Source organism: Amblyomma maculatum, chromosome 10 (assembly GCF_055883805.1).
Source record: "Amblyomma maculatum isolate TAMU_Amacu chromosome 10, ASM5588380v1, whole genome shotgun sequence".
NCBI classification, from domain to species: Eukaryota; Metazoa; Arthropoda; class Arachnida; order Ixodida; family Ixodidae; genus Amblyomma; species Amblyomma maculatum.
Genome location: NC_139353.1, coordinates 178,814,555 through 178,958,733, shown reverse-complemented (window position 1 = coordinate 178,958,733; position 144,179 = coordinate 178,814,555). Strand labels below are relative to the sequence as shown.

At 45.2% G+C, this 144,179-nt stretch overlaps 1 protein-coding gene and 1 pseudogene across 1 annotated transcript; one reads left to right on the top strand and one right to left on the bottom strand.

Annotated features, from left to right (window-relative positions):
- The first annotated feature begins 61,503 nt into the window (after positions 1-61,503).
- LOC146178026 (uncharacterized) lies at positions 61,504-62,460 on the top strand (annotated as a pseudogene).
- Positions 62,461-66,438: 3,978 nt separating this feature from the next.
- On the bottom strand, positions 66,439-131,904 carry LOC146178025 (medium-chain acyl-CoA ligase ACSF2, mitochondrial-like). Its single transcript, XM_084581669.1, has 16 exons — positions 131,888-131,904; positions 131,428-131,608; positions 125,364-125,492; positions 115,936-115,989; positions 101,068-101,186; positions 99,459-99,506; positions 97,767-97,872; positions 95,011-95,103; positions 94,098-94,246; positions 92,581-92,672; positions 88,303-88,376; positions 84,851-84,958; positions 82,752-82,903; positions 80,302-80,443; positions 70,020-70,130; positions 66,439-66,775 (listed from the first exon to the last, which is right to left on the bottom strand). Exons 1-16 carry the CDS (start codon positions 131,902-131,904, stop codon positions 66,650-66,652), a joined length of 1,701 nt encoding a protein of 566 aa, XP_084437795.1. The 3' UTR covers positions 66,439-66,649.
- Positions 131,905-144,179: the final 12,275 nt, after the last annotated feature.

Genomic DNA, 144,179 nt, shown 5'->3' with positions numbered 1-144,179 from the left:
TCTGTGACAGATTTTCTCTTCTTGGGCTCCAAGATTACCTCGGAAGGAGACTGCAGCCATGAAATTAGGAGACGCCTGCTTCTGGGAAAGAGAGCAATGGTTAGCCTTGACCGCCTAGTAAACAGCAGAGACATTAGTCTGCCAACCAAGATCCGTATAACTCGTGCTATGGTCTTTCCAGTTGTGATGTATGGATGCGAGAGTTGGACTGTGAAAAAGGCTGACCGCCGAAGAATTGACGCGTTTGAATTGTGGTGCTGGCGAAGACTCTTGAGAGTTCCTTGGACTGCCAGAAGATCAGATCAGTCGATATTATCGACCATAAACCCCGACTGCTCATTGGAGGGTCAAATTCTAAAGGTAAAGCTCAGCTACTTTGGTCATCTGATGAGAAGAGAGGAGCCGCTGGAGAAAGATCTGATGTTGGGAAAGGTTGAGGGTCGCCGGAGAAGGGGTAGGCAGCGAACGCAATGGTTAGATGGCATCCTCGAGGCACTGCAGATGAAGGTATGTGATGTTAGGAAGATAGTGTGAGACCGGAAAGCGTGGCGTGACATTGTTCATAGGGTCATGAAGAGTCGGACACGACTGAACGACTGAATTGAATATTTCTTGAAGCTAATGGAAACAATCTTCCACGCATTTATTTCAGTCCAATAAACTTTCATTTCAACAAACGTTTTCCTAAGGTCCCTTGAACTTTGTTCAAGTGAAGCATCACTGTATGTGTACATATGCTGAGGCAGTCTAAATAAACAGTAACTGAATGTCAGCATGAACATGCACACATATGCACAGTGCAGTCAGCTATATTATGAAACTATGTCAATGAGCTATTAAAACACAGGTTTACTCAATTTTGCCTCAACTAGAAATAGTAGGTACTACTGCAATAAAACAGCTAAGTATATCTCCTGTTTTAAAGCTCTGAAGAGGCCACGAAAAATTTTCTTTAGTGCAGACTATGAGCAAGATTCACCAACACGTCAGTCTTGCGCTAAATACACAGCAAGAATCATATAACAATACCGAGCTGGTTTCAAGTTTTGCTTTAATGAAGCCTGTTACACATCCGCCCTTTATACTCTCAAAAGAAAACAATAAATGCAAGAAAGAATGAACCAGTAAAAATTTTACAGTTATAAAGCAAACACATGAATGCAAAAAACATCAGCATGTGATACCTACCATTTTAATGCTTCCTTTACAGGAAGGATGCTTTAGGGCAGGGCATCCATGGCTGATAGAATAAACTGCCTCAACAGATTCATGACGCTGTCTGCTTCATATTCAGGCAGCACTCCCTCGATGGCAGATGAAATCTGCTGCAAAAGCAGTTTGACAATACAATTGCATCAGCTGGACTGCAAGCATTATTGCCAAACAAGCCGTAAACGCAGTAAAAGAAAGACTTCATTAAATCCATGCTTCGCAAATCCATAACATACCATTACTTTCCCTATACTACTAAAGAAAAGCTGTCTCAGAAAATGAATTCCTAGCAGCTCTAGATCACATGCCATAAGTTACCAAAAAACTCGATCCTATCATCTGTTTCAATTTTGACCCGTGTCAGCAATGTCAAACATTAATAAACGAAGAACTTCCATAGTTGAAATTCACTTTTCAAAATATGCTGTTTCTCTGTGAAGCTTAAAGGTTCTTAGAAATTAAACAAAACAGAAGACTAAGTTTGAAAGCTCTAACCACTTACTTCACAGCCAATTGTTAGTTTGACCCACATAATTTGACACGCCTCCGTAAAAAAAAAAAGGACACCGTTGGGACTTAAATAAACAATACGTACTGACCTACTGAGGATACAAATATAACTATTACTGTGTTGGAGTCTGCGAATTATGAATAAAACGATATATCAACCTCCCCCCCCCCCCCCAATCTGTGCCTACTCGAAAGGAAAGCTTAAAATACAGTACAATTTTACGCGCAAAAGTCGTCGCTTATGGACTATTCCTATCAACCTCGAATTACCGGCTCTATGTGAAAATAGCTCAGCAAAGAAACCCTATAAATAAAAAAGATAGGTAGCGAGCGATCGCACACATCTGATGGAAGATAAAAATGTAGTCACGCAGTACAAGGCCTCTCTCAATATTTGAAGCTGACAGTTATGGCTGCGAGGCAAAGCGGTTGTTTACGTTTGAATAATTGGTAATAACTCCGCAAAAACAAACGCCTTAACTGTCTGAACTTTGTTGCAAAATGATCGGAAAGAGGTCGTGGACCATTGAGGATCACTTTTTAGAACTTAACTAGGTGCTAAAAAGGCTAAACAATGAAAAATCTTCCTAGCAAATTGGTCGTGCTGTGTGCAGCAAATTAAAAAATGGGTAAACGCGTGTAAGTTAAAAACTGCTCAGTTCAGAAACGTAAAATTTTCCGTGAGTATGCACAAAGGGTTTATAAAAAAGGAATGAAAACGTTTGGCAACTTACATTGAAGATTTCTGGCAGAAAGAAGTATTTTTTTTCCGTGCTCGGCGTCGCCAAACGCCGCCTCCCCGAGAAGTTTTTTTCTGCAGGTCGTCTGGGTCTTCGGTGCACGATCACGTGACACAATCACGTGACGTATGCCTCTATTTTTGCAGGAATTCTGAGAGCAATCACGTGACACATAGGTGCCGTAGCCAAGCCGTAGTCTCGGCGTCCGCTCACGCATGTATCGTGGAGTTCGCTTTTTTTTTTTTGTTTTTTTAGTCGCGCTGCCGCGCCAAGGTCGCCGCGCTGCTCAGACGAAAGGCGGGAAGCGTGGAATGCCGAGCGAGCGCCGGTTCTGTGCGTTCGCAATCTTTTGCTTTCGTTCTTTTTCTTCCGGTGGTTTTGTGGGGTGGCTGGTATTCGAGGCGACGCAGGGACTCGGAGTGGCGAGCCCGCTTCTTCACAGCAGCGCGCTGCATGTATCGTGTGTTTGCTTTCCTCATTGTAATGAAAACTTGAGTTCTGACCGTATGCGGGGCCACACATATTGAGTACCTGCGCATAAGTTATTTGCACACACGCCCGCTCACACACATGCAGATTTACAGTGGCGGAAAAGATATAGCTCTCAAGACTGAGAGCATTATCCATTTATGCTAATTAAACACGAAAAACTGATTGCTGATTTGGTTACTTTTACTCGGAGACAGCTTCGTGAATATTTTGTGAAACTTTGAAGCCATCCTTTTCGCTGTATTGATGACATCACTGCGGTATTACCATGAAATTGCGCTGTTATTCGGTACACACATATCTATTTTCCTTTTTTTTACTTTTGATCCTGTTCATCTCTGTAATGCCTGCAATGTTTATGCCTGTAATGTGTTCCATGTAAACTCTCAAGCAGTGTGCAACTGCTTTCTCGCTGAGGAGCCCCCCCCCCCCCCCCTCCCCCGTCCTCGGATTTGAAAATAAGGTTGATTGATTGAGTGATAATTTGATTGATTGATAGATAGATAGATAGATTGATTGATTGATTGATTGATTGATTGATTGATTGATTGATTGATTGATTGATTGATTGATTGAAGGGCGCGTAAATGTTAACGTAGCAGTCAAATCGCCAGCGCTACCTAGCTGCCGATCCTTGGTTCGATCGGCAGCTACCAAACTTTAAAAAAATAAACTAAAGGAAGAAAGCGTGCAACGTCTGCTCTGTGATTTGCCGAGGGCAGCTCCAAGCCGTCACAGGTTTGATACCATGCTGTCTACGTTGGCAAGCCTGCCCGCTTCTCCTTTCATACCTTCCGCACTTCAAGGGGCAGGGGGGGGTGAAGAATGCGTGCGTGCGTGCTGGTGTGTGCTTTGCTCGCAGGACGGCTAGACGCTCCCCCTCCTCCAGTTCGAAGGCGCGCGCTCCGATGGTCAAGCGCCTCCTTGCATCCTCCCCGCGCATTGGATTTGAGACACCTTGCAACCACCCTCTCGAGAGGGTGGCTGCAGCTAGAACTAGCATCACGTTTTTAATGGATCACAACACACGGAAGGATGAATATGTTCAGCTACAGCTGGTTCATATTCCGTGGTTTTGCATGTTAATTGCTGTTAATTGTGCCGTAAGGGCGCTTAATTTATGCACAGAGCAAGGTCAGTGCTGCGGACCGCAGGTTACGCGGTGATATAGTTCACCAGGCTGAATGAGCGCGATGCCAAGGCAGAGAGCGAATATGCGTGTTTCTGCGGGCGCATTCTATGCTGTTATGTGTGCTAGTTCGCCCGCACCGCCCCCTTCTCGGCGCCTTCCCTCTTCCGCTCTCTTTTCTTACCATTAGCGCGCCTCCCGTCTCTACCCTTGCCCTTTGTAGGAACCTCACCCAGACACCACCTCCAGCAAAAACATAAACAAAAGTAGAACCTGTAGAGCACTCGCTCGGTTGACGCACATGCCCAAAGGCTGCTGTGTGGTCTCGGATAACCTCCGCGAGCGAAACATACGATGCGCGCGGTCAGGAACAGTATGGCCGCTGCCTTGCCGGGAGCTGTGGCGCAGAAGTGAATAAGACAATTGCTAACATATTGAGCGCGGCGCTAGAAAATGTCGGCGACGTGGACGCCGATTTGTTTCCATAAGTGGTGGGCGGGGGCGTAGCGTGAACAGTGGGGTGGCTCGACGGCGTCTGGGAGCACAGTTCTAATCCCGATCGTGTCGTTATAAAAGAAAAAAAAGGAGAAGTTCATTTTTTTTTTCTGGTGAAAGTTTTGCCTCGTCAGGGAAAAGCACTCTCCATTTTCCAGTAATTTCGGCGCGTGAAAAGGGAAGGGGGCGGAGGGGGGGGGGGGAGCTCGTTCGGTATTTTACTGAACATGTGCACTCAATAGTTGTGTGTATACCATCAAATAATGCTAAAGTCCCGCCCATACAGCTTCTGGGCTACGTGGATCCGAGCGCCCAGGGCATGCGCCTCTTGGAGAGCATCGCGCGATGTAACCCAACACCACACAGCGCACATTCGCCATCGTAAAGTTGGCGGCGCGGTGGCTGACGCCGTGCTGTCCGCGTTTACCTTCCATTTGTGATGTTTTAGTCTTTAATGGTGCGAGCGAGCTCGATAACAGGACTCAGTGCGTCCTCAACAAGAGCGGACGCTTGACGAAGAAATGCGCGATGAAGAAAGAGTGAAATTGTAACCAGTTAAATTTTTCAAAATATAAACTTATACGTTTTTATTAATGATTCTTGCAAATTGGTCGTATCAATTCTCTTTTTCCATTACTTTTTTTAACAGATGTTACTCATAATAAAAATAAAAAAAGTAATTCAAATATGATTTGCAATGAACAGCATGTACTCGGTCAGTTAATTGGGACTATATACTTTCGATCTGAACATTTTTGCTGACATGCCAAATTGCTTCAATATATTGCAATAGCTGTGTATGAGTGGTATAACCAGACATAATTGTCGAGGGCGTTATATGGCATCGATAAAAGAAATTGCAAAAAAGGCCAAAAAAAAGAGTTCAAAAACTTTAGGAAGGTGTTTTGACCTCGAAACATAGCCCTGGTTACGCCCCTGCTGTATATTGACAGGCGTATATACAGAGAAGTATATTCAACTAACAACTTGCTATGTACTAACTTTATATGAACTGATCTAAATACAGAAAAGTAACCGTGTATGAACTTCGTATTTACACATCTCCATAGAGATTAAAAGTACGTACAATATTGATAGAGTCAATAAGGTGTTAATACAAATTCTAAAGACTGTTGACGACCATTTTTGTAAGGGTTCGCTTACAATGCGGTTGATGCGTGCACTCAGAAGGGACGCTCTGTTTCGAATTCCTACATATAGAGCAACTTGCTATACTCATTTTTACTTATTAATCCTTTGGAACGTACAAGCGCTGCCAGCCACCTTGCCGAAACGCGCGGGCGTCAAGTTGCAGTCGTAGTTCGTCGGCAACATCGTTGCCGATCCGAGCCTGCGCGATGAAGATCTTGGAGACCATGCGCTGTCTATCTTATTCCGCGCGCCACACGCGTGATGGCGCTACGTGCACGCCAAGCGAAGAGGAAGTGCAGCGGAACAGTAATTTGCCTTACGGCGCGGTTCAGGTGTCCACAGAGCAAGTGTGACAGATACTGCGCCTTTCCCTTCCTGTGAACCAACCAACCAACCACTCGTTTAACTGCGTGTTCTGTAATTCTACAATTTACATAATAATAATTATTATTATACGCCACAATACACTTCTCTAAGGGACATTTCGGAGACAACACCGCAATCAATAGACGCGCCTTTGTCCATTTCAAACCATCTCGCTGGCGTGGTGGAGTAGGAAAGGAAAAAAAGGAAAAAAAAGCTGCCGTGGTGGAGTAGTTAGCGTGCTCGTCTCGCACCTTGGATTCCACGTTCGATTCCTCAGGTCGGCGATTTTTCCTACTCGTTTTTATTTATTTTCGCTCACGTCCAACGCCGGACGACACGGGACGGCGGCCGCCGACGACGACATCAACTTTTGTGCGACATTCGGCCCTTAACTCTAACGCGCTAATATCTAACACAATCGTTTGATACCACCCGCATTTGTCTACGACCAGAGATTCGACAAATATGTACACTTGTGCAAAGTCAAATTTTAATCACTTTGGACCCACGTAGCTCAGTGGTACGACTTCCCCTTCATCGTGAGTATAGATATATAATTGCAATTCTACGCATGCGAACCAACGTGATGGACATTACTCCAATATCTCTACAGCCATTCATAGCGCCACAAGTTTAGCGTAATAGCATATTTATGCTATTAGATATATTTGCCGCACCACCGATCGGCGTTCGGTTGAAGAGCATTAGCTCGTCAAATGGGTTCCCAACTGAATGGTAAGCACTTTTCGATTTCATTCCTGGGCTTCTATTTCGGGTATTATGTTGAGCACCTAACTACGATTTCTTTTGAGCCACCTATATGCTTCTGCTCCTAGTTTGTCCGGCACACTCCCTATAGTGGATCAGTGGTTGCCGCGCTCTGCTACTGAACCGGAATTCCCGTATTTGATCCTTAGCACAGCGGTCGTGTTTCGACTCAGGCGGAACGCAAAGGGATCTTGTGCTGCGCGATGTCACCACACGATAAATAGTTATTGGCACAGAAGGAAGAGGAAAAAGAGAAAGCACAGACTTTCTACTGGCTCTGTTGCTAAACCCATACCACTGCCTCGATGTTGTGACTAAAGGAAAAAGTGGCTCCGCTACTGGCTCTGAAGTGGAGCCACCTCAGCTGCCTCGTGCGGACAGAAGGAAAAATAGAAAAGAAAGAAAAAGAAGAAGGAGAAAGACACGCTTCGCAACAGCCGTCGTCTATCACCGAAGCAGTGCCGGGTGCAATGACGGCCTACAAAAGATAGAAATTCCCAGGTGAGGTGGTCGAAAGTCATCCGATGCCCTCTCTTACACCACATCTTTCTCTCACTATTTTTTCACTTCCAACTCCCGTGCTTTAAAGGTGCACGGAAACGGCCCCCAACAAGCCACTGATAAACGTGTTCAATGTGTAGAACACATCCTTTTGAGCATTAGCGAAAGTATAACTCCTTGGAACAAAGCCAGCGATTTATTATTCATTTTTAAAAACACTGTTTTTTGAAATTCGCGGGCAGAGAGAATGTCGCTTGGTGGTGTCGCATGGAACTATTTCCTTGTCCCGTGACGTCACGGGTCAGTTGACTGGCAAGGCTTGCTAGAAGCTGCCATTCCCTGCGGTCACTGCAACCATGACGTCACGGACACACTTCCGGTAGGTGCGAAAGTCGTCTGCTCGTGCGCTGCTCGCACTCTGTGCGGGCTGTTACACAGCTCGCCGCCCTTATTGTTTAGGTGGCCATTGCCCATTAAGTGCAACAACCGAAGCGACGCAGGGATCGGAAGAATGAAGCTGCATTTACAAATATGTTATTTATATAACGTGGTTTCAGGAGTATCGGAGTGTCGTCCGACGAGGTGTCAACAGCAAGGTCAAGCACCGCATGATGGCAGCACCTCCTCGACCGCCGTAAACATCGCCGCCGTGGCCCCTCCTCCCGCATACCGTTCGCGAACGACACGGTGGATCGTTAGCACCGATATCCGAAATAAAGCGTGCTAAAATTTGTTGGCGTCTGCAATACTGAGCCGAATATCAAGTAGCCCTCGTGAGGATCGCTGACCAGCAGCAAATTGCTGGTAAGAGCGATAGCCGTGATACAAGCTTGTTTCTGCTCAAGCCAGCTGCCGCTGGTGCATTTCGGCTGATCCGATCTGCTCGTACTAGCTCTGTGATTAATGCGTCGGCAGAGTTAATCCTATAATTATTTTACTATGGCAGGAGAGGAATCACTATAAGGCAGTTTCATAAGTAGACGATTTACGACAGCGTTGATCATGTTCCAAAGCGTCGACCGCCGCGGCTTCGAAGCGAAACAATTTAGGCCTAGCGACGAATAGGGACGGTCACGCACGGCGCCGTCGTTCGCCGCGCTCGCACGTTCCACCCCCGCGGTAATTGTGTAACGTACATCAGCCTGCTCGCGGCATCCCGTGCTGCAAGCGGTGCAAACTCGCGTACTTTCATAGCTAAGGCCGCGTATTTTTTGACGTTCTGCTCAGTAAGAAGCCGTTCAAACGATACTGTAGGCAAGACAAGGCTTCAGTACGCAGTCGCTGCGCTGTCGGCCGTAATCTAAGACGTCGGGCGGCACCATAATCTATACATCGATCTTTAAGCGTGATACAGTGGGCAAATGAATAACTTTGTGAAGCAGACCCACTCGTACGTTTCGCGCACTCGGGCGCCGACGAGCAGCTTCCGTCAACAGACGCCGTCATAACCTCGGGTAACGACGCAAACCGAGGTCGTCAAGTTCGGTTTGCGGTAACCGCGGTTAGTGGTGAAACAATGGTTTGGTGCGCCGTGTAACATAGGATAACCACGGGTTCGCGGTTACACTAACCGTCGCTGCGCGAACTGGCGAACTCCTCAGGCGTGTGCGAGCGAGTACGGGTTGGCGCGAGTACGCCAGCGAGCGAGCGCGCGGCAACTGAAGTTCGTCGTAGTGACGTATGTCTGGGCGGAGCTTTGAACTTGCTTGTATTCTTTATTTTTTTATGGCTCCATTTGGCGTACGAGTTGAGAGGGAAAATTGGAAGGGTCATTTTTAATCGCCGATATCTCTGGTGTTGCAGAAGCTAGATCGAAAATTTTTGCGGGAGAATGATGGGTGGTTCAATAACTATCAGTATTATGGCGTTGTTTACCCTTCTTTGTGACCCCTTTCAGGAGACCTTTAAGGTAGTTTCAAGGGACAGGAGTTGGAAGTGAAAAAATAATGCGATGAAGAGGTGTTGTAATGGAGGGCATCGGGTAGGTTCAAGGCCCCGCCGGGGTGGCGCAGTGGTCAGACGCCCGACTACTGGACCGGAGCACCCGGGTTCGAACCCGACCTCGGCGGCTGCGTTTCGATGGAAGCGAAACGAAGAGGCGTCCGTGTGCTGTGCGATGTCAGCGCACGTTAAAGATCCCCAGTTGGTCGAAATTACTCCGTAGCACTCCACTACGGCTCTCTTTATGTCTTTCAACTTTCACTCCCACCTTCCTTCCTTCCCTTACAGCGCGGTTTAGGTGTCCACAAAAAACAAGTGAGACAGTTACCGCGCCTTTCCCTTCCTATAAATAAGTTCAGTTTTAAGGTAGTTTCGAATGTCCATGAAGGAGAAGTGTGACATAGAGATGTGCCTTTCCTTTCCACTAAACAGAATCGACAATTTATCGCCACGATTAAAGTAACACCCCAGTTGTGATTATACCGACAAGAAATCCTCGGTAAGATTACGTCACACATCGTAATGCTCGACACCACAAAATATTTTCTGTGACTTAACCCCCATAAACCGCTCAGCTCCGGTATGATCCTCGAACCTTAGAGTGAACCCCATATTGTATTGCTAAGGCTACATACCAACATGATGAGCACGGAGACATTCGGAGCCCCGGGCAAATCGACAGAAGTTGCAGAATTTGAGTTGAGCTTATCGCGTTTAAACTAGAAATCTGAAAACGGCGTTTAAGGCACTATCGCGCGTGTTTTGAAGGTGAAGCTTGAGAGGCTACATCAAACTATCAATCCGTATACCACCTCGCTTCAAACACCTTCCGCACATAATTCCGCGTGGGACATTGTATACCGGGCTTACACTTATGAAACGAAGGCTGAGGTCCTGGCCGAGGTCGGCACTAGCAAGCACGATCTGCCCCATTGTTACAGCGTGCCGTATGATCAAGACACAGAACTCCGACGTCACGTTCACTCACACAGAGTTTCCCCGACATATGCGATAATTGGGGTTTACCTTAAAGGTCCTCATTGAATATGTGCCCGGGGGCGTGCTTCAAATTTCGCAAGTTGGGTCATAGAGCGGACGTCTGCCCACGGTCGATGAGGCCTCTCCAGCCGGCCAACCGCCTACCTGACAAGCCATGTACATGCATCGTATGCAAACACTCACACCCACCAGCACCAGAAGCTGCAAATACCGCTCCGTTCCTACCTACCAGCCCAAACTATCACAATACCCCACGAACACGGCCTCTGAGCCTGGTACTTTGACAAGCAGCAGTCCTCGATCCACGGCCAAGAACGAGCAACCCCCGAGAGACGACTCCTTCCCTCCACTGCAACGCAACAGTCCTCCAACTGCCATAAGCCAATAACCTTAGCCGCAGGAAACAAGAGAGTGCTTTATTCCCCCTCTACTTAGACGCAATGGGAGCAGAGGTTCATACGCCAACCACGCCGGGGTGGTGCAGTGGTAGGACGCCCGACTACTGTGCCGGAGTACCCGGGTTCGAACCCGACCTCGGCGGCTGCGTTTCGATGGAGGCGAAACGAAGAGGCGTCGTGTGCTGTGCGATGTCAGTGCACGTTAAAGACCCCCAGGTGGTCGAAATTACTCCGTAGACCTCCACTACGGCTCCTCTTTCTCTCTTTCCACTTTCACTCCCATCTTCCTCCCTTCCCTTATGTCGTGGTTGCGGTGTCCACAGAAAACAAGTGAGACAGTTACCGCGCCTTTCCCTTCCTATAAATAAATCAACTTTTTTAGGTACATACGCCACTTACTGACGACAAGCAACGTCGAGCTACCAACCTACAGGCCGGGAACGTGCCAGAGCTAGCCCAACAACTGTAAAAACAGCTACCTCAGTCTCGCAAACATCAAGGAGCCGGGAACCGCAAATGCGCAGTCCAAAAATAACGAACCGACTGCGGATTTCGCTCTTGCTGAGATCGACCGCAATGAGGAAATGGAAGCGGATCAAAACCGCCGTAACAAAAGAGACACCTGACCAATCCCCCTTCGTGGGTGTGTGGCATTTATCAAGATATAGAAGAATAAGGAAGCCACCTCTTTTCGTCGGCCAAATTGATATGACTTAGACAATAGTTACTAACAGAGGTTTCCAAATATAGAGCAACGACTCGCCATGGAGGAGGAAATTATCCAGAAATTAATACCAGAGCTTAACAAAGCAACCGACGTGATGGCCAATTTTCATACTAATTTCCCTATCTTAACTCGACACGCTGACCAGTAAGGTTACGCACTATTGTCCCTGGCTACGTGGCCATGGCATCTTCAAAGATACAGCCGTGTCCCTTGCCGGTACGATAACTGCAGATATCAGTGACCATTGGCCTATTTTTATGTTTTATCGTTCCCCCACGAGCGCAAACAAAAGTCGCCCTGATTTTATTACAATGCAATATATTTCAAACGAAGCTCTGTTATCTTTTGAGCAAGACATTGGCACATATGACTGGTCCTTTATATTTCTGAAAAGAAATGCAAACGATGCCTACTCGAGTTTCCTTGAAATTTTCGTAAAAATATATGCTGCGCACTTTCCCTTCAGAACTTTCCGTCCATCAAAAAATATAAAAAAGCAGTGGGTTACCACAGTTCACCTACGCATGATAAGAAAGAAAAATAAGCTCTTTCATGCATTTCTAAATGCGCGTACGCAGATGGCGCTCGAAAATTTCAAGGCTTCTCGAAATAAATTGAATTCTGAGCTTCGGCGTGCAAAGACGGCATATTTTGAACATATTTTCGCTGATATTACCAATTATCAACCAGAAGCCACTTGGAAAGCCATAAATAAGGCCCTTGGCCTTGGGAATAAGAACACCGCACCTGAGAAGATATTAGTTAATAATCGTGAACTTTCTGGTCAAGCTCTAGCTGATCACTTCAATCAAGTACTTATCGACAGCATAACGACGGATCATAGCCTCCCATTTTCACCCCCTGACATTAATAGTCCTATAAACAGTTTTGTTTGTCTCCCTGTCACAGAGGCAGAAGTCTCAAGAACATTCATGCAACTTAAGAATAGCCAAGCTCTTGACATAAATAATTTGCAAATCAAACCTGTAAAGTATGTATTACCGTCCATTGCTCCTGTTCTCACGTACATTTTCAATTTAATCATTGAGGATGGCGAGTTTCCTTACGAAATGAAAAAGTCTAAGAGTAACCGTCATACACAAAGGCGGCGACAAAAATGACACTAAAAATTACAGACCAATATCTGTTATACCAATATTCTCAAAAGGGTTCGAAAAAATTTTATCCGTAAGGTTGACAGAATTTTTTGACCAGATGAAGCTTTTTTCTGATGCCCAGTTTGGTTTTAGAAATGGGCGCTCGACAGAGCATGCTCTGCTGATTCTCAAAGAGAAGATCTTGGAGAATATTGAAAATAAGTTGCTTACTCTTGGTCTATTTATTGACTTTTCCAAGGCATTTGATTCACTCAGTCATGATATCCTTTTAGATAAATTATTTTTGTATGGAATTCGAGAAACACCTTTAAACCTTATCAGATCTTACCTTCGAGACAGAAGTCAGTGCGTACACTTGGGTAACAGACAGTCCTCTTTTTTACCCATTGCAACTGGAGTTCCACAGGGTAGTATTTTAGGGCCGTTTCTTTTTAATGTATATATTAATGACATTGTGACGACTGGGTTAGAGGGAAAATTTATTATTTATGCTGATGATAGTAGCATTCTTTTATCTGGCCCAGAAGAAAACAGTCTTGCAACACAATGTAACGACTTGCTCGAAAGATTGGTTTTCTGGTTAAAGAATAACCGATTGAAAATTAATCCGGCAAAAACAAAAGTAATTATTTTTCGGCCGAGAAATAAAGTAGTACGCCTGGCTACCACTCTTCACTGTGATGGTGAAGAAATTTCAGTTGTAAAAGAACATAAGATTCTAGGAGTGACGTTTTCCGATTCATTAACATGGGACTCGCACATCACCAATATCTGCGCAAAACTCAGTAAAACAACCGGGGCCTTATCTCGCTGCCGCTCATTACTTCCAGTGCACACTAAACTTCAAATATATCAGGCGCTGTTCTTCTCATACATTAACTATTGCAGTTTGGTGTGGTTGACAACAACTAAAGGCAACACTAAGAAGGTTTACATGTTGCAAAAGAAGATTGTGAGCATTATAGCTAACACTGACAACTTCTCTTCAACTGAACAGTATTTTCCTCAATACAATATAGTCCCGATACAAAACATTTATGAATTTCGTATGCTGCGCTCATTTTATTTATCATCACCCGCTTTCAGGCAGTTCATTACGTCTATCGCATCCTTACAACATTATCAAAGCAATGCCTCTACACGCAGCACTGATATTTGGCTGATTCCACGCTTCCGCACCAATTACAAACTACAGTCTTTGAAACATAATCTTCCACAAATTCTCAATAAGTATAATGAATTTAGCAGCCCCAACCTCAACCGATTACGGCAGTATTTTTTATCCCATTAGATTTTAGTGGGTGATATATCCTGCTATCCTGATTTTCAGAAGCCGTTATTTATGAAAATGTACTTGTTTCCTGTAGGTTTCCCTTTAGAAGCACTATTTGTATTGCATCTTCAGATGTTTTTTTTCTCTCTCTCGCATCTATTCTTTGAATGACGTCATTGCTGTTTTGTTCAAACATGTATCTATTTTGTCCTATCATAGTTGATATTTTCACATGTACAAATCTGTACCATGAATTTTGTGTATTTTATTTTTCATTGTACTGTCCTATGCATGGTAGGCCACCATGCCCTGCCTTGTACATTCGGGCACCTGGGCCTTGTCTAGCTGACATGACAGCTTTTAGCCCAGGTGACCCTTCAGAAGCTTTCTGAAAAAATAAAATTGAATTGAATTGAATTGAAATACAAGCTGTTAGCCTGCTGCCGATACTACTTCTCCCGCCTACCAAATGGTGCTTCCGTACGTCAGTCCGCAAGCAACATTTTTTAACCCTGTATATTGCAACCTGCTGAAACGAGACCTTACCCGATGCGGGATGACTAGTGCCGCTTTTATACTATTACAATACAACTGCAGAGAATTCAAACCCTAGCGTAAAGCTCCTGAATATGCAGCTTGAATGAGCAGTTCATAGCACATCAAGAGATGAATAAAGAGGTAAAGCTTGCAGGATATGCAGCATCCACCAAACAGTGTGTTGTCTGGGTGCCCTGAGCATTGTCAAGCTGCTGCGGTGCAGCTTTTTCTCCCGTCCCCCTTTTTCGCCATGTATCCCTTCCTTGGTGAAAAGAAGATGTGCGTGAAAAAAAAATCAGAAAGTGTCAGCTGAGTACCGGCCTATAACAGCTAGACTTGTACACCACAATCTAGCTGCGAACCAACTAGAACTGGAAACGCCGAAGGTGTCCCGTATCATCTTATACAAATCTTTCCGAACAAACGTGCACAATCTCCCATCTAAACGCCGCAGGTGTCCATACCATTTCATACAAATATCTCCGAACAAACGCTCACAATCTCCCATCTGCATTCCCTACGTATACAGTCCACAGAAAGACAAATGTAAGAAATCAGCTACCCTCTCCAATATGACTCATATAGGAATCCTGCACGTGTAACTTCGATGCGACATGCGTGCCATTTTCGTTAGCAAGCGCGTCACAATCAGGATGGCAGGAGCAGTCTGACAGCGCCTGCAGTAGTGTGCTGTGCCTTGCGCGTCGTAGTGAATGAGGTCCACGCCTCTTTGTCGATCACCATGGAGGAAAGAAAAACTTAGCAGAGGCCTTGACGTCACTTTTTTTGAAGCCGGCATGACCACACCACGACCGGACGCTGCTCTGTATCTCGTTCTCTTTTAATAATAACTGATTGATTTATATGACGGGAAAGGCGCGGTAACTGTCTCATTTGTTTTATATAAAACAAATATGCGAAAGGGACGTTTCTTGGCATCTGTCTCGTTGCTGCACATACTTGACGTATTACAAAGGAGCTGTATCTTCTTTCACTTCAGGCGCGTAGCAGAGTATGCGGCCTAATTGGTTTTATGTTTACTTCCCAGCGAAGATCGCGCGGATTGGGCGCCTTCGGTGAAATTTAAGATATACAGCAGCCGTTTCGACAGAAATGCGAACTCTAACGAAGTAGGTCACCCATTAAGGCGAACGTCTTTTATGGCTCAACAATCGCCGACATGTTCATCCGTGCGTACACGATAGTTGTCAACTTCGGAATGATTAGGATAGTTTCAGTACTGATAGTTAACCAATTATGTGGTAGTGGTTGTGTGAACATTAGTTAATGATAATTAGCTTTTAGGCAATGAATCCGGATTAGTTACAACAATTAGTGCATTGAGCCATGAAATAAAAATTGTTGAATACAAGAATGGTGATTTTTAAGAGTTTAAGCACTTACTATTTTCCTTTGCACATTTCGCGTCTGTCCGATACACCAGGTGGTCGAATTGCTGCAGCAGGTTTGTCTAAGACCCCAATTTCGTGGCGATTTCCTCACAAAATTGGGGTCTGTATAACGCACGATTAGGGTAGCCACATTGGTTTGTCTATGGGTAGGTTGTGACATCATCGCGTAACAGGTAGACCATGGGCAGCTGTGTTGTAATGTCATCGCGTATCGACGTTATGTACACTACATAACTAGTTGTGACGTCATCACAGGGTTCTTCATCACCGCAATGGCAGAAGTGAAGAGTGGTACATTGGAACGAGAATCGACTACGGCGTATACGTGACCAGAAACAGTCACTATAAGACTTGCAATCTGCAGAAAAAAAATTCCGAGAGTACTTTGAAATCTACACTGTAGAAATGGGAAAGCCGGAGCGTTGCTACTTCGTACGGTGCACAATGTTTGTTCTCATCATCATTATCAACTGAATGCACCGTCACTGTCATTGCTAATCTCATCATTCTCAATATCCCTAACTACAGCGTCATTGACATCGCTACTAGTGCCATCATTGTAGAGGCGGAGAATTATGATGTACGTTTCACGATATAACATAGACTTATTTCCACAGAGCACGGATAAAGAAAAATTGCGCTCCATGGAGGGCTACAGGCCAACCACGGGCAAATGTGGACTAGAAAAATTTTGCGAAAGTTTTATTCAATCGTTTGCAACATTCGATGACGGTTCTCATTGCCCCTCATCAGACGTGTGGCTTGAGGGGCTGCTTCATACAAAATAACACACATACTGCACGCAAAATTCTCGAATCTTTCTCTGGTTCTTATCAGCAACTTGCTCTGTTCTAGATTGACCTTCCAAAGGCCTTTGATCGTGACCGGCACTCGTTCCAGTTTTCTGTTCTCTAGCGTGCCAACGTGGCATCATATGTACTTAAAGGGGTTGGACTTCGTTACAACTGGTCCACTCGCTTGATTGTTAATGGTCTCCTCTGAGAGCCTGGGCCAATTCAATTATCAGTGAAGCAAGGTTGTCCTATGTTACCGCCACTCTTCGCCCTCTATCTAGGACCACTTTGTTTGACTGTTGACCTACCAGTCACAGCCCTGTAGGGCCAGGAAAGGCTACCCTTCACCACCAGGTGGGGTTGGTTGGTTGGTTCATAGGAAGGGAAAGGCGCAGTATTTGTCACACTTGCTCTGTGGACACCTGAACCGCGCCGTAAGGGAAGGGATGAAGGGGGGAGTGAAAGTGGATAGAGAGAAAGGGGGGCCGTAGTGGAGGGCTACGGAATAATTTCGACCACCTGGGGATCTTTAACGTGCGCTGACATCGCACAGCACACGGACGCCACTTCGTTTCGCCTCCATCGAAACGCAGCCGCCGAGGCCGGGATTCGATCCCGGGAACTCCGGCACAGTAGTCGGGCGTCTTACCACTGCACCACCCCGGCGGGGCCCACCAGGTGGGGCAAAGCTGTTTTTGTGACTAGGGCCTCAGTGTGGCTGTTCCTAGCCCTGATGGCGTTGCTAGCTGGCGTTTCTGAGGGTGAGAAACTGCACTCCCGCCTGATGTTTCGGAATGTGGAGAGGAGGTGAACACTGAGCATAACAATGCGTGTTCGCTGACTTATCTGTTGGAGATGGTGAAGGGTAGCAGTTCCTGGCTCTACGGGGCTCGGACGGTAGGTCAACGCCGCTTGCGGCGGGGGCTTGCCAACCACCAAATATCTGTTGCAGGCAGTAATTGCACCCGCCACTGCTTCGGTGGTGGACGACGGCTGTTGTTGCGGTGCGCGTCTTTCTCTCCCTCTTCGTTTTCCTTTCTTCTCTATTTTCTCTCCTGTCCGCACGAGGCAGCGGAGGTGGCTCGTGTGGACATTCCGAAACATCTGGTGAAAGGGCAGCTTCTCCCCCTCCGCAACGCCAGCATCACCACACGGCAGCGTCGCAGCTGTAGCTGCAGCGCGGCGTGGCTACCGACCGGGTTTGCCCGTTGTCTTGAAGTGGGGCTCCATCTGCGTTCGCTTTAAAGGTCAAACGTGGCTACCGGCTGGGTTTACGCGACGGGCTGAAACGTGGCGTAATATTGCTTTCGCAATAAAACAAAAGTCAGCGTTTTCATAGAACGAACTCCAAGACATCGTAATTTCTCGCCCAACTGAAAAACAAACAAAAAATTAATTATTCTCACCTGGTATGCTAAAACTGGCAAAGGCCTCTATTGGAATTGTCTCGTTCTGTTCTTTGAGAATAACAATGCCGCGAGCTTGAGGCCGCTGGCGCGCGCGGCTAGGCAAAGCGTGAAGACTCGCTGGGAAAATCCAGTGTTTGCGATCTAGATGGTGCATTTTGCCGACCACGTTGTTTGTCCTGTTGGCCAGGTTGTCTATTCGGACCATCGTTTGATCTAGATTGGCGATGTTGAATAATATGTAGTCGTCTCGCCATCCAATAGAATTTGCGGCAGACTGAAAAACATTTTCTGCATTCGAAATTGCTTCATGTGCCTGCTGCTCTCGTTCTAGAACGGCGCATTGACATGCCAAACCGCTGCTTCCACCTTCATATGTAGTGGCTGGAAGCTACAGTTTCTCAACTGCATGCTATTCTGCTATTCTACCGTTTGCTATTCTGACAGCCTGTTCAGACAGAAGCCGGTTGCTGACGGCACGCCCTGCTGTTCTTTCGCGCTCGAAGAACTCGAAGAGCGCATCGTCGACCATTTCACTAGATAACGGCGAGCCGTTACTCAACTTTCTTCGAAGTTTTCCTTTTCAGCAGTTTTAATATAGTAATAATAATTGTTTCGCAGGAAAGGAAAGGCGCATATCTTTCACACTTGTTTCTGGGGACACCTGAACAGCGCCGTAAGAAAAAGGAGGAAGGGGGAAGTGAAAATGGATAGAAGGAGGAGCCATAGTCTTCCACTACGGCTCGTCCTTCTCTCTATCGACTTTCACTTGCGGCAACTCGAAATTATGGAGGAACAGGTAGCTGGTATCCTAGCGCTAATGGGGCTGGGATAGGTGGGCCACCGCAGCCTGCGACGGAGGCTAGCCTGCCACCGATTTTTTGTGTTGTACGCCGCCATTGCACCCGGTGATGGACAGCAGCTGTTGCGCAGCGCGTCTTTCTCTCCATCTTGTTTTGCTGTCTCCTCTTTTTTTCTCCTCTGTCCTAGAGGCGTCCGTGTGCTGTGCGATGTCAGCGCACGTTAAAGATCCCCAGGTGGTCGAAATTACTCCGTAGCCCTCCACTACGTCTCATCCTTCTCTCTTTCCACTTTCACTCCCATATTCCTTCCTTCCCTTACGGCACGGTTGCGGTGTCCACAGAAAACAAGTGAGACAGCTACCGCGCCTTTCCCTTCCTATGAATAAATCAGTTCTCCTCTGTCCGCTCGAGGCAGCGGAGGTGGCTCAGCTACAGAGCCAGTAGCAAGCCCGTTCATTTTCTTTTTTTTCTTCCTAAATCCCCAACAGCAAATTCTTGTCCCATTTCCGTATCCGTTTCCGGTCGGGCTTAAAGTACGGTGGTGACGAGATGTTCTGTGCACGTTGTTGTAGCTGTAGGAAGAAGGAAAAAAAATGAACGGGCCTGCTACTGGCTCTGTAGCTGAGCCACTTCAGCTGCCTCGTTGTTGTTGTGGCTGTACGAAGAAGGAAAAGAAAATGCACGGGCCTGCTACTGGCTCTGTAGCTGAGCCACATCCACTGCCTCGTGCAGACAGAAGAGAAAATAGAGAAGAAAAGAGGGAGACAAAGACGCGCGTGGCAACCACAGCCATCGTACACCACCGAAGCGGTGGCGGGTGTAACGACGGCCTACAACAGATAAAAATTCGGTGGCAGGCAAGCCCCCGTCGGAAGCTGCGGGGATCTACCTGTCTCAGCCCCATCAGGGGAGTCTGATTTGTCTGATTTATTTATAGGAAGGGAAAGGCGCGGTAACTGTCTCACTTGTTTTCTGTGCACACCGCAACCGCGCCGTAAGGGAAGAGAGAAAGATTGGAGTGAAAGTGGAAAGAGAGAAAGAGGAGCCGTAGTGGAGGGCTACGGAGTAATTTCGACCACCTGGGGATCTTTAACGTGCGCTGACATCGCACAGCACACAGACGCCTCTTCATTTCGTCTCCATCGAAATACAGCCGCGGAGGTCGGGTTCGAACCCGGGTACTCCGGCACAGTAGTCGGTCGTCGTACCATTGCACCACCCCGGCGGGGCTATCAGGGCAGTACTTGAGGACAGAAGTGAGAAAATAGAGAAGAGGGAAAAAGAAGGAGGAGAGAAAAACGCGCACCGCAACAGCCGTTGTCCACCACCTAAGCGGTGTCGGGTGAAATGACGGCTTAAAGAGATAAAAATTTGTTTGTCCGCTAGCCCTCACCGCAAGCGGCGTTCACCTACCGTCTTGGCCCCGTAGGGCCAGGAACAGCCACCCTTCCCCTTTCAGCGTTCTAGATGTCATTGTATAACCTCATTTTTCTTTGCCACTGTGTAGGAATGCATTACAAGCGTGACAACGTCAAAGCAAATCATATGGATGGCTACTCAAAAATCTACCTTTATTAACGCCATATCATTTCATGCGAGCTCCATACGCGAGGCAGAGGAAGTAGCTATCGTATTGGCCATCGTGGATTCCGAAACCAAAGCTATTCTAAGCGACCCAAAGAGCGCCATTCAAAATTTCCCCTAATTCTTTAAGCGCGCTCGCAACGCGAACTCTATTCAACCGATCTCTCAATTTTAGCAACAATCTCGTATGGATTCCTGCTCACGTGGGTAACTCCGGAAACGAAGGGGTCGACCGTTTAGACCGAGCCCTAACCAACGGGAGACGGGAGATCTATCAGCAACGGATGCGCCCGACGAGGCGCCGCGCACATACGCGGATATTACAAACTTTTATTTGGAGCTAAGATGCACTTACCGGGCCCTCACCACGAACTTACCCATTCTTAGCCCTTAACGATCATATTTATTTACAAACGGAGAACACAGTCCTGCATAAAGGCACTGTGATGACGGGACGCAGGCCACCCAATACCATATACTTGGGAATGCGCCAGTAATCCATCTGCAAGGACACTTTTGCCACCTCCCCCAGCGGAGCAAGGGGACAAGCTGTTGGCCATCTCAAGAAAAACAATGCAACGGCCCTCGTCGAGCGAGCTCAAGAGGTCGCCCCCAACTGCAGGTCATCCTGAACTCGCCCCAGCCCGAACTAATTATGTGCAGTTTGTAGCAATAAAATTTGTTACAACCACCAAGTCGGAAATAGGATCTGCCTAGGAGGGAAGGATGAGAAAGGAATAAGACCGGGCAATAAAAGTAATCCCCAAGGTTCTGCCTTATCACCAGCACTCTGAAACATTGCAATCATTGGCCTATCGGAAAAAGTGGCAGGTATCGGACTCAATCACAAATTATACGCGGACGACATCATCCTCTGGGTTACCAGAAGCAGTAGTGTGCACATCAAAAACACCATCCAAACAGCGATCGACGAAATGGAGTTGTACCTAAACGAAATAGAACTCAAATGACCAAATGCTCTTTTTGTCGTCCTACAAAATAGACAAAGAAAGCCCCAGAAGCTGGTTAACACCAATGGTACTGTAGGGCAAAATATCCTGTGTAGAAACGATTAGCGTGTTGGTCTTCGGATGCAGCCAAACAGTAAGAACATCAAAACTATACAAAACCCGAATTGACTGTAGGGCAGACGTGTATGCTAATCAAGAAAATAGCAAACAAAGACGCGGGAATGAAAAAGACGAGGATATTGAGGCTAAATCATTCATTAGTAATCTGTAGGATCACATTCGTGTCACCATACCTACGCCTTGCAATAAGCGGAACGGAACAAGACAGAAATCCTAATCAGGAAAGGTGCCACAATCTCCTTCGGCCTCCCTACGTGCGCACCCGCCAAGAGCATTCTAAATGTAGGGATTTCAAACAGACTAGACGAGGTCATTCAGGCTACCAAAGTAGAGCAACAGCAGCGACTTCTACGCAGCCGATTGGGGTTAAAAGATAGAAAAATTAAGCTTCAAGCCTCGAGCAATGCTCAAGCACAAAGAGGATATCGCAATATACCGTGTAGGGTTATTCGTTTTCGGGTTTTATATTTTTTTCAAATTCGGGGGTAAAAATCGGGCGTTATTTTTCGGCTTGATAATAGGGGAGAAATGGGGTTTTTCGTGGGAAAATTCCGCAATTCGGGTTTTATCGGGTTAAATTTGCAAACTAATAATTTATTAGATTTGCTGTAACCGATGGGTAACAATTAGGGCTAGATTTTGGGCTGCTTTCAAGAAAATATTGGAAAATGTGGCGTTTCTTTGGTAATTAATTATTACTCGCAGTGAGAGGCAACGGTCAGTTTTGAGAAAAGAAACACTTTATTCACGAGGGCTGGTCATCGACGTTCTACACGTCCTTATTAACATACACAATCGTCTGCATGCGCAACGTCTCGGTTTCCATTCGAGACCTGTCTGGTCTCTTCAGGTACCTTAGCTGAGAGAACGTTCGCTCAACGTCACAGCTGCCATCAGCTAGGCACAACAATAATAACGCTGCATATTCTAGCCTTGGGTAACGCACAGTTGCGTCGTTCCAAAAGTCCATCACTTCAACAGCTTCATTCGTGGGGCTTGCTTCCAGCAAGTACTGGTTGAACTCCTCGCGAAGCGAGCCTATATCATCCATCACGGAATTAAAGAGAGGTCGGTAGTCATCAAACGACTGACTAAGCAGCCGCTTCTGGAACGGATCGAGTACGGCTCCCAGTTTCCACAATGTCAACTTGTTTTCTTCTTTGTCTGAGACGTTCCGCTTCAAAGTGCAGTCCCATTTTGTGGAAATTTTGGCGCAAAACTCTTCACAACAAGTTTTTACTAATATGACACTGCTCTTAGGCAACATAGACAAAACCCCTTTCGCCCGATCACTTGTACCGATCATCGTGGATAGCTCGTTGACAGTCTACTGTAGCTTGACGTTTACGAGGCGATCGAAGCTTGGCATAAGGAGTTCTCCGCTTTCAAGCGTTTTCTGGACATCTAAAAGAGGCTCGAGTGCATCTCTCATTAAGACTGCCTTTGCATAAAGAACCTCTTTTTCAGAAAGTATCGCTCGAATAGCTTCCGCTTTGGTGCTATCATGCGAGCATTAAACAAGTTCTGTTAATGAGCTCTACGTTTCTATGGCGACAACAAGCCGCTTTGTAGAAGCTTTGCCATCTGTTCCGAACTACAGAAGGAGGCTTCTTTGCATCAGCGCCAAACAGACTATTAGAGGCACATATTTCGATTACTTTTGGTGCATCTTGTTAGCGTGCTTAAATAATGCTCCAAACTTGATCACTGCGGATCGAACATCAGACACGCAAGGTGACAAAATCGCATGGTCAACGCTCACATGAATCAAATGGGCTAGGTCCTTTAGATGCAAGATGTGAATCGCTTCAGCTTCGCAGATCTCACGTACCATTTTTCGCATGTACTCCGCGGAATCTGTGGCTACGGCTACAACATCCTTCCACGTCTTGCCCACAGTAAGGAGAGCCTTGCCGACTACCCGGGCCACTGTGTAGCTGTTCGAAGCATTAACTCTGTCGACGTCGACTAAACAAACCTGCTTCTTTTTTGCTTTTGGACTATAATAGCACATCAGAGTGTTAATGGTAGGCACTCCGGTTATGTCATTGGATTCGTCGACGATAACACTCACTTTAACGGCTTGCATATCATCACGGATTTTCGCCGTGTACTTGCCAAAAGCTTCTTTCAGGTATTTAATCCAAAGTCGCTGTCCAGTCGGCATAGTTTTAGCGGCCTTGCAGTATTTGCGTACGAAATCCCCCAGAGGTCCGTCCGCCTGATGCATGCTGATTTCACTGTACGCCAGGGCACGAACGGAGTCGTGAATCACGCCATCCGCTTCATTTTCTTTCGCACGCTGCCTACAGGAAACATCGAAGAGCGTTGGCTGAGATGTTCCCGCCTTTTCAGCTTCTTGGACCGCCATCTTCAATTTCTTATGACGCGATGACACGAGATGCTCGCGAATTCGGTCGTAGGGCTTCTTCGCTGGATCAGTGACCATCTCGGTGTTGCAGTGCTTGCACACCAGCGCGCGGCTGCCTTCAGAGTATTTTGTTGTAGTGTGCAAATCCTAGTGTTTTTTGCACCAATCATCCAATGTCTTTCGTTTTCTTCCCATCTTGAACGCTAGTCAGCAGTGCTGCGAATGCACGATGTCTAAATATCGCCGCTGCGAGTGCCCCAGCTACCGGCGCTGTGTTCGGGACTCCGACGTTAGATGGCGCCACGGGGCCTGCAATGAACGATTGTCTGTCTGTCGGCCGCTTTGGCCGCTTGTCGGTTGCGCACCAACCGGAGGCACAGCAATTTCATGGGTACAGTTGTTTCAGAAATCGGGAAAAATCGGGTTTTACCCGATATTTTAGGAACACGCTCGGGGCGCAAAAATCAGGTAAAATCGGGTTTTACCCGAAAATGAATCCTAAACAAACGTAAGGATCAAAACTGGGATAAACTTCAATTGACATCGTGGGACCTTTCGGCTAAGGTACTAGTAGTTGGTGCTTTGCGATACCACTTATTGACTATTACAGCATGTGGCCGGAAGTTTGCTTCATAACCACCATCAGAACGACAACAGTTCAATAGTTGCTGCTAGAGGTTCTCAAGAGATTGAGTCAGGTGATATAGATCACAATTGTCATCCAAAGATCCGCAAATTTTCCTTCACGAATGGGGAATACGCCACTGCTTCTCTTCGGTTTACCAGCCAATGGACCTGTAGAGCGATTTACTAGGGTTTTCAAGGCATACGTTCAGCTGGCTCTGTGCGAGCGACGCGCCTTAGGTACAGGTATCATCCACTACCTCAGTGTCTACTGCTGTTCACCACAAGCAACGACAGGAAACGTCCCGGCCATCCTGCTTCATACATGGTCGGATGCCTCGCACAAGACTTAACACCGTGGTCCTGCCGGATCAGTGTTTGTCACCATATCCTTGAAGAACGCTTAAGCACTTACGCCAGCGGTTAAAGGAGAAGCAAGCCAAGTACAAACGTTATGCAGACCAGCGGAGTGTAGCCAGGCACCGGGACCTTGATTGGCGACTACTTTCGGAGGAAGGCATGCTAATTTTCTTAGTTTTCGGCGGCCCAGGCGGGACCACTAGGCCAATTGTTAGGCCTAGCAGAACAAGGATGCTTTAAGCGGTGCGTGCCCACAAAGAACATGAACAACACGATGGAGACGGTGGAGGGAGAGACTATCGACCCCGCGGAGCTAATGAAGGGTGCGTTGTTTAGCAAAAAGACAGGCCGCGTAGTTCTCCTAGAAGACGAAACGCGAACCGCGACCAGAAACGAGAAAGAGCGCCGGACTAAAGGTCGCAAGGCTGTAATCGGAAGAAATTTAGAGCATAATCGGGAGAGAAGCTGACCACGAACATGCCGATTGATGCCGACGCCCCCAGGGCGGAGTCAGCAGCCTAATAGCAGGTGGAACAAATGAGTTGGCGGAATCGATTGCCCACGCCGCTGGCATTGAACTCAAGGACGCCAAGAACATCTCGGCATATATAAAGCAGCAATCCATACTAATCGCCGCTACTAGGGAAGAGCGTGGACGAAGTTACGCAGCTTTGCGCGGAGTTCTTCAGTGCAGCGAAAACATCGAAGTGAAGGACTATCTCGCATGCCTGAAGATTGCGGCAAGGGAGTCGTGCACAATGTTCACCTAGGCTATTCCAACGAATAGCTATTGCAGCGAATAAGCAGGAGGAAGGAGAACCCTCCTGTTCTCCGCGTTGGCAGAAAAAAAGCAAACTCCAAGACCGTACTCATATCAGAAGGTGCCGACCTGGGTGTATACCTATCTCCCTTCGCGCACAGATGAGTCTCATACAAGAACAAATATGAAGTGTTCTACGCGTGCGGCCGCATGGGGAACCTAGAGGGCGGGTGTCCGGATCTGACAAATTAAAGGTGCCGCAGTGGCATAGAACATCAGAAAGAACGTCCTTGCAAACCCCGATGCCAGCTGTGCGGAAAGAGTCACCCCCTCGGCAACATGCGATGCCGCGAGATATTAGAACCCCTTATATCCCCAAAAACGACGATGGGAGAGAAAACATGATCAGAAGGAACAACTGAGGATGGCTGATAACGCAAGACTGCAAGTGCGAGGTATGCCCAAGAACCAGAAATGGCAAAGGGGAACCCGTCTACTAAGGAGGAAATCGAGATCAAACAGCAAGGACTGCCACCACTTCACAGCCAAAGAGGGAGACTTCCCAAGGCTGTAGGAAGGAGCCACCGCTAACTATAGGTGACGCCGCTCAGGCTCCGATACCATGGGCCGATCCAGCTCTAGAAAGCGCTGCAGTTGGAGGCTCTTGACTGGCTCCACCATGGGCAACAGCTCCGGATAGATTGCACGGGACTTCAAGATGTTGTGGGGCCCACCTGCACGCAGACGCAGTCCGAGCGGAGATCGAAAAAGAATAAGCTTCTCGGTTAGCAGATCCCAGTTAAATAGGGAGGCAGACGAGAAAGTACAAAAACTAGAAAAAGTGATTCGAGAACTCAAGAGCATGCTAAGCGCGCTCACCACAGATATTTAAAATGTAGAAATGAAGAAGAGTACCCCTCCTCCTTCACCGAGGAGCCAACAAGTACTTCTATAAAAGGTACAGAAACAGATGCCCCAGCCTACGCCTACAAAGGTCGTAGTAGCGCGCCTTCAGCCGAGTGGTAATGAGGAGGCGAAAATGATTATAGAAACAATCAGGCCACCCCCGCAAAAACGTAAAGGGGATGAGACGAACCCTCTGGTGACATTATAAAGGAGCCTATACGCTAAGCAAGAGGCGACATTTGAAAGAATAGAGACCCTCTTCATCCAATTAATGTTTGCGGTAAATCATATGCAGACGCAATTCACCACGAAGGAGACGCCTTCGTAGAGAGGCTAACCTCATTACAAAAACGGAAACCCAAATGCAACAAAATGGACAGGGGCCGTAAAAAGGAAAACTCTGGTGTGGAAGTGGAACTGCCTCAGCTTCCAATGAAAGCGAGCTCTCGTGCCACGAAACCTAGAGCAGAGCGAAGAAAAATCTTTATTCGTTCAGGAAACTGGAAAAGGTTTACCTAAGTTATGGGGATATCAGGTGTTCCACAGTGACCTGGGAGAAACATCCCGTGTCTCCACACTAGTTGAAAGGAACATAGTGGCAGCCCAGCATGAGGTCAACTCACGTGGCATCGAAGCTGTCTTAATAGAAATGATCACTGGTTGCAAGGAAGAGCCTAGTCTCTTCCTCTTAAACGTGTACAGCACCCCCGCAGAGAAAGATACATTTCCGCGCCCTCTTCCGCAAAGCGATCAGAACGGCAGGAAACAATCCTCTCTATAGTAGGAGATTTCAATGCCGCCCAACCAAGAATGGAGCTACAGTAGACACGACCCCAAGGATAGGCAACTATGGGAGGACATAGATGAGCTGGGTCTCACCCTCCTGACGGACCCTAGCTTTTCGTCCAGGATGGGAAATAGCGTCTGTACAGACACCACCCCGGAACTAACCCCTGGGAAAGACACAGGTGACTCGGTCTGGAAAAACAGTTCAGAATTTCGCAATGACCACTTTGTTCTGGTGCTCACCTTCGGCGAAGGAGTTCAAACACTTCGCTTCAAAAAGCACAAAAACACCGATTGGGACAGGTTTACGCAAATCCGGGAAAACGGCGAATCGGGACTTGAATTCCAAAACGTAGACATATGAGCGGAGACGCTTTAAAAACACGGCGAGGCAGAGGCTGATAAAACTTTATTCACAATAAGTGGCAGGAATAGGGAAAGTCAGCTAGCGTGTCGCAGGCCGTGGAGATTGTTGCAGCGCCGCCCCATTCGACAGCCTTCTACTGAATTCCAGGGTCATCGCTAGACCTTAGCTTGTCCCAAGCTTCTCTAGAGGGATCAGACAGCGTTCTGAGGGAGGCTTATGGGCTTTGGAGGCCCAGAGCATATGCTCGAAGTTGTCTTTCCCCCGACAAAACCGGCAGAAGGGATTCATATCCTTATTTACAAGTTTTTATATGTACTTTGGGTTGGGGAGGGTCCCTGTCTGTAGCTGTCTCCATATGACTTGTTGTCTTGTCAGCGTTTTATAGGGTGGTGGGAGTGTTCTTATAGCTTTTTAATGTGCAGTGATATCGTGGTATGATATGGCTGCCTCACCGAAGGGTTCCGGGTCCTGATTTTGCACCATCGCTCGACCGGCTAATTCTCGAGCCATCGTTGAGCCGCCTCATTAATCCATATTAATTCGATCTCTCTCAAGAAAGAAAATTATTTCAGTGAGTATTTCTGAAGCGGGATTGGAGACTCTATCTCTATCAAAGTTACTGATCGCCAGTTTGGAGTCGCTTACTATGATTGTTGCATTAGTAAAGGCGATGACCGCGGTGATGGCGGCCTCCTCCGCCGCTAGGGGTCTGGATGTAGAAATAGTCTCTGCCATAACGAGTCTCGCTGGGTTAATACGTCGAGAAAGCAACCAAAAGTCTACGAAAAGACGATGCACCGGTGGTGGTTGACAGGGAACTCCTTCACATGTGGGAAGCGAAACGCGGCATGGAGAGGCGTCTCCGGTCACAATGATATTACAGGAACCTTAGGCGAAGGATACCAAGATATAATAGAGAGACTGAAGATTGCGCAATAAAACGCTGCGAAAACTGGTGTAGTAGGTACAACAAAATAGATAGGAATATGAGCCTCGCCAATACGTGGAGTCTACTCAGACACTTGCTTGATCCTGACAATTGAAAACAAAATCGGGCATAAGACTGACGAGAGCGAGACACGCGTTCAAAGGCATGGAAGAACTCCTGGCGAAACTAATTAACATGTACGTAGGCGACACGCAAAAATTCCCCATGCCGGATTACGAATGAACCTGAAACGAGGCCGTAGACATGCCGATCCGGAGGCGGACGTCGGCGCCGAAAAAGTAGGCCTAAAAACGAAATTGGCTCAAAGCCCGACAAAATCACAAAAAATGTTCTCCGAAATTTGGACTATAACAGCATCCACACGCACACGAAATACATGCGCGCCATATTGGACAGAGGCCGCCTCCCACAACAGTGAAAGATGGCAAACGTAGTTTTGATACCAAGACCAGACAAACCTGCGAAACTAGAAAACTTGCGACTAATCTCTCTAACATGTATAAGGAAATGGCTAGAGCGTGTAGTCCAAACGCGACTAACGCGTTTCATGGAGCCTAATGACCTGTGGCCGCACGAAGTGGTCGGGTTCCGGCCCGGACTGTGCACACAGGACGTAATGCTCCGCTTAAGACACATCATAAAAAGCGAAACCAGAGACGCGAGGGTACTACTAGGTCTAGACCTGACAACCTTCAATACTGTAAAACACACGGCGATCTTTTCTGGCGTCAGGGAATTGGGACTCGAAAAGAGAACGTACGACTACGTAGAAGACTTCCTGTCGGGTAGAACGATAAATTTGAAGTTTCAGGGCCTTGAATCCTCCACCGTCGAACTAGGAAGCAGGGGTACGCCGAAGGGTTAGATGCTGTCCCCGTTCTTTAATGTGGCCAAGCGAAACCTCAAGGCAGAACTGAGGAAGGTGGAAAACTTGAAATTCAGAATGCACGCGAACAATGCCAAACTCAGGGTCACCCAGGGGAGAGACGCAAGTATCGAGGTGCGCTTGCAGGTGACGGCGGAAAGGAGCCTCTCGTGCTCTCCGCAAAATTCGCAACTATTTATCCGCAACCTGAAGGCGCTCTGGTGCAAGCGCCAGATAAACATCAACATAACAGTAGACTCGCAAACAGTATCGAAAGTCAGATTAGGACCATAAATAGAAGCCGATAGGTACAATGATACCACGGGTAAGAAGCTGCCACGCAACTCACGGGACTGTTCAGGAGACTCGCACTCAGGCTCGGGGCCTTAAGGAACGAAGCCTCCTGAAACTAACGTAGGCTTATATCACTAGCCGCATATACAACGCCATACCATTCCTAAACATCAGATCGGACGAAAAACAGAGGATAGACGCACTCACCAGACGTTGCGCGAATAGAGCTCTGGGACTACCCATCTTGACCTCGACTGAACGTCTGCTCGAATTGGGAATGCCCAACAACTGGACAGAACTATCGGAAGCTCTGCTCATGGCGCAATGAGAAATATTGAGCAGAACCACCACGAGCAGAGCCATCCTAGGTTGGGTGGGACTGAAATCAGATAGAGGAATGAGCGACAAAGTGGACATTCCACGAAGGTGTCGCAAATACATAATATTGCGCCCTACCTAAAAACATGCACACTACATACAACAAGGAGAGGAGACAAAAAGCTCCGAGACGCTCCCAAAGAAAGCGGGTAAAATGAAGCCGGAGAAGGCAGCCTACGTCGACGCGGCTAGCGAGAAGTCGGGGTCTTTGGTGGCTGAGGTCGTCAACGGTCGTGGTCGCGTCCGCGTCCAGCCGCTTCCAGTAGCAGCCGTGTCTGTTAGCAGCCGAATTCTAGACACGGGCGAAGAAATTGCAATAGCACTCGTTTGCGTTGGATTGTGCTTGATAAATGAAGGGTGGCTGCACAACCACTGCCACCAAAGGTCGTGTGATGTGGGAGCGAGCGCCACCGGAATAGGTTTGATTAGGCCCATTGTCTGCATCACCTGTGTTTAGCCTGAGAAAGCCAGGCGGTTCCCGTTCCCGAATGATGGATCGACATTCCCAGAATTTTCAATGTCGGACTTTCGTGCGGGGGATTCCACATAGTTGGAGACGGATCGCCGTCGCAACGAGTTTACGGCGACCCCAGCGGTTGGCGCCCCACGTGAACATAGTTTTGCTCGTGGACTGCTCTAAGCCAAGAGATTTAACATAATTGGCTGTAATACCCAAGGCTGCCTGTAAGGCTGCCACTGGAGTCATCAGCTCACGTTGTGTACTTCACACCATAATAATGATGCCAGTATAATGAAGGCAAGGACGAGAAGCAGAAGAGGACGAAGTTCCTGTCTCGCGCTCGGACCGTACGTCCCTGGACGTCGCCAACACCAGGATCTCTGTGTTACCGGCTCTGCAGCTTTCACACGCCTTTTTTCCAACGTGACATCTGGTGGAGGTGCTGGGTGATCGTTCATGTACCGGACACCCCTTTCAAGGTGCAACTGCAGCCAAGGACCCACTCCCAGGGTAGAAACGCCTTCCCACCAGGGCAGCCGGCGACTACGTGGCCTATCTCCCGAATTCAGTACGCTTCCTGATTTACGGTCTACAAGCACACAGACTATCACTATGAACACACAAGAGATAGCTGCGAATGTCCTGCTTCACCAGCGAGAACCCCTCGCTTTCATGGTCTCCCCCATAAAGACGCTGAGGACTGGCTGGACCAGTTCCGTAAAGATAAGGCCGATCTTCTACTTCAAAATCGCATTCAGCATCCGAAGGAAAGATGTACGTGGAGGAGCGTCTCTTGCGTAGTTGTAAGTGTTTTCACCTATGCCGAGATCTTGTGGGCTATCTAGTACTGCTTTGTGTTTGACGTTATCAAAACCTTTTGCTAAGTCTAGGGAAATAATAACTCGCGCGCCTATAGTATGCACTTAGATGATCTGAGATTTACAAAATAACGAAACCCATGGCGTAAACGGAGCCTCTGGCTTACGGAGACCAGAGCGCTGGAGCAACACACTAGCAGCAGTCCAAATTAAAGCTACCGCTTACTGGAACATCCTTTAGTTTGCCACAGCTATTGATCCCGTTTCTTGCAAGAGGAATGAATTTCTCGTGGCGACCCCTCAAATGTAATTCCGCGACCTCGGCGCTCGCAGAGTGCATGACGCATTTGAAAGCTGAAGCGGATCAATCAGCAGGACATCGGAATGTTGAGCTCCAACGAGATGATAGTGTCGGAAGGAAGCGCAGCTTTGCTTGCGGCCGCTGATAACACCTAGCCACCTTACTTGTTAAGACTTCTCCGTACGGTCGTTTTTAAACGGTTGTAAGAGTAAGGCATCCAATCTACCGGGACATGAAAGGGGGCAACTCATTGCCTGTTTTGGCGATTTATTACGTTGCTTCCCTGTTACATTGTCACGGGTTCTTTCGTTACCCGGACGGCAGTCCAGAAGGACAAGGTCAAGGACGGGGTCGGGGCGCTGAGCCGCAGGAGGCAGAGAAGAGGCGCTTGACCAGGAAAGGCAGCGGCGGCCCAAAACCACGAGCACTCCGCACGATCTTTGTATTCTTCCCTTTCGCAACTGACTCGGATAGCACGGGTGACACTGCTCCTCCCTCTGTAAGGCGCATCGTCCCGATGCGCGTTCCTGCGTAATTGAAACGTTGAAAGAAGCAGCTGAAAGGTTCAAAACGCTGGGACCTCCAGCAAGGCCGGTGTCTCCAGCAAGGCGACGATAATCGTCCGCTTGCGTAGCCAAGGCTCGTTCTATGTTCGCCGCCTTAGTTAAAAATTGTGCCACTGTAGTCGGCGGATCTCGAATAACCCCGCCGAAAATGTCACTCTTGACGCCCCGCATGAGTGCGCGCACCTTTTTTTCCTTGCTGGCATGGGGGTAGGCCCGGGCGATAAGTCTTAAGACGTCTTGAACAAAACTTGTCATTTTTTCACCAGGTCGTTGTACTCTGGTTTGCAGAAGGTCTTCTGCTCGCAATCGCCGATATTGATTGGCGAACGTCCTTTTGAGCTCTTCCGTAAAGACGTCCGAGGACGTAAACGAGGCCTAGAGGGTTTCTAACCGGTGCCGAGCAGTACTGTCCAGGCAAAAATACAAATTGTGTAAAGGGTTTTCGGCATTCCCACCATTGTGGCGGGCCACACGTTTTTACTGTTCCAACCAGTCCTCTACATCTGCGGAGGCATGGCCATGGAACGTGGCAGCCGTACGAGGAGTCATCGGTACGTATACTACGGAGGGTGCGAGAAACAAGTCCGTCTGCTGAAATTGTGTCGTGGTACTCCGGGCCATAGTAAGTCGTGGAGAGCCGGAGTTTGGCAACAGGCCAAATTCGGGAGCAAGCCCTTGGAGTTGCCGGCTGGCGCGTATCTCGGCCTCCTCGTCGAAGGGGCGGCGACTGAGACTTGGGGGCGACTCAGAGTAGCGGGTGTTGAGGGGCTGTGCTGCATTAACCCCGCACCTCCACCAGAATGTAACGCGTTCTTTCGTTACCCGGACGGCAGCCCAGAATGACAAGGTCAAGGATGGGGTTGGGGAGCTGAGACGCAGGAGGCAGAGAACAGGCGGTTCACCAGGCAAAGAAGCCATGGCCCAGAATCATGTGCACTCCGCCCAATTTTCGTCTTCTTCCCTTTCACAGCTGACTCGGTTAGCACGGGGGACAACATTATAATGTAACTGACATGCCTTCCGTTCAACCTTTCCTTGAGTGTTTACATGCCGGGTGGTTTAAGCAATCTTTATCAGCGTCAATGCTGCGCAGGTCTCTTGTGATTCTGAAATGTTCGTCATTCTGCAGATTTATGCGCCGCATAGTTCAGTGCGCACGTACTGCGATACCAGAACAGCTAAAATTGAGAAATTAAAATCCTTAAAGCTACCCCGCAAACTTCGATGCTTATTATAGGTTCGGTACATTGGTGATACCAGCCAATCGCCAGCCATAAGATTAACCACGCTTCGATGGCAATTATTTACCGGCGATAGCAATTTTTACGTTTAGGAAAAGTATCAATAGAAAGAGCAGATAGGCTACAGAAGTAAGAATAATACAAAATATTGTTACTTAGCTGTATTCGCTGTTCGTGATAAGGACGAAGAAGTGAGACAGACTCCGAGAAGACGACGACGCTCAGTGTTGTGAAGTCGGTGCCCTCATCTCAAGTATTCCTAGAATAGGAAATCACGTCAATCAAGGCAGACTGAGGTCTCTCTAACCAGGCTATGCTGTCGTATTCCGCCCCTAAATTTCTATATGTACAGGACTGGTTTGGCGCTTTATCCTGTCTGCGCATTCTGCGGGGAACCGGAAACAATAGATCATTTCTTGATATTTTGCCGCCGTTTTACCGTGATGAGAAAACGGTATTTAGAGAAGCCGTTACAACAGCTTGTTCTTAATTTGAGCAGCCAAATTTTATTATCGTTCGGTGCCACCATGCTTGGGTACAGCCGCTGGCCTGTTTTTAACGCCATTCAAAACTTCATAATAGAAACAAAACGTCAAACTTGCTAATATGCTTTGAAGTTTTAATCTGTATATATAAATCTTACTACTCTCCTACTGCCTGCGTTAGTATGTACTCTTTTTTGTTTTGATTTTTCATATTTACATTTCCTTCTCTATTCCCTAGCATTTATTTTTATTTATTTTTTCGATGTAGTTATACATCTCAAAATCTAATATCTCTGCACCCCAATTCTTGGCCGATCCCCCTGTGTGGTTATGTGCCATCAAATTAGAGGAGAACAACAACAACATCAACGTACGTTGTGCGGACAGCTTTCGGACTGTAAATATTTCACGTAAAATCTCTTGGTGGAGGTGAATCTATTCGATCCCCTGTCACAAGCTGGATCTCCGCAGCGGCCGCCACATTGGAGCCCCTACAATTACTACAGAAGCCTCTACCTCTACAGCCGCATCACCTGCTGATGTCATGGCCCACCCCCGTGACCCCGGAACCTTCTGCGGGACCGACGACGTCATCGTGAACGATTGGCCAGCCCTATAAGAGCGCGTGAGCGAGCACAACAGGTGGGATGCCACACTGATGCTCGCGAATGCAATATTTTACTTGGCTGGGACCGCGCGGGTGTGGTTTGCAACCCACAAAGCCGAGCTAACATCTTGGGATATCTGCAAACAGAATCTCAACGACCTGCTCAGAAAGCCTATTGGCCGCCACATCGCCGCCAAGAAAGCGCTCGCCTCTCGCGCCCGAACGTCTCCGAAATCTTATCTAACTTATATCCAAGACGTCTTGTCTCTATGCCGCAAAGTCGACCAAGGCATGCCTGAGGAGGATAAAGTCGGCCATATAGTAAAAGGCGTTGCCGACGATGCTTTCAACCTCCTGTTGTGCAGGGATTGCTCCACCGTGGACTCTGTGCTGCAGGCGGGCCGACGTTTCGAGCCGGTGAAACAGAGGCGCATATCTCAGCGTTTCGACCGGTTGCCGAACACGGCTGCTAGCTCCTGTATCGATATCCCGACTCCTCGACCGCCTAGTAATGACAGCACTTTGACACGCACTGTCCGCCAAGAGCTTGAGGCAATGACTCCAGCGGCCTCGCTGTCGCATACACCCGACAACACCCTGGCTACTATATAACTTATTAAGGCTATTCACCAAGAGGTTGCGAATATAGGCCTCTTGTTTACCAGCGCCACCGACACCGTGAATTCAGGACCTGCCCCTCAAGTAATTGCTGCTGCCTCAACCAACGTCGGTTTCTGGCCCCGATATCGTTACCGCAACCCAAATGAATGGCGTACCCACGACAATCACCCCATCTCTTTTACTTGTTCTCGCATTGGCCACATTTCCCGTCACTGCCGTAGCCGCTGGTACACGCCATCTCGTCAGTACACCTACGTCGACCGCCGCGGAGACTATGCCCCTCGCTATTCCTCACCTCGCCCCGACCAGACCCGAGCTGACCCCGGGTCCATTGTCCATGCTGCCAACCGTTCACCATCGCCGCAAACACGATGTTCGCGTTCTCCTCTTCCTCGCCGCAGTTCGGTACCGACCTATTCTGGCCACGTACCGGAAAACTAGCCAATGCAGCTCCCGGAAATGACGCTGAATTTATGACCCGGATCGAAAAACCTCTGATGATCCCTGCCCTACAAAATAACCGTATCGACGTCTTTCTGGATGGAGTTCCCGTTTCTGCTGTAATTGATACAGACGCCCAACTGTTCGTTCTCAGCTCCTCATTTCGCCGCCGCCTCAAGAAAGTCCTTACGCCAGCCTTCTCGTCCACAGTTCGCGTCGCCAATGGTAGCCCTGCTGCCGGGGTTGGCATGTGTACGACGCGAGTTACAATTGCTAGTGTTGTTCACCGTCCTACATGAATGCCCCACGACGTTGTGCTTGGCATTGACTTTTTAACAGCCCACTCTGCCCTTATTGACTGCTCTAGCGGCCTACTTCGCTTGGACCTTCCGCTGTGCTCTGAAGACCCCTCCTGCTCACCGCGCCTTCGATCAGCACAGTTTAGCCGCCTTCCTCCTGAAACTGCTGTTTACATCCCTATGCAGTCATTTCCACCCGTCCCAGATGGCGACTATCTCGCTTGTCCCATTACTGATGTCATGCTGCAGCGGCACGTCACCCTTCCTCATCTAATTGTGCTCATCTCCCAGAACCGCACCACTCTCTCTGTACTTAACTTAAGCGTTTCAACTCAAGTTCTGTCCGAGGGAATTTCATTATCTGCGCTGTCCCCGATGACCGATTGTGCCATTTCAGCTGTGTCTACAGATAATCCAACTGCCTTCCCTGTCAACAACCCCTCGTCGTCCACATCGCGACCTGATCCGCTTAACAGCATGACTGCAGCTTATCTGCAGCCTGAATTCGCCGCTGAGTTACACAAGCTTTTGTTTACCGAAAGTGACCTTTTTGACTTCAGTACCCGCCCATTGGGTCAAACGACAGTTGTCACCAACCGCATTGACACCGGGGACGCCAGTCCTATTCACAGGCGGCCCTATCGTGTTTCGCTTGCCGAGCGACGAGTCATTCAAACGGAAGTCGAAAAGATGTTAGCGAACGACATAATCGAGCCTTCCAGTAGCCCCTGGGCATCCCCTGTCGTGTTGGTCAGGAAGAAGGATAACAGTTGGAGATTCTGCGTTGGCTACCGTCATTTGAATAAGATCACCAAAAAAGATGTATATCCTCTTCGCGCATCGACGACGCGCTTGATAGCTTGCATGGAGCCAACTACGTTTCGTCCATCGACCTTCGTTCCGGCTACTGGCAAATTTCTGTCGACGAGAGAGACCGTGAAAAAACAGCGTTCATCACCCCTGATGGCCTCTGTCAATTTAGTCATGCTTTTTGGCCTTTGCAATGCCCTAGCAACCTTCGAACGCATGATGGACTCTTTGCTCAGAGGCTTCAAGTGGACCACTTGTTTGTGTTATCTTGACGATGTAATGGTTTTCTCCTCTACATTTGACAGCCATCTCATTCGCCTTTCTACAATCTTTTTGCTTTTTCACCGAGCCGGACTTCAACTAAACTCCAAGGAGTGCAGCTTCGGTCACCGAGAAATCAAAGTTCTTGGTCACTTACTTAATGCTTCCGGCGTTCAGCCTGACCCTGACAAGATTCGTGGCGTCAAAGATTTCCCACGCCGCGTTCATCCAGCGATGTGCGAAGTTTTATTGGTCTATGTTCATATTTCCGACGAGTTGTCCCAAATTTCGCCCCTTTGCTCGTCCTCTCCCCAACCTCCTCAAGAAAGACGTTTCATTCTCTTGGGGGCCTGAACAAGTTACAGCTTTCTCAAAGCTCATTACTGCCCTCACTACTCCACCCGTCTTGGCCCATTTCAACCCATCCGCCAATACTGAACTCCGCACCGACGCACGTGGCCATGGCATAGGCGCTATACTCGCTCAGCGACAACACGGCAGTACAAGGGTGATTGCGTATGCCAGCCGCCTCCTCTCAACACCCGAACAAAATTATTCTATCGCAGAGCGAGAGTGCCTGGCGCTTATCTGGGCTATTACAAAATTCCGCCCTTATTTGTTTGGCCGCCATTTTACTGTGATAAAAGACCTTCATGTCTTGTGCTGGCTCTCCTCTCTCAAAGATCCTACTGGCCGTTTGGGGCGCTGGGCGCTACGATTACAAGAATATACCTTTTCCGTCGTCTACAAGCCCCGCCGGCTTCACCAAGATGCAGATTGTTTGTCACGTCATCCCGTCGACTCCCCTAGTCCTACCGACTCTGGAGATGACGCATGTGTCTTGTCTCTCTTGGCCTTTTCTAACATTTCCGACGAACACCACTTAGACCCTTCGTGCATTCCATTATCCTCCGTCTTACCTCCGACCGCCCTGATCCATCTTTCGCCTTATTTGTGCTCCACGAGAACACCCTATACCGACGTAACATGCGACCAGATGGCACAGACCTTTCGCTCGTCGTTCCCCAACACCTGCGTTCCTCCATCCTTGAACAGTTCCATGATGCTCCCACGGCTGCCCACCTGGGTGTCTCTCGCACATACGACAGCCTGCGCTAACGTTTCTACTGGCCGGGACTCTACCGCTCTTCCAGTTTCCACCTCGGGGAACAAATGGATCGCTGTCGCCACCGATTACGCTACTCGGTACGCTATTACCCGAGCCATCCCAACCAGCTGCGCCACAGACGTCGCTGACTTCGTTCTAGAAAACGTGATTCTTCATCATGGTGCTCCTCGTGAACTACTAACTTTCCGTGGCAGCTGTTTCCTGTAGCGAGGGGTTGAGGAAATTCTCCGTTCGTGCTCCGTCCGCCACAAATTCACCACCGCCTATCACCCCCAGACCAACGGCTTCACGGAACATCTAAACTGTGCCCTCACAGACATGCTGGCCATGTATGTGTCTGACGACCATCGAGATTGGGATGTTCATATCCCCTTTGTGACATTTGCCTACAATTCATCTGTCCATTCTACCACTGGGTACTCCCCATTTTACGTATTATTTGGCCGACACCCGTTACTGCCCTTCGACACCTCCCTACCCGCGACAGACGCCACCAGTACTCACGCCAGTGATGCTGTCGCCCGCGCTCATGATGCCCGCCGGATAGCTCATGCCAGGCTCTCTGTATCCAAAGACTCCCAAAAGTTGCGCTATGACCGTCACCGCCGTGATGTCCACTACACTCCTCAATCTCTCGTCTTGCTGTTTCTCCCGCGCCGTCGAGTGGGCTTGTGTGAAAAACTTTTGCCTCGTTACACAGGCCCTTACCGTGTTTTTGCGCCCGGTGATCGACGTCACCTACGAAGTTGAATCTGTGTTTCCGAAGTCCCCGTCCACAGCGCCAACCTCCGATATAGTGCATGTGTCCCGTCTGAAGCCCTATTATCAACGTTCTATTTCGCTAACGTAGACCGCACCGGGACTGTGCTTTTCCCGCGGGGGAGGGGGGGGGGGGGTGTAGTGTTACTTAGCTGTATTCGCTGTTCGTGATGAGGACGAAGAAGTGAGACAGACTCTGAGAAGACGACGACGCTGAGTGTTGTGAAATCGGTACCCTCATCAACGTTAGTTGTGCGGACAGCTTTCGAACTGTAAATCTTCCACGTAACAATATTACAGCAGTAGGACCACTGGCGCAGTGGTTAGCACTCAGGAATCTGAAGGGCAGGAGCGTTTTGTTTTTCATTTGTGTAGCGAGAGCTCCATTGACCTCAGTCTCGCCATTTTACCGTGCCTCTCCGTGCCAGTCCGAAGAGCACGTGTCTGTTCGAGGAAGATATCTCGACAGTTGGTTGAGGCGAACGACAACAGCGAGCTGCAAGGACAAAAGGTTCGTTCGAACGTTGTGACGGCGGTTTGCCCTGGAGTTCTGCCTAGAGACGATGTCATACCACTAGAAGTCTTCTACACCCGAATGGGAATGAACAACGACGAGAGGCAAGGGGTGCCCATACGTGAAGTGACTCCCCTATGGTATAAATAAAGGTGAAACCTTAGAGTAAACTACTATGTGCAAAAGCTATGTCTTTACTTTCAAGCCGAAGCTTAGCGTAGCGATGCAGATCGCTCTCGCGTAACTCCAGGTTCAACAACAAGCTCAATCACAGCTAAATTTTTATTAACTGTCCGGGTCGTTTTAAATGTTATAACAATATGTCGAGCTCTCTTCATCTCTCCAAGCGACCAAGGCTGGCGAGTAATGCAGAGTTAGCCTCTATGAGAACCACCCACGGTTTCGTGTAGTTTTGCTTTGCCCAGTAAACCGATATATACATTTTGTGTACATTTTTAACATATTTTGCAATAGACAATTTCTTGCCAAGTCACGAACTTCATCCGAAGAGAACATAGACCTAGACTGGTGTTTCGCGCTTGCAAATCGATGCAATTAAAAAACTAAACAACGCTGTCTGAGAAAGTGCATTGGTGTGATTTGCAAATCGATGCAATTAAAAAACTAAACAACGCTGTCTGAGAAAGTGCATTGGTGTGATTGCTAACAGCCAAAAAAGAAACATACGAAAACTGCTCTTCTGTGGCCCCGCCAAGCTTCTTTGTTTTTTTTTTTTGCATTGAAATATTTAGGTTCGCCTTTCGCCTTTTTACTTGCGTGATAGAAGTGTGCGTACAATTTCGAAACAAAAGTTATAACTCAGGTAAAGAACTCAGACAGCTTCTGGGATCCGTAATTACTGTTAGCACATGTGATTGCGTGAATTCATTGGGGTGATGATACCTGCTTTTCCTTTTGCTGTCTTTTCTGCGATATAAGGAATTTCAATCTAGTAAGATTGGTCGTTATGTTTTGATAAGCTGGCATTTTATCGATTCAAGACAACCTCATCTTTCTCAATCTGCCTTTAAACAGTATCTTTCCCGCGCTGCGAGTCACCTTCGTCATCAGCTTCATTCGATCACAAGTGACTCCTTTAATAAGAGGACGCGGACACTTGCACATGCGTAACACATTTTTTAAACTTGGCCGCATTCTCTTAGGCAGTCATGGCGCATCCGCTAATAACACTTCGCCCTGATCGAAGTCGAAGCTGTGTGAAATAGCAGAGGTAGATATTAAGGCTTGCCGTCTGTGCTCTGGGCGTTGAACAAGATTCTTCGACTAACACTTTGTCGTTAATTGCCAATGCGCTCATACTAATTCATACTTAAAATCCCTACTGTTATCTCTGGCATGTTGCTTCTTTTTTTATTCCGTTTTGTATTCCTTGGCTTTAAATTTAGGCCCCTGACCCGATGACCACCGGGTTAGTCTCGAAGAAGTTTTATTGGAGCGAACTAAAGCGCAGTTCCCGCGGTCTGTGCACGGTAATGAGCCCAGATAGTTACAAATTGAGGACCCTTAAACTGGGAGTTTAACTTTCAGTGGCCCCACGGTGAAGAATGTCGGTCATGCCATTGCCTTGCTTAAGCGGCTGCTGTTACCTTACAATCGGAGTTGCCATATTTATAGAAAACAGCTATAATTCTACAAAATCTCAGTCCGTTTAGTTTAGACTGTTTCATTACGATGTTTCTCACAAACCTTGTTTAGCCTTACGAAGTTGTCTCACAAAGTATAGCCATGCCATTTTCGGAGTCGCGCGGTGATTTATGTTACAATTCCCAGTTGGTACCAGTTGATTTTTATTGCGTTCCAACTGCGAATTATTCCATTGTACCTCTTTGAAGATGTTCAAAAGGAAGGCTAGCTAGCGAGGCATTCGTGATGGACGCCTGGCGTGTAGGATGATCTGCTCATATATGAGGCCAACGTTTACAACATCATCTTTTATTCAATGCATCTGTATGTGTTTCTTTATTCTCCCATTAAATGCCTGCGCCTATGGTAACTCGCTTGAGCGGCCTGTTGGCCGTTAAACATTTAGCGTCTATAGTGATTTCATCTAATTTTACAGCGTAATGGATTGCACGAAAAAAAATTATATTAGTTCTGCATGCAGGATGCGAATTACTCATGGCTGGCAATGCAAACACGTTACGGAAGCGGCCACTCAATGTGCGCTAGTATGGTATTGGAACAACCATGGCATGGGTCAAGTACGGCGTGGGTACGGCATGGATCAGGTAGTCATTGAAACACTAAGGAGAATATAAGACATAAAAAAACAATATTAAAAAAGCAAACAAATATGTCAAGTGTAGTTAAACGCGAAAAGAATAAATCAAATAAACAAAACTATGACACTTCAAGTTTTCGTCTTCACAGCACATGTAGACAGCCTTAAGCGCCCACAGTTATTTTTTTTACACCATAAGGTTTATTGGTTTGTTTAGTTGAGGAGAGTTGAGTAGAGCCGACGTTCTTTTTTTTTCGAAGAGTTTGCCACAAGGCATAAGCTGAGAAAGGGGGAATGGGATGCAGGAGATAGAAAGTTAAAAGAAGGAGTGCAGCCGACGTTCTTAGGGGATTAATTGTGCATTGCGTACGTGCTTCAGCTATTGGCCACAAATCGTTGGGTAGAAAACAAAGATGACGGTGGAAAAGGTGCACTTGCTGGAGCAAGGCTGTCGCTGTAAGTACAGTACATCGCGCTTAGCGTTTTGAATTGAACATTTTGGCTTTAGAATCTGTAGGTGCAAAGAGGACACCAGTGTACTAGAGTTGACGCAACCATAGCTGCTTGCAGAGCCTCTAAACAGCAGTCAGCGTGACGTCTTTATGGTTGCCCTAGTCAAGGTGCCTTAGCCCCACAGGTTCACAGTTGAGGTCTATTATCGCTATCGAAGTCATTATACGCCCCTAACTACGTCCACAATAAAAAAGGCCCTACCAAAGGTTCGAAATTTAAACTGTCTTGCACCCCATATGCCGGTCCATTCTTAACTGAACACGTAACATCGTTTGTTACCCCTAGCTACGTTTTATCTCCCTTGGAATACATAGCGTAATATTACGCTGCGACAAGCGCTTCGTACACTGCATCATAAACTCTTATCGTGATAGAATATTATGATTAATTCCCTTTTTTCTCTCGTAGTCATTGTGATGTTTTCTTGCGTATGCATTTTGACTGTCCACCTCGCAAACTTATTTCAGCCGTTTTCTCTAGCTTGGTAGTTTTATAGGAAACGACTCGTGGTTAATGTGGGAAGTCCACCTTAACTGAAAACGAGACTGAAGAAGCATAAACACCTAAGATTGTTACGGAGCGTATAGCGAAACTAGAAAGACAGAAGCCTACACAACAGAGCTTCAAGAAAAGCAGTGGGGTCAGATAAGCGACCGCATGAATGGGCAACAAGGGTGTAAAAAACGTGGCAAATGCTCACACACCTACTATACCTTACATAGGCAAAATCGACGCAAAAAAGTCAGCTCGATAGAATTATCCACAAATAATAGTGCACCACAAAGGACTTCTTGCTAGAACTATAGAATTCATATATCTCAGCAAGGCCTCTTGGAATCAAGTGCCAGATTACCGAGGACTCCCAGATCCAGAGCTAGATTCAGAAATCATGGAGTCAGAGGTTCGCTCCGCTATGGGACAGCTCCGCACCACGTTCGCGGTAGGCCCGGACGAGGTCACAACGAAAATAATAAGGGCTTAGACGCAAAATCAGTAGAGGCAAACACGGGGCTCATGAAGAAGTACTAGAACGAGGGCCAAATCCCCAAGCCTGAAGACATGCGAAGAGGAATTTTATTCCAAGCTAGGCAAGAAACTAGACAAAGAAAATATTTGCCCAATCTTGCTCATCTGCATAGGGAAGCGCATGGAGCATGCGGTCCTAAACAGCCTGCAGAAGTACGCACAGGACAAAGAGATCTTTCGACAACTATCCTAGGTTTCAGAGCTAATATATCCATGCAGGATGCCGTGCTTTAGCTCAAATAAAATCAGACGTCGTAGACAGTGGAAAGGGCATGGTCATCAAAGCAGTGCTAGGACTAGACCTCAGCAAGACCTTCATTAACGTGGTATACGAAGCTGTTCTCGATAACCTCTCATTCATTAGCCCGGGTGAAAAAAATGCACCCAATACATTCGCTCATTTCACAGCCATAGGTCCGCGATAATTAAGATAGGCAAAATAGTGTCATTGCTTTTTCGGCTAGGAGCAGAGGGACACCGCAGGGATCGCTACTGCGATCATTTCCCTTCAGTATTTCAATAATAAACTTTCCTCCCAGACTGGAAGTCATTGCTGGGTTGATATATACATTCTACGCAGATGACATCACACTTTCGACCACCAACGGCAATGACGGTCAGATAGAGTAAACATTACAACGCGCGGTAGACACCATCGCAGGGCTCGCGGGTCATTTAGGCCTAACATGCTCACATAAAAAATCAGAGCTACCGGTCATCAGGCCCAGACCAAGCGGTCCCGGCTCCAGGAGCCAAGCGCCCCAAGCCCGCCTAACGTGTGCGTGGGGGGCCTCCCATCAAGAAGATGTAGTCAATAAGGATCTTGGGGCTGTGTCTACAAGCCAACGGGAAAAACAAAAAAACCCTGCAAAACCTGAAATCATCAGGTAATATGTAACTTGGGTGAATAAGAACCGCGAACCGTAGGAGAGGAGTTAAAGAAAAACACCTCTGTAGGATAGTGCAGGCAATTGTCCTGGCAATATGGTGTATGCACTGGTATACCTAAAGCTAGATGCCGCGGAGAAAGGCAAAGCCAAGCAATAATTAGGCAAGCATACAAAGCTGCCTTCGGGCTGCCGAACTACACAAAGACAGAAAGACTCACGCTATTGGGAATACATAACACACTAGAGGAGCTCGAAGGGGCTCTCTTCACAATGCTAAAACGACGGCTTAAGAGCACCAAGCAGGCAGAGTGATATTAAAGCGCCTATTTATAGGCATGAAACTTCCACCCGGGGATACGAAAACGCAGCTAAATAAACCCCTTAGGAAGCGACTGAGGATCAAACCACTACCAAAGCATGTCCACCCTTCCCACTACGAAAGAAGGAAGAAAGTTAAGCATTAGGTCTGCACAAAAAATACGCAACGAGCGAAACAGCGTTCATGTTGACGTGGTAGAATACACGTCAAGCGCAGCGTTCGCACTGGCGGTGGTTGGCGTGCTCGGCCAGCTGAGGACATCACGGTCGGTAATGACAAAGCCGTTGGAAACAGAAAAGGTGGCAGCTGGGGCATTAGCCATAGCTTGCACCGACGCGGATACAATCTTCTCTGATTCTAAATTGATCGTTCGTAGCTTTGCGGGGGACCTAATCTAAACTGCGACGCAGCAGATAGTGAAACTGACCAGGCAACCATACAAACGTATTGAAGTGATATGAATGCCGGCTCACTCGGGGGATCCGTGAAATGAGGCGGCCCACAACATGCGTCGAGGATTGGTGAACCGAGTCGGTGGGTTGTTCGTATTCTTGGATTACTACAAAGTGTTGGCATCTTTCCACAGTACTACAGGTAATTAAAGGTTGGAAAGACACAAAGCTCCACCTGACAAAACGCTGGAATAAGTACAAGAGACCACTTGGAGGAGACTCCACACGAGACCTTTTCTCAATCCCTGCCTCTTAGCAAAACTGTACACGGATGACTAACCTCGGGTGCATGTTCTGTGGCGAAACAGCCACGTATGATCACGTACTACGGCAATGTAAAGAAGAGCCTCCATCGGAGTACCTAGTACAAATTCCTTCTCTTGAGCTATGGAAGGCCATTTTGGTGAGCTCGAACCGGGGCTTTCAAGCCCTTGCCAGCTAGTGGGCCTCTAAGATCGCCGCCAGCCATGGGCTTGAGGCCATCTAGCGCGGGCCATCTGCATCTCCATTATGACGAAAAAAAATATTTTCCAATCCATGTGTTATAGGAAAGGAGAGGCCCAGTATGTTATAAATTATAAATATTTTTACAGGAAAGGAAATGCTCAATACATCTGACACTTTACGGTGGATGCATCAACGTAAAGAAAGGGAGCCAGATCGGAGTTAAAAGAAGAGAGAAAGAAATGCGGCAGTGAAGTGCTACAGAGGTATTTCCGCCACCTAGTCTTTAACGTGCACTCATATGCCACAGCACACCTTGTTTTTCGCCTACATTGAAATGCGGTCGCTGTTGTTGAGTACGAAGCTTACCGGTGGCTTTATGTTGACGGCTGTCTTCGCTGCCTCTTACTAGCCTAAGGTACATCGACTGGTTCAGAAAAGTTCTGTCCATGGTTTCCGAAAATTGAAGCACAGGAAGCTGGCTTTGCTCCCATCAGTGCAGTGCAAGTCTCTGATAGGGACACTTTTCAAAGAGGAGAAACTGTGGAGTATTGGTGAATGCCATTGCGTATATTTTTAAGTGATTAGTCTAAACTTACATGCGTAACGAAAATTTTATTTTAAAATCTTCCAGTGTCTGCATTTAGTATAGTGGCAAAAACGAGCGAAAAAGAACGGACAGCGCTCTTGAAGATGAACGTGAGGTAAATTTGGATCGTTGTAATGTAGTTTTGAGATTGTAATCAAACATTTTGCTCCCTATATTTCTCCTGCGCTCCCGACTAGCAAATAAATGTACTACATAAACCAATTGGGGAGATTTTAAACACTATTAAGGACTGTCCGCAACGTTATATCTTGACGAACGCATTGGTAGAAATCATTTAAATGTTTAATGATAACCATAAGTTTGCTCCTACAGTTTGCCCTGGGGTAGGAAGAGTAATTAGGACGTCCACAAACACTAATGGGCGCGGTTTTAGAGATGAATAATAAGGCTCTTGAAGCCTGCAGAATAACTATTCATCAGTATTTTTAATCTAATCATGAAGAGATGCACGATTTATTAGTATCACATGCAGAAAGTCAGGCTGAGATATTCAACTAACTTGGGCATTTATTTAATCAGCAGATGCTGCTGGCATGAGTATTTTTCCCATTAGAAAGAAATAAAAAGAACACTTGCACCACTCCATAAAACACTTACCAGACACTAGAGAATCATTTGGAGGCACCTACAGATTAGGACCCTCTCCAATTCAGAATTCATAAATAAAGATATGAATCCCTTCTGCCCCTCCTATGGCGAGAGACAACTTCGGCCATTTGATCTGGGCATGCAAAACCCATAAGCCTCGCTCAGAATTCTTGCTTTATCCCTGTAATGAAGCTTGGGATAAGTTAAGTTTTATGCCATCTAATAAGCTGGCGTTGCTAAAGGGCTCCACGGCCTGCCGCACGCTAGCTGACTTCCCCCAATCCATGACACTTATCCACAATAAAAGTTTATCAGCCTCCGCCTTTGTCTTCTTTTCAGACGGATGATGTGGTGATAGACATATATTGGCTCCAGTAGAGTATGCACAGGAAGCCATGATGAGAGCAACCCTTAGGGGGCCGGCTTTCACGAGCACTAGAAGGTCCCTAGTACGGAACCCTAGTGGGCCGTCGCACTTTACCAATACTTTTTGGGCCTTTTGGTCAACAGCCGAGCAGGGTCGCCTGGCAGTCCAGTACGGTGGGATTGGTATGAGAGGGGTAGCAGGGCGTGATGGGGGGAGTCATACCATGCGGTGTACGTCCGAGGACTTCTCCGCACAGTACAGACAGTTACCAAAGAAGAGTACAAATGTTAAAGAGCTGTCGGACAGAGAGAAGTATCAGTATAAAGGTGGAACAGGAGCTGCTCTTCTGCCGCTGAGACGCCTTTACACGGGTGGGAGTGACGGCCATGACCAGCTTCATAAAGCAAAAGAATGTCTTTGAAAGATGGGCTTCATTTTTGTGGCACAGTTGTCTAACGCGGAATACTAAAGCTATAGCCGAACTTCTTTTTGTCCTCATTGTCCTTCCAAAGTAATCCTGCGGGGACACTTAAGCCTCCTTACAGGCGTAAATGCGATAGCATCGCTCTCCTTCTCATGCAGTGGTGCCACCAGTGTTAAATTGGCAATGCCTTACATGTTCAGCCATATCTGCCCATGTATGTTGTCATCTAAATTTAGTTGTTGTGATGTCAGACATTATACCTATTACTATAACTATTTATAGAACTAACCAGTAATTTTACTATATATATGCATATTTAGCCATAGTCATGATAAGTCATAGTTAGTGTTTGTCACAGTCATGGTATGGTCACTCACTAATAACTCATCATAGCCATGGTGCAGTGATAGGCATAATTTATCACAGCCTTGACAAGTTACAATCATAGTGCAGTCATACCTATACAGTTATATTCAAATTCATGTTTACTCATAGTCTCATACAATTTATAAATACGACTGACCAAGATCGACTTCGACGACTAATCAAATCTTATTATCATGAATAATTATGTGTGATTGATTTCATTATTGCCGATTTCTGGTTATTTGACAGTTGCTAAGGACGTTTCTTATCACACTTTCTGGCCACATGAAGTATGAGGCAGAACTGCTATCGTAATAATTAAATTGGTACCATGTTGCCAATAACATTAGTAATTCATGGGGTTTAACATCTCTAGGTGACAAAAACCTTGACGGACGCTATAATGGAGGACCTCGGAACTTAAGCACATCTGCGGTTTTTTAGCATGCTGTGACATAGCACAGAACTCGGGTGCCTTACTTTCCACTTCCAGCGAAAAGCGGCCACTGCTGTTGGAAAAGAAACCGGAGTATCGTGGATTCAGCAGTCCAGTTCCCTAAACGATGAGCTACCATGGCCGGGTACCAACTTTGCTAGTTTTCTTGAATAAATTCAACTAGTATATCACACACATCACACACATTTTCAGTTTAGAAGCTGGTTTTTCATTGCCATCATTTCTCGCGCATATATGATATCGCGGGTATGAGGCAGATTCGAAAAGTCCAGGTAGGCAGTACCTGTCCTTTAGAAACACTTCAGCTATTACGCTTTAGTCACAGGTCAAATACATGTCCAAACTAAAAGGCGATAACATTGTGTGGTGAGTTTTCATTATGTTGCTGCAACCTATTTCAACCATTTCTTTAGACATTGAATGGCTTCTCCACAAACTAGTTAATAAATTCGGTTGAAGTGTTTTTCTATTTCATCCAGTGCTTTCAAATGCGGCTAAATTACCTAATGATGTCCTGTAGAATAGCGTGGCAGCAAGACCATCACGTATGAAATTGTTATTGGCATGTGAAAATTGTTTTATAGTAAAGGCGCAACGTCCATCACACTTGATGGACGCCTGAACTAGGCGGTAAAGGAAGTGGAAACGGTGGAAGAATAGAAAAACAGGTGGCATAGTGAAGGACCCCGGTATAATTTCAACACCCCAGGAAACCTTAGTTTGCACTGAAATATCATCACAAGGACACCTCTGCGTTTCGCCTCCAGCGCACCGCTGCCGCCGCTGTCGGGTCCAAGCCCCTTTATTAGAGTTCTGTAGCCAGGCACCTTAACCACTGAGTCCTAGTGGTAGTTAAACCTTCGCTGCCACGGTGATTTTACGAACACGCTCTATTCCGCAACATAACGAAACTGACCGGGTCATCAATGTAGTTTGCATTTTTTTGCTTTCATTTTCAGCGCATCTGAAAGTGTAAGTTTTGAAACCTACGTCAGTCGTCTGACATTTTGGTGATTTCTGTCATAAAACGAGATCAAATGCTTTAACAAACAATAATACAGGCCTCGACATCCAATCTGCTTTCTACGATCTATAAAATCTAATCTACGGACAGAAAGGCGCAGTATCTGTGACACTGTTTTCTGAAAGCACCTAAACCGCGCCGTAAGGAACGGGAGAAAGGTGGGATTGAAGGTGGACAGAGAGAAAGAGGAGCCGGAGTGGAGGTCTCCGGAGTAATTTCAACAACCTGTGAATCTTTTTTTATATGATTTTTGGACTTTTGCAATAGCTTGAAGAAAAGACCCCTGCTTCTTTTGCTAAACGACGGCTCTGTAGGAAGGCAATGGTCGCACAGCATTACTTAGATTGCAATGTAAAATAGAGGTTCTACATGTGACTGCATTTCAAACAAAGCATCTTATCTTTTTTTTTGCTGCCAACCCATAAACGAAAAGCAAGAGTCTTGTTAAAAATGCATTTAAATGAAATACTCATGCGCCGTTTATGCACACCACAAAGGAATGGCAAATTATTATGTAATGCAACTAGCGAAGTGACTTATTGACACCCCATAATGACGCCATTACAGCAAACGACACAAAAAATGGACCCTCGTGCTTTCCAAAACCCACCTCTCTCGACAATAATCCCAAATTACGAGTTTCGATGCTCAGGTTATATCAACAATTAATATGATATAGCCTTTTTAATAGAAATGGAAAGTTGTAGCACTGGGAGTGGCTCGTATAATATGGTCTTGACAACAATTTCAACCAAATATATGTGCCCCGTATCAAACCGACTTGTGTTTGCTTCACGTTATGGAAGCAAAACAATGAGTTTCATGAGTGTTTAGGTGAGATTTACACATATTAAAACTTTGCAGGTATATAACGCGGATATAAAAGACTTTCAAAGCTCATGAAAATCTCTTTGCAAGGCGAAGTGAATGGCACATTTTCAGTGCATCACACTGCCTTGTTCTGAACCAAATTCAACTTATACGATGATTGTTGCACCTGATGTACGCCAAACAGCGATGCAATGGTGAAACTGAGAAAGTAATGATGCCTTATCATCGCGATATTTTACCATTGTGGAAGACATTGCTTGAATCTTGTAAGCATACAAAGAGTTTAGGCGACCTTGGGGCTATTGAATGATGCGTGAGCAATCCAAGTAAATTTCTGAAGAACGTTACCTTGAACGTTTTCATACACTCGACAAGCTCCATAGGCTACTTACTGTATACGATGATGGTCGGTGTTATTATTGTCTTGCCCTTTGAACGATGTGGAATTATTTCTGGTTTAAGGCACCCATTGGCCTCAAATTCTTTTCAATCGAGGTGAAGGTCGGTTTATTCAACATTTATTGATTCGTAAATTCATCTGCATTCACGAGCGCAGTGCTCAGCACATGAGTGAAATAAATACAACAAAAGGGGATTCCTTTTGTGCATTTTCTCTTATTCCTGGCTTTGCGAGTGCTGTGAGGTTTGCTTGCGTGCAAACTATATTCGAAGCCTTTCCTGAAGTCTTTATACATGCATATCAGTAAGATATGCTTAGAATTGATAGAAATAAAGAACATATTCCGCACAGTGTTTTATGGAATATAAAAACGTAATTTAATTTATACTTTTCAGTACGGTAAACAATGAAGCGATAGCTTTCTCTCTGCTAGTCTGGTGCACTGTGCTGCAATGATTGTGTGTGCCTCGCCGTACATTATTTTTTCATTGTTGTTGATGTTTGTGGTATTTATGACCAGAACGTTTTCACACTGGTATAAAAAAAAGTACCAAAGCAAGGCTTTAAGGGTTATTCTGGAGTATTAAATCAACGGAGCAAGCGAGGTGTAGTGTAATCATCTCATAACCGATCCGATCATTGTTTGCAAGGCTTGCTACCGCAGATCCCAGCAAACAATGTTTGCACCTGTGGATAAGCATCAGAGCACGTATACTGGAATGCCGCTCTATAGCTGTTCCAATGCCGTAAAAGTACGGCCCTCATGTTCCTCAGAGTGAGAGGTCTATTAGGAAAGCAGCCATTTCAGTTGCCTTCATAATTAGTGGTCTGAAGAGTTATTAAGCACTTACTGATCGTGCGACTGCTCCATTAAGACAATTTACTTTTTTGAATGCTATACATTTACAAGCACTATGTCTAGCAACAGGTGTGCTGAATTGAGTATTGTGCCCCTTTTTATTCAGTGTCCTATCTATTTTCGAAGCGCCTGATTGAACTATGACTTAGATATGACAGTTTACTCTTTCTGGCTGATTATAATTATTGTCAAAATGCTCCTATAGACTTATTCGCCTGTCTAAGTAAATCCCCACCCGAAAGACCGCTTTTATTTACTCTCTTAGTACCTAATAGCGATCTAGAATTTTAATTTTAGGCATAAAGCTCGGTCAACCAGCTTCTTTGTATGAATACAATTTAATAAATAACTGACTGATAACTACAGGCGAGAGTGTGTTGTGAAGACATTCTGCATTACTTTTGTGAGGTGTCACGTCGCGGAAATATATCCGGTGGTATCTTGAAATCCGTGCTGGTTCGGGCACGGATTTTTTCGACGAATTCAGTGATGTGGGGCAACACACAAAGAGGCGTTGTAATCCGATCTTCTTTAAATATTTAGACACATATTGAAGGAGAAAAGTTGCAGTCGAGAGATGAAAATGGGTAAGGACAATGTAGGCGCAAAAATGGAAAGACGCTGACGTAATTTTATGTGTATCGGTAATGATTTTTTTCTAGGCATACGAAAATATTCGCAAATTCTGACTAGGCATTCAAATGACTTTGCGCTTCATTTGTGGTAAAAACTAGACAGGGCATTTTAAAAATTGTTCCATGCTGATATGCAAATTTCGAAAACGTTATTTACTATTTACTAATAATGTGCGCTAACTTTGAATACACCCGCAAAATTTTTCTTCAACGAATGTACTGACAGTTTGGGCCGCACCAAAGCTGCTTACAATGCTACGGCGATTGGTATACGTTAGATCAGAAGTTCGTGCAGTGCTCTTAATGGCTATACATGGGTTTTGGGATAGTACGACACGATAGTGCTAAGGTTGGTGCAGCAGGCATTACCTTATGCCCTATCTAAAAAGGTCACTCATAATTAGCTTTCACGCGTCTTATGCATTGATATGTCATAATAATTCAGTCCGGTAATTATGGTAAAAAAGACAACTTTTCTCTTGCATAAAGAGACGCTAATAAGGATAATACAATGGTTTCTTGTAAACCCCTGTGGAGGTAAGTGCTGCGCAGTTTGTTTCCTTTTCGTTACATATTTCACTGCAGTATTCTGTAATTCATAATAAATATTACCGTCGAGCGTGATTAGAATACACGAGCATCAATATCAATCCCAGTTGCTTGTTTTGTACAAATGTTTTCTTAAGGAACGATTATTCATAAAAATATAAAATTCGTATTAGATTCCAATTTCTCACTATTCGATTCGTCTTCGATTACATTTCTACCCGCATTGTTCATGTTGGCTGTGTTAGTAAAGCAAGGCTATTGGTCTTGAGTCGGTTTAAGAACAGTAGAACTCGCAAGTCTCTAATTTTATACACGTGGGTAATTTCTTCCCTGGCGAAGACTCTTGAGAGTTCCTTGGACTGCCAGAAGATCAAATCAGTCGATATTGTCAACCATAAACCCTGACTGCTCATTGGAGGGTCAAATTCTAAAGTTAAAGCTCAGCTACTTTGGTCATCTGATGAGAAGAGAGGAGTCGCTGGAGAAAGATTTGATGTTGGGAAAGGTTGAGGGTCGCCGGAGAAGGGGTAGGCAGCGAACGCGATGGTTAGATGGCATCCTCGAGGCACTGCAGATGAAGTTATGTGATGTCAGGAAAATAGTGAGAGACCGCAAAGCGTGGCGTGACATGGTCCATAGGGTCACGAAGAGTCGGACACGACTGAACGACTGAACTGAACTGAATTTCTTCCCAGATAGCGCTTTAAATATATATGTGGGTCTCGTCTATTCCCAAAACGTCCAGAAGCGCTTTGTGCAGTTATAAATTCGCTGGCGATCGAGTTCATTTTTTATTAGTATTTTTGACTCTCTACAGACCAATGTCGCACTGAAGCGGCGTTGCGAACCAATAACTTAAGAAACAATGACATGCAAACACATTGTTTCATGCTTTGCGTAAGTATTAAACTGGCATATTCTGGCGTCATTATAATGTTTGGCGCATAATTGTATATTGGTGAAAAATCCTTTAAATAATATTCCTGGGGTTCGATAGCAAAGGACTGCACGTAGGAGCTATGGAGAGGATGTTTCTAGTATTGCTACAGTTGGAGGACCATGACGACACTGTTGTAAGGCATTTTACCCTGGTTTATGGTAAAGATAAGTTCGTTGGGGAAGTGCCTGTGTAAACATCGTGCCTAAATTATAAATATCGGTGAAACCCCATCTAAACTAACAGATTTAGAAGCAAACGGATATTTGAATAAATTAAGCATTATTAAGAGGCTGCATTAAAGCCCCTCAATAAACTAAAAGTAGCGCCAACATGTGAAGTTTGCCACCCGCCTCCTCTCCGGCGCTCTCCGTCGTCGTTCGACCCTCTCATTGGCCGAGCGCCGTCACGTGCTCGCGCGCGCTTTTTTTTTTTTTTTTTTTGCTGGGCGTGCAGCTTCCTCCTTTCCAGCGGTACGGGCGGCGCGGGCGGCACATATCGCTGTGTGTTTTGCTGCCACGCGGACTGCTGCTAAATTGTTCTCCTCTGCCGGCTAGTTAATCTTTTTTTTTCAAGCATGTTGCGCACTTTGGTCGGCGGCTGACAGAAGCACGGAGGTGAAGGCGAGTTCAACCAACGCAGACATTGCGTACGAATGGTGTCACAAACTGACAGTTGAAAGCAGAACCGTTTCAGCGCAAAATATTAAAACAAAAAAACTGCTACCACGCTTCTCAAGTTTAACGGTAGCTTACAATTCAGTCCAACCTGCAAAGAAACCACACAGACTGCAGCTTCCGCCACCTAGTTAAAGTTTTTTCAAGCATGTTACGCACTTTTATCAACGGCTGATGGACTCAATGAGGTGAAGGCGAGTTAAACCGACGCCGAAATCGTGTACGTATGATGACACACCATGACAGCTGAAAACGGCACCGTCTCAGCGCAAAATATTAAAAAAAAAAATAACTGCTACCGCCCTCCCCAAGTTTACCGGTAGCTCACGAGTCAGCCAAAGGTGCAAAGACACCACACATACTGCAGCTTCCGCCGCCTAGTTAATTCTGATCTGCAGCTGAAGTTGAAAATACATGGAAGGCGATTGCTGCCACACTTCTCAAGTTTACCGGCAGCTCGCAAACCAGTCAACGCTGCAAAGAAACCATACACATACTGTTGCTAAATTGTTCCTGTCCGCCACCTAGTTACAAATTTTTTTAAGCATGCCACTGAGTTTGGCCAAGGGTAACGAACTACGGACACACTGAGATTACGGCGAGTTGAACCAACGCCGAAATCGCGTACACTTGGTGTAAGACACTCACAGCTGAAACTATTTTGGCGGGAAATCCCTGTCAACATTCGGTAATTATGTTTCAGCAGTGAGCAATATTTTAACCTGAACACATTGCGACAAAATGCAAGCTGTAATGCTCTGGTGAGACCCGGCGCCAGCGCCTTTACCGGCGCACGGCCGCCTCGATCGGCGTGCGCGCCCACCGCGCGCGCTGATCGAGACGGCCGTGACCGGCGCCTGCTCCGGAGAGCGCGCGCTTGTCGCGCACCCCGTAAATGGAGCCACGGTCGAAATGCGAGAGGAGGAGCGGCGCTGCCGGAAGAGGATAGAGGAGATGGCGCTACTTTTAGTTTATTGAGGAGCTTTAGGCTGCATTCCTGCAACCGTTTATGCAGTTATAATGCTCGATAATGAATATAAAGCGGAGGGTGAAAATGATTTCTTTCACATTTCTACATTTAGTATCTCGCTGCCATTGAAAATATTAAACCCCCATCAAAATGAAAAAAAAAAATAAAGAATGGTATTGAAACGCTATCATCTACCAGCCTAACGGCCCATGCGCTAGCGAAGATGAGCATAAAACGCCGGAAGCTGTCAAATGGGCATCTAGAACACAGAGTAGCTCTGGATGGTAGGGAATATTCCCTACCGTCCAGAGGCTGCATCTGAGCTATATAGCTCAGATGCAGCCTTGGATACATTTCGAGGTCGTGGTTAGCGCCATAGAATTCAAGAAAGACAGCCGCCCACAAATGTTGCAGATACCAAGGGCTGCCGCTAAGCACCTGAAACTGACACAGCGCGTTATGCATCGCTTCCAGTGCAGTATAAGGGCTGCTCAGTGTCTTAATACCCTGGTAATCATTCGTGGATTCAAGACACTTCATGCCACCGAGTTGTCACATATACCTCCCAACATACTGACGCGGGCCTTGCGACTTCTTCTCACTAATGTTGTTTTTAGGCTGTTTTCTACCCTTCCGATATATCAAACCGGCCCGGTAGCAAGCTTTAATAAATGTTATTCACTTCTCGCGTACACCTTGTCAGTAGGAGGCGAGGTTACCTGCTCTGTGCGAACAGCGCAGATAAAAAGGCGGCCTCATCCTTTCGGCTTTCCGCCTGTACCTATCATTACAATTATTTTTTGGAACCTCAGTAGCATAACAAAAACATCTTGGGCACAAACAAGACTTAAGAGCACAGTAAAACAGGCGAAACAGAAGCACCCGTCTAAAACAATTTCTAAGGCATGTTTTCTGCATGAACACACACACTGGCACATTGGCAGCATTGTTTGCCTCAAAGTTGTCTTCGGATTTTTTTCTTTTTACATTCTCTCACAGCCGTGGCCGTTGTTGAGGTCACTTTTATGTTTCCTCCTTATGTTTGTCAGGTTTGGACTGTTTGCTTTCAGGGCGTTCGGTTTCCAATGCTAGACAGGTATTCCCTTATTATGTTTCTTTTGTTCTGCTTAAGCCTTAACTAGGCTGTTTGCCTCTTACTAGGCTGCTATTATTGAGAAAGAAACACGTATAATGGCGTTATGACGAATCAAAAGGGCTCCTTCTCGAAGTCCCGAAAATTGCCAGTTCAATGCTCTTTATTTTTTTCAGCATTTTATAGGTGTTCATGTTAAGCATAGCCCTCATGTATGTGCTTTTTCCGTCAGACCACTGCCATGGGATCGGGAGGCCATAGTGATCACGGTGACGTTCTTCGCCGGCCTGATCACGGCCTGTATGGTTGTCATCGGCATCCTCAGCTTGATTGGTGAGCGTAGACAGCGCGACCCTGAATACACCACAACGTTTATCTCTATTTTCAGCGAATGCACTCGGTATTGCGGACAGAACGCAGGTCGACAAACGCAGCGATAAAGCAGCCAGCATTGCCTCTTGTCAAAGGGCTGATGTGTCAGGAATATACGTCTTTGAGCGTCATTTGTCCTCTTGTCCTCTCCGGCCTTGTGCTAGACGCGCACAACCACATGTATGTACACTCGTGTCCTACACATATGCACATACTATTACAAATGAGAATCTTTTTCATACAACTTGACAAGCGTGGGTGCTAGCCACGAAGCAGAATTTACGCTTTCCTCATATAGCAGTAATTTTATAGCAGACAAAATTGCATAAAGAAGGAATAAATTATATTAAAAGTCACAATCAGTGAAAACACTGTCAAAACTTTAGCAGATAGTTAATCAACCTTAGATGAGTTAGGTATCCGCCATAATAGTAATTCTTTTATTCAACACATTAGAGACGAACTGTTAACCACAGAAACTTTCTTACCTACATCAAAGCTCAACGGAGAATAATAGCAAACAAAATTACCGACGATTAACCAATAAAGCAAGATTTAAAAGCCTTTTCTTTTAAATCCAATAACGAAACTGTTTATTAGGAGAGAATTATATAAAGAAACAACAGGAGAAGTGACATCTAATCTGTCAACAACAGCCTCAGAATTATACAGTTATCAGTGTATTCCAAATATTTTTAATATACCTACGTCTTTCCCAATAAACTATCTTTCTTCACGACCAATAAGCGGTCACGGATGTTTTCCTTTCTTTCCAAAACAATTGGCACAGAAGAAAGCGAAGAATGCATTCGTACTAATTCGCAATATCATTTGATCGTTATCTGAAAAAATGTAGCTATCATAAAATGCAAATTCTCCCCTTCAAAATCTAGCACGAGGAGATGCGACAAGTAATGAGCCCGAATTAGTTAAAAATCCTGAATCATATACAAGTTTCCACAAATTGTTCATACCATAAATGAAAAAATAGTTTCTAACAGTTAATATGCGTACCTGGACTTTGTTGAATGAGAGGGAGTGGCACCAGACAAACTTGCAAGCATCAACCGAAGGCGCTCCTTATCAGGCTGTCACATGAAATACGCAGGCTTACTAAGCAAACAACACTGGACGTTATACGTAAGTTAATGTGGCCCAACGCTCCATACGGATTTGGTGTTTTTATTGATCTCATGCCAATTAGTTAAGCTCTTGCATTATTTTGTTGTGCAAGTTTCCTTTATAAGGCTCCTTTTGGGTTGAGCATTAAACAAACGCTAACAAGTCCAGCTATGTGAGTTCTCTTGCTTCCGTCAGGTTTAGAACAACAATATCTTCCCTAACAGCGAATTAACGAACTTGTATGCTTCCTTAAGTGGGCCATCAAAGAACTTGCCGGTATCATCTCACTCCACTCGGGTCGAGCAAACTCCTCTGCGGCCACTGTTCCTAAAGAGCCGCTAGACGTACAGGGCGGATGAATATGGGCATGTTTCGTTATTAGTAAATGAGCAATATATACGTCCCAAACCTAAAGAAACCTTGCCTCATCATTGCGCAATTGTGGTTTATTGTCCAAAATAACATTTAATAGTAACTAACGATTGAAAGCTCCTTGTTATACAATTAAAAGGAAGCAACAAAACACATTAAGAGAATAATTAAATGCTGAGTGTATAAATGAACCATCACCTCTCCATCACCTCTCTTTCCAGCCAATTTTTATACAGATGTGGTAGTTCTGCATTGATATTTAATCTATCACGGCCCACTACTCCAGGACATAAAAAAATTATAATCATCAAGCAGTAGCAAAATAAACCAATGGGGGACCCCGAGGTATAAAAAAGGAGAGAAAATTATGATATGCAATGAAAATGAAAAGAAATTTCATCGCTGTCTTCAAACTCCTCCATAGTTTGGTGTATCTCTTAGATGTCTCACGCGTATTGCAGGTATCTTTTAGACACATCGAGAGGGCGTTCGCCGTACACAGCTGGGGATAAGAAGCTAACTTATTTGTGGCTGCAGCGATTCTGACAGTGCACACTCGAAGCGATTGACAAATAGCACGGCCGGAGGTCTTATAAGATGCTGGCCTCTCAATATCTACACTGCTGTAAAATTATTGCAGTTCGATGTGCTATATTCGTGACTACTGCCAAAAAAGACAGTGTCATTCATTTTTTATACCGCTTTGCAGAGACAAAGGCGCTTCCACTGGAGCAGCGCTATGTTGCGGTTCGGGCGTCCGGCAGCAGCTGCGTGTGTGTCCCGGCCCGACCTGAACTTTTCTTGAGGGAGCGGGTACCATTCACCTGCCCCTGTCCTCAGAAGGACCCAAAGGACGGTGAGTGTTTAGTAATTTTTACCATGCTTTTGAAGAGCGCAAAGATATGTCGTAATTTTCTTCAGCTTGTACGTTTTCTGGCACTCTAGATATTTCGAAATTACAGTTCCAGTTGAGTTGAATTATATTACTTCCATTTTATGTGCGTTCACAAGGAGGGTGTAAGATGTGAAATGTTATATAGGAGAATCCCTCTGGCCAAACAATCATGTAAAAAGAAGTGTTGTTTTGACTGGCCTTTAAGAGCTCGCAGGGAGAGAATTTTACTCTGTGAAATTATCCACGTTTAAGAACAATCCCATGTTCATTTTGATCCAGTAATGTTTCGAAGAATTTCCAAAATCAATTTTCTATTTGCATTTCTCAATCTCTTCAATGTAACTCTGTGAATGGGACGACCCTTTCACAAAGCATAGTGTTTTGAGCATCGATGAACGACTGAAAAGGAGAGAATCAAAACAACTTCAGCCGCCTATGTGAATGGCAGATATATGCATATGCATACTAAGAATGGTGCCATTTTTTCGGAGAGCATGGCCGTAAAATGTTTAGGGAAATTTCCACGGCTAACTATAATACACACAAATCTCTCTTAATCCATCTTTCTTCTAACTTTCATGGAATCCTTAAAACGGCAACATCTGCAACATCTGCACGCTGAGCTGCTGATTAAATAAGGTCGAGTTCTATTCATGCCGCGGCAGTCGCACTAGCGATGTGGTGCAGACGAAAGGCCCCAATAGCCATGTGCTGAGAGATGTGTGTGTGTGTGTGTGCGTGTTTGTGCGTGTGTGCGTGTGTCACTATGAGCTAGCGGTTGCATACTTCCGAAGCAAGCTGACAGGATTTTGAAAGCGTAAAATACGTTTCAAATCTGGGCTGTTCTTAAATAAAAGGATCGAACTTTCAAAAACAGAAAGTGCACCCATTGGATACCAAATATCATAGCGCTGGTAAGCTGAATAGTCAGTCAGAATGCACAGCGTTAGTCTGGAGTGATATCCTTTCGCACTGATTTGACATTCATGATAGTGATTTTTGTTAAGACATCCCTTCCTACAGCCATGTGATGATAATCGTAAATCTGATACTTGAAAAGCTGCTTCAAAATAAGGTGCTACTTGAGGCGAATTGATTGTAACGCATTGAATTTCCAATTTAGAGACGCAGTAACGGGTAACATTTCATTTTTTGTTCTTTGCTTCATTTAGCTGATAGCGAGACGGCGCCCCCAACTGCCGTTCTCAGCGAAGCCTCTGATGACGCGCTCGGAGAAAAGGGATCGGTTGTTGTGAACGAAGATGACTAATCCTGGCTTCGAAATCATTTTCGAATACGCTCACTGTGAACATAATAAATCAATCTACTAGCGGCGTCATGAATAACGATGAGTGTTTATCTTTGTGTTTTTAGTGCGAAGGACTACTAGCCACAATCACGGATTTCGCCATTGTCTGTCCCAAGCTACTCACTCTCTCTCTCTGTTCGTGAACTTGAAGTGGAGAAAGAGAAATTGGCGTCGCGCGACTCGGCAATGGGGAGTCGAAGCGGCACAGCTGCAGCAAAATCCGGTCTTTCTCTCTCACTGTCTGTCTCGCCGCGAACTTGAAGGAAAAGAGAAGGTAGCGACGCCCGCAGTGCGTGACTTAACAGTGAGGGGGCGGAGCGGCCGCACAGATCAACGAATGAGAGAGTGGGGCGCGTCACAGTTACGGACGTCTTGGCCTTCATTGGACAATGTTGCATTAGCATCTGTTACTCCGGACCGAGCAGTCGTGTGTCGCTCTCTCGTCCTCAGAATCGGCATCTCTCCCCTCGCATCAGTCACTACTCAGCCTTCACGGACAGCAGATGTGCACGCGCAGTGCTTCCTGGACCTCATCTTCAAGCTGCTCGCCGCGTCGTGAAGCAGCACGTGCTTACTTCCTCACCTTAACTGGTGCTCGCCTTCAAGCGCATTTTCCTGCTCTTGGATTACTTTTCGTCGTCCTGGAGACCTTCTTTATGCTCGGAATCTGTTGATGCAGAAACTGTAGAGCATCTGTTTTGCTCATTCTCTACATTCACCTGAAATATCTCTCTCCCCCTTTAATCTCCAGACGTTTCAGGCTCAGAGCCATACATTCAAAGGAGGGATGCAATACATCGTGCCTATTTTCGCTCTTTTATAATAAGAACCACTGAACATGGTGTAAGAAATGCTGAGAACGCGGCTGCGACGCGCGTTTGGTTCGCGTCGCAATGGGTAAAGCCAGACTTTCTAGCACTGCGGCGCAGGTTTACCGTGCTGAAGTACAATGGTTATGAAGACCAGCAGGAACGCGACTCTACTTATTCTGATATTGCAGCTAATGGCACAAGAACCTAGAAACACGAAAAATGAACAATAGTGCCGAGCGTGTTCATGCAAAACGAAGCGAAACAAAGTGTAGAATGCAATAAAAATATTGCTAGGCGATGACGACGACGAAGTGTGTAATCTTGACTTTCGGAAGGGACGAGGTGAAAAAGAAGAGGTGGGACTGGTTCCGTGTGGCTGCTCGCTGCTGTGCCAGTTCTAACTGTGCTGTAAATATACTGTAAATACATCGAGTTTACACATAACATCTTGGTGGAGGTGCGGCCGTTGATCCCGGCGTTAGCTTCCGCACGACGGAACTCCGCAGCGGCCGCCTGCTTTCCTGCCCAAAGATGCCTCAAGATACCGTCCCCACACCAACGGGGGCCTTGCCATCGGTCATCCTCACCCACCCGCGCGATCCAGGCAGTTTCAATGGTACCGGCACTGCGGACGTGGACGAATGGATACGCAAGTACGAACGTGTGAGCACCGATAATCGCTGGGACCCAACCCTCATGCTAGCGAATGTTTTTTACCTCGAGGGCACTGCGCTCGCCTGGTACGAGAATCATGAAGATCAGGTCACCAGTTGGGATACTTGCAAAGAGAAGCTCCGCGAACTCTTTGGAAAGCCCCTTGGTCGAGAGCTTACAGCACAGCGAACTCTCGAGACCCGTCTCCAGACAGCTACTGAGTCATACGTGGCCTACATCGAGGACGTCCTCGCCCTTTTCCACCAAGTAGATCACAATATGTCGGAGTCCGCCAAAGTTGGTCATATCGTGAAGGGCATCGCAGACGATGCATTCAACCTGCTTGTGTATAAAGATTGAAACACAGTTGATGCGATCATCAAAGAATGCCACCGTTTTGAAGACGCCAAACGTCGTCGTGTAGCCCACTCGTTTGCCCGCCTTCCAAATACTGCTCTGATTTCTTCGTGTCAAGATTTGCCGTCCCAATACCAGCCTTCGACCGAAAATGTAACCCGTATCGTCCGCCACGACCTCGAGGCCATAGCTCTAGTTACTTTGCCGCCACATTTAGACGATGGCCACCACCCGGAAGTTCCCCTAATTCAGGCCGTTGTCCGCCAAGAGCTCGCCACCTTGGGACTAAACTCCGTTGCTGCCGTCAGCCCGCCCACTATCACCGACGTTCGCTCAGTTTATGCTCGTCGACCTCCTTATGACACCGACGTTCGCACAGTTCATCCTGGCCGACTTGCTGATAACCCTGACGTTCGCAACCTTTATTCTGTCCGACCTGTCTATGTTCCCCAGCGTCGACGCAATCCTGACAGATAGCGCACATCTGATAACCGACCTATTTGTTTTACTTGTTCCTGTGTCGGCCATATCGCCCGTTATTGCCGAAGTCGTTGGTTCCTGCCACAAAGGTCCCACCTGCCATCCTCCTCTATCTACGATTACCACTCTCGTCCATTCCCAGCTCGTCACGACTCTTGAAGCACAGCCGCTGATACCGAGTCTTCACGCCTCAACCAATCACCCTCCCCTCCCCCCCCCCCCGGCCGTTAGTCCCGTTTGCCCCAACGTCGTCGCTTTTCATCTCCCAGTCTATATGGCCGCTCTCCGACGGAAAACTAGGCGCTGCAGCGTCTAGAGGTGATGCTGCACTAGAGACCACGATCTCAAATCCTCGTCTAGCTCTTCGTGCACGCCGTAATGTGCTCACCGTGCTCGTGAATGGCACAGCTGTTCAAGCCCTCATTGATACTGGTGCGCAAGCTTCTGTCATGAGCGCAGAACTCCGTTCTCGCTTGAGGAAAGTGCTGACCCCTGCCCCCTATGCACCTTGTGCGTGTTGCAGATGGATCAACTTCAAAGGTTATTGGCTTGTGCACTGCCCGCGTAACGATTTCTGGCCGCCATACTACCGTCCTCTTCACAGTTCTGCAGCATTGTCCTCAGGACATCATTCTTAGCCTCGAATTTCTTTCTGACCTTGCAGCCATCATAGACTGTGCTACCAGCGTCGTTGAACATGACCTGCCCTCTCCTTTCGACCCACCTTCTCGTGTTCTGCACCGCCTTTGTAGTGTCGACTTTGTCCGCCTGCCACCTGAAGCCGCAACTTATGTTATGTTTTGCTCTCTACCCTCAATTCCCGATGGACAGTGTATCGCTACCCCAACCCTTGATGCTCCCCTAACCCGACGCATTGCCCTTGCTCATACTGTCGGCACAGTGACCGCGACCCAAACATGCCTCCCTGTTCTGAACTTTGCGTCGCAAATCCAGTCCCTCCCGCAAGGCATCTCGCTCGCCACTTTGTGTCCTGTAAATGAATGTAATCTCTCTGCTGTGACTACTGGTTTACCACCCTCCTCTGACTGCTCCTTATCTGAAGTATCCAATCTCCAAGAATATGCCAAGATGATCGCTCCGGACCTTTACCCTCCACAAGCTCATGCACTCTGTCGTCTGCTGGCATCTTTCAGAGACATTTTTGACTTTGATCAGCGCCCATTGTCTCGAACTGCTCTTGTGCAACCTCGCATACACACAGGCGACGCTGCTCCTATTCATCACCGTCCTTATCGCGTATCCGATGCTGAACGCCAGGTGATACAAAAGGAGGTTGAAAAGATGCTCGCTCAAGACATCATCGAACCCTCGACGAGCCCTTGGGCGTCCCCAGTCGTTCTGGTTGAAACGAAAGACGGCAGCTGGCGCTTTTGCGTCGATTATCGCCATCTCAACAGTATCAATAAAAAGGATGTGCACCCTCTCACCAGAACTGATGATGCCCTAGATTGCCTCCATGGAGCTAAATACTTTTCTTCAATTGATTTGCGGTCCTGGTACTGGCAGATCGCTGTTTACGAGCTGGACCGTGAAAAAACAGCCTTTGTCACACCAGACGGCTTGTACCACTTTAAAGTCATGCCGTTTGGTCTCCGCAATGCACCGGCGACCTCTGAACGAATGATGGACTCCATTCTTCGAGGATTTAAATGGACAACCTGCCTGTGGTACCTCGACGACGTCGTTTTCTCGCCGACCTTTTCTTTGCACCTTGAATGCCTTACCAGTATACTCAATGTATTTCGCGCAGCCGGCCTTCAGCTCAGTTAATCAAAATGCCAGTTTGGTCGCAGCCAACTCACCCTTCTTCGACACATGGTTGACGCCTCCGGAGTATGACCTGATCCGGCTAAAATTCAAGCCCTCATTATCAAAGATATTGCCCGTATCGCTCGTCCTCTCACCGCCCTTCTTAAGAAATACACCGCTTGCACGTGGGGCCATGACAAGCAAGGTGCGTTTTCAACGCCTTAAGCTTACTGACATCTCCCCCTGTCTTGGCTCGTTTCGATCCCTCAGCTTCCACTGAAGTTCGAACGGACGCTTGCGGATATGGAATCGGTGCAGTGCTGGCTCAACGCCAACATGGCAACGACCGCGTCATTGCATATGCTAGCCGCCTTCTCTCTAACGCGGAACGCAATTATTCGATTACTGAGCGCGAGTGTCTCGCCCTTGTATGGGCTGTCGCTGAATTCCAACCTTACTTATTCGGCCATTCTTTCTCAGTTGTCACTGACCATTACGCGCTTTGTTGGTTGTCATCTCTGAGAGATCCCTCCGGCTGTCTTGGTCGGTGGGCTTTGCTCCTTCAAGAATACTTCTACAACGTCGTTTACAAGTCGGGGCGCCTTCATCAAGATGCCGATTGTTTGTCTCGCTATTCTGTAGAGCCCCCTGGTCTCGGCGACGCACAGGCGATTCCCTGTGTCTTCGCCCTTTCCAATCTCGCCAACATAGCAAGCGAGCAGCGCAACGACCCATCTTTAAGGCCCATCACTGAAGGCCTGGCATCTGGAAGAACAGATTCTTCTCTCCAGCTTTTTGTTGTACAGGATGGTATCCTCTACCGCCGTAACTTTCATAATGACGGTTCTCCCCTCCTATTGGTGATCCCCAAAAAGCTCCGCTGCTCTGTTATTCAAGAACTCCACTACCTGCCCACAGCTGGCCATCTCGGTGTGTCGCCCACTTAGACGGAATACGGCGTCGTTTGTTTTTGGCCGGGACTATACCGCGGCATCCGGCACTACATCGCAGCCTGTTACACGTGTCAGCGGAGGAAAAAACTATCGCGGCCACCAGCTGGCCTTCTCCAACCTATTGACGTGCCCTTGGAACCATTTTATCATGTTGGGCTTGACCTTCTTGGCCCCTTCCCGACGTCACGGTCGGGTCACAACTGGATTGCGGTGGCCACCGATTATGCAACGCGCTATGCCATCACCCGTACTTTACCCACGAGCTGCGGTTCGGATGTCGCTGAATTTCTTCTACACAGCGTCATTCTCCATCACGGCGCTCCTAGTCAATTATTCACCGCCCGCGGTCGCTACGCTTTGGCCCGAGTTGTTGAAGACATACTGCGTTCATGTTCTACGAAGCGTAAGCTCGCGACCGCATACCATCCCCAAACCGAGCGCTTCAACCGCACACTTACGGACATGCTATCTATGTATGTATCATCTGATCACCACGACTGGGGCCTAGCCCTGCCATATGTGACCTTTGCTTACAACTCTTCTAAGCACGACACGACGGGTTATTCACCCTTCTTCCTGCTCTTCGGCAAGCACCCCGCTTTACCTTTGGACACGTTGGTTCCGCCTGCTGGCCGCCCCATAAATACCTACGCACATGACGCCATTGCGCAAGTCACTGAAGCGCGCTAAGTAGCCCGTAGTCGGTTCCTCGCCTCTCAGACGTCTCAGAAGTCTGCCTACGATAGGCGACATCGCCACGTAACCTGTGATCCTGGGTCCTTGGTTCTTTTGTGGTCTCTGCACGGAGAAACTTTCATTCAGACCAGGATTTCATTTAAAAAGGGTAGCGCACTCTTCCTTAATTCACAATTAAAAATATTAAACTGGTTAAGCAAACTATTCCCCACTAGAAATGTATGGGCAAGTTAATACCTGAACATTACTAACCGTTACGGACAGGTTACTATAGCGTAATGCCTACGTTTCAGTCTTAGCAGTGGTTTGGGTGCATAACTTTAAAGACGCTCCCTGCTGCTTCAGAGAAGGGACCCTTGACTCTTTACCGAGGTCAACCGTTTTATTAGGCGGTATGAGCTCTCTTCGGCTCCAAAGTGACGCAAGAATAGAGAATAGACAATGTTACGAAATACAGAAATGACACAGGTATGAAGTGCAATCCATTTTTGTCTCTTTTATTTGTGCCACAAATCACCTCGCCATTTCTGGCCGCCAGCCTCTATCGAAGAATCGTAGGACTGCGAACCGTTTGTGCCAAGCATGAAATTAACGTTTTTGATTAGATGAAAGGAAATATGCGGCACACGGCGCCATCCTTGTGGGGAGAGGACGGAGGCTCGTGCCTTGAAGGGATCAGATTCTAGCAGGCATAGCTTCGTACAAATTTTGCGCGAAAGGACAAATGTGACCCTTTTATCACGTGGTAGCGAGTAAGCAGAGGTAGGTCACTTAGTGAGGCCCAGCTTTCGGGCCGCCAGAGGGCGCATCTTGGCCTTTTGCGGCTTGCCGATGGGCGTCCTGGGGACGTTCCCGTCGTAGATGAAGTACTTTGGTATCTTGAACCGAGTAAGCTGGAAGAACGAGCAACAGAATAAAGTAATGATCTTATGTGTTCGCACCGATGATCTGGAGGCAATTCTTAGTAGCAAGGATTAGGCCACAAGTTTTGTTTTTTAAAGCAGGAATGTACTTCGTTTACCTGTTACAGATAGGTAAAATGGCAAGTGCGCTGAAACTGCACTGAAACCCCGGCGTCGCCGCGTAATATTATGTTCTGAATTCGTCACCTTGCTGCGCATATGCCCATGAATTTGTGCTCGCAGCCGCTTCTTTTTCATTCCTGAAAAGCTGGGGATTTCCAGCGCGATGGGTCGCTGTTTTTACCCAGAACAATAGATCCCCTACCAGATAGGACTATTTCAAAGATATCGTGAGAAATGCATCGTAGATACCGCTTCCGAACTTCATCATGGTATTACGCAGAGATATATTTCTCCTAGTGTCTGTACTGGAGGGAGATAGCTAGAGTTCACTTCCCGTCGACTTGAAACTTATCCCCGATCCACGGGTCGAAAAGGTCCTCAGCGATGATCGGGTCCTCCCGAAAACTCTGATCAACTGGGCACATGGGAGCACTGAATAGGGCGCCAGTCGTGTTTGCTGAGTAAGATTTGAAGAAATACCTAATTGCCTAACATCGTTTGTTGACCGCAGAGATTGGCGTTGTTCAAAGGGCGATTAAAGGTGGTACTGTTCACTTCGCGGTGATTACCGAAGTATCATTGCAACAATTGCCTGTTTATTACCGTGCCACCTGTCAATTTATTTCAGCCAATTGCGAATATGTTGAATGACCGCTGATATCAAAATCCCGTGATGTTATCTTGAAACTCCGATTCCAAAGTTTGGCAGCAGTGTCCGCGTTTCTTAAATTCAGATGTCATGTTAGGCAGACTTTTTTTATGAGAAGAAAGCAGCTACGCCTCTTCACGGCGTACTTACGCCCTTAAAAGGCGTAGCTACTGTCTTCAGGCCGTACTTACTTCAGGAAGAGGCCGCTTTACGCCTCTTCACGGCGCTTCTGACACGGCGTAGCTGCAGCCACCAATGTTTCTTCGAGATGGTTGCTCGAGAGCCGTTCGTATTCCAAAATGGACCGATATTTTCTGATTACTGTCTCCACGTTCCCTTTTTCAGCTGATTTCGGGCGTCGGTAGGTGCACATGTAAGCTATAGAGCTGACCCCATAGGCTTGTACTAAACGTAAAGTATTTTCTGCCTTCCAGTGGCAGTTACCAATGCTGCAAATAGGTCACATAATTGGCTGCAAAGTTCCTTCGAGCTTTAGGATTCAGGCGCAATTTAAGCTCTGCTCCTTTAAGATTCGATCTAGGATTTTAATTTCGGTCACTCGAGGCATTGGGAGCTCATAAGCATTGCGTTTGATGAGCAGTGTTTGTTGCGCCAAGAATGGGGTATTGTGGAATTGAGATCAACTCAAATTTATCCCGAAAGTAGCACAGCTCCTTAGTATCTACATATTTCTCCAGGATATCATCTCCACGCTAGAGTCTCTTCGATTTTGCATCAATGCACTCGGTGGTACAAAATGTTATGTTATCCTTTATGTTATGTGAGAAAAAAAAACTCTAGGTGCCAGGGCGAAACAAACAGATAACTGATGCATGATTGAAGGCCCTGTTCAATTTTTTAAGTGAAACGGACCTAGATTCCCGCCTACGGCATTTACTTGTGCTATGAAGTGAGCGAGTATCACACGTTCATACGCGCTTGTGCTTAATCATGTGTCAGTGTACTTTGAGCTTTGAGTTTATTTTCTGCTGAAGTGCTTAGTGTGCATGATTACGCATTTATGCTGGCTTGTCTGTTCAGTGACAAGTAGTATATTTTTAAGATATACCCTGTAAGGCATGCTGCGTTCTACGACTGTGCATGGTCTCCTCAGTGCGCGAGTACCACCGGGGTATGTGGTACTTTGAGGTTTTCTGGTGAAGTGCATCATGTGCGTGTTTCTGCGCTGGGGCTGGCTAATGAGAGTGCAGATTTCTTTGTAATTGCGGCGGTGTTTGTTCAGTAACAAATGATGTGTGTCCAAGACATGTGCGGCATGTTGCATTTCATGAGTGCCGTTAAGTGTGTGCATGGTCTCCTCAATAACTCGGACCACCCCTGAAACCTAACTGCACTATGACATCATCCGCCTAATATACATCCTAACTCTTTTTTGGTTCCGCCCCCCCCCCCTTGCCAGTGTGTAGATAGCAGGTCAAGGTCTCTTCACCGCCGGCCGACCTTTCCACCTTTCTTCGCATTAAATTACTCTCCCTCCTCCAATCAACCCGGTCCTGTGCTACCTGAATTCCTTTGTCCTCTGCGAAGTTGTTACCTCGTCTCCCAACCAGACTTACTGCCGCCCCCTGCCACGCTTTCCTTTCAATGATATCCAACTTGTTGCCCTAAGCGAGCATCAATTATCCTCTCCCCGCCCTGCATGCCCTGTCCATGCCCGTTTCTTCTTCTTGATTACGACTACAGTGTCACTAAATCGGTTTATTTTTCTGGCCCGCCCTGTCGGCAGGCTTTCTATCCCTTAACGTTACACCTACCATTTTTCGTACCATAGCTCTCTGCATTGCACTCAACTTAATTAGAACCCTCTTTGTTAACCTCCACATTTCAGACCTATAGTGAGTACAGGTTGGATGCAACTGTTGTATACTTTCCTCTAGAGCGATACCAGCAAGCTGCTAGTCACAACCTGCGAGTGCTTGCTGATTGCGCTCCATTCCATCGCATTCACGGTTTGCATCTGCGGTTACTGACTGCTCTAATCTACCGCCGACTACTCCCAGTTCTTCACTTCATTCTGTAAAGTGATGTTCGTTATTGAGGCTCTTGAATCTGTTCTTCTGATTATTACTTTTAGGCCTATCTTTCTGCTTTCCCTATGTAGGTAAATAATACTACCTCTTCAGATAGTATTTCCATGTGCAGATAAAAAGTAAGCATATAAACAGCATTCTGCCACATAGCTTCAAGTCGATATAAAAAATAGTGCAGAACTGACGCTCGAGTGTCCGAACAGTATGGTATTGATAGTTATGCCTAACGTGCTGCAAACATTTATTTATGCCATTTTTCGAAGCTTCGAGAAATTATTCAAAAGGTCAGCAATTTAACGACCATAGAAGGTTGCTAGCTAGCCTTTTGTAAACATTTGAAGCCATTAAGAAAAGAAGAATGGAAAGTGAGAAAAAGGCAATCCACTAAAAGCTCCGAAGTCGAATTTCTTACCTTGCCTACGCAATGCTGTTTGAGCTCCTCGTCAGTGACACTTTGTCCGCCCTTGAGCACAATCCAGGCACACAACTCCTCGCCCATCCGCACATCGGGGACGCCGATAACCTTCGTGCAAGTTCAAAGCAGGCAGTTACGAAGTTACAAATGTAAACCATGTCCATTCTGCGAAAAAGCACTTGAATGCTTCGCGAAGTGTGACGCTTACCCTTATAAAAATTTTATGTGTGTGTCTGATGAGAGTATGTTGCTCTTTCACAATGGAGACACCAGAGTATATTCTGAGTTTCAAATGAATTTTCTCTTGAGTTTTTAATGTGTGTCTAAAACAAATTGGCCACCGTGTTTCTGGTTGGTCCTTAATGTGTGCATTTCTTGTGAGTTCTTCATGAGTATTGACCAATAAGCGTCTGGTGGCTTTCACTTTAGTTTTTGATGTGATCTTGGTTGCCGACACTACATGTAACTGAGTGCCGGTATTTTTAGTTACAGAAACCAAAAACAGACATTGCATTTTGTGAAAATGTTTTTTTTTATTCATAATGTGCAGCACAGCTTGGATGCCATTCGCATGCCTGTTTTCTATGCTATGCAAGGAAATAAACTTACTTTATTTCCCTGCACAGCACAGAAGACAGGCCCTTTTTGAGGTGAAGCGGCATTGTTGTGAACTAGTCGCACGTGTACCCTAACAAATACAAAATGAAATCGCTTTGTAATAATGTTCACAATACATAAAATAATTCAAGCTTCATTTCCAGCTCATGGATAAGCTTACGCACACTTGAGCACATGCCGTTGAAGCATTCATATGTGGAACCATGTTAGGTGGAACAAGACTCATGAGATAATTTCTGACACAAGAGGCATGACTCACTGTGTTTTCCTGGCACCTGTACATTTCAAACCCTCATAGTTAGCAGTTGGTGGAAGAAACATGCTGCACCGTTCACAGAGAAAGCACAAAACCATAACTTTCAGATACATCATACATGGTACGAAATTTGGTTTTGCTATTCACAACAATGCAAACAAATTTTCTTCAGAATGATTTTTTTCACTGACTACACCGTTAGTAAAACAAAGATTTCAAAGAAAGAGCTAAAGCAACCAAACCAAGGCAGCTATCCATTCATACCACCATTTTTAGCTATGCTTAGGGTGTGTACTTAATCACGCATCCCTGAACGTGTCATAGAATGTGGTGATGGCTTGCAGAAGGGCACTGCAGTGTGCTTGCTGGTAGATGATTTAGTGTGTTCCTCATTCGTGCTGTGGGGTGTAGGTGAGCAGCAGGCAGGCTCCAGGCATCGGCCAGTCTGAAGTGCTCAGGTAACTGCGTATATAAAGAGGGAAAAATCGACAAGTGAGACCGAGCACACAACTATTTTCCTGGTAATGAAAAGAGACACAGCTATATATTCAGTACCTACAATCAAAAGGATTCCGGGCAAACAGCTTTAAGACGACTGCTCAAAGCACAATTAAGAAAGTACTGGACTTCAGCCTCAATGCAATGTACTGTTTGCCAAAAGTAACCAGCCTGCATGGTGTGCTTCTCGTTTGTATAGGAGAGCCTTTCCAGTTTCCCTAAAGATGAAAAGGTGATGATTCAAAAGAGCCTATTTTTTCTCCAGGAGTGTGAGGTGCACCTACTTTAAAGGTACAGAATAGATAAGAAAATTGGTGCTTAAAAGGAGTAAAAATGTTTCTTTTATGCATAAAATGAAAACACATGAAACATTTTACCAATTATGACATGTTTGAACAGAGTATATTCCTTCAAAACTCAAAGAAAAACCACCTTATCAGCCCATAAATTACTCTTGAAGGTGATGAAAAAAAAGAGTTCAAGAGAACACACTGCGTTATTCTATTTCCAACAATGCTATCAAAGGTGAAACATGCAGCTTCTCAAGCATCATTGTAAGTGTTCGAATGGAGGTGCATAAGTAGTGAACACAATGCCCTTTGCTAAAATTTTACCCTTATGTCAAGACTGAGACCTGTACTGTGGGGAGATTGCATATGCAATTACATCATTATGAACAATTGTCAAATTGTTACATAAGCAGTATGCAGCGGTACAAGCCATTTGTGGGAGCAAGCAGCAGCTTAAAGTGACACCCATATGAATGCATAACACAACTGTTTTGAAATTTCCAACCTTCAGACTGCAACTATGGCAAGTTTCTTCATTTAGCATAGCTAAGTGCATTCTAGAGCAAAAAAAAAAAAAAAAAGGTGTGTACGATATCATTTCAAAGCGAATATATTTAAATCACTCCAACATGACCTTGTCGGATGTTTCACACGTCCCCATTCTGTTTAAGCTCTGTTCAAATTTCTCAAGCAACAAAACCTGATTTCCTTATCTAGTATTACTTCTGACTTGCAAAACTGAACAGTAAACTAATAAATAATTTGAAAATGACTGCTCTAGCAAAGCAACGAAGAAACAAATAAATTTACCTAATAGGGGCAAAAAAATCCCAACATATATTTTATGAATAAACGCCTATTACAAGTGAACAATAAAGCAAGTATGTCAACAGCAAAAAGACAAAGCAAAGAACAGGGGTTGCGAAGGCCATCGTTGATGCACTGCAAAAAGAAATACTGGAAACTGTCATTCCCAACTGAATTCCTAAGGCGGTGCTACGAGCGTCTATGCACACTCAAGGATAGTGATGCCGCCACACCCTGCGTATGTCACAGATCAGCATTGGCTCACAATAACGTGATCAGGCATGCTTTTCTTTTATGGCCAAGGTCACATGGTTAGCTTATGGGCAATGTTTTGAGGAGCGGGGAGCCTATTTGCTGCTTTTGTGCTGTCAATTTAGGCCGTTCTCCCAATGAGAGAAAAAGCAAGAAGTTTCAGCTTTGATAATATTGCTGGAAACAGTACAATGCAACATATTGTCTCATATTCATTTTCATCTCCTCCTAGAAACTTGATTCTTAAATTATAGGAAAAATTAGGAACGGTGTTTCTTTAATTACTGAATAAGACTACTATGCTTGAATGCGCCAAATTTGGGACAGTGTTTAATGTGTTGCATTCCATATATGAAAAAAAAATATTTGTAAACATTTTATCATCTAAGTGGTTGTATATTCTGAAATTTTTATGTAGGTTTGCCTTACAGCCACAGTGAAAAAATAATTAAAACAGCCTCCTTTCAGATTTGTGGCACCTCTGAATTTTTTTTTTCTAAGTCGTGACTTTCTCACGCAATCAGAAATATGCTTGGCATTCTGCACTTTTTCTTCTTTTTACTCTGAGCACATAAAATATGTTTATCAGGGCCTACATATCTCAATCCTAGGTGATATCAAAGTTGCAAAAAATGTGCATGCAGAGAAGGGCTGCTTATGCCATGATGTTGATCAAACTTTTTTCTTCCGAAATACTAGCAATAGCACAAAACTAATTTCACTGCTGGTGTATTGAGAAATGTGTGTACAATGTGTAAGGCAACCAACGAACTTTACACAAATAAAGGCCTTTAAAGTCAAATTACCTGGAACCATAGCAAACGTAAAATTAAGGAAGTTAAAATGACTTTTTCATTTCTCGTTTGAAACTGTTTACTACTGCATCACTTCAACGCTTCCATGAAAAGCCACGACACAAAGTACCAAAGAATGCAAGTGCCAACTGAAAGCTCATTTCTGCCTGTGTTCTGAACACTAGGATACATATAATTCGTCAAAAATACAAGACTATGTAGTAATGAAAGCAATTATTTTTTACATGCACATTTTACTACGTGTGGTCACTCAAATAATTCTTTCTAATCGTCATTCTACTACAGTAGTACTACATGAGTTTTTACCTTGGCGTCAGCCATGATTTAGATTATTTTTGTTCAAGCATACAAGCACCAAAACTAAATGCAGCGACCACTGTGAGATATGCGCCACAGCAACAACCTGTTTCTCGCGCGCTGGTTGTACTCATCGTATTAATGCACCCACAGTTAGAAAAACAGGTGCTTTTAAAAAGATTGAAAACTCGTTCGGGGTGCTGATCACAATAGCGAAGCTGGTCGTGCATCTAATACACACCAGCTACAACTATATCTATAAATATACACCATAACATTATACAGTATTCTGCAACATTATCGGAACCGGTCGAGGCGGCCAAATTTTCCATGACGGTTCCGATAAAGTTGCAGAACACTGTAAGTACTTATATCGTACAACGGCTTCGCGTTAGGGACGAGCATACATATGAAAGCGACCGCTTTTGAAGAGTTGACTTGAACGGCGCGGCAGGAAGAGACGAAGACAGAGAACACACACAGGCAAGCGCCAAATCTTTCTGCCGCGCCGTTCATGTCAAGTATGTCTGACCAACTCGCCCAAACGTTCACGCTTCTTGTTCCGAAGAGTGACTGGCTCGCCCTCACAATAAAGCAGGCTGGGTCGAGTTCGTAGCTTGTATTACGAAGGAATTTTGAGACCACAGGCAACAGTATTAACAACGCGTACTTCACTCAATAGCAATATTAAATAAAAATAATTTCAAGCAGTGTACTCACATTTGCAAACAATCACGCCAGTCCATTTCCTTCTTCCGTGTTGATGCCGGCGTTGCCACGGCGCGGTGCAAGCGGTGTGCGGCACAGAACCTATTTACCACTACATCACGTACTTCAGAACGTCTATCAAAGTGCACATGTCAAATATCAGTTCTGCGGCCCATTCCAAGAACCACAGAACAAAAAAGCAGCACAGCGTAAGGAAATAGCGTTCACAATCACACACCGCATGACAACAAAGGCAGCATGGCGCCGTCGCAACTTTTTTGCCACTAGCGACTTCGGATCGGATCGGATTGACTTATTGGATGGATTTTCTGGCTTCTTTTTACTGCCGGCCGCTTCCTAGAGGGACTTTCGGTTTCGAAAGGCAGTTTGGCTGGTTTGGCGATAAATGTTTTTTTTTTTTTAAAGGCAGCGTACAGTCTGCGTCTAGGGCCATAATTAAGCACAAAGCTGGCGGGCTGAGGCAATAAAAACCAGTCCCGCTAGGTCCCAGCGCGCGTGGCATACCTGATTATGGGCCCAGTATGACGCTGGAAACAGTTCGTACTGGGACGCGGCATACTGTCCTGCGCCGCACTGGTCGCACGAAGAGAAACAAAAAACGCCTCAGATCAAAAGTACAAACTGAAAAGTAACGAAGCACCTCAACTAAATTAAAAAGGTAAAAAAAAAATAAAAACTAGGCAAAAAAAAAAAACTGCAGCACTAGCGGGCTTCGAACTCGGTACTACTTAATCCGTAGCATTCTACGCTAACCACTCGGCCAGGCCAAAAGCCGAGCCCAGCGGAAACTTTTTTGCATGTTATGCCATGATTGCATTCATAAGATTTGGACCATGTTTAGAAGCATGTTTTGAATTGTACAGGCCCATTGCTGTCGCTCTAACAATTACAACGTCTTCACCATTGGAACTTGCTGCCTGCTCCCACGACTTGCAACTAATTGTCTGGATGCTATGCGCACTATTTTGCGCACTGGAATCATTTTAACATGTCGAGTTTGGCATGCCAAATTTACCAGCGCCGGACGTTCGGTGGTGTTCTGCTACCGTGGACGTAATTTTCGCTGAACATGGAGCTGTGGCACAAACCTTCAATGAAAAAAGTGCGACCAAGCTTCAATATCGGCAAGCGCAGCAGCGACGACACTATTTTGCTTGTAACTAAATCTCATTTGTATGTAAATATTTTGGGAAGCGATGCGATGACCGAGGGCTCGGCTAATCTATACGCAGAGCAAGAAGGAGTTCAAAAGCTTGAGAAACACGGAAAATATCATGCATTACAAGCGCTGTAGTTTTTTTTTTCACTCATGGGGGGGGGGGGAATGCATCACTCGGTAAACTACTCTCTTCCTTGTCTCCTTTTGAGTGATTACTTTGTAAACATAGCATGTGTGAAAGGAAATGTAAACGCACATTTCTGTAAAATGACCAATTTAATGCTTAGTTTTGCATTAAATCATTTCAGGCCACCTTCCTGTCCAGTAGTAATGCAAGGGCATGTAGCATTCATTAAACGATTTTAAAATTATGTTGTTCCTCATTAATTATGTTTACGTCCTCCAAAATCATAAAGCAGTAATAGTAATACACATGTAGTGATCATTGATAATTTGCACTGTGTTTCAAGTTGAAACACACCGTGTTCTCTCAATGGGTGGTCGCAATGACCGAGAAAATACACATCATACTTTCCGTCGACTTTTCACATTCTGTGCTTACACATTAGCAGTTCACAAAAAAAGCCTTTGATTTTCTAAACAAGAAAAAATAATGTGAAATGTGAATTGAAAATCTGGTTTAAAGCTGTTGCTAAATCACAGAAGGTATTGAATGTCTGTTGAGTTCCTTTGTACTCATTAAGAAAACATTAAGGCCAAACCAGAAACTCAAAACCCATTTTCGTAAGGGTAAGCCTTTTCACAGATTGTACTCTATTGAGCTGGTTCCAAAAAGGATGATAAAAGCAATACACTCCGTTGAGATCTCGTGGACCAAACCAATTGCAGTGGGGTGGTATAGTTATGTTTAAAATGTGTTATGAGGGGGGGGGGTTAAGAGCAGCATGATTCAGACGATTGTCCATGTGTGACGTTCGTTATCAACTACGATGGTGTTTGCGGGTATCTTCGATATGAGAGACGGAAGCTAATGTACTCTCTTAAACTCTCCAATGCTAAAACATTCAGCTTTAAGAGCTATAACAAGGCCATTCACTGTACTGAAGTTTTACACACACTTGAAGAATATATAAGCAGCTCATTCTATTCGCAATGCATGATTACCCTAAGACGTGCTCTGTATTTCCAAAACCATGAGAAAAACTGTTTTCTTTGAGTTACTCTGAAAAAGACAATGACAGCTTTATTGAAATGTTCGCATGATGTTAGTAACCGTAGAAGTGAATCGTCTTCAGCAGTGCAAGCTAATATAATAATGAACGTCTTCTTTCTTTTATTGGAAGATATCTTGGCGGTTGTTTCCGATGAGCCCTTCATATGCTCATCCTGTAACCTGATCAGTTATTACTATTGAAAAAGTTTTAAAATAAAGGCAGATTTTGGTCGGTGTAGCTAAGACTCGGTCACACTTGTTCACGCCACATACGAAACCGAAATTCTTTGGGCTGGCCCACATCTGTTGAGCTAAACGACTCATCTTAATAAAACAAAATTAATGCTATTTAAGATTGCGTAGCCAATATGTAACATATATAAGACATTGTCGAATAGTCTTAATATAACTGCCCAAGTCACGCAAGGTAGCATTCTGGAACCACTAATTTTAAATTTGGACATAAAATATATAACTAGCATCACAAATGCTGCAAAGTTTACAAATTATGCCGATGACACCACACTTCTTTTCAGCGCTTCTACTCTCCAAGAACTTGCCCGAATTGGCAACACTACGCTTCAAAATCAATATGAATGGAGTCAAGGCAACTCCTAAGTTATGAACACTGACAAAACAAAGGCAGTAGTGTTTCGAACAACAAATACAGTTGTCGACAGACTTCCAGAGCGGGACATTTACGATACCAGTATACCATGCGTCCCTAATATGAAAACACCGGGCGTCATCTTTAGTGAACAAATGTCGTGGAATGAACACGTGTGTACGCTAAAAATGAAATTTACGAAAGCTTGCTGTGTAATAAGAAAATCACGGAGGATGCACCCTAAAAAATTAATGCTCTTAATTTACAACTCTCCTTTTTCTATTAATTTAAGTTATGCTTTGCTTGTGTGGGGAACTACAACGCTAACAAACATAAATCAATTACAGATCCTCCAAAAAACGATAGTGCGTAATATAACCGACAGCAAGTTTATTCGAGTTACTAAACATTTTCCCAGTCCATCACCTATACATGTGCACACTCATATTATCGCTCACTAAAAAAAATCCTGCTAAAAGTCTTATGGAGGAAATGGTACAGCTAACGCAAAACACGAAACCAAAGCAGTTTTGTTACACGCCATACGGTAGGTCAAGTTTAGAAGATGTAACCATGGTCATCATATATTACAACACCAGTTATCTGTGTTACTGATAAATTAAACACAGCAATTATCCACATTGGCACGCTTAGTCCTCGGTCATGGAAATTGCAGTGTATCCGATATGTTTTCGCTAATGTGTTACACTCATCGCTCCCAAGTAGCGTATAATAACCTATGTTACTATATTTTTCTGTGCTATTGTTTGCTAATGTATGCCACTGTATTTCTCATTGAATGATGCTGTTGTAGTTTATTTTATTTTATTTTTTCTTTACTTTGTTTATTTATTATTATCAGTTTCGTTCATTGCATAGCTTTCGCAATTGAGTCGTTTGCTCCCGGTGCCGGTTGTTTTGCTGCTGCAGCTGCTGCCAAAATGTAGCTGGTAGCGTTGTCCTTGTGAAGCCGACAACTTTGTCGGTTTTTTGATCGCACTCACAGCATCACCTTGTTTTGATGGAAAGGAAACAACTGACTGATTCATTTATCTATTATAACTTTTTACGCTGGCAACTGAGCCAGCACAGTCAACGATGGCTTGGTGCGAGGCATTTAGGTCGGCGATTCTGGCGTAACCGTTCTTCGGTTTGTCGGCCGATCTGTATTGGTCAGATCGGGCCTATGTAATAATGCCAGATGATGCAAATGCCTGAATAGCTGCGCTCGTCTGCACATTGCCCGTAATGCAAAAGCAGCATTTCAGACCGCAGTAGTTAACATTTCATCAAGTAACCTTCACCACCAAAAAGATTTGGCAGATCTCTCCGTCAACGTTACGCCGTTCTGCGAAAAGTAGCCGGAACGAGCCCGCAATCTTCTGACCTGCAATTTACGCCAAGGAGACAGATTTCGCACTCTTGGTCTGGGCGTCGAGAGTAATTCTCCCAATTGCGACCACAAATTAATGACTGTTAGTGCAGGAACAGAATAAATTTGACGGCAAGCCCTTTTTGACTGATGATGAACGATGTTGAAGGCAAGTAGCAGCAGCCGGTGCCATGTGCGCAATTGTTTTGCATTTTATTTAATGCAAATTGTCACAGACGGTACTTCAGGATGAAAGAGTTGAAAATAGATTATTGCTTATAATGACAAACGCAGATGCAATGTAATAAGCGTTGCATTGAACACATCATCGTGCTTCTTCCAGCGCTGTTGCAGAGATTAAATTAAGAAAGCTTCAAATGATTTGAAAGAGGAAAGAATGTACTTGATAGTGAAAAGCGCGAATTTTCTTTTATGACTTGCAAATAAAGAGCAATATACATCCATTTTTATACAGAAGCTGGGTAAAGAGCAGGCTGGGGCACATTCGTCATTGCGGACTGGAGTACGAAATTCTAATTGATGTATTGTTATTTTCAAGCACTGAATAAGCAGATGCACAGAATAATATGAAACAAAACGGAACTGGTGGCTCCTATTGATAAATGCTGGCAATGATACAGCCGATGACCGTTCTGGTTCGCAAAAATCGCTTTACCAGCTGAAAAGAATGCACGTTCGACTAGCACACATGCAGACACATGGCGTGTCAAGCATCAGCGAGGAATCCGTACGTCGTCTTTGCCTTACTGAAGTTTTGTAATTAAAAAGCGACGCAGCCGCGGACAATAACCTTCTAGTCTGCAACGGAACACAGAGTTACATCGACACACTTTCGAGAGCAGTTTGGCGGGAGCACGCATTGGACTTTCGCTTTTTATGCCGGTGTACATGCGATTTGAAAGGAAACAATTCTATCAAAAAGTACACTTCCTTTATATTCCGGCGTCCTTGGCATTAGTAGGACGAAACCAGGGGTAGGGCCGATTCTACAAGAGTCACTTAGTTAGCAAAACTAAGCTGGAGATATTTGAAATTTTAAATAATGCATGTGAGTTTCAACTCGCTCAAAGACACCTGTTCGATGTCCGCCGTCCTTGACAAGCTACAAGGCTCTCTACCCAGCGAATACGGAACAGCCGACGGCAAGGAGCTGATATGCCTTTGTTACATCAGCGATAAATTGCAAGGTGTTTTCAATATAGGGAAAAATATTTATTCTACAAGTATCTAAAGCACCGATGTAGCTAAAATATCCAGGAGTTTGAACTTGAACTTGATAAACAAAGTAAAATAAACAAATTTGTGTTCGAATGTAGGCTCTCACGACCTCTTCTGGCACAAAGAAATTACGCTTGCCCTTTTTATCTAACCGTTGATAACTCACCAGACTCTCCTGAACGGCTGAATGGGTGTTGAGGATCTCTTCTATCTCGACTGGAAAGATGTTTTCTCCGCCACGAATAACAACGTCCTTGATTCGGCTGATAATGGAGACATAACCATCTTCGTCCATCACGGCCACGTCACTACAGAAATCGAACGTTTAAAAAACGCAATAATAAATGCTGGATGTCCCTGTTCGAATATTATCTAATATTAGGATAATTTTATCTGTGTTCTGGGCCCACTGCCTCTGTTCGTTTCCTCTTCCATACATGATTATATAAACCCACTTGCATCTACCCCGTATTTAAACATTTCTATTTCTCAATAAATAAATCCATTAAATATATATCTTGAATAGGTCTTCGGGCTAAGACGCTGGTCACTGAATCTCTTCGCCTGCACTTTGGCTGTCCTGCCACTAGGACATTTACCCCGTAAAGGCACATCTCTTTACCGTTCACATCTTTCCTTCAACCAGAACCTTAGATTAGCGTTTGAAAGAAGCCTTCCAGTGATTTTTACACATTCTTAAATTTTAAGAATTGTGAAAATGCTGGCTAGCTTTTTTTTAAGCTGCATCTTGCAACTATTACTGCAGCATGGTAACTGTCCCTCCTTAAAACTGCCACGTAAAAAACTTTCGCTATAATGTCAGGTTAACACTCACGACTTTGTATCTGTGGTTTAAAATATCGACTGCGAATATAATTTGCATTAGCCCATGCCTCCTAGTACGCTGTGTGGGATGTGAAACTAATGGGAGCTAATTGTCGCGCTTTTTAGAAAACAGCTTCTGGCTTTCTGGGCCGCAGACGACGCTTACTCCTTGCGGTGTATTGCGGGTATACCGGTTGTCCCCTTTCTAGCTGCCGTGATTTTTCTCTGATTCTGCTGAATTTTCGCGGTGCACTTTCCACCAAGCTTGAGTGTAAATTGTTTCTATTCTCCCAGCGAGGCACCGTTTTGTTGCAGGACATTCGAATTTTTAAAATTTACCCTTGCTTGGTCCCAAAATTATGGACAGGTTTATAAACAGCCTTGGATTCGTGAATTTACCAAAGGCAAGGCCCTGGATGGTAGCTATGCTTTGTCTCAAGGCAAAATTTTTAAACTTTGTTTCGGCAATTTCAGGTAATTAATAAACCCGACTTTCGCTAACGATCACCACTTAAGCAAAACAACGAAAAATGTGCAAATTATTGGTTTGGATTGATGGATGGGTTTAACGTCGCCAAGCGACACTGTCCATGAGAGACGTCGTCGACTATTGGACAGTGTCTATCATATCGGTCCTTGTGCCGTGGACAAGTCAGGACTGTTTTGATATACGCGTTTTGGTTCTTACTACTTTAAAACATTTTCCCTCGATATTTTGAATATGCATCTGTTATCTTTGTACCGGAGAAACTGGAATCTAAAGAAAAAATAAAGAACAAAACAGTGATTCAATTATTGGCTCGTATACTTGAAAAACGACAGGCAGCTTGTGTTTAAAGCGCCCTATTGTAACTAAATTGACTAGGAACGGTGTGCAGTAAGAAGAAAGAGAAAGGGGGGGGGGGGGGGGAGCTGCTATATAGTGAATTGGCATGTCTTAGATCAGCCAAAGCGTAAGTTTCATCTACTTTCACATAAGATTAACATTATGCATGCCGATGATATGTGTTCCGATCGGCGGCCGTGTCGCACATAGCACCCAATGCAATGGTGATTTTGCTGGTGCTTCAATAGAGAGCAGCAAGCCCACCAAATATCACAACTTTAGAGTCCGAACCTGTGAATGCTTCAGTTTCTGCGTCAATTGCGGCAATTAGCAATGAGTGCCCATTTTCCTGTTACAGCCCTAAAAAGCTTTTTTAGAAGGATACTCACAATTTCGTTACTTCTACGAGTACATCTTTTTAAAGGCGAATGTCTTTCTAGGCACACGGTGAATAGTGAGTATCTGTGAGATGTGTCAGTGAGATTACGCGAGATGTGTGCAAAAGATGTGTCAGCGAAATTCTGCGAGATTCCGCTAGATGCATCAGTGAGATGTTGCAGTATATCCTGACGTCAACGTAGTTTCCCCTGTAAGGGTGTCGCAATGGGTTCTGATGTCGAAACCGAAGAAAAGAAAGTAATGAAATTATAACGACTACACAAACACGCAAGATAGAGAAAGAAGCGAAGTGGTAGACAGAAAAAAAAAAAGAGAAGAAGGAAAGGCTCGCTTCATTAGGCTCTTAAAACGAGGAAGAAAACGAAGCCCTTAAGCGAAGCTAAGTACAAACCTGTAATTGTTTTCGACTGCTGTCTCATCTTGTATTTCCAGAAAACACTCCTGTTGGAGAAGGAAATCTTTTCATTGTTGTTGGCCTTTTGAGGTTTTATCTGCCTGTCCGGATCATATTCTGACTAGATGTACAGCAAAATGTCATTTTGGAACTAGTTTTTGAATTGGCGTACCCAGTCTTGTACCAACCGGCCTCTGTGATGCATTCCCGCGTCTTCTGCTCATCATTGTAGTAGCCCAAGAAGATGTTGTGGCCACGGGACCACAGTTCCCCCGGAGTATTCACTGGCTGTTCTCGGCCCGTCGCCGGATCGGCGATTTTCACCTGCACAGAAAAATATCGTCCGCAATTGTCCGACTCACAGCGCGCAAAACAAAAGTGCAACAATAAAATATAACTGCACTGTGAAAGTTATATAGAGACACAGCCAAAGCTGGAATAAAATTCGCAAAGCTATTCACTTGTGAATACGGTGCATCAGTCGATAGTGCGTGAACTCATCAAAATCAAAGTGCTCTCTAGAACATCTATATAATTTTATACCGTTGTGTTATCATCCTTTACATATATTTCTTTGGTCCTGTACGTACAGACTAATGTATATAATAATTTTTTCTATAGACATTCTATAGATCGTCCATACGATTACTTTTAGCAGTGTGTTGCCTTTTGGTCAATACATAATATATGTACGAACTAAGTACGGTTCTCAATTTGTCTATGAACAGTGCTAGACAAAAGTAAAAACAGTCTACGGTCATAAATTGGTCGACAATCCCTAGAACGTATTGACACACGTCTGTAGAGAGTCTATGGACCGGTTTAAAATTTGTAAGGTTTGGGCCTCTGGTTTGAAAATAAACATCCTCACAGACTAATTCCAAGGCTTGGCGTTTAAAATGTAGACGCCATTCCTAATCAGAAGAAATGGTTTAGGTTTATGGGTCCAACCTCTCAATGGCGCTTAGTCTATGAGCGATGTCAGCCGTCATACTTGCGCACAGCTGTATGGAGTGGCCTAACCACTGCACCACAGCGGCGAAGCGAAATGAATATGGTTCTTGAGAGACTTGCCAAATTGTGCTCCATGTGCTAGATATTCCTGCCTACGCTTCCTTGCAGCACACCACAAAATTTTGTTTTATATGCAAGGTATTGACGAGGACTCTAAAAGTATATGTTTTAATGCAGCAAAACTTATGTCGCCGAATATCTTTCCCATTTAGAACTTCGATGTTTTGAGACGTAAAGACATAATGACGGTCGTTATATAAATCATTCTTTTTTTGACTACGTGATTACAAAAACAAGAGACACTTAGGTCAGGCCTTTGTTGCTGTGAGGCAACATCGTGACTGGCTCTCGTGCGCAGCTCCTGCTGAAGGTCCTCGTCAGCGCACAAGCCCTTGGGAATTTGGTTAGTAACTACTCCTACTCCGTTAAATCCTTAAATAAGGTGAAAACGTTTCTAGGCTCATGGAACAAAATCCCGTGCGCGAGAGTTGTGCGCGATATGTGCTCTGGATATATGCGTCGGTTCGTGCTTTGAGTGGAACTTGCTAACCATATTGATTACATCAACAGAAAAATAAAAATCCTGTCTCCACCGGGAATTGAACCCCCATCCATCGGGTGATCAGCCGAGTGCTTTATCGAACAGCGCCACGCCCGGCATCCTAAAAGCCTGTCATAATTCTTGTATATCGTGAGGCTGTTTGTAGCTGTGTGGATGACGCTGATGAATGACATGAGCAATGGTAATGACGATGCATTTAGTTGATATTGATAATGCGAGCAAATGTGTAGCACCGTGTGCACCAGCAATGGTTAGGCTTTCTCATTTCTGCCGTGTAGATTCTACAGTGCTCTCGGTGTTTTATCCCAGACTTACCTGTTGGCATGCTGTCGTAAGCTACAGCCTTTCATGAATTGCCACACCCAAGATAGATAAAAACACTTTGCTTTAAGTCAGCCATGTGAGCAAGCCTACATCACCTAGGTGTAGCATGTCTGACTCGGAATACAAAAATGCCAGGAGGTTCGGTTCCATATCAAAGGCCTTTGACGAGTTGGCATTTGCTGCTAAACTTAGCTTTGCAATGCCGCTTGTTAGATTCCCCGCGCACCTGTTACTACCATTCATGTCACCTGCCCGCTATCAAATTCCACAGATATTCTCATGACGTTTTGTACACAAGGCCCAATTTCAGGGCAGGATGTGTAACGATGTCAGTTAAAACATGATAGCATAATCGCAGCCAAGAGTGTTACCTCCAGATGAGGCATTGGTCGACCCACGGTGTGCAGTTGTTTGACCTCCGGGTCGTCTTCGCTCACCAGCGTCGTGACCGTTGTAAGCTCCGTGGTGCCGTAGCCAACCTGCAGGAAGACCCATAAATCTAGAGAGCAGTATGCTGCTAACAAGCTGCTAATATAGAAGAACGAGTTCAAGTTTGTGCTCTCGTTACGCAAACGGCAAGGGAGCTGACTGGATGAGGATTGTAAGGGGCGGAGAGACGACTGATCACTTTTCACAGCAGTGGGATAGAAAATAGTTGGTTATTGGTGGCATTTAATAACCTCGAGGTACAAGAAAACTCCTTTGGTGTTTCGGGAATGATAGCCGCATATTTAAGAAGCAGTCTGTTAAAATGGGCAGAGGTATCTTGTATTGCCACAGGCATTGCCGAGAGCTTGTGCTGCTTTCTTTTCCATAGGACATTTGACATTTAGTACGCCACAAACAGTTACAGCACACCTTTCAATGTAGGTGGACACCACAAGGCTTTCATCATAACCATGCCATGTTCGTGTAACATTTTATGGATAAATATTTATGGATAATTGTCATGAGCGTTTAAGACTACTCTCTTTTTTCGAACACCGAGCATCACCTTCCCTAATGAACCAGCGCTCGGTATTAATGCTCCATTTAATGCCAACATTATGGTGAGCAAGACCGCATCTGATATGCTGTAATCTGTTTAACAGCTTTCAATAGGTGCGCAAATGACAAAAACGTCGGTAACTGCACTGGCTCAAACATTTTCAAATATGTGTTTGTAGCTATGCGGGTATTGTGACCGTTATCGACTACCAGTAACGGCACCATTTCCTTTGTGAACGTCCGCAATATTTTTAACTCTTTAGGCATAATCTGGCCTCCCTTCACAAGATGTCTGTAATTAGTCTTTCGACCTATACAACTCATAAATTCTGGACTATATACGGACAGAAAGTCTTCTCTCTTCTAACAGGTTGTGAAGGGTCAAAGGGACAGGTGTTTTGCGTTAGCCTGTCCAACAAACATTTATTACTGTGCTCAGCCATTTCAAATCGAAGTGTAGGAATTTGTTGGTGTGAAATTCCTTAGTGTCTAAGTGCGGCTTTTTCCCTTTTATTTACTTTTGAAAGCCAATACTATGCGTTGTATTCAGGGTGATGCGCCTGTTCACACCCACGCTTTAGTATCTGGGATTAAATTATTGACAAACTAGCCTTTTAAAACATCAACGCACAAAAACCTGCTACACTCAGATACGCGCCAAAAGGGATGCTTTTTGTTGCAGAAATGCAGCCATCTCATTCATAGTTGTACATGGCGTAGTTGTGCGAGCGTCCGCCGTATCAAATCTCCTTCCGACGAAGCGCATAACTTTGAGCAAGTTAAAACAATACATTATCAGTGTCCCACAAGATGCGCCATCACGCTGTCCTTGTTTTTGACTCAGGCTAAGGCAAGCAGGTCGCCGGATACGAGATGTAAGTTGATGTCGGCAAGTTCGAAGCGTACAAAGGAAGTACAAAGGAACAATATGCTAGACTTGAATATACGTCCTAGAAAGAGGAATTTTGTATTGCTCGTACACTTAAAGACGGGCGGCAGGTTGTCATCCTGAGCATAAGTAGGCTGCTTGTTTATGGGGTTTAACGTCCCAAAGCGACAAAGGCTATGAGATACGCCGTAGTGAAGGTCTCCGGAAATTCCGACCGTCTAGGATTCTTTAGCGTGTATTGATATCGCACGGCACGCGGGCGCCTTGCTTTTCGGCCTCATCAAAAAGCGGCCGCGAGGCCGGAGTTCGATCCCGCCTTCTTGGGCACAGTAGTCGAGCGCCGTAACCACTGCGCCATTCCGGAGGGGGACATAAGTAGCGCCGCGTTTGCAACGCTGCTTATGCCCAATGCAACGGTTATATTTGACACTAGCGTTTACGCTAAACTATTGAGCTTTTTTCCCAACAGCAGACTGTCCATCCTCATAAAAGGAATTGCTACAAATAAAAGCGATGACCAGCGTTTGAAGGTCCCTTAAAGTAGTTGTAAAAGATGCAAACATCAGAGATTTGCACATATGCGACACTTATGAATGTGCGTTTGCTTGTAAGCGCATTTGTCGAGACGCTGCGAGCGTTCGTTGCGTTACTTTGACGTTTGTTTGTTTGCTTGCTTATTTACCTTTTTAATTAGATGTTCGCGCACTTTCCAAAATTCATTGGCCAAGCATGACTGAATTAGTGAGAACGCGAATGCTGTAGCAGCAGAGAGATGGTTGGTTCGATTCCGAGAACGTCACTCTTCCACTTGAACGCAGAGGCATCCCAACGCGTGATGTTTGATTCCGTTTCGAAACTAAAAGGTTAATCCACTGCACAACCTATAAAGACTGCCTTTATTTGAATGTGACGGAATAGGATAGTATTCTGTAACAAAATGATATAAAACATCTGCAAAGGACAGCGATTCTACAAGAAGTGGCACTGACGGTGAAGCGAGAGGACAATTGCTCCGTGGCAGATTGACAACAGGGGCATTCTCCGGTTTCTACAACAAAACAGTTTTCACCATTGCTTATAGTAGGCATTATTGAAAGTTCGAGAGATAAACAAAATTACCACCACATATTTCCGGGAACTATTGACAGCTTCATTTCGTTTTATTTTCGAAAGCTGGTAGCACGCGGCCTTATTACTGTGATTCTGCACGCGCAGCTGCATTGTACATGCTCAGTGCCGCCGAGATGCGGCTTCATACTTTTCGTTATCCCACAATATTCGCTGAGATATCTCTCGAATGATTCCCGCCGCTCGTGTCCGCTTCCACAATCTTCCAGGTTGCTCTGGTCCTTTGCCCGTCTCTATAGATGCTTCTTGGCCAACCCTCAAATTGAGCGCTGCCGAATCGCACTTCAGCGACTGACATGTACACGCTTGCTGTTATCGCCGTCACAGACTTGCTGAGCTTTTTTGCGGGTGCAAGTCAGCCCAATAAAGAATTAATTTAAATACGGCATCAGCCTCTTTATTTGGTGCCTTCGGCATTGTAACAATTCCGTGAAAAAATTATCAGGGTTCTGCTTGCTCTCTGTGCGGTAGTGGCAGCGGCAAAAAAAGTCAGCTTAGTGATTGTGCTGTGGGCCATTTTCAATTCCTTGTGGTGGCCTGACTTTACTGGTGTGTTGTCTGAGTAGATTGTGCGAATTGCTATACGTTGTATCTTGCCTGTTGTAAAGTAATGCAACAACCTGAAATAATGGTCCCGAGGCGCGAAACGCAGGCATTCCAAAAATATGCCAGTGACAAAAAGCCGCACTTATAAAACGTTTGCTTTCTATAGCCATGACAGCACTGAAGAAACTGTTAATGAGCAGAATAGGTATAAGTAATTTGCTGCCTATTGTTTATTCCTGCTCCAAGTAGAAGAAATACAGTCTTCGCACTTACCCTAACCGCAATTTTGAGCTTGTCCTGGATCAGTTTTCGGAGAGCAGTCGTGACAACGTTGCCTCCAGATTCGGCTGCGAGTAGTTTTTTTTTTTATATTAGCTCCATCCATCCGAAGGTGTCGCGCACATCACCAACTACACATTTTAATGACTTCCAGATCACCTGATGTCACTGAAGGACATCGCGCATGACTCAGTACTGAACTGCTAGCTCGATGCTCTACTTAATGCGCAACAGTGCTTTTTGGCACAAATTCACCACATACCCATGTCATTCAACAACTAGGCAAAACGATTTGGCGACGCGAGATAAAACGTGTAGTACGTTGCAATTTTTCAGTGTTTTTCTTCTTGCAATGATACCCACTCAGAACTATTCTAAATATGACAGTTAGTATGGCCACATTTTCAGCGCGATTACGGCTTGAAAAACCTATTTCGAAGAAAAATTTGTTTACTTCTTTTACGGCTAAAAAGGAAGAAAATTCCGATAATGTATTCCATGTAGTAAGTTCCGCTTTTGAATATAAAAGCGAAGTGAAGGGGCCGAGTTAGCTTAACAGTGTCTTATTCAGGTTTGAAATGCTTAATTTAAAGGATGAGCTGTAACTCCAGGTGTACGGAAAGATTGGCTGAGCGCAAGCTATTTCCCGGCGGTCATGTAATTCCAGCAATACAATACCAATGACTCTCAGTTCGTTCAATCATACGCAGTAAAAGACTGAGCAGGAAGTATCTCCTGCTGGTGGCCAAAACACGTTATCTGCAAGTCAAAATGCTGTCCAGCTTTGGTTTCAACATCATCCAACCTGATTCGTGCTTTAGGCCCTTAAAGTAATCTTATGATTGCATAGATCAGCACCATGAGGTGTGGCTTACTTACTCTCACAAACACTCACGCGCACGCCTATCCCGTCCACTCGGACTCAAACCCACTTATTCGCACTCACAAACCTCACTCGCAATAACACTTACATCCGCTCACACACAACCACACTCTCGTGGCCACTCACAATGCAAACCACTTCCACTCGCGTCCACTAGCACACGCATATAAGTTGGCGCACTCCCTCAATAATGCAGTCTTATTCACTCAGTTACTCACATTAAACGAATCATTTAAGATACCAGGTAGTCATGTGACAGCATTTTTGTGGGTTATAATTAGGGTGGCGTAATTCGCAACATGATACACGCAACGTAGTTAGCCGTTTCTCGAGATCTACAACTTTTATATTGACCCTTTTTTTCTCAAGGCAATAATCAAAATGTCTAATTAGTCCTTACTGCCTCATTAACCTTGGGCAAAGCAAAATACTGCAGATTACTATAGCCGACACTGAACCGGTTTGGATTGGCTTCACTGGGCTGGGGCCTACTGCATTTCTTAAAACCTTGGTCCAGGTTAGCTCGGACAGCACACGATATATATACATATATACCTCACACCTCGAAATACTGACGAGCATTCTCTCCGTCTTTCGTAGAGCCGGGTTGCAGCTCAACTACGGTGCTGCCAAGTCACAATTGTTGGATATCTGTCGATGCTTCTGGTGTCCACCCAGATCCCGCTAAACTTCAAGCTGTCAAGGACGTCCCTGTGCCTCCAACATCTACGGATGTGCGAAGCTTTGCCGGCTCGTGCTCCTATCTCCGAAGTTTCATCAAAAACTTTTCTGCCATCGCCTGTCCCCTCACCGACCTCCTTAATAACGACACCCCTTTTACCTGGGGCCCTGCTCAAGAAAACTCCTTTTCTTCACTGATTCACTTGCTGGCCTCAGCACCTGTATTGGCCAATTTTGCCCGTCGGCTCCAACAGAAGTTCGCACAGATGCTAGCGAATATATTATTGGCGCCGTACTCGCCCAACTTCACCAAGGTCAAGGCCCTGTCATCGCATATGCTAGCCGTCATCTTTCCACTTTCGAAAGCAGTTACTCCATTTGAACGCGTGAGTGCCTTTTTTGGGCTGTGCTAAATTTTTACCCTACCTGTTTGGCCGTCCTTTCTCTGTTTTGACTGGCCACCACGCTGTTTGTTGGCTTTCTTCACTAAAAAATCCTACTGTCCGGCTTGGTCGTTGGTCATAGCGCCTGCAAGCGTATTCTTGCATCGTTGTCTACAAGTCAGGGCGTCTACATTAAGACGCTGACGGCTTGTCTTGTTACCCTGTGGAACTGCCAGATCTTGCAGACAATGACCTCGGCCCTTGCTTGTTCGATCTTGCTTGAACATCGCGTACTAGTAGTGGCAAGACTCGTCCTTGCCTCCACTAATCTATCGCCTCAGCGATGCCAACTCAGACCCTACACTTCAACTCTTTGTTCTTCGCGATGGCATCTTGTACTGCCGCAGCCTTCGCCCTTGTATACCTCCGCTCCTGCTCGTCGTTCCCCAGCATCTCCGCTCGTCTGTCCTGAGGGAACTACATGACGTGCCCACCGCGGGACATCTATGTGTCTCACGAACATACGATCTGGTCCGACGCCGCTTCTTTTGGCCCGGTCGATGTAGTGTTCAGCATTACGTTGCCAGCTGCGACCTCTCTCAACGCAAGAAGCGCCCATCCACATTGCCTGCCGGTCTGCTGCAGCCTATCGAGCTAAACCTGGAACCCTTCCATCATGTAGGACTAGATCTCCTCGGACCTTTTCCGGCGTCCAATTCCGGCGACCACTGGATTGCTGTTGTGACTGACTACGCCCCTGATGGGGCTGGGACAGGTAGGTCACCGCCGCTCGCTTCGGGGGCTAGCCTGCCATCGAATTTTTATCTGTTGTAGGCCGCCATTGCACCCGCCACCGCTTCGGTAGTGGACGACGGCTGTTGTTGCGGCGCGCATCTTTCTCTCCCTCTTCATTTTCTTTCTTCTCTATTTTCTCTTCTGTCTGCACGAGGCAGCGGAGGTGGCTCAGCTACAGAGCAGTAGCAGGCCCGTGCATTTTCTTTTCCTTCTTCCTACAGCCACAACAACAATGCGATAAGCTATCACGCGTGCATCACCAACCATCTGCGCAACCGATATCGCCAATTTCCTGTTACAAAATGTGATCCTTAATCCACGGTGCTCCACGCCAATCGCTGATGGACCGCGGCCGCTACTATTTGTCCCGTGTAGTTAATCACATATTCCTGTCCTATTCCACACAGCATAAGCTCACTAGAGCGTACCATCCTCAAACGAACGGGTTTACAGAGCGGCTGAACAGGACTCCCACTAAGATGCTATCTATGTACGACGCTCCCGACCATCGTGATTGGGACATTGTCTTACCCTTTGTGACGTATGTTCATAATTTGTCGCGGCATGGCATCACAGACTATTCGTCTTTTTATTTTCTATTTGGTCGACATGCCGTATTGTCATTGGATACACTGCTGCCGCCATCTTTGGACGCGACCACCGAGTACGCACGTGACGCCATCGCCCAAGCAATTATGGCCCGCGAAACTGCTCGCGACCCTCTCACCGCTTTCCAGATCTACCAGAAGTCTTGTTTACGACCGCCGGCATCACCCAGTGCACTATGCCCCAGGGTCACTCATTCTCGTTTGGTCTCCTCCTCGGCGTGTCGGTCTTTCTGAGAAACTTCTTCGTCAGTACAACGGCCCTTATAGTGTGTTCCGTAAGTTGCCCGACTTGACCTATAAGGTTGCCCCCCTCGATTCTCCCATATCATCCACCCGCCCTGCCACTGACGTTGTTCACTTAGTTCGCCTCAAGCCGTACTGTGCACCTTATCAGCCTTCTACATAGCACCGCGACGGTGCTTTCGCCGCTGGGAGTTATGTCAAGGGACAATGGTATGTGGGGAACGCGAGGATGACGAAGTGTGGGTGGGTCATGCTGGGGTCACTGGCCTGAATTTGTTCATCTGTGGTGTGGTCAGCTACCCCTTTTAAATATATGTGAATACATCTACTGTCTATGTGCCTGTATCTACACTACATTATAATAGGTGAGTCGTTTAGGCCAACAGATGTGGTCTAGCTCAACGAATGTCGGCTTCGTATGTAGTGTGAACAAGTGTGACCGTGTTTTATCTATACTCTCCAAAATCTACACAGGCCACGGATTGCAATTTCCAAGAAGCCATCCATCACCTTTCAACAATAAGACGAGGTAATGCAAATACCAAACTAATTTTGCTAATTTTAAATTATTTATGCTTGCCGCATGACCACTTTAACGCAAACGTGAGTGAGATAACTGATAGCATCCTTCCAAGGTTTCGTTGCAAATGTGACCGGCAGATGAAGAGAACAGCTTCACCTCTCTGTAGAGACGACACGTCGTATTGCTTGAGCAGTGGACTGCTGATGATGTCTGCGTAGGCGGTTGGGGGCCCACTGATATCGGTGCATCTGCGCGATAGTGTCATGGTCGATTATAAACAACGCGTCTGTGAACGTAATTCTGCTAGAACGCATTCAAACTGTTAACTTGATTTTTCTCCTGCTTTCCGAACACCGAATTGTGAAATATGTATGATTGGGGCGGTGCACGCATTTTGCGGCGTTTTGATGTTGCTAATGCATTCGTTTATAAGTCTTTTAATTGTACAGAAGCGCATAATTGGGAAGTCTTCATTGCCATAAGTGTAAGAATTTATACATTATATTTCAAATTTACCAGGTTAAAAGAAAAGAAATGCTGTATAAATATCAATATTGATCGCCAGAGATGAGCATTTGTTAATTTGCTTAACAAATGCTCAACTATAAAAACAAGATAGATTCAAAGAAAGAAACAACGCGAATACACACCCTTATCTTCTATGCTTTTCTTTGGAGGAATAACTGCTAAATTATAGCTAAAAATTGGTGCCTGCGGTAAAAATCCTCCGCAACCACCATCAGCAGTGCAGTGTGGTAATGTTGGGACGGCGCAAGTTTGCATTTTCGCTGCTCTCTTGCAAACAATGTTTCGGTTCCGTGCAGCTGTTCGTTTTTCCTAGCAAAATGCGGCGCTCGAATACCATCGCCCTTACAGGCGATGTCCGCCAATGCCAACTAAAAGGGCTGTCAGCCAGGAAACATTCCCAAAAATTTAAGTGCCCAAGTCGTTTCAGAAGTGCCGGAAACGCGATGTGTTAACTGAGCGGCACAGTTCACAAGGCACTTCACAACATTCACAGCTAAGAACAGACATCGTTCGACTCGCGCACTTCGTGGCCTTCTGGGACATCATCATCATTATCATCATCATCAGCAGCAGCAGCAGCAGCCTGACTATACCCACTGCAGGGCGAAGGCCTCTCCCATATTTTTCCACTTAACCCGGTTCTGTGGTAGCTGCATCCACTTGACCCCTGCGAACTTCTTAACCTCATCCGCCCACCTAACTTTCTGCCGCCCCCTGCTACGCTTTCCTTCCCTTGGAATCCAGTTTGTTACCCTAAGCGACCATCGGTTATCCTCTCTTCGCCCTACATGTCCTGCCCATGCCCATTTCTTCTTCTTAATTTCCACTAGAATGTCGGTAACTTGAGTTATTTCTCTGACCCACTCTGCACGCTTCCTATCTCTTAATTTTACCCCTGCCATTTTTCGTTCCATAGACCTCTGGGTTGTCCTCAACTTAAGTAGAACTCAGATACTGCACTACATTAATGCTGAATTTATATGCACATAAACTTAATAGTGTCATATGTTGTGCAAATGGTCTGGTTGCATTTTGTTTTACGAACTACTTTGGTGTTTGCTGTGCGTCGGCATCGTTAGCACTAAAGGGAAAGTATCAATAAGCATGGAGTGTTGTGTGCTATATGTACACGCCCATCGATGTACCTGTGCTCTTGAATGGCTTTGAGAATAGCAGCGACGTCGTAGCTGGGTGAGGGCACAACCGCCTTGACGCCAGGCACCAACGTCCTTCCCAGTACTATGCTCAGGCCGTACACGTGGAAGAACGGAAGTGGTATACACACCACCATGTCCTAAGGGGAGACAATAGGGCGCAGTCACAGATAACCACGGTTAGGAGGTAATAAGGCGCTGCGTGGGACCTATCGAGAAATAACAGTGTGAAAAAACCAATACAGGACGACACAATCGCAGTGTAGACTTATTGCCCTACCTCCGTGCCCTTGTATGTAATATGAGCCAGCTAGCTCGTGCCAGTAACTTACTCACTTGCCGGCCCTTGCTAATGCGACGATTACTAGTCAATTTGCACCGCGAGGCGTGTCAGTGCCGGTGCTATTGTTTTCTCTGACACACCATCATTCGAGTCCGCGGTGCAACTCTTGCGAAGCCCGGTCCCGCAGTAGAGACGTGTGCTGATCAAGCAGACTGCTACAAAATTACGACTTGTGACAAGAGTATATCAACAGCAGACCTGGACTAAATAGCTCTTTTGTCCAGTCCGGTATCAATTCTCGTTGCCTTTATTTAAATGTCTTTAGCAAGTTTTACAGTGGAGATACCACACATGGGATGTTTCTGGCTGTGATTATTTCGCCGTTCGCACCAGTTGTCTGCATCGTACTACTGAAACTAGTTCTGCCCGATCTGGGCGTTAGAAACGATAACCATTATGGTTAGGTAAATTTTGAGCATTTCAGACATCTCTGCAAGCGCACACATTGCTTAAATGTGGAGGTCAACTGTTCCTAATCCAATTTAGGAACGAAATTTTTCTTCTAACCTTGACTCGACTCACTGCTCCGAACAGAGATGAGTTTTACCCTTGACAGCTTACCTCATTCAGCTTTGCCTTGTGCATGAAGCCGACGACGTTGCTGATAAAGCTGTAGTGGCTAAGAACGGCGGCTTTTGGGGAGCCTGTTGTACCCTGCGAGAGAACATCATCGGATGTTTGTTGCACTGCGTTATTAGGCCACCACCGGTAGGCAGCAGTCTTCATTTCAACTTCAACAGAAAATGTCGCGACAAGGAGTTGCATGGATGACTCGACACACGCGCATCGGTAGCAAATAATGTGGCTTCTGTTGATACTACGGCTCAGTTCATATTACGGAAGAATATGCCGATTAATTCTGAATTTTTATTATTAAGATGAAAGCCTTTACTGCCTCATTGTTGTCGTCAGCAGAAGTGTCACGCTTTAGCGGTGGCTCTGATTGGTCGAGACGGGATGACGTCATGGAACTCTCGACCACTCAAAGAGCACCACCGCAGCATGCGCGAATGCATGCCTTATATGGCCATATGATAATCGATGTGTAATTATTAAATATATAAGTACTCGTTACAAATTACTAACTAATGACTAATTAGTGACATTTTATTTTAACAAATAAATTAATACTAATTACTAATTTTTGCCTAGTAATCACTAAAGTACTAATTCACTACTAATTGCTTACTATTGTCTAGTTGATTATAATAATAATTAGTGCCAGTTGTGTAATTAGTTATTTAATACCGCGCATCCGGTAATATCGAGCACACAACAGCGAAATTAGAACAACTACAAAGATACAAAGAGCGCGATCTCGTCGCTGCCAATCAGAATTCACTGAATAAATGCACTCGCAGAATATGAAACAGTAGTCGTTCGCTTTATCGTAGCACTATTCATCGCTACATGCGCAACAGTCGTGTCGCCGAATGCAGCAATCAGGCTTTCGCCTTTCATCCCTTTAGTCTCGAAAGTGTGCTTGAATGTTTCTTTTGATGTGCTGTAGTGATGTGCCGCCTTTTTCAAAAATGCTGATTAGCCGCGTATTAAAACCTTTATTAACCCCCTAAATACCTTAGACTTGCGAAAACAAGATCAAATAGTTCTTCCACAGATTTACAACTTAAGGCATGCTTGAGCGTCGCGAAAGATAGTTTAGAAACAAATCCCGTTTATCGGTTACTTTTGGCGATTGTAGCAGCATAGCAGAACCGACGTCTAAAAATAATCCCTAACCTTAGTGAGTCAAAATAGAGCTATTTCCAGGAACAAACTCTCAGTTGCGGCGCAAACATTTAGCTGCAAATGTTCAGAAATAAAAAATAAAACGAGTAAATATTATTTTAGTGATCACAGTTGAGTGACCAATCCGAATGAGGAGTTAGAAGCCGAGCCTAAGGTGATGCTACATCAATTTTTCACAGGATGCAAACCTCATTTTCTTCTAAGGAGCAGCACACGAGACGCACAGGAAGGTCGGCACAAAAATTAGATGCGACGACAACACCAAGAAGTGGCTATGGCACAAAAAAAATTAAATTATCTGCTTTACTGTAGCACGCCATGCATTTTGTTTCGCTCTGTCACTCTTAAATATTATCTCCACGAAGCTGGCAAAAGGTTGGCGTTTCCTTTGCATCAAACGGAGAAAGAAAAAAATGCGATGAGGTGGTGCAATTTGGCTTGCAGTTCGACCTCAGCGCCATAGGCACACTCTCCTTCATCACATGATACTTTGTCGGTGCCGAACTTCACGCGCGTCGCTCAAGCTCAGTTTCTTCTTCTAAAGGAAAAAGCGTGTATTCTGTCGCACGGTATTGCACTGTAATATAAGTTTTTCTTCGTTTCAAAAATCAATGTCACATCGTCTTGTTCACAGCTTCAAATTTCTCGATTAAGCAACCACTCAGCTGCTATAATTCGGCAGTTAGTCAGTCGTAACTATTTACTACAATATTTAAAATGTTTAAAAGTGTCCGCCGAGGTTGACACTTTGTTCCTGTAATTATACCTATTTCGAAATTCCTGTGGTAAAGATACTAAGAAAGTGCTCGCTGAAACACCCCGCATATAACATAAACCACTAGCCTAAGGGTCTCGTGTTGAGGACAACCTAGCGTCGGCGTAATGGCCATAAGCGCATTATCCTCACTGGTCCACAGCGCCACGACCTGTCAGCTGCATGACGTCGTTCTAGCCTTTCACACCCCACAACGTTCGGGCCACAACGTCACGGCAGTCACTGAGCTAAAGTGGATGAAACAAGACATCTAATGCGGAATAAATGTCATCGCATGCAATAAATTGTTTTTATGTATGAAGGAAATATTTAAATATTTTCCTAATCATATTGTAGACATTACACAGCTCAGGAGCAGTGGTCCTGCCACTCATTTATTTCTGAAACCACAGAAGTCGAGCCAGAGGTAGCATCAATGGCTCCCTCTAGTGTTTATAGGTACCATGGGCAAATAACTGGGGTGCAGATTTACAGTATGGTGCCTAGATTTCAGTCCTTTCTTCAAGCTTTCCCACCGAAAGGCCCCTTCATGTAAATATGTCTAACAGCCACGCACTGCGGTCTGCACTAATGAGAATATTGACGTTGTTGTTCATGTAGAAGTCAAACGCTCCATTTCTTCGAGTAATTTAACTTCTATTTCTTTTAGTCAAATTAATAAACACGTGCTAGCTGCGGGTCAGAAAATAAAAATTACAGCAATCCTATGGCGTTCCTCTATGAAAACATCGCCCTCGTACTGCTGGCAAAGTCAGTGAACAAATTAGTTACTCCTGCAGGTAGAAATACGTACAGATGTGAACACAATCGTCAAAGGATCATCCATGCCCACTTGGTCTTGAACGGCTTTAACGTCGGCACTCCCACCCTGAGTCAGGTCTCCAAACGAAATGCAACCCCTGCAATTGCAATACGTAGACTGAATGCCACAGCCACTGTTTGATGTCAGTTCACCACGGCATCCTCCAAAGGACTGGCAACCAATCGTATGGAAATGCAATTCGTGAGGTAAGCTTCCTCAGATTATCCAGCTGAGGGTCTTATGGTGATCTCAAATATTGTAAAGTGTTAGCGTCGTTGGCAGCGCTGCCACCTGTCGCCCTATATGTGAAGTGACCTTTTTTATGAATGGAGCTGTTTGAACCATAAATGAATGCTTGGTTAGTGTTAGATGTTTTCCTATGAAATGAGACCTCATCTCCATCATCCATCCGTCTTGTGTTCCCACTTACCTACTCGATTTATGCTCCTGCTCTCACCTGTGCTGTTATGCCAAAGTATAGTATTCTCAGTGGCCTGCCACATTTCGAAGAACCTCTCGGCTGGTGGTGGAAGTATAACAGATTATAGTCTATTTAAAGCGATACACAGTGTTCTCACGGACTTGGCGTACTAGAACCCTCGAGTAGATAACTCATAATACGCCGTCGAGTTCTGCATCCACGTTCATTGCACAATCTCCGCATTTGAAGAGGCAATGTAAAAAAAACTTCATATGCGCCTCCATTAAGATTATCTCATCTACTATTTCAGTGACTGCGGCCAAAGATATCTTGAACACGTCTTGAAGGATATGAACATAGCTTCATTTTATTGTTATTACCTTTTTTTTTTATGAAGAACTACTTCTGCTGTGCAGCCGCTATAGACCTCCTTTTAGCACTTTCGCATACGTCTCATTTACACTCTGAGTTGTTCGCACTCCCTCCATCTTGCAGACACTGTAATTTGCCTTTCTAATGAAAAACCAGCTAATAATGGCATTTTTGTTTTCATTGCAGTACAAAGCACCATGGCGAAATGTGGAAAGCAGCACCGTCATATAGGACAAGTGCATGACCTCTCTTAAGGGACTTGCAAGCGCATATCATGTAAAACATCGTACTAACTGCAACCTATGTTTAGGAAAATACATAGACTGGCGCAGATACTACCTCCCAATGCCCCTGAAGGATTGCTTCACTTAAGAGATATATCAGTTTGTTTCAGGTAGACTTGCCGTCATTTATATCTCAAGTGGGCAAGCTTTTTATGGCATGCATCGAGCTGACATACACGGCTGCGGAAAAAAATGTGTTGTTTTGAACTTCGGGTATAAGGGTCATACTTGAAATCAAAATTCCTCAGCGCTTAAAGGGTGTATTAGATGAACCGAAGTACATGAACGTTACAAGTAATTATTTGTGCAGTACTTAGCAAAACGTTTGATACTTGTTCGTGGACGGTTGCCTGTTAGTGGCTTGTGTCGGGAAACTAACGACTCAGCTTCCTTGTGGCTTTGACATATTATAATAGCGTCGTTTACAATTAGGCCGAAAGAAGCTCCTGAAAACGCAGAGGTATTTTCGTGTCGTAGTTTTGTATTGCAGGTAAGTTGCGTTTATAAAAAGTGATGTCACAAGTGAAACCTTGCCGCGCATATGTTGGCAGCTTTTTTGTGCGCTTGTTTTAGGCATGACCTTTATCGTCCTGCGCTTGTACTCACGGCGCTTTCTGGTCCCCATCTGCAATCACTGATTTGAGATGCGGGTACCTGAAGCAGAAAAATATAAACAAAGCTATGCATTATATACAGAAAAATATTTACGAAGAAATTCAAGAACTTGAGAAGCAAGAAGCAGAATACAGCTGCATCAAAGACTTTCCTTGAAACATTCTGGCACAAAAAAAAAGCTTTTCCATTGCAGCAAAGGAGTGTCAGAGCAGCTTCGGTCAAGTGAAACGCGACACAAAACATACGCTTGTTGATTCAGCAACAGTGTTCTTTCATGATATTCAGTCTAAGCTATTGTTTATAGAGACTGCGATATTCTTATTAGCGGTTGTCAACCTAATGTTGCCAGTGCTTGCATTCTATTCCTTTCTGCCAACTATCAAAACCACGGCGCCTTTATCAGCTCGCGTTATCCAGCATAGTTGCCTCCACATAAACATGGAATTTCACCTTATGCATAGCATTAGTAAATATTAGTCTTACTATCTGTGTAAGTAACCTAGTGTCATGCACTGTTTTGATTTGAACAAAAGCCTAAACATGTAACGCATTGAAATATTTCCGCTGTTCTTAATGCCTAATTTCCAATCAAACTCAGTGGTGGCTAGTGAGCACGAAGTCGAAAGATAGAATTTTAGGCACAGCGGCTGCATTTCGAACAATGATGTTGCATCCTGGCATTGGTGCAGGATAAATGAACAATGAAACTGCTAGTCATAATAAAGCACTCCATGTTTATGACTAGCAGCTTACCTGTATCGCTCAAGAGGAAAGCATAGAACAGTTTCATCTTACCTGTACACACCTATGGGGCTGAAACGTGGAGGCTAACAAAGAGGGTTCTATTTAAGTTGAGGATGACGCAAAGGGCTATGGACAGAATATTGGTAGAAATAACGTTAATAGATAGGAAACGTTCAGAGTAGGTCAGAGAAATAACTCAAGTCACTGACATTCTAGTGAAAACCAGGAAGAAGAAATGGGCATGGGAAGGACATGTAGCGCGAAGAAAGAATAACCGATTATCGCTTAGGGCAACAAATTGGATTCCAAGGGAAGGAAAGCGTAGCAGGGGCGGCAGAAAGTTAGGTGGACGGCTGAGGTTAAGAAGTTCGCAGGGGTCAAGTGGATGCAGGTACCACAGGACCGGGTTAATTGGAAGAATATGAGAGAGGCCTTCGCCCTGCAATGGGTATATTCAGGCTGAGAATGGTGATGATGATGACTATAATAAAGAAGGCGCATGATTTTATTTCGCTTTTTGCTCTCATCATTCAACATATAAATCATAAGCATCTTTTTCGAATTAAGTTATCACTTTCAAGTCGGAGGTTGTGTTTTGCGACTGAGTTTTGCCCTTTGCCTTGGAGAGCGGTTAAAAATTACCTAACTACCAACTCGTCGAAATCAAAGCTTTAATTATTATGTTATGAGCATCTCTGATTCTTTTTTTTTTCTGCAGCAAAGATTGACTGCTTAGGCTGTCTTTAATGTGGTGACCAGTTTTGTTTATGTCTAATAGTTCCACTGAAGCTTGGTTTGCCAAGAGGAAAGTCAGGTCCTATACTCCCGTTGACGTCATGATATTAAGAGCACCTACTTTTTCGAGTTGAGTTGTCCAGGCTTGGAATGACGGAGCTCCGGTATAAGTGAGCAAAGGATCTCAAAGTAGTTGAACGTCTTGAATGGCTCAGCAATGTAAATCCCTTTAAAGTCAACCTGTCATTAGGAACAGCAAAACAATACGGAAGGTCAATTATGAAAGTCCAGTGTGTCATACCTGTTGTCATGTATATGATAACTGATCTTTCGTGGTTACTTTAAGAGACTGGAAAACGAGGAGCATGACTGGAAAACGAGGAGCATTAGATATGTAATCGACCACCAAAACGATGTGTCGGAACACGCCCTGCTGTTATAGCGAAATGTGAATCAGGCACATGACGGAGCCGCTTCTTTAAGTTGTTTTGTACAAATATATCACAAAGCACAGATCGCAGCATTGAACTCTGTCCGTGGCAGACGTCAAGTGTTTCCTTAAATCGATAGTTACCGAACCGTGTAGGCAGGAACATATCTTGAAGATGAAGTGTCGATCATGATTAAAAAGACTTCAAAGGGACCCTCTCAATAACCACATATATGCATCTTGCGTAAGTCCATGAAGTTTTAGCACTTTTATGTACAGCCGCCCTGATTTTTAACAATATAGCGCGAGCGTCGACCAAACTGCTACTCAGCGCCTTATAACGGCGATAAGCGTGCAACACGGCGAGAGATCGCGCACGCGCACGGAGAGAGAGCATCTTCTGCTACGCTGTTCGGATCACAGACACACGCCCTGCCACAATATCTGTTTGCGACGTTCCAAATTCTTGCGCATGCACGAACTCTTGCCGTGTTCCCCGCTTATCGCCGTTGTAAGTAAGTAAGTAAATTGGTTCACAGGAAGGGAAAGGCGCAGTAACAGGCGCTGATCATCAGTTTGGTCGATGCTCGCGCTATATTGTTAAAAATCAGGGCGGCTGTACAAGAAGCAGTCATATAACTAGATGGTTTGCGTTTTAGTTTAAAGCATATATATTCGCTTATTAAGGCAAAGAGCAAAAGTAAAATACAAAAACAACAACTCTTTCCTTGGCCTATCCGACTGCTGGCTTTTTCTCTTCGTGTATCATTCAGAGCAACTAATTTTCCTATATATTTTCTGCAAAATATATAGATATGAGTAAGTGCCTTAAGGCCGGTGGTAAAGGTAGAAAAGTCTCCACTCTATTTTCAGAAAAAATCATCCTCTACAGCCTTTCCACTCGCAAAAGCTTCAATAAAAATCATGCAGCGTATAATATTCGAGATTAATTGTAGACGGAAGCCGTCACCGCTTCCGCGTCACACCCTAAATTTTGGAGCCTCTCTAAATTTTGTTTTCTATAAAAATTCGTCAAACAGGCCCAACTTACTAGGACATCATTTATTTATGAGGCAAGCGTAAGATATTACAAGATACGTTTGTACGCATATTGATGATAACTGTCCAAATAGACAGTTGCAAAATGGCAATAATAATGTTGTTTAGGCTTTGTCGCAAGCAAGTAACCAAAACCGCCACAGAAACCAGCGGTTGCTGTCCTGAAACTTATCGGAAGGCAGCAGGAAATAACTCAAGATACTTTATGAATATATTCACAGAAATGAAGCATATTTCCAATGCTTAGCAAACTTTGGCTTCTGAAATTTGTCCGATGTTCACAACGAATAACTTATAGCCTTAGAAAATCAATGGTGCGCATTGAACTTAAAGCAAAAAACTACACACCTCCGTATGAAGAACCTGAAGAAATATTGATGTTACAGTTATGACACAACATGTGTAAAGACAGTTCTTAAAAATGTCTACCGGAGTTCGTTCTCAAATTCGAAGTGTTATTTATGAAATTCTGAGATATTAAATATTATAGTGTAGGTGTATTTTCTCAACTGTATGGCTCTGAGTGCGACGTGAATACGGGGATACATGTCTCTGGTCTGCTAGATTTTAATGCGACAACGTTAAGGTATCGTTCTACTGCAAACGCGGCGTTTCCACGGCTTTAAGACATTCATTTGTCGAGATTGGTAGTCACATAGTCATGATGTTGCATGTAGTGCCGATACTTCAAATAATCAGAGACGACCAATCCAGGCGGGATTTGAGCGCGAGCGTTGCTTCTGTACACCGAGACTTAACTTTATATTGCAACGTATCACAATTGGTGAGTTGGTATTGCACTTTGTAGGGGGGTAACCGTGCAATTTGAAAGATCCGAAAAAATCGCGTACAAGCTTTGCCGAAACTGATATAGAGTCCGGTTTGTTTGGAGAATGCATCTGTAGAGCCCGACCTATGTATTGGATTGGTCAGTACTTGCCTTTGCTTGTGGACCTCTGTTTACGCTGGGCTGTTACGTCCTTTCGAAATGATCACGTTAAAGCCTGTGTACTAATGAGAGTGAATTTAATACTCACGAGGAAATAGCAATAATTAGTTTATAATAGGCGCTTCATCTCTCAACAGTTCTCACCTTACATCTTTCTTTAAAAGTTCACGTGATACATCTGCTGTTCATGCTCATTTATCTATCACTTGCTCCTCTGTTGCAATTTAGTTTCTGGTGGCATGGACACTAAGGTGCGTCCAAAAGCATTCGACATTTTCCGTAGCATTCTCCTTCCATTATAGGTTAATAATCAAAGAAATGTAGACTATCCTGCCACCTTTTTGAGCCATGTCTGGCATCTAACGTGGCGGCGAGGCTTCAAAGGGGGATGCATCCCAGGCAGCACCAGCCATCGGCCCAATATTGGGGATTGATTGGGGATTACTGGCCCACAAGTGACCCAATGGTGCCAATGAGATACCAATAATGTGCAGCCCTGCTATAACATAATCATTATTGGCCCAGTGAACTCCACCCATATCCGTTAATGGCATTCAACCGGCTAAACGCGGTCAATAATGCCCATGCATATTGAACAGCTTGCCATTATTGTACACACAATGAGACAACCTGGCCATTATTGGCCAACCAGCTACAATGGTTTGCCAATATCTTCCACACCATGGTATAACCTGGTAAATATTGCCCGGTAAATAACAACGGCTTCTAAATATTGAATTGATCTAGGCATGCAGTGGTCAATAATGTCCAACCAACTTTGGCGGCTTCCTAATATTGTAATATCTTGGTTTCTACTGGTCGATATTGTCTAAAGAGCCTTGCTGGCTGGCCAGCATTGCACACAGCATGGCATAGGTTGGGCAGTAATGTTCTGCCAATATGGCTGTTTTGTCAACAATGAATATATATTGGCATGCAGTGGTCAATATTGTTCAGGCAGTCATGCTGGCATGCCAACAATGTATACAGATCGGCTTTTAGTGGTCAATACTGTTTGATGGACAGTGATGGCTAACCAGCATTGAACATATCATGGCATAGCTTGGTTAATATTGTCCGGCCATTATGGTTGTCTTGTTAACATTGAATATATCTTGGCATGCATTGGTCAACATTGCCCCACCAGCTTTTGTGGCATCCCAACATTGCATATAGCTTGGTTTATAGTGGTCAATATTGTGTAATGAGCTTTGATGACTGGCCAGCATTGCACACATAATGGCATAAATTGGTTAATATTGTGCGGCCATTATGGTTGTCTTGTCAGCTATAAATAAATCTTGTCATATATTGGTCAACAGTGACCCGCCTGTCATGGCGGCCTGCCAACAATGTATACATATTGCATTATATTGTTCAATATTGTTCGATGGACTGTGATGGCTAGCCAGCATTGCATCCTAATGGCATAGGTTGGGCAATAATGTTCTGCCAATATGGATGGCTTGTCAACATGAAATATATATCGACATAGATTGCCAATATTGTCCTATCAGATTTGGTGGCATTCCAATATTGTATATATCGTGGTTTCTAGTAATCAATATTGTCTAACGAGCTTTGATGGCTGGTCACCATTGCACATTTCAGGCTGCGGCGGCGCTAAAAAACAGTAGAAACAGCTCTGACCGACACAGACATTTTTCAATGTGCATGTATCCCAATATAACTGTTTTTGGACAAATTTCGTCCCAACTAAATTTTTCGCTGGCCCGGGCATCAGTTTACATTCAACTGTAGAAAGATACTCATATGCCATACGTAATTTGGGCCACCATATATATAATGTTTTTGGGATTAATGCACAGATTGTCTTAAAATTGTTTGACTGAGCTGACCACACAAAATGCACAGAAGTGTCCATCACGGAAAATGTAGAATATATTTTTCTGAATAAACTTTCCGTGATTCACTAATTGCTGCGGATGACCTGCGATTATATTTGACAATTTTGGTAGAGTACTCTTTCATTTACGATTTTAGGCACGAATAATTGTTATGTAAAATTCTGCATATAATATCTTCGAGACAATTCCTGCAGACTAGAGGGCCGGATGTCGATCACGCGTGGACGTAGCTAACACAGATAGTGTTCCAAACTTTAGGCAGGTGTTGAAAAAATTCTGACAGCACGTAGAATCTAAACTGCAGAAATTTCCGAAGGCGAAATTAATGCTGTTGTATACGGTGCATCACGTATCATTATCGTTATCAACTAAACGCAGCGTCATTACCGTTGATACTGTCATCATTGTCATTATCACTAATTGCAGCGTCGTTCTCGTCGCTATCATCACGGTAGACAAGGAGAATTACGTATGGTGCTAGTTTCGCGATCCAGGGTTTAGCGCAGTGGTTAAAGCGCTAGCTAGGCTAGGAGTCGGATTCCCGGTGGAGACGATTTGTTTTTCTGATCTCGTCAAACCAAGATGATTGAAAGTGATAGGCACATCAGGGCACAGATCCTGAACACATCTCGACAACAACTCTCGAACATGGGATTTCGTTCCATGGGCATATATATACGCATACGAGTGCACAAGCATACGCACACGCTCGAGCACACATCTGACAAGCAGGTGTTTAACAGATGCGTGTCCGCGAAAAACCACCTGCGAGTCAAGAAACGCAAGGTATACTCAAATGCAAAGAACGCAACAGAACGTGTGAGCCGCTTGAACAAACACCAGTGGCTACGTTTGGATAGTAAACGCAGAAACGATCGAATATATCCGGTGAATCCACATCCTGTAAACGTTTGTCCATGATTGGAAACACGCACGCGTAGCATTATTATTTCCGCCTTGCTTTACGCAATAGAGAGAAACCCTACATATGTTCAAGCGATAGCAGAGGTGAGAGAGATCGATTGCGCTAGCCAATCAAACACTCACTGCATGATTCGCCATTACGCTAGCTGTTTCCAGCATTCAGCATCAGCACCGACTATACCACGCCTCAGTACTAGCTGTTCTTATAGACAGATATGTTGGGCTGCTTTCAAGGCCTTCGAGTTCTAATATCAACTAAACACAAATTTGCGTCTTATTCCTGTACTCTTTAGCGCTCTGCTGTGGGCTTCAGCAATAGACAGATAAAGACTGAACGACTTTGGCCATCGGTGTAGCAGCGCATAAAATATTTCAGCTCAAAGAAATTATACAAGCAACATATATTCTACGCTATGTCTAGCTAATTCACTTGACACGACAAGAAATCTGAACTGCTGGAATGGTTCTATTCTAATGCGACGTAAATCGCACACTGCCGAAACGTTGTGTGCATGTGGAAGATAATAAAAAAAAAATCAACAGCACTACATGTGGCAAGGCAAACGAAAAAAATTAAAATTTAAAACAATTACCTACAGTGCAATGAATGCTCGCTCATGTGTTGCCAGCATATATGGTAACAAAATTGAAATTGCATAATAACGATGCTCTCTATGGAAGTTATTTTTGTTCGAAAGCTGCAATACATGGCTCATAATGATGCATTTGACTACAGCTTTTGACAGCGTTCTCCTAAGCGCTGATCAGAAACTATTCTTCAAGCATTCTATGCCTTATTATCCAACCATATAATCACCGCACCGAAGGCGTTTCCCTCCAGAGAACTGAACAATTCTATCCCATCGTGTCAACCAGATAGCTAATGGCAATTCATATATATTAATGCGAGTGCGTTATTTAATCAGTTTTTGGGCATTTTTAGAGAACATCACTGTCGAAGAATCTAACACACGATTGAGAATTAGGTTTCTTCTGAAATATTCTGCCGCTTTCAGAAGCGCAGCTTCCGCGGGCTGAAAGATGATTTTATCACGCTTCTTTCTGAGGACTGCACCTTGTCCCAAGTTCGTAGATATAGTTTCAATGTTGACCCTTGCTTTCTTTCTATTCTTTCTTTACTGCCAATTTAGTTCTTCAGATCTTAGCTCGTCGAGCATTTTGTATCTCTTGCTGCTTTATATGCCCACCCTTAGTCCTATGCGGATAGTTTCCTGCTCTAAACGTCGACCTGATTTGAAAAAAATAAAACTTAATAAGATGGGAATTTTAACCCTGAAATACCCGTAGTTATGGTCGTTTTCGCTTTTCTTTTCCTTAATAGGAATACAGCAAGTATACGGGCTGCTGCATCGCTCAGTTGCGCGTGATGACGTTTCAAGAGCACTCCGTCATGAACCTGTATGCCATCTTTAGTAAAAAAATTATGTACATTTGTTCGAACCGAGAATGATTCCGTGAAAACTGAAGATTGTTTTACGTATGTTATTATTACCGAAACACATAGGTAAAACGCATTTCGCATTAGCAAAAAAAATGTAGCGAAATTATCACGCCACTGAAAACGTTACCGAGCCAGCAACCGAGGCGACCAAAGAGCTCCGAACGCACTTCTCGTTGTTTTAGCGAAGCCGAGGGCAAAACTCTGCACATTCCTCCTCACATGCTTGGCGCAAAGAACATATGGTTTCCATTATCTCGTCCTTTTGTCGCCTCTCCGCCCGAGGGCCTTGACTAAAGCAATTTTCCAAACTGCTTTCAACTTCAAGTCTTGTAGCCTTTTCTCCCCGTGAAGCCGTCTTCGCGGGACAGCGACCTTCACTGCCCCTTCTTTCCTCCCGGCTAGGCATACGTTGCTCACAATGCCCCCCCCCCCCCCGTCTACTCCCCCGCACTCTTCCCTTCCTTCCCGCCAACTTCTTCTAGGATCTGTGGGATATTCTTGGGGGGGGGGGAGGGGAGGGATACCGGACGCGGGTTATACCGGCCTAATGTCGCGGCGGTACTCTTGGCGTCCGGGGGAAGGGGAGATGGGACGTGGGGAGGGTTGGAGGGGAGTCAAATTTCCTGGCTGGCAGCCTTCTGGGCTCGCGCGGTCACCTCTTTCATTTTTCTCACCGCCTTTCGAGCTTTATGCCTCCTCTTTAGACAGATCTTAAGCAAAAAAGAGAGAGAGAGAAAACACGACGACCCTTCTGCCCCCTTCCAACCGTGCCTCGAAACTCGACACAAGCGGTTGATTCAGAGGCGTCCGGCCGGCCACACAATCCCCACCCGCTCGAGCTCCCGCAGCTTTGGACAGCAGAACCAAAAACCCAAGCCTTGTGAAAGTTTCAATTCGTTTTAATGACCATTCCTGAAAGAGGATATCTGTGAGTATCACCAGCATTTAAGTTGTTTGTTCATAACTGAACTGAGCTTTCTGAGATTATTTCTTGGTTTGTCTCGTTGTAAGATCGCTACTTTTTCTTACCAGGGGTAATAAAGCATCAGATCACTGGGATGTACTTTGCCTGGCAACATTCATTTTGGATTGTTGCTACTGAGGTCTGCGAATCTGCGCTAGCCTTATGGTGAGATAACTTTTTTTGCATAATTTGGTGCTGTATGTTGTCAGCCTTGATCATCATGTCAATAACCAATACGCTTGCAAGAACGGAAAGCCATTTATTTGGACCGCACCACGCTAGTCAATTGTGTACTGTATTTTCAGCGCACTATTTTGTATGCATAAACTCTGGTCACAAACACAAAATTTACCGCGCAGAGGTGGCCAATTTGTATTGCAAAAAAAAATGTGGTCCTGTAAAACATGATGCGTGTTTTGTGTAATTTTCAGGTTACAACTTCATCACGCGTGTTGTGTGTCTGAAGTGATCAATTTCTTTTACATACTATATTCAAAACTCATGGTTAAGTTGAGCATTCTGGAACATGATTTTTAGTTGTGAGCGAATATTTAATATTGTAATTTGCCGTTATGAATGAGCGTTTGGAATGGTCTAAACGACTTTTAGCTTATTCACGTGTTTGATCTTTCTCCTGCGCTAATCCCGAGAAGTAGAAGTGTCATAAAATAGCCAGCAGGTGCAGTTTTACTATCACTTGTAGAAAACTAAAAGCGTCCGGAAAGAAGATCTGCCGACGCACTTATTCTTACTGCTAAATTTGAATTTTTGCGGAAATAAAAAAAAAAAAACCTTTTCGTTCAAAAATGTACTTATCCAAAATTATTGATTGTTATATCGCGCAGAAAAAAGGGGCTTGCCTGAAACATGACACTTTATCTTCTACGTGCAATAGCTTCTACTGTCCGCGCGAAGAACTCTATGAAAAAAAATCTGAAAAGGAGATCCTTATTTACAGTTGCTACCATAGTTCTTATACTTAACCACACGTACAAACTTGTTTCCACAACAAACGTGATGCTAAGCTACGGATTTCTTTATTTTTTCAATTTGAGTATATCCTACAAACCCCAAAGCATCTGTGTAGTATGTTGTTTTGGCTGCAGCTTTGACAAACTCTAAAATGTTCTGTTTGCAGTAATGATGCGGTGTACACTAATTTTAGCAGCCGCGGTCGGAGTCGACTGCCATGTTTTGCGTCTCTTTTTTCTTTGTAGTTTCTTTTAGTTCTCGCGGCAATCTACCCTAACGAAAACTATTCAAAGGAAAGCTATTGATCTGAAGCATGCAGTTATGACGAGGTCTTTCTTATTCTACAGGTGTTCGATCACAAAGGCACTACAAGTAGAAGGGGGCAAGCACTGACTACCGTTTAACGAATAGATAACGGAATCATTTGTTTTATGTTTTCAGCGTCAACAACACATCCACATGGGAAGCCGTGCACTGCCAGATGTCGAAACCAATGTAGCCAAGTTAATACGGCCGGCCTCACCGAGTATGCAGCTTATTTCAACCTGAGTAAACCAGACAAGATAGTTGCCTGCGGGCCAACAGGTGGTGCTTTATTTTGCATTTTTACTCCACGGTCTAGCTGTATTTCCACTTTCCAAAAGTTTTCTCACTTAATGGGATTTATGAATGTTGCTTTTATTTCCAGGTGCCATCTGCGAAAGGAAATACATTGTTATGCACGCTGCTCAAGTCCATATCTTTAAAGGCTGCTGGGAGCTGCTGCCCCTACAACCGACCACAAAAGAAGCTGCGATGAACTCAGCGCCTTCCTCCAACCTGGGACCTGAGAACACCTTGCCAAGGGACGCAAAAACAGGAGGAGCACTGAAGTCTAAGAGTTCTGCCTAAATATTTCCATGCCCTGTAAACCATGCGCACCTTATAAATCACCATGCAATGAAGCTTTCAGCTGTATTATTTTCTGTGCGTGGATATTCTCAGCATGCTTTATTTCAATAAAAAGCTACATGAAAAATATCAGCACTGCATATGCATTGGATGGCTTTGTAGTTGCCTATTAGCCATAGCACGAAATAGCAACTAGCTGCAGTACTGATTATTGAAACATTCAGCACTATAATGTGCCGGATCGCCAATTGCTGTGGCTGGATGCCAATAATGCAAAACCACTGGGCAAGATTGGATTGGAAATATTGGGTAGCCGATAAATCTGGCTGGATGCCAGTTCCAAATATCCAGTGAATAAGCATGGAAACAAGATATTGGATGGCCAGTGAGCTTGGCGGGATAGCCGTGATACAACCAGTGAGTGAGCTTGGGTGGAAGATATTGAGTAGCCGTTGAGTGCCATTGAATGTCAGTAAACAAGATAGTATGCCAATACTGGTTTTGATAGGAGAGTCAATCAAATTGATTGGTATATATCTTGGCTCTTTGTGCGCCCCAATCAGATGCCAATATTGACCGATATTGAGACCAATATATCCCAATATTGGACCAGTGGCGGTCCATTGACAGCGTGCTGCTTGGGATAGCTCTTGGTATGTTCGATTCTGGCCTAGTCTTTCCCTAATAAAGGAGCTGTCGCAGTTGGCATTCATTTCCGGTTCGATCACCTCAAGGTATCTCTTGACAACTCACAACCCGCGGATCAATAACACCTTAGCGCCTTCCGTCAGCAAAAAAAAATGTAGCTCCTGTGAACCGCCGTTGGATAGCTGACCTCTGACTGAGGTCACTTTCGAACTCAAACTGCCCGTGGCATACTCGCAATTGTTGAAGCAATGAGCATTTATAGGGGGGTTGCGAAGTCTGGGGCGTAAGTCACCTGCCAGCTATCGCATGTCAGCTGCACGCTAGTAATTCAGTAAAACACGTTGTTGGGCTTGATATAATTCATTAGTGCGAGTCAACAAGCGGTCGCCACCGATTCCACGGCAACTTCTTACTAACTACTACCATAATGTTGACGTGGTAATATTCGCTGTTCATATCTTGCTATCAAACTTCTCACACAATTCACTCTCGACTCAAACGCGCTACCGCTGTGACTGACGTACTTTCGTTGAACTGGGTTGAAAGGCAGCATGATTAGACAATAAGCATATTTAGGTCACAAGTAGGGAGCGCTAAGGAGCCCGACCACCTAAGCTATCACGGCATACTCTTAAAGTGAACTGAAGTGTCTGCTGTGTTTTGACGGGTACGTCTTTAAATTCGCCGTTCACGAGAAAATGTAGCGTCGGCGTTGGGATCGAAGAATGCCGGGCATGGTTCTCGGAGGTGGTAGCCGGCAGCTGACATTGTAGGACACAGCTTTGTGGTAAGGTTGTGGGACGTTACGTGGCCGATTTTACAGCAACTGCCAACTAGGCTTCTAAATTCAGATAAGGGATAAAGGGAATAAGCCTTCTAGGCATTCCATATTAGCCTACCTAGGTGGCTAATATCATGCATGCATAATTTATCGTACGTCTAGATTAAACGGGTGTTTTCTCTCTCAGGTGTTCTTCAAGAGTACCGTCTTTGCCTAAAGTAACCAGGTTGCATGTTTTACTTCTCTTTTGTGTTATAAAGTCAATAAGGATTTCCAGATGATAAAAACTAGTTAAGAAGCGAGAACAGGCCCTCTCCTTTACGTTTCAAAGATTTAGAGCTTCAGACTCTCTGTGAAGTATCTGCTACATGACTAAGAAGTAGATCCTGCAGCCTGGTTACTTTTGGCAAGGACGGTACACGGTAATTTACTGCTGCTTTCCGAGTTTATTTGAAAGGTAATACAAGCTGAAGTAAAGGAGCGGTGAATAAGAGAGTGGCAAAGACCACGCACTCTAATGAGGGTCCACGAGCGGACCCACGAGCAGAGTCCCTATCCTTATGGGCCCCTGAAACGGTGCCTTCTCCAGTATTCCAGTGGAAGAAATCCATAGAAGTGGTCGATCGTTGTGAGTATTCGAGCCACATTTAAAATAATTGCGTATAGCTCACAAATTAAAAAAAAGAGCTCCTGGTTGCGTCTCGCAACCGATTAGAAAAACAGGCTGCCCCCCTTCAACGAACCTTCCATGTAACGTCCTCGGGGTTTATGGGTGCGCCCACTCACTGGACGGGCCCGAGTGACTCGGGCGAAACAGAGCGGGGTGTTGCGCCGTCGCTGCTTGGGGTTTTATTTTTTTCCTTGCGCGTTGATGTGCGTTGTATTGGAGGGAGATAAGACCACCGATATTCTTCGGCATCAGCGACGCTATCATAAAGCCTATTGTGTTAAGGAGAGGACTGATGGGAAACATATCACTGGTCTGCGCTTTCTATTTTTAGTAAAAAGCTTTTCATGGGCCCTTCAAATACGACCTCCCGCCCCCTTCAGTTTTTCCTTTCCTCTCGAGGTGTTCATGGCGTGAATTACGCTCTCGTCTTGGTTTATTGCGATCTGTAGAGCACAGAGTAACAAATCGCATTGTATGATAATAGGCTGCCACACTCCAGATCCACTTGACAATCTAGGCTGTTGTTTGTTTTTAACGGTGAAATCGTCCGCGTAAAAGAGCGTTGCTTTCGACACACCCCTCGGATATGATGTCAGCCACCAAGATACATTTTATTGGACGCTGCTTAGTGTGAGGTTTATTTGTACTGTAGGATGTACCCTGTCTATAATGGTCATTACGACGTAAGACGAGAACAAAATAGTGATTTTGTCTCTTCTTCTGAGGGCATCATACCTAATATCTATGAAAACAAAACATGAATGAAACGAGGCTTCAGGAGCACCATGTGCATGAAACCAAATGCAAACCAACACGGATTCGGCACCTGAGCATAGCTGGCTTTTCAGCAACCAATCCTGCCTCATACGTCACTTGGACGCAGAGACCTCATCATCGCTCACTTCTGGACTTCATAAAATCAGCCAACCTTTTTCCATTCATTCAATCATTCATTCATCCTTCATCTCATATCCTACTGATGCCCTGACGCAATAAATGTCGACTAAAAAAAATGAGTAGCCCTTAGACGTCTTGAGGTCATCACAGATGCTAACTCGGTGTAATGCAATTCAATATTAGGTATTTTTGAAATTCGCTACGGCGTTGTGCACCCAAACAAACCGTAATTAGAAGAAGCGAGGAATTACGCAATAAAAAGATGGTAGTGCTTAACATGGCTAAGCCTCGCTTAGATCTGTTCCAGCCCCAAGTTTCCGAAAAAAACGCTATTTGCTGCACCCAACACGAGCCCTATTTTCCTACGTGTTCGTACTCCCTCCTTCATAGTGCTACATGAAATAAGGATGTATACTTGCGTTGCATCCGGAAAGGAGCGGCATTGACCACTTCTCTGCGTCGTCGATGGAATGACAAATGGTTGTAATCGACCGACATATTTCCGATCATCATGTTTCAATGGAACTATATTACGTGAAACTCTTGTGGACTTGATCAGCTGGAACTCTGTGTGATAAGCCTCGCTCAGCAGGGTAAGTGTTCGGTAGAACATTGAATGCAAATATCGCAAGGGAAAAATGCATAATCGCATTATTGGGGACTTGTGAGAACTATTAACCTTCAAAAACATATAATGTTTCCTGCAGTCGTAAACTAGCTAAATGTTTAAAAATGTTCTTATTAGTATGCTAACAAGCCAGAAATTGCATAAACCTATATGAAGCAGAAATTACAGTTATGGGAATATTCTTCCCTGTGGGCTGAATAGGATGTCGTACATCTGATGAAAGTGGGCGAAGCAAGGAACAGTGCATAGGTAAATATCGCACATGAGCACGTGACTCTTGATCTGTTGTATTATTTCGCAGTCGAATAGAACCCGCAGAGTTGCAATGCAGTACCGCTTTGAAGAAAAATATTTTTTTGGTTCTGTGATGGAGGATCGTCGGGCAGGAATCGCATCTGGCAATTTCATACTAGTATGACGTTGATGAGTTGCCTTCATAGCTTTTTCAGAAAGCCAAGGTGTTCATTAGACCAATATTTGAGAGTCCGTGCGGCCGATAGTTCATTAAAAGAGCTCCGTAGGCAAAATCAAAAAGACGCATTCACCGCTTTCGAGACTTTACAATTACAGTGTCATTCTTTCGAAGCTATAATACGTGGAATGCTTCATTCCCGAGGCATGTGTAGTTTGTAATAGCCACAGGGCGTTGGAGGTCAATTTTACACCAAATACATGATTATGTTTTGAGTCAGTCACAGTAGGTAGGGGATCGGGAACAGATGTCTTTTTGTTTCAAGCAGGTAACAGCCACTGGTTCGTCAATATCGTCCTCTTCATTACCTGCTCACTGGTCTACATTATGAGCGTGAGACGAAATACAGATTTGAAGCCAGCTGTGCCGTCAAACGCCCAGAAATTTAGGCTAAAAAAGTATGCAAAGCGCTTCAGATTTCACCTAATTCCCGCAGAGCAATATGTTCCTAAAAGATAGGTTCCCACACAAGAACAAATCTTGTACTTGGTAAATTGGCATGCAGCTTAATATTCACAATCTCAAATTACTGTAACCCATAAATGCAGTTAAAAGAAATTTATTCTCGCGAGCGCCAATGGAACAGGAACCCCAAGGAAAGCTAATAAAAAGAACAGGTGGCAAGAGTAAAATAACGCTGCCGAGGAAGAGCAATGTCTCATTCCAAGGGAACATGTTAACTTTTTTAGAAAACCATAAAAGCTATTAAGCCATCGGATGCTTCCCTTCACTAGAAGTAAAAAACCTTCTCTACAAAATATATGAAAGCAAGGTTAGTTTCTTGCACGAAGCAGGACATTTGCAATGCACATGTTCATCGAAAATAGAATGTGTGTAGCACATTGGCTTCAAAAAAAGAATATTTTAATTTAGGTTGCCGCATACATTGTGGTATCAGGTCTCGTATGTGGCGCAGATTTATTTGCTACTGATTATGTCGCTTTTTTTTACCTGTATACAGTGCGTAGCTTGTAAACATTCTGAAAGCAGCAGCTTTTCTTACTTGCATTGTGTGTTGGATTTCCTTTATCGATTCCGCTAATTTTAATTTCCGTGTTTGATAGAGCGTTCGGGATGCTTCAGTGTTTATCATAACCTTAGCAATAGCGCTCTACAAAAGCTATGTGTTAATCAAGCTGGGAGTACACAAACATTAGGCTTCGAGTTATTTGAACAGCCCTACCCTGTGAATAAAATTTGAAATGACTACGCAGTTGATAGATGGCATAATTATTTAGCTTGCTCCTCACTACTGACGGACAATGGAGGAAACGAACACGCACTTGGAAGAAACTAAAACTGGCAACAAATTATAAAGCCCTTCCGTTGAAGGCCATTAGCGGGTGAAGCAAAAGCCACGAGCAAAAGACTCACCGTGTTTAGACATTTCTCCATTTCTGCAGCCGTCAGGGCAAAATGAACACTTGCCTGAAAAATAAAGCACGCGCTTACATATTATCAGCTTAATTTTGGAGTTTGAGGTAGGAAGTAGCCCTAAGATCCGGTTCAGGCTCTTAAAGTCACTTTACTTTTCATCTTAAAGTAAAACACAAGAAATAAACAAGAGAAAGGAGTGTGAATGTGGGATGTCACGCACAGAGGAACCGTTAGCGTGGCGTACAGCCACTTTCAAAAGTGCACATTCCACGGGCTTTGCTTTTGAGCATTACAACGTGGCTCTTTGCACATCTCCAGCGCTAGACGTCTCTTAGATGACGATAACGACCGCTCGCACGTTTTCTAGCTTATTTATTTCATTATTTCTTCCAGGCGCTATGTTACAAGCCGTACAAGCAATACCCTTGGGTCATGCAATTTTGATAAACATTATACAGAGAAAACACGTCTAAGTACTTGTGTAATATTATTCGACGTTCTGAAACCACAGAGAGATGCGCATGCGCAGTCTAAACAGATGCAGGCAGCTAGAGGCTGGCAAAGGGAGTGGTTTATCAAGGCTACGAACGCTTATCATTTCTACTCTTGTGAACCACTGAGTTATAAATTGCTAACCTCATCATACGGGATCAAAAACACGAACAGAATTACAACATACGTGTTTGCTATTATCTTTACAATGATTATTCCGTAGCACAGTGGAACTATAGATCATTTTTACAGAAATTAGAACTGAGGTCAGGGATTACCTATGATTCAGCAGTTTGCCTTAGTAACAATAGACTGGTTCTATAAGGCGTTAAACATATTTACCTTCTGTTTAACTCATCTGTCGGCCTGTGAAATAAACTCCAGTAGAGTTTTCAAAACGTACTTAGAACATAAAGAGTCTTGTTTTGTGAACCCATGTCACCTTAAAAAGCGCGTTGACTTTGGTTTTTCTTTTACTTGGAGCGTCAGTGTGCTCAACCTACGTGCTGCTCGACAATAGCGACAAAAAGTCCCTCATTTTGTTTCTTTGGCTATTGCGTTCATTAAACGCGAGCACGGAGTACAGTTATATTTCTTACTGCATGCCTTGCTTGTTTTAAGAAAATGAAATCAAGCATAACTGACAATGCAGCATTCATAAAAAAGCCTGCAGGATATTTGCGTGCTGTTACGGACGCACAATTACCGTTCTTGAAGCAGACGTTCTAACCGCACAGAAAATAGAGAGGTGTAAAATTTACTTCCGTAAAACCAAACCCGAAAATTAATCTCTAAACATATAATAGCAACGGCTGCCGATGTCAGAAATAGTAGCACAAGGTGCCTACTTGTTACATCGGCTCGAAATGCCCAAGGAACAATAAAGACTGCTACGTACTCTAAGAAGCAAGCTAGCGGAGAATTTATTTAGGATTCACAAGTTTTTATTTTAAAACCTGGGAAAAAAGCCGCTACTTACTGTTATAAGAAGTTCACCGCGGAATATCTTTACGATATAAATATATATATATATATATATATATATATATATATATTGTAAGGTAACGCGAAGGTCGGACTTGGGGAATCAGGCTTTATTACAGACCTGAAGCCTTGGTCGCACACTGCAGCCAAACACACTCCGCGATGACGATGGGTATCTACAAGAGGGAGCAGGATGAAGATGAAGCAGCACGTTCAGCAGTGTGGAAGATGAAGCGCCACACAGTGCTCACACTATTTCGCCCGCGCAGTTCAAGCGGCCAGCCTGGCCGCAATTAGTCCGCAGGAATGCGCCGAACAAAAGGTTTCATACGTGAAACGTGGACAACTTCAGTGCCACGGTAACGACAGTCCGGAGGAGGGTAAACAGGGGAGACGCGATAGTTGACCGGGGAGGTTTTTGCAAGAACTGTGTAAGGACCAATGTAACGGTGCTGTAACTTGTCACAAAGGCCAGGAGTGCGTAATGGGGTCCAAAGTAACACCTCGTCGCCGGGACGGAACGAAACTTGGCGATGGGTTGCATCATAGCGGTACTTGCGGTCTTCCTGGCTAGCTTCCGTGTTGACGCGAGCAAGCCGGCGTGATTTGGCCACTCGGGAAAGGAACTGGTCAGGAAGAGAGGATGAGGAACTGGCATGTGTAGAAAGAAAAGAGGCGTCAAGAAAGGTAGCGGGAGAACGGCCGTAAACGAGGAAAAACGGGGTGTAACCTGTGGTCCGCTGTACAGCCGTATTGTAGGCGAACGTAACAAAAGGAAGTATTACGTCCCAGTTTCGGTGGTCCTGGTCGACATACATAGACAACATGTCAGAAAGCGTGCGGTGGAACCGCTCAGTCAACCCATTGGTCTGCGGGTGATAGCTGGAGGTCAATTTGTGATGTGTGGTTGAGGCTTCAATAACTTCGACTACAATCTTCGACAGAAATGTCCGACCACGATCGCTGAGAAGCACTTGAGGGGCCCCATGGCGCAGTACGAGCGATTCCAAAAAGAAGGTCGCGACCTCATGTGCTGAGCCATTAGGCAGGGAAGCGGTCTCAGCGTAGCGTGTTAGGTGGTCGACGGCGGTGACGATCCAGCGATTACCTCGTGCGGACAATGGAAGTGGCCCGTATAAGTCTATGCCAACAACGGCAAAAGGAGTAGCAGGGCAAGGTAGCGGCTGTAGTAGGCCAGCAGGAGGAGAAGTGGGCCGTTTGCGGCGCTGACATGGCAGACAAGAGGCGACGTATTTTGCCACACTTGAGGCGAGGCCTGGCCAGAAGAAACGGGCTTTCACGCGGTGGTAAGTTTTATGAAAGCCTAAGTGACCGGCTGTAGCATCATCGTGGAAAGCCGCCAGGATACGGGTGCGAAGCGCTCTCGGAATAACGGGGACCCAACGGGTGCCTTCGGAGCAATAAATATAACGGGAGAACACGCCGTTGTCAAGTTTGAACTGTTGGAGTTGCCTGCGCATCCTAGCGGTAGGAGGGTGAGAAGCACCGGTGAGAAGGTTGATTAGGGAAATACAGTAGGGATCTGCTCGCTGGTTTGAAATAATGGCGTAGCGATCTGGAGCAGCGGCAAGAGTAGCACAGGTTAAGGTTGGGGCTCTGGACGACATTGGGACGTCGAGGGTGCACGCAGGAAGGCTCGAGGAAGCACTAGGTGGCGATTCTGATAGCGGGCAGCGGGAAAGAGCATCGGCATCTCGATGTTTGCGTCCCGATTTGAATATGACATCAAAGTGGTACTCCTGCAAACGCAGAATCCAACGGCCCAGGCGTCCAGTCAAATTTTTGAGGGTTGATAACCAGCACAGGGCGTGGTGATCGGTAACGATCGTGAAATGGCGGCCGTAGAGGTAGGGGCGGAATTTCTGAACTGCCCAAACGACGGCTAGGCACTCTTGCTCAGTGATGGTGTAGTTGCGTTCCGCTAGTGTTAGAGTTCGACTGGCAAACGCAATTACCTTTTCCCGAGAAGCGGTATCACGTTGCAGAAGTATGGCGCCGATACCGAGGCTGCTGGCATCGGTGTGAAGAATGGTGGCAGCAGTGTCGTCGAAATGAGCGAGAACAGGGTCCGAAGTGAGGGCATTCTTTAGGGTTTGGAAAGCTTTTTCGCATTCTTCGGACCAATTGAAAGTAGTACGGTCTGTAAGGAGGCGGTGGAGCGGTGCAGCAATGGTAGCGAAATTTCGAATGAAACGGCGAAAGTACGAAGACAGGCCAAGGAAACTGCGTAGTTCCTTAGTCCGCTGAGGGCGTGCAAAGTTCAAAACTGCAGCAAGCTTGTCAGGGTCGGGTCGAATGCCATCGCGGCTGACGAGGTGGCCCAGGATCTTGATTTCTTTCTTGGCGAAATTACACTTTTTTGTGTTCAGCTGGAGACCGGCGGATGCCAGGCACGTTAATACTTGATCAAGGCGGCATAAATGATCAAAAAAAGTCGCAGAGAAAATAACTATGTCGTCCAGGTAGCACAAGCATGTTTTCCACTTAAGTCCTCTAAGAACAGTGTCAATCATGCGCTCAAACGTAGCGGGGGCATTACAAAGTCCAAAAGGCATGACATTGAATTCGTAAAGCCCATCGGGAGTAGCGAATGCTGTTTTTTCTTTGTTCGCTTCGTGCATCGGTATCTGCCAGTAACCGGAACGCAAATCCAAAGTGGAGAAATATTCGGCGCCCTGAAGACAGTCGAGGGAGTCGTCAATTCGTGGCATAGGGTAAACATCTTTTCGAGTGACTTTGTTAAGTGCGCGGTAATCAACGCAAAAACGCACGGACCCATCCTTTTTTTTGACCAAGACGACCGGAGATGACCAGGGGCTAGCTGATGGCCGAATAATCTCTCGCCGGAGCATATCATTCACATTATCTTCTATGATTTTACGTTCTGATAAGGAAACACGGTAAGGGCGGCGGCTAACAATAGAAGTACCTTCTGTAATAATGCGGTGCTGTGCAGAAGACGTTCGGCCCAAGGTCGGAGAAGTGACATCAAAGGAGGCTTGGTGTTTTCGAAGTAATTCCTGCAAAGCTTGGCGGTGAGTCGCAGGAAGGTCAGGATTGATGGTGCCAAAGAGAACACAGAGAGAAGCATCGGAAGAAGCTGCTGGTGAGGAAGAGGGGGCGGTAAGGGTGGTGAGGGACACCGGGTGAATGTCCAGGACACAAGGAAAACATGTCCCTTTAGTCAGCACAATGGGCTCTGGGGAAGTGTTCGAAGCAGCGACAAGCGCTGTGCCATGCTCAAACCGAACAAGACTTGGTGGTAGCGCGATTCCGCGGGTCAGATGGCGATCAGAAGGCACGATTAGCACATCTCCGTTATCAATGTCAGCAGAAGTAAGCGCGACAAGTTGTTCGCATCCAGGGGGCAACACTGAGTTAGTAGCGGCAAGCAGGCGATAACGGGGCTCGGGATGTTCAGAAGACGGATCGCTCTCGTTCATGTAAATGATCCTGTCGCGACACGAAATGCTGGCTGATGCGGCAGACAGAAAATCCCAGCCTAAAATAATTGGGTGAGCGCACGGTGACATCACGGCAAAGTGTACATGGTGGCGGACACCGTCAACAAAAACTCGCACAGTACACTTAGCAGAAGGCCGAATTATTGCACCATTAGCTCCACGGAGTTCAGGTCCATCATAAGGCGTTTTCACTTTTCGCAAGCGGGAGCACAAGTCAGTGTGTATCACAGAAACAGCGGCGCCCGTGTCAACCAAAGCTTCAACAGATAATCCTTCAACCCGCACTAAAATAATATTCCAGGGACGTTCCGGAGGATTTTTGGGATGGCCGAAGAGTGCAGTTTTCCCTCCTAAAACTGCAGTGGTCAGTTTTCCGACAGGCGGGGGGTCGTCAGAGAAGCTTGACGGAGAGGCGAGGCTGAGCGGCGAAAAGGCGAAAGAGAACGGCGTCTTGAAGGCCTGTAACCAGCAGGCGGAGCGGGGCTTTCTGGCGGGGGTGATGAACGTCGGGGATAATCGGGGAATGAACGGTGGTTAGAGCCGGAAAAGCGAGGAGGGTAGTCTGCTTCAAATGATTCGTAGCCGCGGCGTTCATTCTGGAGCCTGCGACGACAGAAGCGGGAAATACGGCCTCGGTACCCGCAGTAATAACACACAGGGCGGGCTGGGCGCCAGTTGGGGTAGTATGTCGGCGCTGCGGCAGGTGGTGCCAATGCAGCGACATGAGCAGTGGTAGGCGCCGGTGGCGTAGGCGCTCCAACTGCGGGCGGCAAGGACGTGATCTGGGCGTACGTTGGCACCTGACAAATGGTAGGAGCGACCGATGTTGGCGGGGAATAGGTCATTGAGGCCAGCTCTTCTTTAACAATGCTACGCAGGCCGGCACTTGAATTATGTGGCTCAGATGCAGGGCGGCACAAATTACCTTGAGCCGAGAGCTCTTCACGAATTAATTCGCGAATAAGCACACGGAGGTCAGCTTCGGCAGTGAAACCAAATGAAGTGGGATCAGGCTGCAGGCGTATTGACTGTAGTTCGTCAAGGCGTTGACAAGTGGATATGATGGCATCGATTGTGGTAGGGTTCTGCACGGCCAGGGCGTTGTAGGCGAGTGGCCCAATACCTTTAAGGACGTGCCGAACCCGCTCGGCCTCTGGCATTGTGTCATTGATGCGCCGACAAAGTGAAAGTACATCTTCTATATAAGAGGTGTAGGTCTCATTAGGCCGCTGAAGTCGGGCTTCTAGCTTCTTCTTGGCGGACTCCGTGCGAACAGTAGGAGCGCAGAAAATCTGGCGTAACTTTTGTTTAAAGGTAGCCCAGTCCGGAATCGTCGACTCATGATTTAAAAACCACGTTTTGGCCACATCCGTCAAATAAAAGGACACATTAATTAATTTAAGAGAATCGTCCCATCGGTTGAAAGCACTGACCCGGTCGTAGCTGTCGAGCCAGTCATCAGCGTCGTCGCCGCGGAGACCGGCGAACATCTGCGGGTCGCGCTGACGGCTACTGACAGTCCAAGTGGCAAGGGGAGCTGGAGTCGAGTTGGTAGCAGCCGGAATAGCGGAGTGGCCCTCTTGTGTCATGACGATGGTGGTCGGGGTCAAACGGCGGCCAGAACGAAGCTCCAGGTGGATGCAGGTGACGAAGCAGCGGGGAAATCAAGGCGCACCTCCACCACGTGTAAGGTAACGCGAAGGTCGGACTTGGGGAATCAGGCTTTATTACAGACCTGAAGCCTTGGTCGCACACTGCAGCCAAACACACTCCGCGATGACGATGGGTATCTACAAGAGGGAGCAGGATGAAGATCAAGCAGCACGTTCAGCAGTGTGGAAGATGAAGCGCCACACAGTGCTCACACTATATATATATATATATATATATATATATATATATTGTAAAGAAGATGAAGAAGAAACAACGCTGCGGCATCGCCATCACCATCGCTGGTGTCCAGCGCCCATCGCTCTCGTGCTGAAGCTGTGCCCTGCGGCTGGTATTCCGATCCTGCTGTGCCTGAATTACTGCCAGCGCTAAAAGTTCCAATCAACCATCAAATTCACATTTCAATATATATATACATATATATATATATATATATATATATATATATATATATATATATATATATACCGGACGCCGGACGCGATATTCAGAGGTCGTGGGTTCGAATCCCACCACCGGCACGTTGTTTTTTCTTCTACTTTGCGTTTAATGATCTTTCCCCTGAACAGATTACATTACTAAATTATGTGATTATACAAGTAAAAATAAAACAAAATACAATCTCAAATGCTTTCTTTGGCCTCGCCGGCTGTTGGCTTCTTTCCTTCATGTATTATAACGAGCACCCTCATTTCCCCTTCATTTATCTGTTTGTAGCTTACGGGGGTCTCGGTTCTGGCAGTCTTGAAGCCATAGGTACCGTAAGAGGGTTCTAGCACAGCTTTCGCCCTCGCTCTTGATCACGTTCTACGTGTCGCTGGCGGTAACACAGGACATTCCACGTCCGCCGCTATGGTTGAGTGTGGCGCTGGTGAACACTCTCAAGGTTCCTACACAGGCAACATTAATACCCACGAAAGTAGCAGGGGCGACAGCTGTCGATGTAGCTCAGTTGGAAGAGCACCGGATGCGATATTTGGAGGTCGTGGGTTCGAATCCCACCATCCGCGCGTTGTTTTTTCTTCTACTATGCGTTTAATTAAGTTTCCCCTGAACAGATTACATTACTAAATTACGTGATTATAGAAGAAAACAAAATTACAATCTCAAATGATTTTCTTGGCCTCGCCGGCTGTTGGCTTTCCGTCATATATATATATATATATATATATATATATATATATATATATATATATATATATATATATACATTTTTTTTTTTAAACTGTGAGGCGGACGTTGGCGAGGTTTGTGTCGGTGAATTGTTTAGCAAGGCGCCCATTGTGTGCGGGAAATAGCTGAATAAAAATAATATTACAAATATAAGTTATTTATTTTTGCTATTTTTTATTTTATGGGCGGAGATAATGTTACGTAACTGAAAACCCTCAGATCGCAGGTGAGCACAGCTTTCGGTATTGCGGATAGAAAAATCGTAAGCTATAAATGGGTATTTGAAATCTCAATGAACCTACGTCCTTACCTTAAAAAATTGTTAGCATTAAGCCGCGACTTGCAACATTCCATTCGAAATCACTTTATATCCTACAGTACCGAATAGGCAATCACAATCTCAATTTACTGCGTTCTGAATGCATGCCAGAGTATTTAAAGTGTTGCAACGCGAAGAAGTCAACTCAAAAGCCTTTTGAATGCGCATTTTTAATGCTCGGTAATTTGAAAGGCATTTTTAAGCAAATTTGAAAAATTGGTTCACCATCTTTGCTGACGGCCATAAACGGTTTGGCATATTCTTGATATTTAATAGGAAAAATCAACATGTTAATAAATAATTTATTACTGATCGCTCTCATGTACATAATGTCTGCTTTGTTTGACGACCAACCTGCACAGACCGCTGAAAACATATCTTTGAAACAGTTACTCCACATAGCACGTCAGAGTAACCTATTTCAATATGATCTACGTATTTTGCATCGTGAATATATGCAGGAGGTGACTACTTCCGCAATCGCGCTATGTTTCCGCTTTTAAGCCCTTCATAAAAATCAACTGCACGCTGTGCCCAGAACCTCTCTGAGCAAACTAGAATAAATGCTTATATTGAACCATACCATTGCTATGCTATTATGGCGTATTAGGTTAATTCGCGGTATTGTGCTTATTTGTTTATCTTATACGCTCTAACACGGTGACAAATTAATGATCGGGTTGTTATAAGGTTTTTAATCTACGAAGCAGCATCAGTATGGGCAAGTACATACCTTGTCTGAAATAATTTTCTGAAATTTTTACCTTGCCGCTCAGGAGCCTGCTAACAGCCCAAGCATACGTTCCTAAACAGACACACGCACGCAGGCTCGCATACATACATACACACATTCTTGCATACATACATACATACATACATACATACATACATACATACACACACACACATACATACATACATACATACATACATACATACATACATACATACATACATACATACATACATACATACATACATACATACATACATACATACATACATACATACATACATACATACATACATACATACATACATACATACATACATACATACATACATACATACATACATACATACATACATACATACATACGTACGTACGTACATACATACATACAAAGATGCGTAGCCTGATCACACAGCGGTGTGATCAGGCTTCACCTAAAGACTGGGAAGTATTCCACTGACCAAGGTATGGACAATACACCAGTGTAAAGATAATTTTCTTCTCCATACCTACGCTTAAACTATTTAGACTTCTAAATAGCATGGATCAACCTTAATAAATTACTTACAGAAACAATTCCAACTTTGGCCATGGCTGCAGCCATGAGGACCCAGTTGAACGTGTTGGGAGACCAGATGACCAGGTTGTCCCCCTTGCAAAAGCCCAAGGAGAGGAGACCTCGGGCGACCTGGTCAACCTTTAATTTAGCGGAAATATATAAAGTTAAAGAAAATGCACTCGGTCTTAACGAATACAGAAATATTTACTTCCTGATAAATGTTCCTCTTTTGGACAGCCCATGGCCACTGCAAATCATACCTAACCAAGCCGGTATTCTTATCCCGGCTCGTTTAGAAACGGCATAGAGGAAGACACCTGGTTAAATATGATAGTAGACAAATCTGCCTAAATACGTAATTGAAGTTCAAAAACGCCAGCGATGTGCTCCTTACTCCCTCTTAATATCCCATCTGTTTACTTATGCCGATATGTTCGATTCGCACCAATTGGTCTGAATTGTCGCCATGTTAAACAGGGTATTTAAAAACAGCTGTGTCACCTAGCGATACGTTATCAAACACGGCCTATTCCCGTAACCTCAAAACGCTGATTTGGCTTACTCTCAAGGCATTGCAAATTTTTCACATCCGCAATAATTCCTTCCTTATCACTTGAAGGCTCCGCCTTCTAAATACGGGTCCGCTAGCCATGGTGCCAAAACAACAGTTTATTCCGGGTTAACAGAAAATCATTATATAAAAAGAAACAACATTGGACAAAATTGTGCTGTAAAACTTGTATTCGAGGTGCACGACAATGGACTATCAAGAATAAAACAGATCAAGGGTTCAGGGATTTACAGCGGCAACACAAAACACACTGCGGCGCGAATAGGGCGAGTGATAGGGTCAAAGCGTTAACGGCGGAACGAAAGCACTGTTTCACACGTGACAGAAACTCACGCCAATACTCCTAAGCCATTCTTGTAGGCGCTGCTTTCGTCTTCGTCTGGCAGGACCCCGCTGCGTTGTCCGTGTACTTACATCCCAAATTTCAAAAATGGACGAAGCGCTAACAACACATCCCCAAAAATGGGGACACGGACAAGCGCTCACTGACAACTGATGGAACATGAGGAACACGCCATGTCCAACCGTATATCGGGTGCAAGGAAGGCATTGTTTATCAGATCCCACTCACATGCGGTTGATTGAGCGTTTGAGAGCGCACGAGCTATCGCTTGAGAAAGGCACTGGATCCAATCTGCCGATTCATTGCAAGAAGTGGAAATGCATATATCCTAAAAGAAACTAACGTACTGGATAAAAGTCGAGACAATGTAGCTGGGGAGTTAGAAGAAGTTCATAAAAAGAAAATGTCTAGATTGCGTTAGCGAACCTTCCAAAGTTCTCTTTTTTAGAAGGTCGCAGTTGAATTTTGCGCATCAATTAAGATCCGCAAAAAGATGCGCAAGCCAAATGAGTTGAAATCTACTATGTTTCTTGCTAAGGTGCTGGGAGTATTTTTGAGTATTTTTCCTTTTAGTCGTTTGTCTGAAAACGTTTTTTTTGTGATTGTCAGCTTTTTATCCATTTTTGTGATTGTCTTCAAGTTTACCTGGCCCTACACACCAAGTTTGTTTTTCGAACTATCGTTTTTAGCCTATTCAACCAATCATAAATGTTTTTTATCAATTTTATGACTGTTTTCGTTTATCGGTTTTATGCTCTTTTCACCTTGTGACGTTTGCTGCCTCTGATTGCCCCCGCCACGGTGTGTCTATATATTGCGTTTCCCTTCAGTAAAGATTAAGTTGTCAGTGAGCGCTTGTCCATGTCCCCGTTCTGGTGACTGTGTTGTTAGCGCTTCCTTCATTTTTGAAATTTTGCACCAATTAGCCCAGCAAAACGTTCTTGAATACTACATCCCGCTGGCCTGTGATGCTCACTGGTTAACCTTAGCTGGCCTGCCGCCCGGCAAAAAACCCCGAGCCTTGCTTCCGACGCGCTTATCTGCCCTCGCCTTCGCGCCGATAACATGCCGTCCCCGCTCCACGCAGCTCGCTCATGTGTATTCGCACTGACCGGGCAAACACCAACAGAAACTGGAAAAAGCGCGCGTGGTTTGAAACACTAAGAGGCAGTGGGGCCCCATACCATTTAAAGGTAGCATTAAATATACACGAATCATTTTATGAAATCTGAAAAAGCGCTTGTACGTTGGGAATAAGCCGTTGATTTCGAATAAAATATAAAGGTTTAATTAAGGTGAAAAACGTTCCATATTTGTTTCTAAGGGAATAGTGTTCTGAATTCTGGGTCAGATAGCAAATTTTTTTATAAAGACTGACGTACAGTCTTTTTCAAAAATATACAGCCCAAGGAGTTCTCTTCATAGAACTCTAACTGGGCTCCTGAAAGCATTATTGGTATACGAAGTTAATCATAGAAAAGTGTGAGAACTAGATTTTTCGTCTACAAGATTTCGAGCGCTGCATATGCTTAAAGAGCTTCGTTACGAGGCTTAGAAGCAAAACCCTTGGGCCGTATTTTTTCGACAAAGACTGTACATACGGAAGGCATTTCATGGCCTTTTTCTATATTTTTCAGTTACTACTCTCTAATCACAGAGCTCAGGTAGTGGAAAGCCGTCTAGAAAGTATATGCCCAGCAATTTCAACCACGCGCCGACTATAAACAATAAATGCATTGCCTACACTCATAATCTGTTTCACATACGTTGCGGTTATAAGTGGAACTTTGGAAAATGTTCCACTTATAAGCGCAACTTTTCTAAAAGTTCCACTTATACCTGGGGCCTATGTGGAATCAGATAAGAGTGTAGGTAAAGTTTTGCGAACGGGAGCAGGTCAAGCTAACAAAAGCACACTCCTCAGGACGCGCAGCTTCTGGCTTCGTTAAAACGTACCATTTACGATTGTCAAGTATTGAGCCTTCAGAACTGTGCATTATATTGAACAAAATAAACAAATCTTCATTACGATTCCATGAACAACTTTCGTAACAGTTAGAACAGCTTCATTTCTGGACCTATTCGTATAATCATGCTCGCAGCTTTGTCGACCGAGCAGTGGGTATATCGAACTCGAATGTAGAAAACGAGGCTTGGAATTTTTTATAATAATCTCATCAATCTACTACCGCCAGGCGAGGATGAACATGCCCTTACCGAACTGATCCTCATGAGAAATCAAGTTTTAATATGGCGGTCGCTCTAAACCTGCTTAGATCCCGACCCTTAGGCATATATGCACATATTTTCTGACGAAAACAGTCCTGGTTGATAATAAGTAGCTACCTTGGATCCCCTAAATTGGCGCTTCCCGGAGGATCCCCCTGTTTTGATCTGGTGGTATTTCTCTGACTCAGCACATGATAAGATGCGCTGTTTAGCTGAGACCCGACAGCATAAGTGAAGGCTACCGAGTGAGCCAAAGAAGTCGCCGCCAGCCATAGACTGACGGTCATCTGGTTAAACTGACTACTGCTTGTTTCCAGCCATTTTGATTGATGCACGAATGTTTGTTTTCTTTGTGAATTAGGACAGATTATATTACGGAATTTTTAAAACCTTTAAGGGGAGCCTCATTTTATCCAATATGACGTTGCTATATAGGACAAGCTCATTCAGGGACAGCTGAGGTAGTAACGCGTTTGTTTTAAAAATTATATATCAAATGGCGCTTCTCTGTCAATAGTGGCGACTTCGAGTGAGTAGGCATTGTACTAATAAACGCTTCACATTAGCCTGGCCAGAGATAAAGAACCCACCATTGTCTGTCATGTGTAAGCGGCACATGTGAATCTGAAGCGATGGGCAGCCTGCTTAAGAGGAAATTCAAGCAGACAAAATAGATGTCGAAAACGTTTTTATCGTATCTGAAGAAGAGAAAATAAATTCTAAATATTGCTTATTTGGCACAGAGGCAAGCAAGGGACCGGTTAACACTGTCAAGTACCTTGCACAAAGAACAACACTACTTTTCCCCTGTCACGTCAGCCCTAAGTGTACAACACAAAGTTTACTCGTCTGTTAAGTGATAATGTATTTTATTCACAACGTTCAAGTCCAGGTATAAATATAAATCTTAAGATGTGCGTATGTAAAAAAGCGGCAATAATATGCAATCAGCTTCCCCATCATGCAATCGGCTTCTCGGAGAGTTCGGCGTCCGTAGTGCTCCTTCTGTCTCATGGGCGTGTTTTTTTGTGTAAAATGAGCGTTGTTTCATATTATTATCCAGACCTACCTCAGCCAGCGGTTAGTAACAAGAACAGTTAAAAGGTTCGTGAACTAACGCAGCTGTATTTTTCTTGTGCACTTCATTTTTTTTTTTGTTTGAGGGGAGAGAAACACACTCAATACATTGCGAATCTATTTGGTCTGGTTTCGTGTCTTCAAAACAAATGATTCGGCAGCCGTATTATTTGAAAGATCTCAGTTGCGGCATGCCACTGTCACAATCCATAGGCAGTACGACTAGTACGAATAGGATGGCACATCTAAAAAGGGCTCTGGAGCTTGCTTGCTAGGCGACTAGTGGCGAGAACATTCGGTCATAGCCTGAGCTCTCTCCAGGTACGCTCTCCACGTGCATGCTTGTGCATTCCTTGTCGTATTCACGGGCCGTCCACATCGGCTTTGTCAGCGGGCACACGTCATCGCCATATTCTCTGCTTCTTGCACGCTCGGCGAGGCATTCCCTATTGATGCAACAGCGGGTCGACATGTGTGATTTTTTGGAGAAAAGTATGGGTTCCAAATCTAAGTGTTGATTCCGTCGCCTATGTCACAGCAATTGCTGAACTTAAGTTCGAAGAATTGCTGACTACGTGACCCGAGTATTAAGCGAGTATAAATGAAAGAACTTTGTGATTGGGTTCAACAGTGGGTTTGCTTGAATTATTGCAGGGGCGCTTGCCGCGTCCACGTTGTAGGGATCAATGAGCAGATGCTTCTGTAGCGTTTACCGTCGTGTTCATGCTTTTGTATTAACAAAGTCAGCAGTCTGAATTGCTTCCACCAGTTTCTTATTTCGATTAATATTAAAAGTGCGTCACTCTCTTTGTATGATGGATGTTATCCATGCGCTCGGCGCAGACAATTCTGTTTTTGGTTTCCGTCGCATTTTATTATTTAAAATTCAGTCTCATTTTATTTGAAATCAAAAACTGAATTAGCAATTTTAGCGCCGATAGAGCTGCTTCTATCCAATACTGCCTGTCTTTAGAGCCAATTAAGTGAAGATAACATTTTGATAGCGCATTTTAGTGTTCTGTGCAAGAACGCAATAGATTAAGAACTTCAACATACAGCTTTTCAGGCGAGATGCGCTGACGAGGTTGTGGAAGAGGAACTCCGGCCACGTCCGTTTAAAATAAATGATTTAAGTTTCTGAAATTCAGTTTCGAATTGGCGACGAGGATCCAGTAAAGAGTGCGCACAATTTTATAAGGTAAATTGGTGCACTATTTAAAGGCGGGGACCGGATGTAGGCCATCTCCGCGTCTTATCGTGCTCGGTAACAATAGACTACGAATCCTCCTCGGCCAAAGTGGGTTAGAGGAAGACACAGAGAATGAAGTGCTGTGGGCTTGACGCAGTAGCATGTTTATGAGTTGAGCAATTCCGCACAATGCAATGCAAAGAACGAAACTACACTAGTGCTTTTACTTTTCAGCCGGAGCTTAAGCGACCTCCATGTTTCGAACAATGATTCTGAGCAATTATTGCTCTGCACAGTGCAAAAATATGCCGTCTTTCTGTCCTCTTAATTCAAAGCATAACACTGAGCCACATTTAACGTTTCTTCTTGAGGATTAGCTTGATAATCATCGCCCCAAAACTACACGACACAAGGAAGGTTGACAGTGGATGCTATGGTCTTCAAATGATATAATGTGCATTTTTCCGCTTAGCTGCCAGTTGTATCCAATTCTTCTAAATACTTTTTTTTTGACCAGATGACTTATTTCCCTTCAGACGAAAGTCATTTGGACGACATGTTCAACTATTAACGCAAAGTTTTTTCCGCATGCTCAAACATCCGTGGGTGTGAGTGAAAGCAAACGTACCATGCACAGTGACGCAATATTAGAACTCTGTATCACCTGTTCCCTGAACTGGGCGAAAGTGCAGTCTTTTCCTTCCTGCACGAACGACCAGCCAATGCGGCTTCCCCACTTCTCTGCCGCCGTGTCAATATGCGTGCCCAAAGTGTCAGGCGAGAGTGGTACGGAGCATGCCTCGTGCCAGTAGCTGAAGCGCAGCTTCTTTTCCACAGGCAATGATCTGCAAAAACATGACTTTCGTGTTTTATGGCGCGTCAGTGTATTTTAATCATTGTCATTTTAACGTGCTACCGCTTAAGTCTCCGTTCATCGGAACTCCGGCCTCGGCGGCCGTCCGCCAGCTTTGACAATTGTGAACGAAATATCGCAAGCGTGGCGCTTTCAGGCGGTAGCTGGCACCTGACATGGCTAAGCAGCAAGTGGTTTTAAAGTTGCGTGACATTATGTTTGGCCGGAGCTGCCACCTCGGATATCATTTCATTTGTTTACATTTGCTTACATTTCTAGGTGCGCCATCTTCGAAAGGAGCACAGACGCTCGTCAAGCCGATTGTTTCTCGGCTTTTTGTCTGGGCCGCCTACATCATTTATGGATGTAAAATAACTTTGATTTGATTTGATTTGGTATCCGTTTGGTTTCCCCAGTCTCTTACTAACATTTCGAGGCTTGAAAGAATAGATCGTAAAGGACAGAGATTTATTCGTAACAAATACAAGCCAACAGATTCACCAACCGAACTAGCTGTAATATCCAGGTTTGAAACGCTATCAGCAAGAGCAAAGTTGGCGCGAATAAAATTCCTATATCAGCTATTACATAACGCCTTTAGCATCGACTAATGACAGTATGTTTCATTATCGCATAAGCGAGAGTTAAGAAACCATCACGCGTTCACGCTAACCGAATGTTCATGTCACCCAGTGATGCATTTAAACATTCTTTCTTCCCGTTGGCAACAAGCGAATGGAACTGCCTGCACTCATCTGTTACTAACGTTGATTCATTTTCAAGGTTTTGTTCCAAACTACAGGCCATGGTGGGAGCTGAAATTATTCGGTTACAAATTTCGCTTTCTTTTTTTTTCGTTCGCTTGTTTAGCGCAGTTGACAACGTTTTATCCCATTGTTTCGTTTTTGAACTTCTATGTGTTATTTATTTGCTATCTGTTTGCACGAATTTTATAACACATTTTCAGTTTTTTTGTGCTTTTAGAATTGACTAATACTGTATTTTTGTAGAGCTGCTTTAATTCTTGTCATCATCATTTTTTCGATATTATGACTGTAATGCCCACCTGCTATGGTCTCAACTAGAGATTGGCAGTATTGTAAATCGATCAATAAATAAATTTGATATGGGAGGCTGATATTAGAATCAGCCTGTCTGGACCGTTGCTTCAGCCTTAACCCTACGCCACGCAGACGCGTTCATACGGCTTGCTTAGAGATAGGGTTTATATATGTGCTGGTAGCCTACGCAATCGCGCCATAGCCTTAAAAATGGACCTTAAGTGTCCTCCATAATTTTGTCAAGCGGAGGGAAAAATTGCCTGTCATGCGTGTGTGGATATTTAAGCTGAGTGACAGACATTCTCAGTCATACAGCCTACATTCGGCAGACATACTGGGGGAATCAAAATTTTTGTTGCAAAGTGTTCAATAGGAGAAGGAATGCCAGCGCGCAAAAATGATCGAATTGGCTGGTTTAACACCCAGTAAAAATGCCTTCAATGAACGGCGGCTTCAGATCAGCCATCGATTGTCCCGGAATCTCTGTAATATCACACAATCGTAGTAACGCATTCTTGACCAATAGAAAAAATACAACATGAATATCCTCCCTTTAAGAGCACGGTTATCACACGCGCAGCATACTGGCACGCAATGATTCATTGAAAATACTGGTTAAATCCGCTACTAGCAACGCGTGTCGATGATCTCGTATTGTCTAGAGGCTTACCTGCTCAGTCCCCGGCTTAAACATGGAACTCGAGTCTCAGCCGCCTTGAGAAAAGCCGCTCGAAGTCCAAGGCATGCCGCTATTCGCTGCAAAGCCATTCCTCGCTCTTCACTGCAGGCGCACAGCTAAGCTTAACCGTAAGCGAGCTAAGTCGTAGGCAATATCAATAACTGGGAGGAAAGCAATAAATGGTGCAGGATGGAAATGCCACCGAAGCGTTGAGTCTATGCTTCCCTTTCCTATCGGCAAGGACTCTGAAAGAGCATTGTGCAGCAAAACTGAATGGTACACTGCACACGGACGAACTTAAGTCTGCTGAAAACGCGTTACACAGCCAGGTTCATCAAAACACCGGCTGCCTCGCGCAGTGTGCGTCCTTGAAAGCCGCTGTGTCAACCGAGCTCTTGACTTGCGAGGGGAGCTATCCGGATAAGAGTGCGTTTGTTTTTTTCTTTTTCTCAGCCATGAAACACCGCAGGGCAGCTGGACTAAGCCGGGAACCGTGCATGTTGTTTGTATTCCAAATACGGGTCATTGCTCGACAGACGACTTCGCTTTGCTTTCCGGATAAAGTTTCTCGTTGCGAGCCGAAGCGAAATATAGCAGCCGCATTTTTGTACTGCGTATTTTACTGGTTGTTATAATGACTGCTTTTTTAAAATCTGACTCGTGTAAAATAAGTGAATAGGGAGACATGAACTATTTCACGCGCGGGCTCTAAAACGATATTATGACATGTATAAACCAGGTTATGAAAAACAAAATCTTCAAAGCAAAATCAGCAAGAGCACGAGCTTTTGCTCAGGTGTACGAAAATTGGAAGATAAATGTTCAAGGCTGTCAATAAACGTGTTTGAATCAATCCCCTGTGCATAGTATTCCGTTGACAACATTAGGAACAGCGGTACAATAAATACATCAGTGCGTGGAAAATGTTTTTTGTTTATCGCCGATGAATGGCATTATCAAAGCCTGCAATCGGAAATAAAGAGAAATCTGGGTGACTGCCGTCGAGGATGCGGGGCTGTGGGTCACCGTTTGACGCAGTTTGCGATTTAGATATTTAGAGCTGATATACTTTTATACCTTTTGAATAATATTTAAAGTTTCAATAGTGTTTTGGAAATGAAAACCGCATCATGGTTTGCGAAAACATTGCATCTTTATGAAATATAACCTTTCAGGGTGACCTATAGTTTGTTCAATTGTTTGGCGTAGCTGACCTCAAGAAAGCCCATCATAGTGAATAAGGTAAGAGATGTATGACCAGTGACGAGATTTTTTTTTATTATGTACATAACCTAGAAGGTACCTATTATAAATTTTGGCTTCCACTGATGTTTCAAATCTCTCTTCAGCATAAAATTTTAGGTTTGAATGTAAGAATACTATGATCAACAATATTGCCGTGCCGAAAGCACATTCGCGATTCATGTTGCCTTCGAAGTACTGAACTATAGTCCCCGTAGTCCGGTGTCCGTAAATACGAGGTTACAAATCAAATTCAATGATTTAAAAATTGCAAAAATGTGTAAGTTTTAGGTATTGATCTAAAACAATCTTACCCTTTGCAACTTTAGGGCACACCTTTATTATATGTTGTTATTGCAATACCTTCTCATCATTATACCGTATTGTATTACTATAACACTTTAATGCGGACAATGTTGTCTTTTACACTTTATGTTCGAGCAAAAACAAAAAAAAAACAACAAAACTGGACTCTTATATGCCTGCTATTCTGGAATGACACTGTTGCTGCTGCCACTGTAAGCAGCTGTGTGGTACGTTTCAAGCTAGCCATCCTACTAGTTTTCTTACCATGCTCCAAGCGTCTCATATAATGCACAATGAACACAATTCAATTTGGAACTAATCTCCTGAGCTGTAGTGGAGGCCGAAGTCCAAGGCACCAGATTCGTTTCAGCTATATGCGCTTCTTTATTGCAAGCTTACATCGCGCAGAGGGTGGGCAACATTTCCATTTCGCCTCGAAAGAAATGCGGCCACTGCTGCCTAGACTTCCCCAGGTCTAGAGTAATGCTTTGTTCAGAATATTGCTTTTGAAGTATGCATTTGTTTAATGACATATTTTTGCTCCTGGTACATTTATTTCTTAGGTGCCGCTCACTGCTAAATGCTTGCATTGTTGTCTCCTAATTTTGATATTTGTTTTTCCATATTTGTCCCTACTGTAGTCTTGCGCGAGAACACGCAGAAATAATCCGGAAACGAGAGACAAGTTGCGTAGGCAGCGACAAAAAACTTTCTGGGGAAACGTAGCAGAAGGAACTTCGTCTGCAGTGGCCATTTAAAGCGTCTCCCCTAAGATGTGATATAGTCACCTTTCAGTTGCATTCTCTAAAAGAGGGGATTTTTTTCTTAGTATTTCTAGGGCGCTTCTTCTCCGTACTTCATAAAACGCCTGAAAATGCAAGGAAGGGGAAACAAAATAGAAATATGCCAGCAGCGAATGCGCAGCATCTTAGAGATAATGCGTAGTACATTGCGGGCGGCAGCTGTCGACGACTTATGTACCGCAAAACAGCTTTATCTGGAATGTCTTGAAGCAGAAGTTAGGGTCACATTTCTGACGCGTGGTTCTGGTATGCTTGCGAAGCTTGCTAAATGAAACCCAAAAGAAAGGTTTATTATAATTTTTTTTATTATCCGTTATAAGTAACACATTGTCAGGTATTTTACTATTAGGCCGCGAAGCTGTCGGTGTCGAAGTCTAAGCAGTAGCAGACCGTTGCTAGTTTCATGCATGGTTATGCTTAAAATAACTATACAGATGCAGTGCTGTGTACGGAAAATGTTGTCATGTGTACAAGGCAATTTTACGTTTCACAGTTCCAGAGTGAGTTTGTGACTGCTATATCGTGCACCTAACTTCATCGCAGTCACTAGACTACAGGCTCCAAACTTCACTCTCCATGAACTGCCTCGCTATTCAAATCTCTAAGAGTTCACCCTTAACTCGGGCTTTAGCCGAGTTTACGCGACGGCAGTCATTAAAGGTCGATCGCATGGAAAGCGCAGGACCCGCTTCGTTGCCTCACACATAGCATGCTGAGCTGTTGTTGCTGTTTTTGTTGTTGTGGCTGCAGGAAGAAGGAAAAGAAAATGCGTGGGCCTGCTACTGGCTCTGTAGCTGAGCCACCTCCGCTGCCTCGTGCGGACAGAAGAGAAAATAAAGAAAGGAAAAAGAAAAGGGAGAGAAAGACGCGCGCCGGCAACAGCCGTCATCCACCACAGAAGCAGTGGCGGGTGAAATGTCTACCTACAACAGATAAAATTTGGCAGCTGGATAGCCACCCCGCAAGCGACGTTGACCTATCGTCCCAACCCTGTGGGGCCAGGATCTCCCACCCAGCAGGCTGAGCACTACAACACGTAGCGTAGCTTATTAACGCGAAAGCGTTACTTCGCAATGTTTCCAGATTTCTGTCCGCAGACCGTGACTGCAAACCGCGTCCGCAAAATCGTGTCCGCAGCAGTTGCGGTTAATTGAGAAGTGGTAAAGGTTAGTAAGTGGTGTCAATCGACAGTGGCTGAAGTAATGTTGCATGTGATGTCACACAACCGGAAGTAGAGCCAAATAATGGCATAGGAAGGGATTGGTGCGCAATTTGCAAGTACCAAAGACTAAAATGAATAAACAAGAAGATAATGTGACGTAAACGATCTGACGTCATGAACCGGAAGTATAGCCAAAAAAGGGCATTGTAAGGAATTGGTGCGCATTTTGAAAGTATCAGAGACTAAAACGGCTAAACAAGAAGTGAATTAAGCAACAAGAAGCAACCGGAAGCAACCAACAGAGCATCCATGATTTCGCAATACTCCAATGCAGATTCTGCTGCGCTCTTTAATTTTTGTTATCAATATAACTTCGAAACTAACAATATCATGACTTAATCACTATAAACCTACGCGCTTTTGTCACCCCCCTTTCCGGCGGGTCGAGGGCGCGTTACCATTTTTGGCCTTCATTTGTGCATCTACTCTCGAAGGCGATCAGAGTACAAGCAGTCTATTCTCGCGCCAACCGATTCCCTTCTTTCCAATATGTTAAAGGATAACAAACATTATGAATATTTATTTTAGGCAGAAAAAGAATGTTATACCCTTCAGTGCCAGCAACCTTTGAAGAAAAATGGAGGGTGAGGCGAATGCCGAAAAAATTGGCACTTTCTGCTGCGAGTGGCTCCAGTGAGCCCAAGCGTACAGGCGGAAAAATGAAACGCGCTGAACACATCAGGAACTGTGCACGCGGGGATGCTTCCGCAGACGCTACAGCTCCATTCCTGTTAATTATCTTCACACGAGAGAACTTCGGTATCTTTCATATGCTAACATTGCTTGCTTCATTTTTTCCGATGCAATATACGAAAAATGATGAAGCAAGGCAAATGTACTTTAGAGCCAACAGCAGAAATCATGAGATGAATGTTTAGGATATCCACACTCGTTAGACAATCTAAAAAAAATAATTAGCTCACGGCGAATTGCTTATGAACGCTTTTTCATTCACTACATAATTGTCAAACATTTTTACAATAAAGCAGATTTCATCGTATTAGTGGCGGCACCAAAATACCCCTTAATATTCTTGGTAATACTATAGCGCAATTCATCGGCGTGTCAGTATAGAAACATTGACCAGGCGGCGACTGGAATCTTTCGCTTCATTCATAGGACGACTTTGCACAGTCACAGCTTTGACACCTTTCTTTTGAAGTATTGCACGTGCTCCATAGCCCCACTTTGTCATCATCTCCCTGTATGCCTTACGTCTCGGTATCCACATGGTACACTATTACAAAACAGGCTATAGCTCTGTTAAGTCATCGCAGTCCGACATGACTAACCAGTGTCTGCCGACTCATCGTTTGCAATAATGCATTTGCAATGACGTCCTTAGATTCTGTTAAGTTGCCCCAGCCAAGATTATTGACATCCTGGGCATGGCTTTCCTCAATCCGAAAGGCACGTTGGGAGTGCCCAGGCCGTATAATGTACAGGCATATCATTTAAAACCCATGTTTGGGGCTTTATTTCTTCAATTATGATTTTGAATGACAGGCGAACTCGGACGGAACTTGTGAATTTTGAAAGTCGCCGAGTTCAAGTAGGGACATTAATGGCGGGGGCAACTGAAGTTTGGGCCATCGCTTCGAGCTGCGACAAACGTACATGTGGCCGACGTAAAGCTCTGGTGACAATTTCTCTCGTTGAAAATGCTGTCGCACTATGTGTGGGACGAGATAGACTACGCTTAATGTCGGTGAAGGCTACCTACGTTTTGTGCCTCATGGGCTCAAAGTCGAACAGCAAGTCATCTGCTTTCTCTGCTTCGGTGGGACAGGTAAACTGTCGGAAAGCGTGTACACACGCAGGTGAATTGGTTATAAAACCGATGTTATGTGCAGCGTAAGTCACGTGATCGAAGCGCCTATTTATGAAGCTGTGCAGAAGCAGTGGCTCGCTCAGTTTACACGCTGCCATATAAAGATGTTTATATTGTCACATTAGGCGGTGCATACTCATAAGGAAAGAAGAAGAAGACTCTCGTGAGTTTTGAGAGAAGACGACGTTCAACAGCGTCGGCTGGTGCCTGCAGAAAACGTCTGTTTGAAAGCCTTATCTTCCGTGTCCGCCCTCTGCTACAAGCTGAACTACCCCGTAACAATATGATGTAACATTTTGCATCACTGCATCATCACAGATTTGTTGGGGGTGTCGGTGGCAGATACACTGAACTAAAGAGTGATAGAAACTGAAAGGCCTTCCCTGTCATGATTTAACTAGAGTTACATGTGTAGGCTAGGATACAATCAATACAGGAGCGAAAACTACATTAGCTCCCTCAGATTTCCTCTGGACCTGCAGAAGGAGGCAAGTATTCACCGTTTCTCAGCCACGCTATATAGGGAAGAGCTGTTCGCGCATGACGCCATAAATTTAATTTTACGAGTCATCGCTTCATTCAAATCACGCTCATCAGACCACGTGCTAAAGAGAGGCTGCATCTCCATAGAATTGTTTTCTGAAATAAAAGCCTGACCAGCTGCCACGCTGTCATAGCGTTCTCTTGCGGGTAAAGCAAAATGCAATATATAACAAGTTGTGTTAAAGCGCACTCAATGCACATCTTGAACACTATACAGAATACCTGTAAGGCAGAGGAACGCGTAATAAAAATCAGCTAAAACATTCCTTCTAATGATAACTTCTTGCACAACAAATGCACGCGGTTGACCTATAAAGAAGTGAAAGGATGCTGCAAAGGTATCACCTGAGCTGCACTTTATCGACTGCCCACGAAATCCAAACTATTCCTAAATGGTGATAACGCCAACCCTAGGCGAACCAACGAAATTGAAAGGCATTCCTAGAGTTGAATGTCTTTTCTTCGTAGCATTGGTAATTACATAAAGCGTTGTAAGAGCTCTAGGAGATCCCGATTTTAGCCAAGCTCGGGGCATCCTATATAACGCCACTGCTCTGCTTTCCAAAGGGGTCGAGTTTATTTGCCAGGACTTCGCAGATTATAAACGTTACAGTGTTCTCCTCTAGGCAAATCATTTTATATTGCTATTTTGCAGCAAAGAACGCCCAGTATAACATTCTAGGGACTATAAAGCTTAGTATAGTTAGCGTGGCTGTTTTTCGGCATAACCAGGTCGGACTAGCAGCGACTCCCTCACGACAAATATATAATCCACGTGTGAGCATCTCGTTCCTTGTAAATCGAAATTTATCGAATACAAATACGTAACACGGAGCTTGGTTTCAAGCCTTGTAGTCTGAAATATCTTCTTGGGCTTTGGTGAGAGGTCACTCCCCCATTAAGAAACGAGATTGTTATAAGAAATCGGCGATCACGACGACGATGCCATGCTTTCATACTACAGGAAATCCTACAGTTCATATGGTAGTTTTACGATGCCAACAATACCGGCGCTTAAACTGCAATTCGGCTGTCATGGTGAGTCCACTAAATGACTGCGAATAAATATCATGCGGAATATATTACTTTTGACGCCCAACATCAGAATTGCGCAGACTTGTGCATCATATCTCTATCAACTAAAAATACAGAGAGAAATGAACGCAATCAGGGTTTGCAGTATTATTTGCACCTGCACTTCTTTACATTGTTGGAAAGTGCTGCAAGGCAAGTAAGGCACATCAAAAAGACTACAAGCTTGTAGACTGAACAACTGCCAGTTTTAAAATGACTGTATTAGTGGTCCTGCCTCCCCCCCCCATCAAACAAAATTGCCGACGATTACGTTACTTCCTAATGCCAACTTTGAGCGCAGCTCATCAGCTGTTCCAGCTTTTCGATATATTGAGGCAAATAATTCGAGCAAGACATGTATGTACAAATACCGACAACAATTAGGCAAGCGGATCGGAGTGGCAAACGGCGGCGGCTATGCGTTTAGGCTTGGGCGGAGCACATATCGAGATCCGCCGCCGCCGATTCGGTGATCTGATTGCCGCAGCACAGGAGGAGCGAAGGAGGAGCGAAGAGAGCAATTAAGTTATCGGGAGGTCGCAGGAGGCAGCGTGTCGGACCATAGGAACGTTAGGCGGCGAATAGATAGCAGCAAATGACTGATGCTGCTGACGCCGCTAGCGAGTCGCCAACGTGAATCTGGGCTCCGGCTTGGGATGCACGCACTGTGATCCACTGGTGCTAAGCTGGCGATTTGGCAAACGGAGAACACCGTCGCCACCACGCAGGAAGTGGGGATGGGGTGTACACGCCGCAGCGGACAGCAGCGGCAGTAACGCGTGCAGCAATCGGAGAGAGAGAGAAGAAACATTTATTTAGCCGGATAGTTATATAGGACCGAGTTACATTGCCCTTCTAGATGGCCAGCAGGTCAAGCCTGTTGGCGATCTCATAGGCAAGCTTGAGGATCCAGCCTTGTATGCCCGGGTCCGAGCTGCGCAGCAGGGTCTACTATTCATCTGGATGCAGGATCGCTCCTAACTCTGGAGGGGGGGGGGGGTCCTCCTTGCATCCGCAGAGTATATGGTTGAGGTTATCTTTCTCATGCACAGTGTGCAGTCAGTAGTAAATTGGCTGCGGAAAATATGTGAGAGAAATACCGGGTTTGGAAAGGAGTTTGGAGTCTCCTCCCGGTAACTTCATGTTCTTTACTAAGCCACTTGTGCGGGCGCGGAACCTTCCTTCGTTCAAGGCGGAAGTGGAGGATCAAGTCATCATATTGATATCAGGTTATCCTTGGCTGCCCCCCGAGCGGAGGTGGTCACCTCCCGGCCGACTAAACTACGGGCTGTCTGGCGAGCCGCTTCGTTTCCAGGGTTGCCAGAATGTGCCGATGCCTAAATCAATTCATTGCTACTATCAGGGAAGGGAATCTTAATAATACTTAGAGTAGACTGTGCAATTCTACCTAGGGCGACATGTGTACGGCAGCCTTGTAGTCACTGATGATATCTGCCCCTGAATTTGAAATGACTAAAGCGATGGCTGCCTCCTCAGCCATTGCGGATGTGCGTACACGCATGGAGGCCGAGAGGGCTGTGATGTGTGTTCCCGTAACCCCTGCCTCTGCAAATGCTATTTTTGGAACTGCATACTCAGGCGCATCAACGTAAATAACACCCGGTTGGTGCTTGTGAGTCTTAAGAAGAGCCAGGGCCCTGGCCATCCTCCTACCATCGCAGTGTATAGGATGAATGTTTTTGGGGAGAGGCTTAATGGTGAGCCGCTTCCTGATTGGTGTGGGTAGATATCTCGATTCATCTATTTCTGGCTCCGAAGTTGCGTCCAATGCGCCGAGGATGCTTCTGCCTGTTTTAGTTTTTGTCAGCCGTGCCATTTGTATGCTGATGGGGGCCGTGCAAAGTTCCTCGAGTGTGCTCTGAATGCTGGGTTGAAGAAGTATTTTTGTAGATACTGCCGCGTGCCTCTCGCAACCGAGAAAGAAGAGAACGAAACAGTGCAGTGGGTGGAACTGATCGGTTCAGTGTTCGCTGCCTTGTACTCGTTACATTTTCTGGTGGAGCAGCCGGGTACGATTTCCCTTTTTGCTGAGTTCAACCCCTCAAGGGCAACCGAGAACCACCACGGATATGACACCCGTCCATCGCAGTTGCAGCCGCCGCCTTCGAGATCTGTCGCCAGAGTTTGGGCCTCTTTCCTGCACGCCTGTGGCCAACATGCATAGATCCAACAAGGATATTGCGGCTAACGGAGAGTCTTCACCCCAGTTCGTCGTCCTCCAGTGTCGAACGCCACCGTCCTACCATAACGAGCTTTATGAGCACGCTGAAGACTGGCTGGACCAATTTCAACGGGTCGTCAATTACAACGGCTGGGATGAGCAAAGGAAGCTTTATAATGTGCACTTTGCTTCGAAGATTCAGCGCGAACGTGGTTCGTGAACCACGAAGCGACACTATCAACATGGGATCTCTTTCGGCGCCAGCTGTTGGCGACCTACGCCGCCAACAACCGTAGAGAGCGTGTGTAGTAGGCCCTGTAATCTCGAATCCAAGCCCCTAACGATAGTATTCTAATGTACTACGATGGCATGATCTGCCTTTTTAGGCGTGCTGATCCAAATATGTCAGAAGAGAAGAATGTACGCCACCTAATGCGCGGGGTGAAACAAGAACTATTTGCTGGGCTTGTATGCCATCCACCTGGCACGGCATCAAATTTTCTAACGGAGACAACGACGATAGAAAAAACACTTCTACACAGGGCTCAGAATTATAACCGTAATGTTGTGGCTCTGGTTGTTCAAAATCTAGTGCACTGGTTCGATAGATCGCCGCATTTATCGCTGCTGCCCAGCACTTTCCGTCCGCAAGACGATGTTGTAGGCTTTGGTGAAATTCAGGTCCTTCTCCGCGAATAGGCGCTGTTGCAGGAACTCGTTGCTCCGGCTGACTGCCGGGGGCTGCTGTGCTCGCAAGCAGGATCCCAAAGCTGCTGTCAGCAGCCAGTTTCTTTAGTGCCGCAACATGGGCACTTGAAGTTTCTCCCTCCAACTGGTCTTGTCATTGGAAGCGAGCCCGGTTGTAGACTTTGGATGGCAGCGGTCGAAGTGCTTCTGCAGTGCAGCTACGATGTCGTCGAGGCCACGGCAGTTTCAGTGCTTGGCTGGATGAGCGCAAACGGTGTAGTATGTCTTCTCTCCGCACAGCTTAAGCAGGTGGACTCTCTTCTGGGCATTCGCCGTGATGTTGTTTGCCTCAAAGTAGAATTGAAGGCGTCCAGAATATGATGTCCATGAGGAAACGTTGAACTCTTGTATCAGTCCAGGAAGCGCGAGCATTGCCATGACTGTTGTACGGCGTAACTTAACGCTGGGCTCGGATTTTTTACCTCGTAGCCACTGTTATGTCCGCGGTCGTCTTGAGGGAGCAAGGCGTTTGCGAACACAGGAACTATTTATTAGAACTCGACTCGAGCGGCGCGCGCTGGCGACAGCTCATCGGCGCGGTCCGAAGTCATCTGTCTTCAGACACGGCTGGCCGGTGCATACAGGAGAAGGCTGGGGGAAAGAAGAAATGGAACGTCGAGAGGGTCGTCGGTCCTTCGTTTTCATTCGCAACCCTGGCGAACATAACACCGCGGTGGGAATCGCGCACTGGTTGAGCGGTTGAGTGTTCACCCGTCTACGCGTCTACGCGCAATACACAACACCTCGTACTATTCAAAAGCCATCGCCGTACCCAAGAATTGACAACTGCAACTTAGATGTTGGGAAATATACACATATAAATAACATTCATATACCGTAACTCGAGTTAGAACTCATGACTTCTGCATGAAA

Excerpts from the sequence above, each read along its gene's own strand:
- LOC146178025 (XM_084581669.1), bottom strand. Across the intron at positions 125,493-131,427 it reads TCGCCCAGTTCAGGGAACAG|GTTGACCAGGTCGCCCGAGG; the intron begins GTGATACAGAGT and ends GCTAAATTAAAG. Across the intron at positions 66,776-70,019 it reads AACAGCATTGCGTAGGCAAG|CTTACTCGGTTCAAGATACC; the intron begins GTAAGAAATTCG and ends TCGTTCTTCCAG.